Source organism: Crassostrea angulata, chromosome 4, assembly GCF_025612915.1.
Source record: "Crassostrea angulata isolate pt1a10 chromosome 4, ASM2561291v2, whole genome shotgun sequence".
NCBI lineage: Eukaryota > Metazoa > Mollusca > Bivalvia > Ostreida > Ostreidae > Magallana > Magallana angulata.
Genome location: NC_069114.1, coordinates 21,077,645 through 21,198,991, shown reverse-complemented (window position 1 = coordinate 21,198,991; position 121,347 = coordinate 21,077,645). Strand labels below are relative to the sequence as shown.

Sequence of the window (121,347 nt, the reverse complement as noted above, 5' to 3'; positions counted from 1 at the left end):
CGGTATATAATAACTCTAATAAGACAAAAAATATGTAATACATCTATCTATAAATGATAGAGTTCTGTAACAAATCTTTCAATAAATAATCTTAACCATAAGGTCAAAGGACAGTGTGACAAGGTGAAAAAGTCACCATACAACCCAATATGTAATGAGAAGAAAAATTTTTATTGAGCCTTCTCTCACATGAGCCAGTGATAAATGAATAAAATAATGACCCACCAAAATGTGATACACATAATATGAAAATGAAAACTTTTCTACTATTGACAAGCAAACTGGCAAAAAAATCCCATTATGTTCTTAAAATATTAGAAAATGCAAAATGATATTGAGTAGTTGATATCATAACCCTGACCTAACATACACCAAATCACATGTGTAACACATTTCTCACAAATTACATGCATAAAGTTAAGTTTCAAATTCAGATGGCATTAATTGTTTTGAGATCACAAATTAAACATTAAAAACCAATTGCTGCTTGTTTGTGTTTCAAGTACAAACATATTAAATAAGTGCAATTGTGTAGCTAAAATTCTGGATGGAAGAGGAAATTAAAATTGCGGCAGATATTAGTAACTTTCATAGCGATCCATTAAATCCTTATTGACTAGTCAATTATACCGTAAATTTCATTTTACATCTGCATGTTTTTGTTCGTTCTTTTCTAAACAACCTAGTATAATTGAAAGATTTTCAACTCATTATACCCATTTCAATATTTTTTGCATATTTAAAAAAAAACAGGTCTTTTTTTGTTAATAAAGAACTTTTTAAGAAAGAAATTTAAGTTGCCATTTTATCTAAAGTGTATCTAAAATGCACTAATCTTTAAGTATAAAAAGCATGATATATTCTAATTACATAGTGGATATACAAAGTATCAAAAGGTACTATGGGTATACATAAAGTTTTTACTAGTTTTTGGACAATTGAAAATTCAATTTTTATAATGAAAATTTGTTTTCAGTGTATTTCTTTAGAATTAAAATATTTAATTAGAGTGGGGCTAACTTATTGCAGAAATGAAGAAATCATGCAACAATGTAGCCCCACACTAATCTTTTTTTAATCTGGCATGTTTGAGGGAAGCTGTGATTACAAACAATCTACATAGTTGTACAAAATAATTTTTTTTTTTACTTCAGGCAAGTTTTTCTGGTTTATTTTCCTCTCTATCTTAGGATTAGAATGAAATAATTCATCCATTAAAGCAATATGCATCAGACAAACTGTTTGTATTTTTTGGACTCAAATTATTAATCTATTGAAAAATGGATGAAATAAAAAAATCCAGACATAATAGAACTAGAACTCCTGTTCTGACTCCTCAGAATCCCATTCACAAGCCTCAACTTCATCAAAGTCCATTTGTACATCATATTCGAAACCCGGATCTCCCGGCTTTTTCAGATTCTTTTCAAAGGTGTCTTCCATGATTGACTTTTTTCTCCTGAGTGTTTCATCATCAAGTTTGTTAAGATCTTCCTCTGGATCGAGTTTGTCAATCTCATCATTTCTTGCTAAACTCTCTTCCAAGGACATTCCACTTAACTTATCCTTTATAATAGATACGAGTCTGTACAGTTGAAATTTTGGCATGCATTTCAAATACTTGCTGTGTCTAGGATTTGACAGTAATTCATCAACAGTTGCATCAACACTTGAGTTTTTGTTAAAATGCCGAAGAGGCATAGTTCTTCTGTGCATTTTCCCTGTATCTTTGATGAGGTAATTTAACACAAGGGCAGGGGGAGTGAACTTTACTCCACACCTCTTTACTTCTATTCCATCTCCCATTCTGTAAAACATTAAACAAGCTTTCATAACTTTATAATATTGTTACATCTACAAATATATATTTGCAATGAAAAAAGGAATCCAAGATTACTTGAAAGGAATTATTAGTTTTCTTAAGGCCTTCATTCTAAACATGTTTACATATAAAACATATTTTTCACATGCAAGACAGAAGACCAAAAGTAAGGGAAATTATATGATTGAAAGAACTGAAAAATCAAATCAATTCATACTTTGATTTTTTAACATAATTACATAATGTAGAATTTAAGCTTCTCAGCTGTTATAAAATCAATTAGAAAATATAACTCCAAGAAATTTCAGACTTCATTCATTGCCAACTTGCATCTATGTCAGAAGTAATTTTGGGCAACAGGAAATTTCAATGTGATGCATGTCATTTTGACCCATTGTTTCGACCAGCAAAATTTCAGGCTTATGTAGCTCACTGATAAACTAAAATGGAATTAATGAGTTTAAACACTATTAATACTGCCGACTTCTGCATTCTGGGGTTTATTTGAACCTTTCACAATAAACATTTACAATAAAAATACCTAAGAAATGAAATATCCTATTCCGTTTATATATATATATTTTTTGCATGCCATACAATGTCGGTCGAAACGTCTCGGGTTGAAACACCCATCGGGTCTAAAAGCCGAGGATCGAAACATCCAATTGGGGGTCTTGGGGTAAAATGCTGACGATGGACCCTCCACTTTGGAGGGTCCATAGTGGAGGGGGTGGAGCTTGGTGTGTCAGTCTTAATTCAGAGTCCGTTTGATCTGTCGTTCCAATTATGTTATCAGAAACAGAATGGGGCACATTGTTTTATTTATATGACTTAAAAACACAAGCACATAAAACTTAATTCTCTCCCCTAATTGACGATGACGAATGGTGGCACTTTCATTTAGGTGCTGGGTTTTTTAAAAGTACAAATTGTTCATTAGTTCTACATAAGATGTACATAGTAAAAATATTACAGGTGCATCATTGCTGAAATGGACAAAATTTTTAAAATTTATAACAGCTTATGAATTTTATTCTGCAAAAGTGTAAGTCTTGTAAAAATAATTAATTTATTTTATATTACATTTCCTTTATATGTCCCTATGTCCTGAAAATAATTGTACTGAAATTTCTAAATGCACTATGACATGGCGAGATCCGCATTGTTTGAGAAATAAAGTACGAGTGTTCGTGAATGTTGCAGAATAACCTCCAAGGTCGAAAAATGTTGTTTTGAAATATAAAAGCCGAGGCTTTTATATTTCAAACAACATTTTGAGACCGAGGAGGTTATCCTGCAACATTCACGATAGCAAGAACTTTATTTCTATTCTACTAACAGCCCAATATTTCTACAGATTGTTTCTCCTATAGAGAGACGATCTAGGTCATTTTGACGGCTGTTCCGTGTAATCCCAATGGTTTTAATTGTAATGTTTACATATGTATTGATCAAAGGAATCACATGCAGACGACAGAATTTTCTTTGGATTTTTAATACTCTTTACTTATTTATAAAATATCTTTGAATCATGTTCCTAATATTTTAAGGGCAATTTAATACGATTATTACTACTACACGTTATATATTTAATGTAAAAACATGCAGTGAAAATGTGCTAGGGAGGTGCTAAGAACAGCGGCATTGATCTCTTAAAAATAATCATTTGAGGCAATACACATCGTTTTGACTGGAACTAACACGTGAAATTGACATGGTTTTAAAACTTTTACGGTTTGAAGTTATACTTTCATGGTCAGTGCGAGACAAATAGGTATTTCTGATCTGATAATTTACTGATGACGTTCGTGGAATATTGGAGAATAATGTCCGCGGCATCTCCTTGATCTCGGCAATAACTCTAGTAGAATAATACATATTTTGCAACGAAGCTGACACTCTTGGTGACTTGGAATTGGGACTCAGATAATTCCGATAGACATACTGTTTGAGAACAAGATCAATGGGTGGTTTTCTAATTTTTCTGTAAATAATTGTCCACATCCATAGCATTTTTTTTTACTATTAATATATTAACATTTGTTACTCGGGGAAAAAAAGATAAATCTCTCCCAACGTTGAGGTGAGTTAACTTCCTGTTAACAGTCTCACTGGACTCAGAATAATTGTTACACAAACATAGAGTAATTCATGCATCCTGATAAAGTTCATTTGAAGTTAAATGTTAGGACCTCCCTCTCCTTTCATAATTCTAAATAAACAACCCATATGTTTTAGCTATTAGGTGCATGATGAAATTGGAATGACAGATCAAACAGACTCTGAATTAAGATTGACACACCAAGCTCCACCCCCTCCACTATGGACCCTCCAAAGTGGAGGGTCCATCGTCAGCATTTTACCCCAAGCCCCAATTGGGTCGAATAACCCGAATTCTGCTAAATGATGCCACATTCTTTTATTTTTAAACTATAATAATGTGATTAAAAATATATAATGTGTCAGTATAAAAACAATAGTTCACACTTAATCTAAAAACAAAAAAGATCGTGCTTCTAATGTTGCACATACTTGATATCACCAACCGTGCACCTGCAGGGCAACCTAGTTTGCTTCTCAGACGTCCATGTTTAAACAAATATGCAGAGCGCTTGCGCAGATGAATAGAAACAAATGTACTCGATAAACTTAGAATATTTCACCTAAAATCAAGAAAAAATGTCAGTCATGGAATTTTTAGTGGAATTGATAAAAAATAATTGTTTATTCTTGTTGTTTATACACGAGTAAAAACCATAGTTTTGGGTTCCTTACAGAATTATTAATGTATTTTATTTATCGGTTACTTTTCCTTACGCATGCGTACTAACGAACCGCCTATACAATATGGTGGACAAAAGCTCCTCGGAGAACTAGTGAGATACAATTTTATCGTACAAAGAGTTAATGGCTTGAGTTTGTGCAATTTAATGAACATATAAGCAAATTATATATTTCAAATGTTGCTTTGCAAATTATGATATATTTTTAAATACGCTTATTAGTCAAAGAATGTACTTTTTCCCCTGTTGGTCACCTATTTACTGAGTCGGTCACATTTTCCCATGTCTGTGACACTGAATAGATGTCATATCAAAACATTGAATGTAAACTAAATACTATTTTTCTTTTATGGCAATATATTTTTTTCGCATTCAATACCTTCATCGAATTTAAGTGCAAGAACCAATTTGAAGTGTCTGAATCTGAAGGATTTATTTGTTAAAAAATATATCTTATCTGTTACTGAATAGTTTACAAATAAAAGATTTAGGATGTATACCAATTCTCAAACTTCAAGACCAGACGTGATTTAATTAACTGAAAGTCTGTGATGAATATAATATCATAGCGTTGATATTTGCAAATGGGTCAAATCACTGCGAGCACAGCTATACTTATTGTGTCTTGCTGAATGTATGTTTGTTTGCTTATAGTGTGTTAGCTCATGATAATATTTGCCTTAGTTTCTATTTGCCTAGGGTCTGTTTGTCCGAAAATTAAAGATTTAACAATAGTTTTTAAATAAAATGAAAAATGTCTTTTATTGAACATAACTGTCTGATGTCATTGGCAATTACATATAAAAAACAAGATGAAACAAAAATCCAATAAAAAATTGTCAGATTTTTAAACCTTTGTTTTCCTATTTTCCAGTACCATGTGGCCTATGTTGCTGGACATAAGTAAGGAAGAATGTAAGCGTATATTGCGTAGAATGGAGCTGGAAGCCTATTGCTCCATAGTGTCAGCTTTTAGAGCCCAAGGAGATCTCACAAAGGACAAGAAAAAGATCTTGCAAGATCTACAAACTACACTGAGGTAAAATTACATCAGTAGAATATCCAAGAATCCATAATCAAATAAAACTTAGAAATGTATTACTAATAGATGATATTAACAAAGAAATAAAAAAGTTCTATAAAGATTATTCTTTCTTTGCAGTATTTCCACAGAGAGACATAGAGCAGAGGTTAGAAGAGCTGTCAATGATGAGAAACTGGCAACAATTGCTGATCAGTGAGTTAAAAACCTGAATTTTATTTCATGTCATAATGTTCTAGGTCTTGTTGAATACTTTACTTTTGAACTTAAATATTTTTTAGCATGTGTGGACCCAGTACAGATGCAGAGTGGATGATCGAGGGAAGGCGGCTTATTCCACTGATGCCACGTCTTGTTCCGCAAACAGCCTTTACTGTCACAGCCAATCAGATGGCTAATCTACAGGCGGAGAAAAACGCAGCCATGCCAAGTCCATCTAGAACAGGAAGTAAAGAGAGTAAGCTTTTAAGGCTTCCAATGATTTTGTCAACTTCTGCGGAATCATTAGATTTCGTGGTGGCTCAATTTTCGTGGAATTCGTGGGTACCTCTCATCCACGAAATAACATCCTCCACGAATTGATAAATTGGGGTAATAAAGTCATATATTCTTTTGTAGATATATAAGAATACAAGAATTTATGTCCCCACGAACCTGTAAAATTTAAGCCATCCCCGAAAATTGGCCCCCACGAAATTTAATGATTCCACAGTACCTAAACCTCAACAGTGGCTCTATTTTTAGGGCCTAACATAAATGAGGCCCTGTAAGAAGCATAAAGTTTTATCTTGATTATTATTTCAAAGCCCCTCAAGTTCTTTTCCTTGTGTTGCAGCAGGCAGTACTTCCTCCAGTCCACCCACTCCTGTAAGCGGGACTGTCACCAAAGTCACCAGACCATCCAGTCCTAACTCCAATGTGGTGGTACTACCAAGTGGAATGTCTATACACATCAAAGGTTTGCATTTTATATGTCTTATCATTTATGAAAATAATGAAATTTAAGGGTTCTCTCCCCTAATTCTACTAAAAGTTTTGATGGAAACTGAAAATTTCATTGAACACTGAGATTAGCTGATGCATCAAGAAAATTGCAAAACTTATGGTTGGTTACCCACTGATTGTCTGGTATATGCTTACTTAGTATTTTTAAAACTTGTTGAATCTTGCACTAGTAGTTATTAAACATATGGAAGACCCAACAGTGGGTTCTGAAAAACAAGTTGAACAATGACATAATATTTTTTTAGAGCATCATATTGCGCAGTACTCCAATCAGTTTCATTGAATCAGAAAATAAAAAACTGACAGATATTATGGTTTTCTCTCAAGTTACATCCCACTTTTTTTCTCTGTTTTGATAATTATGAAAATCTTTTCAGGTGGACTAAATACTGAAGATGAAGAAGAAATGCCCTCTAGAAAAAGGAGGAGGAGCCAGTCTTCTTCGTCAGACTCCATCAACATCGTGTCCCCATCAGCAGGAACCCAGACCCCCAGGGTCACCTACTCCACTGCAGCAAGCTCCTCCTCAGGAATGTCCCCTGTCAAAATCACAATCAGCAAGAGTCCCCAGACCCGGCCACAGGTCACTGCCTCCAGTCAGGCCCAAAAGGTTAGGCACAATAGATTTTGGCACTCTGTAAAGAAGAGCTTGTATAGATAGTTTACAATAGATTCAATTTCAGCCAGAGTTGTTTACTGTCGGATCCTATGTTGGAAGAAAATAAGCATAGATTCCTTTATTTATTGTTCAACCAAATTTAAGTTGTCATACTAGGCATGTTGATGTAGATGACACTTTTTTTCTGAGAAATAAACCTTTGCATACTTTAATAGGTAATTTTAACATTGCAAGTTTTGGATAGACTGCACTTTACCGGTACGGCCGCCATTTTGTAAATGGATCCGCGCGTGACCCGGAGCGGCGAAATAACTTAGCAACGTATACACAGTGATGGGCGCCGCCATTTTGCATTGCAAGCGGGGGCTTGGGGGCGGCAGCCCCCAATATATTGTAAAATATAAATAAATAAACATACCTTAGTCTTCAAATAAATCCGTGCTGGCATTCAACTGATCTACCTGGTTGTTTTGTGTCAAATTGGCTAAAGGCCGTCTTTTTTGGCACTTGTAAACGCGTTTAATGAGTTGAAGGAAAGTGAGAAATTTATCGTTGGCTTCTTTTAAATATTTTTTTCTGATGCAGTATTCGATCAAATAGCTGTCGTAGTGTTGTTTTTGAGTTCCAGTTTTGGGGAGAGATTTCTTTACTGCATTCCAAGTAGATTCAATAAGATTGGTGCAAGCTCCTGTTTCCTTGTTTTTAAATTCTATTGAATGGTTGACGGTCAAGTGTTGGTAGCCTTCGGATTTCAATGAAGAGTATGCCTTCCAACAATCTGATAAAATGATTGTCCCAGGTTCAACAAATTTTTTGATGATGGGGATTAAGGTATTAGCACTTCTGTCTTCTACAACTTCAAAAAAACACTTTTTTGATTCTCTCTCTATCCCCCCGAATACCCACACTCCGTCTCTCTTACCACGGTGGTACTTTCTTTTGCCGAATTTACTTTCGTCAATTTCGACGTGCTTTCCGGGTCCTCCGATTCTTTCACTGTCTTGTTTAAGAATGCATAGACGCACCTCCCTAGCGAAATTTTTCCAATCTACTATGGTATGATCACTACCGATCTTAAGTTCTCTGGAAATGAAATCACCTGGTAGTTCATAAACCCAATAATATGTCAGTTTTACTGCCTGTTCTAATAGCAAATGACTGCCGAAAAACCACGATCCTTCTCGGACAGAAGTTTTCTTGTTGCAAAGCCTGCTGCTGCACCGCCACACGATACTGTCCTTACTGTAAGATTTATCTTCAACAAGTTTCACTGTGCCAACGTTACAAGAGTCACATATACCACTAAAGTTCCCCAAAAGTCCTAACTCCTGAAGCCAATCAATTAAAAATCGTTTTTCTCGACAAATTTCATACAAATCATCGTAAACAAAAGGCATGATATCTCACTCAGCTGATTCAATGTTTACATTTTCAGAACTGTCAAACTTTTCTTTTTTACGTCACTTACGTCAACCAATCAATAACCTCCAATTAATCACGTGCTTAACAACGTCACGACTTTGGAATGTGAACGACAGAAACATAGCGAAGGGTTTGTTTTTAAAATGCTTTTGATTTTAATTAACGAAGTTTATTAACATAAAAAACGACGAGGAATTCAAAAAAAGGGTTATTTTTTCATTTTATTGCCGTTTTAGCGAAATCGTCACGCTAAAGCGTGACTCTATTATATAGGAAGAGCACGTGCTACTTCCATGTATTTTTTACGTACCGGTAAAGTGCATTTGTCCCCAAGTTTTTAAAAATTGTTTGATCAAAGAGGGAAAATTCACCAGTTTGATCTCCTAGATGGTGGCAAAGGGACATAAATCAGAGGGAAATGTGTTATACAAAAACTTATCTATAGCAGATTATTGCAGATGCTTATTCAATTGGTAGCCCATGATCTGTCTGACCAATTTCTTTTGATTGCTATTCATCCAACTTCATGCGCATTTGTCTACGACTCGATTTTGACCCCTATTGATTTTTAGAGCAAAGTGTCAATGTGTACTGGGTGAACAATGTGAAATGTCCAAATAATGAGCACTTTCTTTGTCATTGAAATCATGTATAAATTGGCCAATTTCCATAACCAGTGGAAGATCCAAATTATTATTTAAGGATTTGGGAGAATTCAGTGGAAAAAAAAACTTGTTGTGGATTTGTCTTAAATCTTATGATATACTGTAGCCTATCCACTTTGAGTTATACGGTTCATTTTGAACAGGTTATCCTGGTGTCCAGTTCAGGTCAAGCATCATCATCCAGCATCCTTCATCAGAAATCTATCACAGTTCCAGTGGTGAAAACAACCAGTTCATTAGGTGGGACGCACAATCAAAAATCATCCAACATCCTTCCAAACTCTGGAGGCTCATCCAATACAAACCTGGGAAACATAGTCACAATGGCCACATCCATGTCTTCCAGTGCAACAGCAAGTAGGTCCAAATTTACACACATACCATTACCTGTACACTGTGTATAGAAAATGTTTTTCAATGTTTAAGTCTGGTTTTAGAAGTGAAAGATTAAGGTACTTGCTGTCAATTTCAGATTCTTCATCCACAGCTGTCACATCATCCACTATGACCTTCTTAACACCAACGGTCAGCATCCAGAAACCTCGCCCCAAGACAGTTCCAAGACAGAGATTCCCTGTGGTAAGGTTTTGCAAATTTTTTACCATAGCTAATTTATTTCAAATTTCAGTTCAATTGGAATATTCCTATATTGTAGTTATTAGCTTTTTCAGTTTAATAGCAATATTCCTATAATGTAGTTTGTGTGAGGTTGTCAATACTTCTTTGTTAAAAAGTAACACTTCATGTAAATTTCATGTTTAATATTATGTGTAAATCTTAATATGCAGTATACATGTGTAACTGATATAGATACATGTACAGAAATGGTCGTCATGGACTTTGTTTGATTTCAGAGCCAAGGTCAGCATAAACCAGGTGTGGTCATTCCCATGGGACCACAGCCAGTGCAGCCCTCCCCTCAATCAATGCAGAACATTCAAATTAAACCTGTTGGGAAATCCCCCTCCACAATTCAGATCAGACAAGAGGGAGGTTAGTTAATAATTTATCACTCCTTATAGATCCTTTTTTCAAGTCTTGTGAAACTCAGATGCATAAACAAAACTCCATTTATTTTACAGGCATGAAGATTATCACCCAGAGTTTCCCAGGATCTAGCGGTAGTAAGATTCTGCCCAAGCCCTCGGGGTTACCGACCAGCTCTGGCACCCCAGTGGTTGTGGTCAGTCCCGGATCCTCCACAGCCTCCAATGTCACTATGATGACCAAGCCCATCACCTCTATAGGTATGAAGTCAGTCATGACAAAAAATAAAACTGACAGTTGCGTCTCGCAGAGTAATAATGAGACGTAACTCCCAGATTTTTTTGCGCTCTTAGCTTATGGAATCAGAATCGCATTGTTTACTAATGAAAGCTAAGCTTTTGACGTCATATTAATGTAAAAAAAAAAAAAAGTGGGCTGCTAGCTTTTACAAAGTGTTATAAAACTTAAATCTGCTACACTGGAAACTTTGCAGTATCATGACCGACAGATGTTTATTTGCAACAAACCTTTAAATTAATGATGCATTGTTCACAATTATTGCTATAGTGTTAAATGTCAAATATTTGTAGGTCAAGCTGGCACAAAGATTTTGAACATTACAACACAAGGTGGAAAGGTCATCTCTACTTCCAGTCGTGGTCCTAACGTTGTGACGGTGAATCCTAAAACACTGCACCTCACAGCTGTCAAATCAGGAGCAGGGGGAAGTAAGTCAGGTTATCCATCACTTTTATAGTCAACAATCTTGTAGGAGTAGTAGATGAAAAATACTTACATATTATTTTTAAAACTCATTTAACAGTGGATTGTGATATGTGTTTTAGGTGGAAAGCCAAATGTGATTGTTGTACAAAAGACTCAGCCAAGGCGACTTTCTGGAACTCCAACCTCTTCTGCAAAGGGGACCACTGTCATATCAAGTCCATTTGAAAAGGTCTGTGTATCCTGCTGTGTCTGTAAAAATATACAGGAATTGACAAATATTCAGAAAGATATGTAGTTACATTAACAGACTGAGTAAATGGTGGCGATAATATTTCACATTTCAGGAGTTGATGAGTTTCCTGCAGAAACAAGACAGTACTAAGCACATTGTGGTTACATCTGCCTCTGGTGGTCATAGACCAATAGAAAGAAAAGTCATTGTAACAACACCGGGGCAACTAGAGGCTACAAGACAGGTAGTGCATACAGAAAAAGTAGTGTTATGAACATGCTACTGGCAATCTCCAGATATTTCTTTTGCTTAAGGCCAGCATTTTTTGAAATTTCGATTTACAAACCCGCCGACCCTATTTTTTAAAATTTAAAAAAAAATAAAAGGACCTGAACTAGCTAATAATTTTATTTTTTCCTCTGACCCGAAATTTTCTTTCTGGTAAAAATAAAAATAAATGTTGATGCAATCACGTATGTGTAGTCTGAATTATTGTTGTTCATGCATTGAATAAAAAGACCAAGTTCTTTCCGATCAAGTCACAGGCACTAGAAGTCACAAAAAACCACCATAGAGCCTACTCCTGTTTGCTTTCGTCCAACCCTACAATTTACGACCCTATTAAGTTTTGTGATCGGCAACTTAGCCAGAATTTCCTCAAGAAAGAGAAGTTGAAGTCTTTTTCTATCACAATTCCGTAAATTAAAAAAAAAAAACCTCATTGGCAAGAAAATGATAAGTTACTTTTTTAAAAAACATTTTTGCAAAATAAATATTAAAACAATCATAATTTAACCGTTTGGAAATAGATCCTTTACATAACGGTTGTAAGTGGGTCATAGGGTTGGACTAATAACCCTAAACACACTGAACACAGGAGTCTTATGACTGAAGGAAAGAGAATGATTTTATTTGTCATTAAAGCTAACAAAATAACGAAACATTTCCTTTATTAAAGGTATAATTACGTAAATAAATAAAAGGACTATGTGCAGTATGGTCAAATATCTGCCCCCGATTTCAACCATTTTTTAAATAGTATCGTATAAAAATGAAATCTTCACAAATCATTGTAAAGAGGATGCCTACAACTTTAATCTTGATTTTAGTCATCATTGCTCACTCGCTATTTATCTATGACGTCACCTAAATGACCTAATTCCCGCAAATTTGCAAACAAATGAAGATATTCTCATTTTTGCTCTTTATTTTGCATTCGGAAGTATAGAGCGCAGGTCTGCTCAAGTGCAATTTTAACATATGATTTTCTTCAGATAGTTATACATATTATACTAAAAAATGGTACTTGAGCAAGCCTGCGCTCGATGTTTCCCAGTCGAAAAAACCATCGGAAAACACCCATATTTTGCTACAAAACATCAATTTATCAAAATAATGCAATATTCATGACGTCATTTCTACGTTCTGACGTCACTGTGGTGATAACCTTTTACACCTTTATTTCCAATATGATTTTAACTATCTTTCATCTTATTTTAAAGCTCTTTCTAAAACTTTGATTTTGGGGGGCAAAAATTGCATAAAACCGCACTTAGTCCTTTAAAAAGTTAGTTAGTCTTTTTTAAATAAAAAAACTTGTTTGATTTTTCACTGACATTTATGGACATGCTTCTAATCCAATTTATTTTCAGTAACAATATTTCAAATTTTGAATTTGTGAATAGCATTGTTAATTTAATCAAATAAATGATTTCTCAAACTTCTTCCTATTTTTCTGCAAGGAAGATGTGAAAACTCCCTTAATTTTTTTGGTCTTATTAAATGTATATGTACAGTATGTACTTGTATATATAAAAAAAAAAACTTTGTTTTTATACATGCATGTACAATATATCAACACAAATTTTCAGTGCCCATGGATAAAATATGTTAGGATAAGAACATCACCAACAACCAAAATTACTTATATATTTTTTTTAAAAATGGCAGCTCCTGGACACGTGTTCTTATTATGAAAATAAAAAAAATATTGTTAAAAATTGTTTTATTTTTATTTTTATTCCCTCCTCCTCACCAAATAATTTGAAAAATATTCGTAAATCTAAAAATAAAAAAATGCTGGCCTAAAAGCTTTTTGTGCATCTTCTACTTAGCCATTTATCTGGTTGTTAATTTACTGATTAATTTTGATAAAACAAAAGAGGAGGGAGAATAGTTATTAAAGAACAATATTGCTTGAGGGCTTAGAGATTTAGAGGGCTCTACTGTAGGATAACGAAAATAATTTATCTGTTGTAGAGGGTTCGCATTGAGAATGCGGAAGGGAAGTTGATCCAGGATCTGATCCAAGCGGCCAGTCAGGAGTCGGAGGGGGGAGGGGACGTCACCATTAACCTGGACGAGGCCACGCTGGCAGCCCTGACAGGAAACACTGGCAGTCAGCCTTCAGAGACTGTGACCAGCAAGGGTGGGTGTGGTTTATTGTCTCAGTCTCACAATCTTTGATGCGTAGGATTTATCATCTATAATGCAAAAGTTTCTACTATCTATCCCATGTTTTGGCTGAATTTTCACTGAATTGGCACATAGAAATAAAGTTTTGATATAATATGAATTGGGAGTTGCAATGGTTCTTGGGCAATACCAATGATAGATGTTTTGATATCTTGTGCGTATGAAAAAGACTACCAAAAATATTTGTGAGAGAAAGATAAAAATTTAATAATGCATGTTTTTGTGATTAGATATGCTTTTATTCAATTTTGTGCATTTCTAGCCCTCTTGCCAAGTTTAAATAGAAAAAAAAACTTACTTTGTATTTGTTTTGTGTAAATCATATTCTATCACAAATCACATGTAAATCTTAATACAATTATGTTGTGTCTGAACTGGATATTTTTTAAATTCTCTAGTACTATGATTTCAGGTGCTTCAAATGAAAACCTCCCAAACAATGAGTGGTTTGAGTATGATGACAATTCATCCTTCCAGTCGGGGGTTGATCAGTCTGCTGTTCAAGCCTTGATAGAACAACAAGGACCTAGCAAGCCAAAGGTCACAGTTCAAAGGTTAGCAACAAGTTATATGACTCAGGAGCCTTATGTACATGTACAATATATGAGTAAAAATAAATACAGGCTTAAATGTATATAAGAGAAAGTTAGTTTTATTATGTATTTCATAAAAAATAATGGGAAAAATGGTGATGTTTTATACCTTCTTCAAGTATTGGAAAATAAAAATGGCAATAGAAATTTCAATTAATAAAAACCTCAATCACCTGATTATTCATATGAAACAATATTTTATCAACATTGGAATCTGGAAGTTATTTTGATGTTTTGTGTTGTAGATCTTCAAGTGTCGACATAGGGCAATTGTCAGACCAACTTTCTCAACAACAGTTCTACACAATAGGTATGGCAACAAATAATTTTGTAAATTTTTCATTGTTCAAAAAGAAAATAAATTTATTATGAATGCTGTATAATGAGTTCTCCTTATTGTTGTACAGAACAAGCTATGAAGATTCTAAATAACCCGGAACAGAGTGAAGCAATGATGATGGAGGAGGTAAGATGACAGATTACTAGTATCTTTCTTGTGCATTTGCCTGTATATGTCTTTAAAGAAATTCATTTTGTAAATGAATTGTTAATTAAATCAATTTTTAGACCATCCTGAAAGAAACGCACATGTTACAGTTAGGATTTCAGTTGATTCTTTTACACAGATGTCATTTTCTATTCTTGCGACTTCATGTTGCCTAGAAATTTGTTTTTTAATATTAATTATATAAATGTTGAAAATAAGAACATTTATTCAGAATCAGGAATCATCATCAGAAGGAAATGTTGTGATTGAAACAGTGAACACATCTCAAGGTTCCGAGATCACGTCACAGAATGAATTGGAACAAATAGCCCGTAATTTGAATCTCCAGGGAGAGCTCGACCCACAGACAGGGATATTCTACACCGTGACCAATGCAGCAGGTCAAACTGAGACTCGTAGACTGAAGACCGAGCCCAAAGTAGTGACCGAGAGCAACCCTCAAGGGGAGGCAACCCCTGGCTCTAAGGCTTACGACTTGTTGAGTAGCTCGCTGGCTCAGGCTCAGATAGATCTTGATCCATATCAGTTCATCGAGGAAGATGTACATGTGTTAACGGACAAATCTCCAGCTAGCAGTCAAGCTAACAGTGGCATTGTGGGTAAGAAAAGAAAAGAAAAGAAGTCCCAATCATGATATGTGAACATTTGCTTCTCAGAGTATACATGTACTAAAATGATTATAAATTACCGTTTGGAAATGCATAAGATATCCTAATAATATGGACTTTTCATACAAGATTCAACTACTGTAGTGCATTCATTGTTGAATTGTATATAATCATTCCTTCCCTAGCAGAAACTACTGCTGCGGCAGCGTCTGACAATGTTGTAACATCGGAGAGCAGCAGGACCACCACAAGTGGTTCCAATCACACCACCACCACCATTAGAATCAAGCCAGGCAGCAGTTTTATACCTATACAGGAGATTGCCAAATCATCCACCATCAATGTCACACAAGAACAGGTACATGTGTACTAATACATAGATTTATTTTGGCAACTAAATACACACTGCAGTATGGCAGTTTATTTCCTGCATGTTCAATCTGCAGTTCATAAATAAATGACAACTATTAACAGATTAACATGCAAAAGTTCATCAAATGTGTTCATTGAAAATCTGATATTTAATTGATGGAACATTGCATAAATGTGCATGAAAGTATGCATAATTAGGCTCCTTATATTTACACATGTAAATTAATCAGACTTTGGTTGATGATGTGTCAGTTAAATGTTCAGAGTTATTGTTTCTGTCATGTTTTGATGATTTTTACTGGAAAAAAAACACACCTTTCAATTAAATACAATTGAGGTCTATGAAAGGGAAAGAATCTTGGACATCATATGATTTTACCATGAAAAACTCACAGGAATGAAAACAAATTTCTAATGGAGATTGTTTACATTTTTTCTCCATTTGAAAAGCTGTGGAACACCTCGCAAAGTTTTTTCAACATTATCATCAGGATGCTTTCATGTTGATTGCAATACAAAATCCTTTTCGACTTTTAATTTTCAGCTGTGTATTGATATCTGACAAGATAGAAAGAATATTGAAAAAAAAAATTTCTTTGATATCATTCATCATATACATGTACATGTATAAGGAAAACATTTTCTTTTCACACAGAGGAGAAAATGATTAAATCATTTAAACTGGATTAATTCTAGATATTGGAACCAAGTTATTATTTATAACAGAGTTACCTGTTTCATTCTAGCAATGTAAGCTTTATAAAACAATTTTTTTAATTAGCTTTATTTAAATTCAAGACCAAGTCCAATAAAATATTAACATACACATGTAAATGTAGAGATTTTCATTTAGGATTTTTAAAAAACACAAACTAAAGGATTTATGAATTATTTTTAAGATGTAAGATATAGATAGAGAGTATTTAATAATTTATTTTAGAATTTACAGTATTTAGTAAGTTTTGAATAAGATGTGTAAAATTATTAATAATTTCTGTGTGATTAAGTTGTCATAATCATGCAAATATAAATTTAATATCAGTAATTTACCAATCATTTTATTATCCAGTGATAATTACTGCAATGATTAAGCAATTAACCTACTGATGCACAATCAACAGTTTTAATTGCATATGATGGTGAGAAAGGTAGAGACTATGATACCTGTAATTTACACCTGGGCTGTAATAGGTGTAATTAGATGCAGCAAGTAGTAGTGTACCAATGAGTGGAGTCTGTAGTTGGGAGGGTGTCAGGAGTAGGAGGTAGGACTCAGTAATTGCTTTGTGTACTCGGGGCCAGGTATATATATAGCCATCCCTCTGGCTAAGCTCATCACAACTTCTGGCTTCTAGCATCACAGACCTTGTGGAAATATTCAGCTGAAAGCAAAGATACAAATCCAAATATTATATTTTAAAAAAAAGATATTTTCTACTTTTAGTGAAAGATCTTTTTGATATATCATTTTTTTTTCCACTCTAGGAAAAATAATATTTTTTGTGGTATTATCTGGTTAGTTTTGAAATCGGAGCAAAGATGAATGACGCACTTGTCTACGAGAGGGATTTTGCTGACCACCACAATGTTGATGGGGAGATTCACCATGGCCGGCGCTATCCCCAAGTCACAGAGTCCTCTGTCATGCCTGCCCAGGCAGAGTACCCCCCTCCCTACTTTCCCCCACCCTACTCCATGTCATCTCAGCCCCCCATGGACTACCACTACAACAACTCCTACGCCCCAATGTCTGACTACCAGCAGCAGGAACAGCCTTCTCAGCAGGAATACCAGGCCATGCACAACATTGACAGAATCCATGAGTACAAGATGCAGGATGGTGGATCCAATATACACAGACCAGAGCCATTGATGCCAGGAGCGGTGCCCATCAGCTACCCTGACCATGGTATGATGAGCAATGGAGCCCAGCAAGAACTGCCTTCAATGAATGGAAACTACCCACCTATGGAGAATTACATTCCAAGAGAGATGATTGGGAACTTTGATGCACAGTCCTCCAAAGGCATGATTGTCCATGAGAAGACTGGTCGTAATGATGTGGACATTTCTGCTGCTGCTGCTCCAGCCGATGTCTTCTGCATGGTGGATGGAAGACTCTCCCTCCTCAGCAGTACCACCAAGTACAAAGTCACCATTGCAGAAATACAGAGAAGATTGTCTCCCCCTGAGTGCCTGAATGCTTCACTGTTGGGAGGAGTTCTTAGAAGAGCCAAGTCCAAGAATGGAGGAAGATGTTTGAGGGAGAAGTTGGACAAGATTGGACTGAGTCTTCCTGCTGGAAGAAGGAAGGCCGCCCAGACAACTCTGATGACTTCTTTGGTGGAAGGTGAGGCTGTCCGGCTAGCAAGAGATTACGGATATCTGTGCGAGTCCGAATTCCCTGCCAGGAAGTGTGCCGAGTACAACTGCAAGAAATATCAGACCCCAGACCCCCAGGAAAGTATGGCACGCAAGAACATGGTGTTGGCTACCAAGCAAATCCTTAAAGAGTTCATGGATATTCTTAACCAAGACCGCTCTCCCATTGGAAACTCAAGACCCCAGCCAATCCTTGAGCCAGAGATTCAAGGCCACCTGACCAACTTCAGTCTGATCACCCACGGATTTGGATCCCCAGCCATTGTTGCCTCCCTTGCTGCAGTGCAGACCTACCTGACAGAAGTCTTGAAGGTCATGGACAAGTCCTTTGTCAACGATGGATCCATGCCTCCCTCCAAGAAGAGGAAGCTGTGAGAAGTTCCCTTTGCCTGTAAATAAAGTGCTCTCAGTGACTGACTAAAACTTACAAAGTACATGTACTTGACTGGATCTGTAATTCCTTACACATTGTGATGTCATATAACTTTTCCATTGTATGTGTTGAATGCCTTGAATTGTTCTATTGGTTTCATAATATGTGCTCATCCTTTTGTATGTTGTATTCATCGACTGTAGTTTTAGAACTAATAAATGCTATGAATATTTGATTCTCTTCTTTTCGTTTTTCTTTTTCTTTGAAAGGGTTTCAATAATTGCCAATGCATTATAAAAAAAAAAAGAATGCATGATAACTGTACCAACTCAATGTATTTTGAGTACAAAGGAAATATTCTGGAACTTCCTCATATTCAACTTGTTATTGTTAACTTTCATAGAACAGAAAAATATAAAGTCTCAAATATTAAAAACATTATATGATTAGCAGCCTAAATGGTGAAAAAATAAAGAGTTTTTAATTTGCTTTTTGTAGCTGGCACCCAATGATGTTGTTCAGGAAGAGTTCAGCACAGAAACGGTCGAGATGACAGGAACGACGGATTTCCTGTCCCAGCCTGCAGCGCTAACGGAAGAAGTCCAGTTAGTGATGGACTCGGTGGCGCTCGGAGACCGAACCATTCAAAGCACCGAGACTGTCACCGTGGAAACCACACAAACGGTGGACCCAGCAGAAGTCAGTCTGGACAACTTTGTTGTGATGGATAACCCTATTCCAGGTAATTACCCATATGCAATGCCAAGTTTCTTGTTTCGTATCAAGAGACATATGTAATTATAGAAACTTTTTGTAATACAGAGAAATTATTTAACATGTATGTTAAACATAAAAGTAAGAAAGAAACAAATAATTCCATAATTTTATCTTAAAGTACACCTAATTTCTCAATTTTGATGCAGAATGTATGAATTACTTGTAATTTTAATGATCTTTTCCCCCCAGGAACCAGTGTCAGTGAAGTCCACAGCATGGATCCCCTCAGCAGCTCTGATCCTACAGGCTTGGCTAAAATGGGCAAGAGGAAAAGGAAGGTTCCTGCAGCTTTAGAGGATAGCCCAACCCCCATTCCAGGGGGAGGCTGGAGTAGGGCATGCTTAGGGTATGGCTGGCCGCTTCATTGTTAATTTGGTCCTTTACCTTTTGTGTAGAAGATGCACAAACATATATCTTTGAATGTATTTATTTAGAATAAGCTAATGAGATTGATATTCTTTTTTTTTTTTTTTTTTTTTTGAATGATTACATTGTACATGTGTATGTTTTATTGCAGATTAATTCAGAAAGTGATGAAATACAGAGGTTTAAATAGACACAAAGATGATTTAAATGCCTCGACATGGTTTCTAGAACCAGGTGGGTAGTAAAGATGATATGTTTTAAAAACCAGCAGGTATTTTGTTTTTCTTACAAAGAAATCATCCACAGGGTAAATTATTGACGAACATAAATGATGCATTTTCGTTTTCCCCAATACATGTAATTGCATTTTTGTTTCAATATCCGCCCTCTTCCTCTGTAGTGGATCCAGAAGATGCGCCTGATTATTACTCCATTATCAAGAATCCCATGGACTTTGGAACCATCAAAAAGAAATTAGAGGTTAGTTGTTATGCATTGTCATAATATAAGGGCTAGATTTACACACTTGCCTTTCATAAGAAGTAACAAATTTTACATGGTATTTTTGTTGTAAGGTTGATTTATTCATGTGTCAACAATATTTTCTATGTATGTAAACAGGGTCTTAGTTACTCGGATTATGAGGATTTCCATTCTGACATGCTGCTAGTACGAGACAACTGTCGGCTCTATAACCCCCCAGGAAGTGTGGTGCGGAGAGACTGCGATGAAGTGTTTGCCTATTACATGTCAGAGTATGAGAGAATTCTGGAAAAATGGCAGAAGGTAGGCAAATAATAGGGGGGAAATAATTTCATAATATTTTATGAAATACTGTGGAATCATTTAATTTCGTGGGGGCCAATTTTCGTGGAGTGGTTGTGTTTTGCTTATTCGTGGGATTGTAATTTTGTGGATGCGTGGGTTTTCAGTTTCAGTAACGATAACAACTCTTCCTAAATTTGTGTTTGTTGAGGTTGTAAATTCGTGGGAGAGGGCTTCCCACGAATACCACGAAAATTAAGCCACCACGAATTCTAATGATTCCACAGTAAGTACTAATTGTAAATGTATTTATTGTTAATTTTCATTCATTTTATTTGTCAGGCTCACATCTCTTCACCGTCCTCCAAGAAATTGAAGTTTGAAAGCAGAAGTCCAAAGACATGAACTTGATCTTCATGTTCTCAATCCATTGTGCCAAATTTATCTCAGCGTTCTATTGATTAGCTGAGAGCATACTGTTCACTGCCAGATATTATATATTTTTACTTACATTGTATAATGATTTGTGTGCATGTATTTGTAAGAAATTCTTTAAAGATTACTAGTTACTCATTCTCCTAAAATCATGTCTTAGAAATTGCTCCAAAATTGAAATCTTCTTAATTGACAAAAGGAGCCATATGGCTCATACCCGTAGGTATTTAAATATACAGCTAAATATTAAATACAATTGAACATACTAGATACTAAGGAGATATATAGAACAATTTGATGATTTGATACATATCAAATAGACATGATCATTCTGTGAGAATTTTAGCCTTTTTAAACCATTTGTAGTGCAATATCATTTTATGTTGAAGTTGCTGACTTTGGTATTTTCCACCCATTTACTCTGAATGTCATTTAAATGACTCATTAGTTTAGATATGTGGAAATAAGGTTATTTAAAGTTAGGTCTTTGAAGAATTATCATATTTGTGTTTGTTATGTTATTGTTTACGACTTGAAGGCATTTGTATATTCTCCTGAATATCGATTTCTATTACGTTTCAAATCTAGCATATTAAATTTGTTTAACATTAAAGTGAGTTTGTTAATGTTTGATAATTCTTACATACTGTGGTTTCATCATTATTCGTTGAATACCAATTTTCGTGGATTTTCTTGTTTAGTTGATCCACGAAATTAAATGTGCAATTTCTATTAACAATTTGTATTGAGAGGGTCATTGGCCACAAATTTCGATGTATCCTCGAAACTATGATTTTCCCTATATCGACGAAAATTGATACCCTTGAATATTAATGAAACCACAGTATACATTTTTAAACAAGTTAGGTCTTGGGGGTGTTATCGAAAAGGGAAGGAATGCAACGACTTCTTTTACACATGTATGCAAACCGAACGTTGTTATTTCTAATATCATTGATATGTTGAAGTGAATTAGAAGCACCAACCTCCGATTCATCTTACACTGTTTTTTTCTATCTAGAATTTTTATCTACTTGAAGATAAGTTTGGTTACATAATTACCAGTTAACAACTTTCAATAATACAATTACATGTAACATTGGACTAAAAAAGCATGAAACAACAAACTTTTTTATTATTGTAAAATTGCCAATACATCTACTCTAAAAGTCTATGTGAAATAAAATTTCTGAAATCATTTTTTTTTTATCACAACTGCCTATACTCATCAAGACGGGGCAAAATTCTTTGTAAGTGTAAAAAAAAAAAAAACAAGCAAAAACAACAACAATGTATACCGAATTTCTCATAAATAGGTCAAAGGAATCCATTTACTGCACGTGAGGTTCCAACCCCTTGATAATGACAGATCTTTTATGCAATGGTTCAACTTACCTTCATTTCTATTTTTTTTTTTTTTTTTATAGATGCTTCACACTAAAAGATAAATTTTTTTCACATATAATTATTATTAGTCATAAAAAAGCGATTTCTATGTTACTCTGTTTACAACAAAGACTGGAGAACAATATTGTGGTTTTTAACCAGGTTTTCCAGCGGAAAAATCCGGTTATTGAAATGGTGGGTGGGTGGGCGGCTGCCAAAAGGGTACCCTCATTGTACGGATACCTCCTCCTACAGTTTTCAAGTTAGGAAGTTGTTCTTTTGCAGATCAATTGTACATATATAAGAGGTGTGCATATTGCGCTAGGATTTTGATTTCTGATAATTTATGGATAAAATACCAGCTTTTGAACTAAGTCATTTTTGGCAAAATATTGCACATAGGGTACCCTTATTGTACGGATAACTCCTCCTACAGTTTTCAAGATAGGAATTTGTTCTTTTGCAGATCAATTGTACATATATCGGGGGGAGGGGGGGGGGGGAGAGATTATTAACATTTTAAAGAAAAGGGGGGGGGTCAAACTAAATCTATACGCGATATATGTATATGATAAAAATTTATGACAATAAAAAAAATTGAATAATAGTTTCAAAATATTCATTCCTTTATCTAGTCCGATATCAACTCGTCAGATTTTTATGTAGACTTAAAATTGTCTGATAACAAATGTGAAGATCCTGTTATTAAGCAGTGTACATACAACAAAGAGAGTGACCATTTGATTCTGAATCAGAAATAACTTTGAAAAAAATTATTCTTCGTTACTTGGTCGCCGGATCCGTCTTCCGTTTTCGATTTGCGAGTTTACGTGACGTCACAATCATAGTCACATGGTATAACGTCACAATCAAAACGACGCAATCACTATCACTACAGCATACACACAGCATACACAGAGGAGTTGACAGGTAATGAAAAATCGCATGGTTGTCGGTAGTTTGGACAATTAAATATTATATGTATGCACATAAACATCATATCTCAGATGTGGTTATGGAAGACATCTCTCGTTTCAGATCACAGTAAAATGGAGTCACAGTCAGATTCTAGAAGTGGTCCAGTTTTCAATATGGTAAGTAAAATTAGTTTTGTATGCGTTATCGATAAATCATGAAGTTGCGACGGAATTTTACAATCTCTTTTGTCTTCTTTAAATATAGGAAAACGGTCCAATCACAGAAGGCCAGGAGTTTCAACGTTCAGATGACAAGAGATCAAATGGAATCGGAAATGGAGAAATGCAACGTCGAATTAAGAATATTCCTGTATTAGAGGAAAGAAGACTCCTTGCGCTAGAAAGGCACATCAAGCGTAAACGGAGGAGACGGCCGTACGTAAAAAAGATGAAGAGTTCGGAGAAGATTGAGCATCTTGACAAAACCATTGGGGCTCCAAATGGAAGAATGTCAGGCGACCCTGGGGCGTTTGATTTAAAGGACGAGGTGGTACAAGCATTAGAAGGGAACGGGAAAGAAGATTGGAGTCAGAATGAGACTGAGGGTACTGGGATGGCAGTTTCAGAGAAAGATGAGGAGAAGCCAAATGGTCAGACTGAGAATTCTGTGGTTCAATCACCAAAGATAAATGTTGAAGAAGACGAGTCACAGGGTGTACAATTTGATAAGTTGGTTGAATACTTACTTGACGAAGTAAAGTCAGAAATAATAAAGAAAGTTGAAGAAGGATTAAAGAGTCAGCGAGAAGCGAACCAGTCGATGGTTGAAGATGAACGTCATATCAAAAAGGATGAAGGGGCTGGTATGGAGGTGAAGCAAGAAAACGAAGAAAATTTCAGTCCCGTGAAAGAAGTAAATACTTCGTCGTCTAAAAATGCTAGGCACGTGGACGATGAAGGCTGGAAGAAAGAGAGAGAAAACTTTCGAGATGAAGGGCATACAGATTTGGAAAGAGCGAATAACAGTGAAAACAAAATTGTTGATCTCGGGTAAAATATCTTCCTTTCTTTTTTACTACATGCATACATTGTATATGTAATTCATTAGTAATTGTATTTCATAGTTCTATTTTCTTTTCGTACCTGACGTGAGATGTTTTAAATGTTAAGTATAAATCTTAATTAAGCAATTTAATACAAATGTATACATGTATTAAATGTACAGACAACACTTATAGCTACATGTATCATATTTAATAACTATTAAATTTCTTCACAGAGATGAAAAAGCCGAACAAAGTTTCAACATATCATGTACTGGATCAAAGGAGCCGAAACCAAAAGATCCTGAATTGGAAGCCGTAGAAACCAATCAGCTCTTAGAAGAAGAAGGAGGGATTGAAAAGACCGGTTTCAATGTAAGTAACATGGTTATTACATTTCATTATTATTTTACAACTTTAAAACCAAGAAATTAGAGATATTATAATACGGCCCTGGAGAAATGTATAAAACACCCGTAAAACTGTAACGAGCTATTTATCCAAATTTGTTTATTTTGAGAGAAGAGAAGGCGGCGATGTCAAATTTTTCTCTCTATAAATTCCTCGTTATAAATGGCATTAGTTGCCCTGAAATTAATAAAAAATTTAATGACCCCTTTCACTGAAATACAAAACTGTAACTTATTATTAAACATTGATTTTGGTAAAAAACAGTTTCTCTTTTCTATTTTTTTTAGATTGTCCTCGATGACGATGATGAAGATGATGACGATGATGGCTTCATGCCGAGAAAATTGTTTTTCTTCAGCTTTTCCGAATTCAAGGTAATTCTTTACTTCTAGATAATTTACTTGTAAAATTTATTTCACGGCAAATATACAACAAGATTTATGAATTTTGGTTGATTTTACAACACTCCTATTGTTCACACTGATGAACTGCCTTTAACAACTGTATCCCCCAGTATTTTATAAACTTCAATGTCAGCGTATATGCACGTGCCTTGAACACGCATACTAGTATATGAATACTATATAAGATATTTTTAATTTCGCTTTGTTTAGAAAGAAGAGGCCTCCGCATGATGGAAGAATACGAATTATCAGCAAAAACAACATTCTACTTTTCAGGGTTAATTTGTTAAATAATGATACGAGTTCAAGAAATAAAATATAAAATTATTCTTCGTAGATGTTGGCTATTTTTATGTGAATAAAAGCTATGAACACCTCTTTAGACTGCATTATTAAAACAATAACATGTTTTCTTTGGTGGTTTATTTAAACAATAACATGCTTTCTTTGGTGATTCATTCGGGATATGAAGGTAGCGACATTGTGGAAAAATACATAACATTTTTACATGTAAATTTTTTCTGCAATGATCGCTACCTTCATAACCCGCATGAATCATCAAAGAAAGCATTTTATTGTTTATATTATCTTCCTGTTAACTGATTAATAAATTGATTGTGAAAAGTTAATAAATTCACTAAATTACTGTTTATGTACATTAGTACGTTAGCTAAAAGAAACGGCCAAATCGCCTCCTTTGAGACTGAGTCTGAATAATCATGATTATTTTGTGCATGCAGTCCGTGATTTTTCTAAGGTCGCTGTAGGTTTCGACCAATCGATAAAGAGGGCGTGTCAATTTCAGTCCTGTCAGTTTCAGCCGCTGTAGATTTCGACTAATTGATAACGGGGCGTGTACATTTCAGTCTGGCTGCTTCTATAGAGCTGTTACGAAATTTATTTCTCACATCCCAATACACATTCCCTGTTGCAATAAAAGTCCATATACACCATATCAAGAAGTGAATTTCCGTTTAATACATCGTATGATGATCGTTCGCTGTGTACTAAGATATTTTATTATTCATGTATTCTTTGTTTACAATTACCAAGTCATTGTGGAAATTATCGGCGAGAAATTATCCCGAGTTTCCTCGACGATTCATTTGGTCTTATAAATATTTATATTTCCATGCATCATTTAAACCCTTTTCGTTTCATTAATTCCTCAATCACAACTCCCTCTATTGCCTTTCGATAATACATATCGTCAAAACGCCGTTATTCACGTGTTTCAGTTCTCCCATCTTGTTTACTGCTTTCCCCATAACGGCGGGTTTGTATAGCATGCGTTATGACGTCATAACGGCCGAGCCCGATGCCTTAAATAACGAGCTCAGCTGTTTGCACGGCAGTTGGTTTGATCTGCCACGGCAGATCAGACGGTCGAGTCCACATCTGGACAGCATCCACACACTGGAAATGACCGTGGAAATTTCCCGTTGGGTAAATGCTCGATAATTTAGCAGTGGGAGCTGATGCAATAACCTTCTTTTATTAATCAATTTATTATATTTAAGTATATAGGCTACAGGGGAAAGATTGTATAGGAACGGGACTCCCGCACGGTTAAGTGGGATATTTAGAGCTATATTAAGGGTTTTGGCTATTTGTAATATTTGTATTTTAATCCCATCAAGTTGGGAATTAATTTATGTTATATTTATACTCCCAGAGTCTTGGGACTATCCTCGTTTAATAAACTGAAATATCTATATTTTATTTGAATCCTGACTTTGAGTTTTCTTTGGTACCAATATACAGATTTGGGAGACCCACAAGTTGCGTTTCACAACATCCCGGGTTATATATAAAACCCAAGTTCATTAAAATATAATTTATAAGCGGGACAGTTTTAAAAACGCAACATTGGTGTCAGAAGTGGGATATTTTTTTTTTATTCCCAATATATCTGATTGGACAAAGAACATAAACTCAAAATAACATTTTTTTTTAGTAGTAATTTTTATATAAATTTTTGTGTAAAAATGTCCCGAGAGAATAGTCCATTGGGAGATTCCGGTGAGATAATCTTCAATCCAAGATCAGTTGGGATAAGTGAAGATGCATCTCAAGGGGGGAGTGACTTCAGAAATTCTTGTTCTCCCGATTTATCATCAGCTCCCACAGCATCTGAAAATGTAAATGAATTATTGTTAAAAGCTATTGAAACAATGAATAGGGATGTGGTTTGCATGAAACAAGATTTGGGTGAGGAATTGTCCCACATTAGGGAAACGTCCCGAGGTTTACAAGAAAGAATTGGGATGCTGGAAAACAATGTTAATGTAAATTCCCAGTCAGAGTATGGGAGACATACAGAACATGTAAATCCCAGGCATTTACCATTTGTAGGGGCAGGGGAAAGTTTCCACTGTGACAGTCACATACCCCCCATTTCAAAGGGTCAATAGAAATGAAAACAGTCGTCAAAATATGGTGTTCAATCCAAAGCCCAGAGTATCTCTAAAACCTCAAACATATGATGGGTCCGAAGATTTTGAGGAATATTTATCCCAATTCAAAATACTGGTTGATTTGCATGGGTGGGATTATTGCACCAAATCCCTTTATCTAGCCAGTAGTCTTACTGGGAATGCTAGAGCAGTATTGGGAGAGCTAAGTGAAATTCAAATAAGGGACTTTGATTCCCTAGTCAAAGTTCTCAGCATGCGCTATGGGTCAGTGGAAAGATCAGAAATGTTCAGGGCAAAACTGAAAAATAGAGTAATGGGAACCAAAGAATCTCTATCGGAACTATCCCAGTCTATTAAAAAGTTAGTCCGTCAAGCCTATCCTACAGGTGACCCAAACTTGTTAAACATTTTGGCACTCGATCATTTTATAGATGCCCTCCCAGATCCTAACATGCGGTTACGGCTCAGAGAATCCCGGGTAAGAGATATAGGGGAGGCCGAAATTATGGCCATAAGATTGGAAACGTACAAAATGGCAGATGCCCAGAGGCAAAGACCAATAAACGTTGTTTCTTCCAATGCCCCAAAGGATGAAAATAAAGAAATTATATCTCTCCTGAAAAACATTCAGGATACCCTTAGTCAAACAAACCAGAACTCCCAAAATTTTGGTAGACTTCCACAAATGCAGAGAAATCCCAGTTTCAGAAATTGTGACAATGGGAGAAGTTATCAAAATAGGTATAATGGGGGAAATAATCAGTTCAGAAACCATAATATGGGAATCCCTCAGTGGAAAAACCATAGGTTTAATGACAGCTATCACTCTCAAAATAGAGACCAGTCAAACGGTCAAACGTCGGGTTTAAGGGGCGAAAGTCGGCGTCCTATGGCAACAAGCCTCGGAAACAGTCAATAAAGAAAACTAAAGGGGAAGATCCGGTATCAAGAGATAAGAAAACAGAGTGTACAATTGAAAATGAAAGTATTGAGAAGAGTAAAAATAATCCCATCCCTACACTTCCTAAGTCAGTTCCCAAGAGCATAATAGTGGGAGATGTAAAACAAGGCAATGAAGGAATTTTTATAACAGGGAAGATTGGGAATGCTAATACAACAATTTTAGTGGATACCGGATCAAGTGTGACAATTATTAACCCCAAATTATTAAAAGAAGTAGATTTAGAAAATAGATCAGATTTAGTTATAACTGAAAGTAGCCTTAGATTGAAATCAGCTAAGGGAGATGACATCCCAGTAGTGGGAGAGTGTACACTCAGTATTTTTCTTGGAAATTTGGAATATTTCCACAATGTAGTCGTAGCAGAAATTGAAAATAGTTGTATATTAGGAGTTGACTTTATGTCAAAGTTTGCTTGTGGTATTTGCATGAAGCAGAGATTATTTAGGATACAGGGAGTAGAGATCCCTTATTTTAGTGACCAATCAGAGATTACGGAATGTAGCAGAATTGTTTTATCAGAGGATTTAGTTGTTCCTCCCAATTGCGAATTTGTAGCACCCGCTAGAGTAGAGAGCCCTAATTTTTATAGAGGGCCAGCTATTGTTGAACCAGTAGAGAAATTAATGGAAAAGAAAAATGTACTTGTGGCAAAGTCATTAGTTAAAGTGTCAGGGGAGAATATCCCATTAAGATTTTTGAATTTTAGTTGTGAGAGTTTAAAACTTTACAAAGGGAGTGTGGTAGCTACAATTGAAAGAGTTGAAGACGAAGATGTAGAAAATGCTGATACAGAAGTAGTTAGGTCAGTGTGTTACAGAGATGAGGGGGATCCCTCGGCTTTACCAGATCATTTAGAACAGATTATTGACAAGGTTCATGAGAGCATAAGTGTGGAAGAGAAGCAAAAATTAGCAAACTTTTTGAAAGAATACCAATCAAGTTTTTCATGTTCATCATCAGATATGGGAAAGACAGACTTAGTCAAACATTCCATCAATACGGGTAATGCAAGACCCATTAAACAACCCCCTAGGCGTATTCCCTTAGCCAAAATGGCCGAAGTGAGAAGGGAGATAGATGATATGTTAGAAAGGGAAGTTATTGAGACATCAGACAGTCCATGGAGTTCTCCCATAGTCCTTGTTAAGAAAAAGGACGGGACAATCCGGTTCTGTATAGACTATAGAAAAATAAATGATGTCACTGTTAAAGATAGCTATCCTATACCTAGAATTGATACTACGTTAGATGCGTTGTCTGGAGCAAAATGGTTCTCCACTATAGATTTAAAGAGTGGGTATTGGCAGGTGGAGATGAAACCTGAAGATAAGCCCAAAACTGCTTTTTCAATCCCGGGGGGTGGTGATTGGCAATTTTTGAAAATGCCATTCGGCTTGTGTAATGCCGGAGCCACTTTTGAAAGATTAATGGAGAGAGTATTGTCTAACCTCTCCTGGAAGGTCTGTTTGGTGTATTTAGATGACATTATTATATTGTCCAAAACTTTTGATGAACATTTAGAGAATCTAACACAAGTTTTTGAGAGGTTAAAGGGTGCAAATTTAAAAATGAACCCAAAGAAATGTATTCTTTTACAAAAAGAGGTATCCTGTTTAGGAGATACTGTTAGTGAGGAAGGGGTTATACATGTAGTAGCTACTGACCCTCCACAAATAGAAGAAATCAAGCACGAGCCTATTCATAGAAGTATTAATGAAGTACCCAGTCATCGAGGTCCTTGCTTGTACCATCGGAACCTTATCGATAAAGCTAGACCATTGTATAACTTGATGGAGAAAAACATAGAATTTGTGTGGAACAAAGACTGTAATAAAGCCTTCGACAAATTCAGGAGAGCCTTGATAAGTACTCCCTTCAGCATACCCCAAGGAGGAAAAATTGTCTACCCTAGAAAAATTACCAGGACTGAAGTATTCGTGAAGTATCATCAGGAAGTGTCTGTCATCACGAACAGCTGAGGATGGATCTTCAAGGAGTTGGAATATTCTGCAAAAGAAATGAAACAATGGTGATATGATATATTACATGTTTATTATTATCTGTGATACTATTTGTATATGTGTTGATATTATTGATGATTTGTTATATATGTATTGTTATGTTAAAAACAAGTATAATTACCCTTTTCTACGTTAGGTAAGAAATTCACTTGAGATCAGATGGTTGATTCCATTCGAGGACGAATGCTTTTCAAGGGAGGGAGCTGTGTTACGAAATTTATTTCTCACATCCCAATACACATTCCCTGTTGCAATAAAAGTCCATATACACCATATCAAGAAGTGAATTTCCGTTTAATACATCGTATGATGATCGTTCGCTGTGTACTAAGATATTTTATTATTCATGTATTCTTTGTTTACAATTACCAAGTCATTGTGGAAATTATCGGCGAGAAATTATCCCGAGTTTCCTCGACGATTCATTTGGTCTTATTTATATTTCCATGCATCATTTAAACCCTTTTCGTTTCATTAATTCCTCAATCACAACTCCCTCTATTGCCTTTCGATAATACATGTCGTCAAAACGCCGTTATTCACGTGTTTCAGTTCTCCCATCTTGTTTACTGCTTTCCCCATAACGGCGGGTTTGTATAGCATGCGTTATGACGTCATAACGGCCGAGCCCGATGCCTTAAATAACGAGCTCAGCTGTTTGCACGGCAGTTGGTTTGATCTGCCACGGCAGATCAGACGGTCGAGTCCACATCTGGACAGCATCCACACACTGGAAATGACCGTGGAAATTTCCCGTTGGGTAAATGCTCGATAATTTAGCAGTGGGAGCTGATGCAATAACCTTCTTTTATTAATCAATTTATTATATTTAAGTATATAGGCTACAGGGGAAAGATTGTATAGGAACGGGACTCCCGCACGGTTAAGTGGGATATTTAGAGCTATATTAAGGGTTTTGGCTATTTGTAATATTTGTATTTTAATCCCATCAAGTTGGGAATTAATTTATGTTATATTTATACTCCCAGAGTCTTGGGACTATCCTCGTTTAATAAACTGAAATATCTATATTTTATTTGAATCCTGACTTTGAGTTTTCTTTGGTACCAATATACAGATTTGGGAGACCCACAAGTTGCGTTTCACAACATCCCGGGTTATATATAAAACCCAAGTTCATTAAAATATAATTTATAAGCGGGACAGTTTTAAAAACGCAACAGAGCTATGAATTAGCTATAAGTTTCCGAAAGAAATAGAGAGAATAATACTTGGTAGATGTAAATATATGGGTATAACGACCAACGAGTATCACATATACTTAGTATATAAAAAATAAAAATAACCCGCATCAGCTACGCTCGCTATCTTTATACCCACATGAAGCACCATGAAATAATTGTTTTACTGTTCATATTTCATTTCGAACCTTTCAGTTCAGTCATTGTCTTAATAAACACTAAAAAAAATTATTCGTTCGAACGGGCAAAAACCGTAAAAACCCACCCTTGGGGGGGTCTTCTTGGTAGAAGTATAGCATTGTGATATTTTCATAATCTAGTTCATTAGGTTACTCCTTTTGTATGTCGTCATACATATTGTCGTAACATCTGAAAACAAATACTTTGCAACATCAGAGCAATACCAATGACGTCTTCCTTATTTAGACAGCAAACAAAACATAGCAACATGTTCTTGCCACTATTTCAGGTAGGACCTCCGATGAATACATTTTAATTTTAAATGCTGAAAATATATAATAAACTTTATATTCAAGTAAATCTTAATATTTTAAAATAACCTTTATCAGTATTAGTTGGGTAGTATATAGGCTACATTTTTCTTCAAAAATTGTATAGTTAGTTCAATCACAGTGTATATGAAGTCAAACAGACAAACAGAGTCTGCCAGTCCTGAAGGGCAGCAAAATCTCCATTTTGTCGCAGGGATCCGTTGTTTATGACTTGCTTCAGGATTATGAAGCAGTCTTAAGCTTAAGTCAAAATTTGTACTTACATGAAGTCTTATTGTGATTTGATATAAAATTTCGAAAAAAATAGAATGCTATTTAAAAAATATATCTCAATATTACGGTGATATTTACAAATTTTAAGCACAATTCTATGATATAATTTAATTTAATGAATTATTGATATTTTGACTTAAGTCTAAAAAGGCTTCATGATCCCGAGGCCTGCTGTCTTACAGGATTCGTCTATATCCTGCATATCATTTAGCTGCAGGTCTGTAGATCCCGGTCTGAAAAAAATCGCTGGGTCGTCCATGCGGATTTTTTTTTCGACCGGGGGCTACAGACCTGCAGCTACATATCAATAAGCTCTTTCAGCATCTCGGTATAAATGCAGCTCTCTTTCTCTGAGATTTTTACTGCTTGGAGCAAATGTTACAGTCTACTATTCAGAACGTTCCTAATCCTCATTCACTCAATGAAAATGGCAGACTGTGATTGGACAATACCTTACTATCTGGGGGCTGCCCAGCTTGAGGTGGGTAATTACAGTCAAATGAGATGGTCTCCGTAAAGAGCAATCCTTAGCGCCATGCTTTACGTTAACCGAATCGCCACTTATAAACGGTAACTTGCTCATCTTGGTGATTCCACACTAGTAGGGAGGCCGGAGTGTCCTCTCCAGGTGATCGGATACAAGCCAGGGTTAAGAATAATGGAGGACAGGGTGTTTCCCATGCAGCAGATCCAGCTCTTCACATCACTAATGGATCAAAAGATGCAGCAGGTTACTAGGTTGGCACCAGTCCCATCGCAGGAATTGCCATAGAAATGCTTCCAGCAGTGCCGAGTTGTCCTCGGGAATCCATTTCCGGATTTTTACTCAATGTTTACTCCTGAAGTTCTTTCTAAAGTTCTGCCAAGTTAAGTAGCTTAACCAAACCAGAATGCCAGAAGTCCAGGATATGCTATTATCTCCATTATTGAGAAGGTTTTAAGGTTGTCAAAGGCAGGGGCGTCTTTAAAAACCTTAAAACCTGCTCAATGTATAGAAATATTTTAAGGTGGTATTTGACACCTCGATATTGGGGATGGGGCAAGGGGCTGAGGGAGATAAAGAAAAACGTCTTGGTTATCCATCTAAACTTTTTCAGACAAGGAGCTTCAGACATTCAGCAACTGTATAATGTGACAGGAGGCTAGATTTAGGATGTTTCAGACATTTTACCACTATTGGTCACCGCAATCTGAAAAGTCGGGGGGGGGGGGGGGGGGGTATTACATAGAAATGAGCCAACTCTTGGATATAACTTGTAAATTTTATATATTTAGCAATTACTATACAAAATTTTCACTTTTAGTAACACCATATTCTAAAGGTATTAGAGATGATCAATAGTTGATGGACAGTTGTAATTGAAGAAAGTCTACAAAAAGATGAAGGCTACATTTTGTGATATATAACAACAAAGAATTTCAATTTCCAGTGTATGAATTCAGAGACTCTACCAAGTACCATTCGATTCATTACAAGATGAAAAAAAACCAAAAGGAAATCCAATCTTTTTTTTTTTAATGCATGCAAATCATTCATGCTCAAAGTAAAAAATTAAACAATGCAAGCAGCTTTAAAAACAAAATAAGCCTTTGGCCAGCCAATAGAGTAAAATTCATATGCCAATATTAAATACCAGAATTCAAAACAAAAATTCTAAGCTATATGACATTTTACATTATTCCTAACCCTCCCTTTCCTTTGATAAATGCAACCTTTAGAAAAGTATAATATTATAACAAACACATACTATTGGAAATATGATTTTCAGTATTTGATATAGAATATACTATTTCAATTAAGTATTTTATATAAAATATCAAATAATCAGTGAATTTGAAATACATAGGCCCAAAAAAAGCTCTTTAATTTCCAGTAGATGTCCCATGCATAAGCTTAAGGCAATCAAATATACACTATAGTATAACACAATATAGCATATACCTGTACAGGTACAAAACACACTACCAGATTATCAGTATAAAACTAACCCAACAGAGTCCAATCCGCCCCCCCCCCCCCTCCCACTTTAAACCCCCCACTCACCTAACCCCCCCCCCCACACACACACCTTATCTTAATCTAAAAGCTGTGAAAAGGTTTAAAAACTTTATGTTGTATAAAATGCTGTTGTACAAATTACCTGTATTAGTTATCATATCAATGTAATAGCCCTGTAAACTTCATAAAGTTAGAAGACCTAGCACGACCTACATGTAGCTACAGCTATACATGTATCTCTACAGATTTATTCATAATTTAACTCTCTGCATGTTAACTTTATATTTCTACTGAAGGCTGGCCTAGACTTTTTAACACTATGTATAATATAAACTGTCAATATGACATAAATATATCTATCTATTTACAATGTACTGTATATATAATATACATATTACAGTTGTACACAACATAGCTGTCAACATGACAGATTTAAATATATTTACATGTGTATATATACAATATACATATATAAAAATAAAATGATTCTGTGGACCAGTCTGCTTTTGTGGTGGTTAATGTGTCAATCACACTATTCAAAAAGTCACCATTATTTGTCTCATTGCAGTCAGTAATGGCACTCAGAAGTCTGTTCCACATTAAGAGAGCACTGTGAATTTTCTCACAAGACAAGTGTTTTTGACAGTCTTTTTCACTTAAGAAGAGTGGTTCACATGATCAAACCACCACTCTCCACTTGCACCAATGTCTGCATACAAGGTACAACTTCTATGCTAAAAAGAGAGCAAGATAATAACTCTTTAAAAAATTACCTTGAATAATATCAGTGCAACACATAATCAAATTCTTATTGACATTTTTAATAATTTTAATCACTTTCTGATTGACCTTTAATTTAATTGATCCAGGTTGCGGGTTGACACACAAATAGACAAGCATTAAAGCTTCGGTACGTCTGTACTTACACAAGAGTTGCTCCTTCAGTAGACAACGAAGGAGGAGTCAAGCTGCGAATGTTGCACACACCGTCTCCTAGCAACCTTGTGCTTCCTTTGTTGTGGCACAGTGTGCTTCCTTTGTTGTACATGTGGCACATTGAGACGCACAGGGCGATGTCTGAAACTAGTGCGAGCTAGCCACTCAATCTGATGAAGTATAGAGAAAAGGACCCCATTGAAACAATGAAGGAAATTGAGAAATTATCTATATATTCAGATTAGTCCCTATCTTGAAATACCAATGTTTGTTACCTGAAATTGTTATATATTCTATAGAACTATAGAATTATAAGTACATTAATTGTTATACATACCGTGTGGGTGGGTTGCGGGACTGTAGGCAACTCCCTTCTGTCTTCTGACTTGTTAATTGCACTTGTCAATTGGTGCTGTAAACCAAAACAAATGAAATGAGAATATACAGTCTTTGTTTTACGCATACATGGTCAAATATTGCATTCATTCCCAGTTTTTGTCTATTAATTCTTTTATTCCTACTCCTAGTTTTTTTGTTGAAATTATCTAATATAAACATAAATGGTTTGTTAATTTTTTTTTACTAATAAAATCAAATGTCCACCAAAAAATGCAATATAGTGATGGATTGTGAAAAGTCAGCCAGTAGGCCCAGTACATGTTACACAGTTGTAGAAGAGATCTGGAAGAACTGATCATGATTACTGATATTGAGTCTACAATCTCAGAAAATCTTACATAGTCATTCATGTGCTCTTTCCATGCATGACGGAAGGAGACAAAAGATGGCTGTTGCTGTAGGACACAAAGTGCAAAGTGAGAGAATGAAACAGTAGAGGGAGAGATCTCAGAGAATGAAACTATATCTGTTTACACAAAGGGAAAGAAACAATACACAAAATAAAAGAGAATGAAACAGTACACAGATAGAGAATAAAACAGTGCATAAAAAGAGAGAGAGAGGAGGAAGATACTTACTTCACAGGAAGAACATGGAGAGAGAGAGAGAGAGAGAGAGAGAGAGAGAGAGAGAGAGAGTGTGTGTGTTTTGGACTGGAAGAAAGAAGGAACATTTTGTGACACTGCCTCACAATGAAAACGATTTCATTTATGTCCCTAGAAAATTCCAAATTATTATAATTTTGAATCACTCATTGATCACTACTTATCCACAATTATCATATTAATGCAATCTATACACAACCATACATATTTCATTGGGTACATGTATTACATTTTGACATACAGCATGTTGTTAAAACTTGACTATCTATATTTTGTTGATTCAAACATCCACAATGATAATGTGCAAGGGGGGGGGGGGGGGGGGGGGGTTGGTGGGTGGTTGCATGTTTTCTTGAATCAGGACTACTCTAGTACTTACAATAGATTTGATGTGGAGTTCCAGCAACACATCATACCACTGTCTGTCATCGGAATGACTAGAGGAGACATCTATGCTGTGCTGAAATTTAAAAAAAAAAATTTCAATATGATTTTATAAAAAATTTTGTTGTATTAAGGTTTTTTTTATCAATCCAATCTGTAAATTTTATAAACCAGCTTTGCTTAAAATTTTGACATAAATTATAAATTCATAGAGAGTGTTTTTTAAAGATGTATTAAAAGCTGAATCATTCACTTGTCTGCAACATTGGAACCCCCCCCCCCCTCCCCCCCCCCCCCAATTATGTTGACTTTTCGATATTAGATGCACTGTTTATATATACTTTTGTTAAATTATTTTTTTATGCATATGTAGGGTAATTGCATCATTTAATATTAATTTGAAGTCACGAGAAGAGAGAAAACTGATTTAGTAAACGATATATATTGACTTCCATCATGGCGACATTTTAGCAAAATGGCATCCCGCATCGCGCAGAGAAAGAATTCACACATTATAAATGGCTAAATTCATGCTATTGTGAAAATTAAACGTTAATTCTGAGAGCCATTACCCTCTTTGACGAGCTCTTGCTCTTTCTTTCGGATGATCGCTCTCTTTTCATAGTGATTTCTTTGATTTTTGCGCTCTGTGTAAAAACACGTCTGATTGCCACCGATCAAATTCAGTAACTAACGCGGTTACCAAAACGCGACGGTATATATACCTGACGTGATGACGTTACCCCTAACGACTTCTGACGCTAGATACCGGGGATATTCATACGCTACACATTACATGTAACATACCTTGTACTTTTGAAATATCCAAACATAATCCCATTTTTCCCAGTCGTTGAACATTAATGATATGACGTCATAAATAACTTGTTGCGTTTGTTTTGGCGAACTCTGTTGCGCATGGTTCAGATGCGGATCCAAAAATTTTCAAAGGAGGGAGGGGGTGGAGGGTAAGTCCACGTAGGTTGCGAGAATTGCACATATTGGGCGTATTTTGCGACGATGGAAGTACATGTACGCTTGCAGGATTTTTTTCCGAGGGGGGGATTGGGACCGGTCGCTTAGAGACCCTTTTAAGTATGATCAGGGGTTCTAAGAGGGGACGAAGCCTTCGGAACGTTTTAATGTTTTTGAGATTTTACAGAATAAAATGAAACCGTGAAATCAATTAATGGTTATCACTATAATATATGTTTTATATATTAGCACTAGTTTGAAGAAAAAATCTAAAGAAAAATTGCCATTAATTACGGGGTTTTATCAAAAGTCTTGTTTTCTAAAAACGTTGCAGAGGTTTATACTTTCTCAACTTTATCTATTAACTATATTCTATGTAAACCAAATAGGAATTTTACAAGTATTATTTTAAAGATATTAAAGATTTAAACATGCATTGAAATGTGTTTGATACCACCTAAAGACTTCTTTGATTGGTTTTAAAATTAAAGAAAGTTAAATCCCATTTTTATGCTTTTTTAAGGTATCTCACTCCTCACGTTTTGATTTCATTGCGCAGAAATACAGAAAGATCATCATTTCATAATCACACAATATTCATAAAGAAAAACCATTTGAATTCAAGAAACAAACAAGTTTTGGGGGGAACTATTTTCACTTGCGGAAGATTTTTTTAGTAAAAATGACAGAAACAAGCATTAATGAATTTTCAATATACTTTTCTTTTCATTATACTTTATTCATAATTCACATTTTTAACATTTGATAGGCTTTTGACATGTTCTATAGGTCCTGTGTGACTTGTGCAAAACTAAATTTTGATAGAGTGATAGACGTTTAGCATAAAATCATGCAAATATATAGAAAATGTCTGAATTTTTTGAAGCCAAATTTTGCGAGAATTTTATCTTTAAAGCCATATATCTAAAATTTTACATCACTGACCCCCATGTTTTCTTATGTCAAAATGATACTGAATACATCTCTAGGCAAATTCGATTAATCTTATGAAATTCTTGACATTCAAAATGTTTTTATTTCAAATCAAACTGTAACTATTATAGAAATTGTCTATTCTAAGTGCAAAAAGTCACACAAAAATTTATGCAGCTTCATACAATTTTTTTCGTAATCCCTCTATTCAGTGTGGCCATTGAGCATAATTAAGATCAATTAAAGAGTCTGGCCAGACATAGTCACCAATTTTCCTTATAGTTCATACATGAACACACCTAGGTGAAAACGCAAAAAACAACTAAAAGTTTGTTACTAGGGGTAACCGTTGCCATAGTAATAGAGGCCAAAGATGGAAAAATAGCAAAACTTACCTACTTTGAAGCCATATTAGAAGGTTTTGTCCTCTAATGTAAACTATCAAAGACATAAAACAACCCTTGTCATATTTTCAATTATTTCATTATATCAGAAAATTGATGGAGAAACCAATTCTTTCAAAATGTTACCATGGAAACCATTACAAATTTTTGAAATCAGTTTTTTGCGGGGTTTTAATAAGCTGAACTGGGAAACTGTTAAATTTTAACATCCATATCAATGTCCTTGCTATATATATTTTATTATGAAAATTGACATCCTTTGCTATGACAACAAGGCCAAAAATAGGAAAAACTGAGAAATTGAAGATGAATTTGATATGCTTTAATACCCGATTTTAGATTTTTTTTTTGCAATTGTTTTAGTTGGAACTTGTAAAAATATATCTACATTTTCATTATATACCACAAAAAGCTTTGTTATGCAACAGAGAAGTGTTGTTGCTATGGAAAGTAAAAAAATCACACAGAAATCCTTATTTTTTGAAAAGTCCATAGCATAGGCACTTATTTTTTAGAAAATTTCAGATTTTTGTCAAGTGTCATTAAACTTAAGGACATACTTTATTTTTTCTCACCATTTGATTTTATATATTTATTCATTATAAGTGAATAATATCCATTCAAAGATGCCTAAAAATATTATAATTTTCCTTATTTTTAAGCTTGGAACCGTTGCCACAGCAACGGTTCTCCATTTTCAGATTTAAATTCTTAATTGCACAATCATAATAGTGCTTACCAAAAAATCTAAGATTTGCACCTTTTATTCAAATTATTAAAATGAAGAAAACAGATTCTAAAATTTTCTGTTTAGTAACCATTGAAACGATATAAAATTATGCCTTTCTCCATGAATTTTTTTCTTTCTTTTGAAAATGACGACTATTTCAAATAATATATTAATAAGAAAAAAGTTTGCCTAATCAAAAATACCGACAACAAATTCTAATCAGGCTGAAATCGCATTTTAAGTGCAAAAAGGACAAATTAAATTGGCCATAACTCAGAGGGATGAACACTGACCTCCCATTATCTTTTTATTTTTTAAGTGTGTTTTGTCTACATATATCATATATACTTCTCAAGAAATTCTTGATACAAGAACATTGAGGCGTTGGATACCTTAAGGAAGAGGAGTCGAAAGATTATCTTGTTATGCAGGATACTTTTAGTACTCTTTGAAAAATAGAGCTATAGTTCTTAAAAATAGAAAAATTGATTACTAATTAAAACATTGAAATCCTTTTTTTCTACCAAAAAAAATAGAGTTCTTGCAAAAAAAAAAGCCAATTTCTTGAATACAGTACTGACATCCCTCGCAATGGATGCACGGCAAACCTCTATAGTTACGTATCGTCCTGTGCTTTTAATATTCGTGGATTAATTTAAAATATAAGAGTTTCTATGCTAAGTAAATTCATGGCCAGTGATCCTATCAATACAATTGTTATTAGAAAATGCACACCAATGAACATTATATTTCGTGGATCAAATTGCATGCAACCATTCATAAAAATTTCTTAAAATTGGCATTTCAATTTTTTTTAAAATCATTAGTACATATATCGCCGAAACATTCCCCCATACTGTATCTTTTGGTCTATGTTAATTCTTCTCCCTGTCTCCCTCTTTCTTTCTCTTTGTTTTTCTTTTTTCGTTTCCTTTATTAGCATTTTCAAAGGGGGGTTGCAACTCCCGTACCCCTTTCTGGATCCACCACTGGGGTTTCCTACGATGAAAAAACATATATATAACACCATTCCCTATTATACTGTGAGGATCGAGAAATAGATATTGAGAGTGATTGGACTGCTAGAAGGGATATCATCAAGAATACACGGGATGAGGTCCTAGGGAAAAAAACAGCCAGAAGAAAGAATGGATGTCTGATATCACACGGCAGAAGGTCGAAGAAAGGCGTAAAATGAAAGAAAAAGATAACAACGCTAAAACAAAGGGCACAAAAATAAGATACACATACCAAGCACCAAAATCTAGATAAAAAAATCAAAACATTACGCATGAATGACATAAGAGAGTATGTCAACCAACTTGCAACAGAAACAGAAAGAGCTGCCTACATGGTAGATATAAAAAGTCTCTACAACATCAGCAAAACTTTAGCCAGACGTAAAACATGCAAGTCTAATCAAAGATGGTAAGGTCCTCACCAATGGAAAGGTGGAATGAACAGTGTATTGAATAGGCCAGAACCAGAGCTACCGGTAACCTTACCACTCTAAACATAACGGTTAAAGAAACATGAAATTAACAAAGCCTAAAATTATTGACGAATGGTAAAGCGGCTGGAGTTGATGGTATACCACATGAGGAGTGAAAATATGGAGGAGAAGAGATAATTGAATACTTGTATAAACTATGAAACAAGGTTAGCTTTTTAAAAAGCTTTTTAAGTCAGCCAGCTTAATTTTCATTTTAGGTCAAAATTGAATATGCAATCTAATAGAATACAAGATGTACAGTCTCTAGAATAATAATAATAATATACATTTAATTTGCACCTTTGTTTTTTAAGGCTGTAGGTAAGGAGGCAAACGTGTAGCGGTGTACATACAGTGTACTGAGTATGATTGCACACCTATTTTATTATTATATTTTAAAGTTGTACATGTAACTCTGAAAAGATTGCTCTTAGAATTTCATACGGACCCGCGCGTCGCAAACTACTGCCAATATACATGTATATATATCCTCTATAATCTTGGTAAGAAAATATGCAGATTCGGGACCATCATGGGACCATAACTTCTACGAATTTTTCCAACACAGACTCTCTAATTCCTTCCCAGAATTCCAATTTACGCAAGAGCAATTGAAGTTTCATCCCAACTTAATTAGCCGGCCCGCGAGCTGACTAATAAAATCTGGAAAGCTGAGAGAATACCAACTGAATGGAACGAAGGGCTACTTGTAAAACTGCCTAAAAAGGGAGAATTAAGCTCACCCAAGACCTACAATATGTAAGCTGCTGTAAAAATTTGAGGGCATAAACATGCTGCCAGTAGCTAGTAAGATCCTTTTTAAAGTCATATTAAACAGAATAAAAGACGCAGTAGATAAAGTTTTACGTAACGAACAGGCAGGCTTTAGATCCAACAGTAACTGTACTGTTCAAATAGCAACTCTATGAATAATTGTGATACAATTTGTCGAATGGCAATCATCACTGAAAATAAATCTTACTGATTTTGAAAAGACATTCGACAGTGCAACAAAGATGGAATGTGGCAACTATTGTGGCACTATGGAATACCATCAAAGACAGTGAATGAATGTTATCAAGACCCTATATTAAGAATTCTCAGTGCACGTGATAACTGTACCATCCCTCACTGATTCCTTTCAAGTAAATACCGGAGTAAAACAAGGCTGCTTACTCTCGCCCACCCTTTTCTTATCAGTGATAGACTGGGTTACAAAGAAAGCATTTGACAAGCCAAGGGGAATACAGTGGGATTAGAAGACCTAGACTTTGCTGACGACCTCGTCCTATTATCTCACCAGATACTGTGGTTTCATCAATATTCGTTGAATACCAATTTTCAAGGATTTCGTTTTTAAGTTGATCCACGAAATTAAATGTTCATTGAAATGCAATTTCTATTAACATTTTGTATTGATGGGGTCATTGGCCACGAATTTACAAATCCTTGAAACTATGATTTTCACTTTATCCACTAAAATTGATACCCTTGAATATTAATAAAACCACAGTAAAAGACATTAGAGAAAAGACCAACAAACTAAGTGAAATTGGAAAGAAGATATGGCTCAATATGAACAGAAAGAAGACAAATATTATGAAAGTGAAGATTATAGTCTGTCCCAGATTCTCGATTCCGGGATATTTTGACAAATATTAATAAATGTTACAGAATGTTTTAGTAAAATGAATAAATTTCGAAGCTTTCAAAAATTTCCAAACAAAATAACCGTTAACTGACTTTTTATAAACAAGACGAACCAATCACAATCGAGGGGGAATAACTGGAAGAGGTAAAGCAATTCACTTACCTAGGATACATTTTTAACAAGACAGGTGGCTCAGACGAGTATAAAAATGTCAGAATAAGCAAAGCTCAACAAACCTTCGCAAAGATTGGTATAGTTAACACCAATGTCAAATATGTGCTTTCATACGGATGTAAAACCTAGAGATTAACAACAGGACTACAACAAAATATCCAGATTTTTACCAACAAATGGCTACGACACATATGTAAAGTGACATGGCCACTAAACATATCTAACGAACAACTAATGGCATGGAGCGTACCAGCCAGAAACCAACATCTCTCAAGAAAAGAGCATGGACTGGCCACACATGGAGAAAGTCGCAAAACAGCAACCCCAGAGATGCCTTAGACTGGAACCCACATGGCCAGGGAAAACAAGGGATGTCACTGCACAGTTGGAGACGAACAAGTTTGGAAGAACTTGAAAATATTGGGAAGACCTGGAACAGTCCAAAACAGAGTGAGATGGAGGGCGACTGTTTAGTAGCCCTATGCTCCAGAAGGGCCCAAGAGAATTAAGTGAGTAATTTATAAATGCGCAAGTCTTGGAGCATTTTACCATAATCAGAACTTTTGCCAAGTAGCGGATCTTGCGTTGATGTGTGTGTGTTGTTGGGGAGGGGGGGGGTGACTATCTTTGATTGGATTTTCAGAGTTTAAAATATGGAGTAAATGAAATATAGTACGCTCTAAGTTACCACTAATACACTAATACAATTCCTTGTAAATTTTTAAGATTATGCATATACAGAAAATCGGTCGGTGCTTTAGGAATATTGAATACCTCCTACTAATATCCACGAAAGCTGCAAGGTTCGACAATTTTCTCGACAAATGTTTATAGACTAGACACCATTGATTTCCTCTTTTTTTAAAGATGTTCAAATCTTCCGTTAAAGTCTGCAGATGCGCAGTTCTATGTGATTAAAAAGAACGTGTATACTTGACTACTTGTGTGCGCAATTTTGCTCTCAAAAAAACATGCTCGTCCGTCAATTTGTTATTTTTATGTCATTGAATGCTCAAGAAATTAAGTACGAGTTTTCGTGAATGTTGCAGAATAAGCTCCTATATATGTCGAGAAATGTTGTTTTGCATTATAAAGAGTATAGGCGTTGCCTCGAGACCGATGAGGTTATTCTGCAACATTCACGATAACAAGAACTAGTATATATTAAAGCTGTAAGAATTCAAACTTAATACACTTCATCTCGTATACGCTGTGATTGAACTAACTATACAATTTTTGAAGAAAAATGTAGCCTATATACTACCTAACTAATACTGATAAAGGTTATTTTAAAATATCAAGATTTACTTGAATAAAGTTTATTATATATTTTCAGCATTTAAAACTAAAATGTATTCATCGGAGGTCCTACCTTAAATAGTGGCAAGAACATGTTGCTATTTATTGTTTGCTGTCTATATAAGGAAGCTTTAAGCATATCATAATGTGTGTTAAGTTCATTGCATAATTAGAAAACAAAACTCGCAGAGTTATTAGAAAATCATTTTAACGATAGAAAGTATATAAGGTGGCAAAGTAAAAACAGGAGTGTAATGATTTGCATTGTTCAGCGGTCGACTGAACTGTGTTGCTGCTGGTAGAAAAAAACGTCATTGGTATAGCTCTGATGTTGCAAAACACATGTATTTGTTTTCAGATGTTATGACAATATGAATGTCGACATACAAGAGAAGTAACCTAATGAACTAGATTATGAAAATATCACAATGCTAAACTTCACATCCACACAACAAGAAAACCCCCCAAGGGTGGTTTTTACGGTTTTTGTCCGTTCGAACGAATAAACTTTTTTCTTTAGTATTTATTAAGACAATGACTGAACTGAAGGGATTCGAAATGAAATATAAACAGTAAAACAATTATTTGATGGTGCTTCGTGTGGGTATGAAGATAGCGAGCGTAGCTGATGCGGGTTATTTTTATTTTTTAATTTACTAGTATATATATGTAATACTCGTTGATCGTTATAGCCACATGAACCACCAAAGAAAGCATGTTATTTTTTTTAATATTGCAGTCTATAAAAGAGGTTTTCATAGCTTTTAAATAAAAAATAGCCAACATCTACGAAGAATAATTATATATTTAATTTCTAGAACTCGTATCATTGTTTAACAAATTAACCCTGATATGTGGAATGTTGTTTTTGCTGAGAATTCGTATTCTTCCATCATGCGGAGGTCTCTTCTTTCTAAACAAAGCGAAATTAAAAATATCTGATATAGTATTCAAAAATACGTTTTCAAGGTACGTGCATGTACGCTGACATTGAAGTTTATAAAAGACTGGAAGATACAGCTGTTCAAGGCAATTTATCAGTGTGAACAATAGAAGTGTTGTAAAAACAATCCAAATTCTTAAATCTTGTAATTATATATTTGCCGTGAAATAAAATTTACAAGAACAATATCTAGAAGTAAAGAATTACCTTGAATTCGGAAAAGCTGAAGAAAAACAATTTTCTCGGCATGAAGCCATCATCGTCATCATCTTCATCATCGTCATCGAGGACAATCTAAAAACAATAGAAAAGAGAAACTTTTTTTTAACCAAAATCAATTCTATTAATAATAAGTTACAGTTTGTATTTCAGTGAAAGGGGTCATTTAAACTTTAATTAATTTCAGGGCAACTATATATAATGCCATTTATAACGAGGAATTTAGAGGGAAAAAATTGACATCGCCGCCTTCTCTTGTCTCAAAATAAACAAATTTGGATACAGTTTTATGAGTGTTTTATACATTTATCAAGGGCCGTATTATAATATCTCTAATTTCTTGGTAAGTTGTAAAATAATAAAGAAATGTAATTATCATGTTACTTACACTGAAACCGGTCTTTTCCATTCCTCTTTCTTCTTTTAACAGCTGATTGGTTTCTACGGCTTCCAATTCAGGATCTTTTGGTTTCGGCTCCTCTGATTCAGTGCATGATACGTTGAAACTTTGTTCGGCTTCTTCATCTCTGTGAAGAAATTTAATATAGTTATTAAATATGATAGCTATAAGTGTTGTCTGTACATATAATATAATATAAATTTGTATTAAATTGCTTAATTGAGATTTATACTTAACATTTAATACATCTCACGTCGAGTACGAACTATGAAATACAATTACTAATGAATTACAAAAACAATGTATGCATGTAGTAAAAAAGAAAGGAAGATATTTTACCCGAGATCAACAATTTTGTTTTCACTGTCCTTCGCTCTTTCCAAATCTGTATGCCCTTCATCTCGAAAGTTTTCTCTCTCCTTCTTCAAGCCTTCATCGTCCACGTGCCTAGCACCTTCAGACGGCGAAGTATTTACTTCTTTCAAGGGATTGAAACTTTCTTCGTTTTCTTGCTTCACCTCCATACCAGCCCCTTCATCCTTTTTGATATGACGTTCCTCTTCAACCATCGACTGGTTCACTTTTCGCTGACTCTTTATTTCTTCTTCAACTTTCTTTATTAATTCTGATTTTACTCCGTCAAGTAAGTATTCAACCAACTTATCAAATTGTACACTCTGTGGCTCGTCTTCTTCGACATTTATCTTTGGTGATTGAATCACAGAATTCTCAACCTGACCATTTGGCTTCTCCTCATCTTTCTCTGAAACTGCCATCCCAGTACCCTAGCTCAGTCTCATTCTGACTCCAATCTTCTTTCCCGTTCCCTTTTAATGCTTGTACCACCTCGTCCTTTAAATCAAACGCCCCAGGGTCGTCGGACATTTTTCCATTTGGAACCCCCATGGTTTTGTCAAGATGCTCTGTTTTCTCCGAACTCTTCATCTTTTTAACGTACGACCGTCTCCTCCGTTTACACTTGATGTGCCTTTCTAGCGCAAGGAGTCTTCTTTCCTCTAATACAGGAATATTCTTAATTCGACGTTGCATTTCTCCATTTCCGATTCCATTTGCTCTCTTGTCATCTGAACGTTGAATCTCCTGACCCTCTGTGATTGGACCGTTTTCCTATATTTAAAGAAGACAAAAGAGATTGTAAAATTCTGTGGCAACTTTACGATTTATCGATAACGCATACAAAATTAATTTTACTTACCATATTGAAAACTGGACCATTTCTAGAATCTGACTGTGACTCCATTTTACTGTGATCTGAAACGAGAGATGTCTTCCATAACCACATCTGAGATATGATGTTCATGTGTATACCATACAATATTTAATTGTCCCAACTACCGACAACCATGCGATTTTTCATTACCTGCCAACTCCTCTGTGTTTACTGTAGTGATTGTGATTGCGTCGTATTGATTGTGACGTTATACCATGTGACTATGATTGTGACGTCACGTTAACTCGTCACGTTAACTCGTCAGTTAACTCGTCACTCGTCACGTTAACTCGTCACGTTAACTCGGATCCGGCGACGATGTAACGAAGAATAATTTTTTTCAAAGTTAATTCTGATTTATAGAATCAAGTGGCCACTCTCTTTGTTATATTTACACTGTTAAATAACAGTACTGTCCTTTCCGATATATTTCATTTTATATAAATATATTTTATGAAATATACAACATGAATATTTTATTTGATAAAATTAAATATATCGGAAAGGAGTGAAAGGACACTACATAAAAATTTGACGAGTTGATATCGGACTAGATAAAGGAATGACTATTTTAAAACTATTATTCATTTTTTTATTGTCATAAATTTTTACTATATACATATATCGCGTATAGATCTAGTTTGCCCCCCCCCCTTTTTTTTTTAAATGTTGAGTGTAAAAACTCAATAATTGTGTTGTTGGCGGTCTATATTATACATTTTAGTTACATATAGCTGCAGATCTGTAGCTCTCTGGTTGAAAAAATTCGGATAGACAAACCAGAGAGCTACAGTTCCAAGCGTTGTAAAAACCTCCGATTTACGCCGCCGTTTTTGTGTCGCTCGCTTCGGGAATTATATCCGACTTTAAAAGCATTCAACCGCCTATAAAATTGGATTTATTAATTAAACATATAGTTTACCCTAACTCTGCTAACTTTGTTTTCCTTTCAATGGTTCACAACGGCCATCCTTCGCCTTGGAATGTCATCGTTTTAAAAAACTCGCCTTATGACAGCAATGTTTACCTAGTAGCGAGATCTCGGGTGCGTCGATTTACCCAAATGGACCCAAATAGACCCAAATTCAAGAGGAAAACAATTATAATAAAATCCTCATAATTTAGGGAAATTTGGAAAAATAAAAGCCGAAGGTCCATAACAATAATTAAAATTATTTTAAAAAGTTGTTTTATTATTATATAATATATATATTTATATTATTTGAATATAATTACATACATTATATACTTTAACAAATCGAGATAAAATGCTCATCTTTATTTTTCAAAAACAATTTTTAAAGATATACTGAAATAATTTTAATTATTGTTTTGGACCTTCGGCTTTTATTTTTCCAAATTTCCCTAAATTATGAGGATTTTATTACAATTGTTTTCCGCTTGAATCGCCATTTGGGTCTTTATTTTTCTTAATAACGGCTAACAACCCCATGAAATGACTAAAACAAGTGATAATATTAGTAATAAGGATTTTATTATAATTGTTTTCCACTTTAATCACCATTTGGGTCCATTTGGGTAAATCGACGCACCCGAGATCTCGCTACTAGGTAAACATTGCTGTCATAAGGCGAGTTTTTTAAAACGATGACATTCCAAGGCGAAGGATGGCCGTTGTGAACCATTGAAAGGAAAACAAAGTTAGCAGAGTTAGGGTAAACTATATGTTTAATTAATAAATCCAATTTTATAGGCGGTTGAATGCTTTTAAAGTCGGATATAATTCCCGAAGCGAGCGACACAAAATCGGCGGCGTAAATCGGAGGTTTTTACAACGCTTGGAACTGTAGCTCTCTGGTTTGTCTATCCGAATTTTTTCAACCAGAGAGCTACAGATCTGCAGCTAAGTTACATATTGAAATAGAGTAATCACCCCCCCCCCCCCCCCCCGAGTCGTATCACAGTCACCTGAATTTTTATCAATCAGCCGCTTAATAAAAATTCTACCCCTATACTATATCTTGTGTATTTACATATCTGTATATAGCAGGGGCCTAGGGGTAGAATTTCTTGATATATGACTTATTAAGCGACTGATTGATAAAAACTCAGATGCCTGTGACCACCCTTGTTAGTTTGAATGTTCCAACATTCACCTTAAGCATGTTAACACCAGAAACAAAGGGGCTATTCTATGAGGACATTTCGTTAGCCGTCAGTAGCACCCCGATTTTAGTTACGGCCATTTCACTGAAAAAGCAGAGATGCAAAGCCGAGATGCAAAGCCACAAACTCTACATTTTTAAAGTAAACGCATTAAAAATACATTGGCGAGTTTAATGCTTAAGAATACAGTTCCTTTAAACATGCCAATCTTGGCTGAGGTGATATACCGTAAGTATACTATGCTATTTATGCTTTGAAAATTCGGAATGCTCTTATTAAATCCGGGAAAAGTCTTGCGTTAGAAATCTCCTACACACTAGATCTATCAAACGTTTTAGTGCACGGAAATTAAACAGTCTACGAAAGCGCTAAATAAACATTGATTATTTTGTACACGTTAGATGTAAGAGGGAAAACAAATGTGGAACTGATGTTCTATTAAGAAGCGTCAGCTCCTAAATCTTGGAAAATGACACGAAAACATAAAAATGATCACCACCACAGTCATCGTGAAACAAAGGCAGTCCAAAGAAAGAGAAATAAATCGGAAAACGAACACGACGTCGAAGCTAAGTTAAATGGACCGGCGATCAAACCAAAACCCAGGCACAAAAAGCCACTCGACCAGTCGCAGCAGAGAAAAATGGCATGGATTATACTGTTTGTATTAGCAGTAATTTTAGGAGCAACTGTCTACATACGCTATCAAATTCATCTTCAGGAGTTGGTGATTACTCCACTTAATGTTCCTAAAATGATAGCTGAAAACGCGTCATCTGCAAAAGTGACGCCAGAAAAATTCTGGGGAACCTATCGATCAAATCTGTATTTTGGCTTGAAAACACGGTCTCCAACTTCTCCAGTAGTTGGCTTAATGTGGTTAGAACAAGCGAGAACTATGCCTCCCCCAATCCGACACTGGTGTAGTCAAGATGATAGATTACATCAATATGGTTGGCTCAAACATGATGGAGTTAACTTTGGCATCCAAGATATTGTAGAGCAAAATTTCAATATAACAACATCTTATGTAAAGAGACAAGGAGGGGAACATGGCGGTGATTGGACAGCTCGAATTACAGCTATCCCCAAAGTATGAAACATTCTGTGTAATTTGTTAGAAACAATAAATAACGCACCAGCAAAGTTCTTTAGATTCATTTTAAACATGAGTTGGATGAATATGTATGCACATAAATTGCATGCCTCACAGATTTTTAATATCTTGCAAATTTTTCTGTTGAGCACCAAATCACAAGAAAACAAAAGCATTGAACAAAGAATCATCTGAATGAGTAAAAATATTTTAGGTGTTTATTAGCCATGTGTTTATAAAGCTCTTATTTGTCTCTGGAATAAGTGTCAAAGTACAATAAGGTTTGGTTTAACATTGTTTAAATTGCTACTGGAATTGATTTGCTAAATTTTCATAATTTTTATTTTTCAGGATGTCAACAGGCCTGTTATACTGTCTCTCATGTTTTACGTGGCATTGGATGGTCAAGGCTCTTTAACACCAAACATTATGAAAAATAGAATGGACTCTATTGATGGACAATCACTAGAACTGGGCAACTTCAAGTTGTCATTTCCCAAAGCTAAGGATGGTAAAGGAACAAAATACCACCATCTAATTTCATATGCTTCTAGACTTGACAGGCTCAAAGACCTGTTACAGAATTCTCTGCAGACTGACAGCTTTAATAAAGAAAGGACAATTCCATTCTTTGCTTTAGCAGGACGTCTTGTTCCGAGAGATAGTCCAGATCCAAATTTCATGGTTCATCAAATCACAGCACAGCTACCATTAGAAATGGAAGTTGTGTTTGAATCAGGAAGCCATAGTGCTCGACATGAATCTCTCCAGGGCGATTTATACTCCCACAAACTAGCAAAATTTGCTAAAGATTTCGATAATAAATTTTCTGAAGTATTTGATATTGATAAAAAAGGTTATAATGCAGCGGAAATTGATTTTGCAAAAGCTGCCCTGAGTAACATGATTGGCAGCATAGGATATTTCTATGGCTCTTCACTTGTGAAGTCAAAGTACAACAAAGAACCAATTTATTATTGGCCTGCCCCTTTATACTCAGCAGTCCCTTCCAGATCCTTCTTTCCAAGAGGATTTCTTTGGGATGAAGGTTTTCACAATCTTCTGATCAGCCAGTGGGATCCTGAAATATCAAAGGACATTATTGCACACTGGTTAGACTTGCTCAATGCCGAGGGCTGGATCCCTCGAGAACAAATTCTGGGAGCAGAGGCCAGGGCCCGAGTTCCTGATGAATTTGTCGTACAAAGAAATGAGAATGCTAATCCCCCTACTTTGTTCTTGCCCCTTCAGCGTTTGATTAAAGACATGATAACAAGCCTTGATCCAAAAGACAAGCAGTTCTTAACGGCAGTGTTTCCAAGACTGCAGAAATGGTTCAGTTGGTTCAACACAACACAAGTGGGAAATGAGCCTCTTACCTACTACTGGAGAGGGAGGGATGAGAAAACAATTAAAGAGTTAAATCCTAAGACTCTGACTTCAGGTCTTGACGATTACCCCCGGGCTTCTCATCCAAACTCAAAAGAGAGACATCTGGATTTGAGATGTTGGATGGCGCTGGCATCAGGGATTCTAGCAGACATTGCTAAGACACTTGAACAGGATTCAAAAGAGTATGAGGCCACGCATCAAGTTCTGACAGACAATACTTTATTAGACAAGTTGCATTGGTCTCCAAAGAAGGAACGCTATTGTGATTATGGACTTCATTCTAACAGAATCATTTTAAAGAAACCCATGCCTCCCAAAAATATACAACCAGGACAACCATATGACCAAGACAAGATAAGAGATGTGAAAACAGAACCGAAGATGCAGTTTGTGGAGTCTTTTGGATATGTTTCTTTGTTTCCATTCATGCTGAAGATTGTAGAACCCAACTCTCTAAAACTGTATAAAATCTTAAATGATCTCACCAATACAGATTTACTATGGACCAACTATGGACTTCGGTCTTTGGCAAGAAATGCGCCACAGTATCAGAAACGGAACACTGAGCATGACCCTCCATACTGGAGAGGGGCCATCTGGATAAACATGAACTATCTCACCCTTGGTGCCCTACATCACTACTCCAACACAGCCGGCCCATATCAGCATCTAGCTCAGGGCATATACAAGGATTTACGTGCAAATATAGTAAATAATATAATTAAGGAATATTATAGAACAGGTTATATTTATGAACAGTACAATGATAAAACTGGTGAAGGGAAAGGCAGCCATCCCTTTACTGGGTGGTCAGCTCTGGTTGTACTCATCATGGCAGAAAAATATTAGACTAGTCCAAAGTTCAGGTTTATTGTGTTCATTCAGGTATAGATGAATGTCTGTTGATTGTGTGATGATAACTAGATGGAGTTAAACAAGTGTTCTATAATGAAATATCAGCCATCCTCATTTGATTACTGTGTTCTGTCAGGTATAGATGAATGATTAAATGTCTGTTGATTGGACAACGATAACTAGATAAAACTTTACAAGTAGGATTTTTTATAAATTTGTAAAATCAGCCAATCTCATTTGATTCATACATTTTTCATTTTATGCTGCACAATGTAAAACAGATATACCATTGATGGTCTTTTCATGTTTTGTTTTAATATTATAGATGTTATAATTGTATTCATAATATATTGTCAATGAATGGATGTTAATTGAAAATGGTTTGCATGTTTATGCATGTATAGATGTGTGACAGTCAGACGTTTTTGAATACCAGCGCCAGATAGCGCAGTTGTTAGAATACATGACTAGAGAATCAGGGAGCGAAGGTTCAAATACCAGTCTGATCCATCATTATTTCTCCCATTCTGATACAATTGGTGCCATGACCAGGATCAAATGTATCTGGATGACAGACCAAACCAGGATTCAAACCTAGGCCCCCTGAATCTCTAGTCAGGTGCTGTACCAATTGAGCTATTTGGCACTTGTTTTCGATCCTGTCTGATTGTCACAGATGTAATGAATTGCAGTGCATGAATAAAGATATTAAATCATCTGTAACATGTGTCTATTTAAAGTAAATGCAAAATGGTTTAAAGGAACATTGCTTTTTGTTAACTTGTTATCACTTGTGTAGGGGAATAAGGTATCTTTTCACATTTTCTTGTCCCCTGAGGCTGAAAAAAAATATTGCTTCACCTAAGCTAAATTAAGGTCATTTTGTCTATTATCTCAACGTCAGAAGACAAAAGCAACCCTAAGTTATTGGCTCTCAAGTTTGCTAAAAATGGATCAGGCTCTCTTCTTGGGGAAAATCCCAATACCATATAACATCCAAATATAAGCCAGGTATTTATTGAACATTTAATGCTTTTGCATCATATTGCTACACGTTATTGCTAACTCATTACGCTGAAACCAGACACTTCTATATTTGAAAAAAAAATTATTATACTAAGTATTGGCTAGTTTTTTTTTATTTTTGGAAAAAAAATGGTTAATTAATAAAAATTTCTACCTTTTTTAGAGGGAAGTATCGAAATACATTGTACTGTAAAAGTCTCCTCGATTTCACTGCTGATACGAATAATTCCATTTCGTATGTGGAATGGTCGTAATGCACATGGGAATGTCTCTTTTTACCAAAAACTGTGCATAAATGCTGCAAGACAATGGAGGTGAAACCTTTGTCAGACTATAAAAAATCATGCATCGTATCATTTAACTACAACACGCATAGCATTGTTTTTGAAGGGGGAGACCATACCTACCCTAACATCTTTGTACTTAGTATTTTTTTTTAAATTTTATGTCAGAGTTAAGAGGACCAAATTTACAGTTATTAAAAAAAAATTAAATTTCCGAAAATATATACATTAATTTTATTTAATTTGTATAAAGTCTTGAAGATGGCAAAATAATGTTCAGTCTTGATTCATATTATTAAACCCACCAACTCTCATATCTATCTTAAACCGTCAAGCTGCTAATACCTACCAATACCTTTAGAAGTGCTCTTTAAAGATAAACTGCCCAAATTTGACGAATCTGTTTATTGAAAAACAGAGCAAGGTACTGAGACCCCATCTGGGTTTTCAATGCTACAAAGTCCACACAGTGCAAAAAGCAATTTATGAGATAACCACAAAAGATAGGAAACTCTTTTGCAATTTAATACAAAGAAAATGACAGTTTACTATCCCGTCCAAGAACTTTGAAAGAATTTGTTCATTTTTTATGTACTAACGAAAGTTTGTGTATAAGGCCAGCCCTGACATGGACATATTTGGGTATATATCCCTTCAACTATTTTTAGAATCGGTAGGACAACAAAGTAGTGCCTTTAAGCAAAATTTCTTCCTTTTTGAGAGGGAAGTATCAAAATACATTGTACTGTAAAAATCTGCTCGATTTCACTGCTGATACGAATAATCCATTTCGTATGTGGAATGGTCGTAATGAACACGGTAATGTCCCTTTTTACCAAAAATTGTGCATAAATGCTGCAAGACAATAAAGGTTAAACCTATGACAGACTATTAAAAAATCCCGGAGATGAGAAAAACGAATCGGACACTTGGCTAGCGAAGATGGGGGGAGGGGGGGGGGGGAGAAAATATATATAAAGTCTTGAAGATGGCATCATAATGTTCAGTCTTGGTCCATATTATTAAACCCACCAACTCTCATATCTAATTAACCGCCAAGCTCGCTAGTACCTAGTTATGAGATAACCACAAAAGATAGGAAACTCTTTTGCAATTTAAAACAAAGAAAATGACGATTTACTACCCCGTCCAAGAACTTTGAAAGAATTGGTCCATTCTTTATGTACTAACAAAAGTTTGTGTAAGGCCAGCATTGACACAGACATATTTACTAGTTCAATTTTGGGTCGCACCCACAAAATATTGTCTTGTCCCACAAATTAAATTGCATTCATATCTTAAGGTTTGCTGAAAAACATACGTTAGGGGAACAAGTGACCTCGGCAAAAGCAACCACCGGTTCAATATGACCCCCCCCCCCCAAAAAAAAAAAAATAAATTAAAAATTAAAAAATATATTGATGTTACATTTTTAAAGATAAAACATACGGGTTAGATTGTCCATTGTGCATGTAACTTGATTTATTATTGATTACTGATAGATATTTACGATATTTTCTACCCCCCCCCCCCCCGAAAAAAAAACCACAACGAAAAACATTAATAAAAATAAAAATAAAACAATGGATCGAAAAAAATTGAAAGTTAATCAGACTCTTGAAAATTATTTCTTTTTATATCAAAACTGTAAATCAACAGGATACACACTGCAAAGTTCTAATTGAAAACGCATGACCTTGTTTTTGAAGAAGGAAAGACATCCATGGTATATATTAAAACTGCAAAGTATCCTTAGAGAATTATATGGAAATATTTAAATTTTCAACTGTCTTTGTCTGTGATAACATTACGAATCAAAATTTGAACCACAAAACCCAATATAACTTCATAAAACATGAGTGACACAAAATGGGCGTGTCTTATAGCATATCCGAAAAACGGTATTGGCTGCGCCGCGTAATAATGCATAGCATGTGCTACATAAAAAAGTTGTTTTAAATTAATGTTGTTTTAAAGTGTACAAATTGGAAATGATATAAATATAAGTAATAAGGAATCATTCTTTGAATATTATGATGTGGTAATTTCGATAGGAGCGTTGTCAACTCTATCACAAAGCGGTCTTTCGGTCTTTATTGGATTTAACCACGCCCTGACCGAAATTATCATCTCATAATGCTCAAAGAATGGTTCCGTATTCCGTAGCGCCCAAACTATGAGATGTGCCATCTAGCAGTGACCAGATCCTCGGGAAAACGGGTGTCCCCTGACGGATTCCGGTCTCAAAAGGGGCGATATAGGCACGGATAATAAATTTACAAACATGAGCGGATCTAGATGGAAATTTGGTTGGGTTGGGGGTCAGTACCCCCCCCCCCCCCCCTCCTTTGAAATTAAAACCTAGTAAAATGTACAAATAATAAAATTACTAAGATTAAGACTCGATCCCTTCCACCTGGCTGAACAAATTACAATCTACTCCAAATAAGAAATTCCATCCGCTCCCCGGTTTTCGATATGTCGCGACGTATCGTAAACAGTGGATCGGACATCCTCTCAGGATGTATAAAACGAATTAATAACTATAATTTGATCGAGAGATAAAATTTTTATAAAGTGTTAAAGTGGCACTATAATACGCTTACGTATGAGAGAAATGTACATGCATATATAAATAATAATATTATAATCATATTATAATGATATATATTACAACATATATTTACATCCTTCCGACTTACAATTAAAATGCACAATTGATTATGTTAATTTATTCAAAGGATCATCTTCGCTCGCCAAGGGTTTCTGATCAGGCGTGAAGAGTGGCAGATCAGAAACCATTGGCTAACGAAGACGTGGAAGGAGATGCTGAAGGAATTAAAACACTCGGGTGTATCACGATATATCTATTTGCTGTTTTACACAATATCTACAGGGAATTATTTGCCCTCGTTTTATTTTCGTCCATTTCGCCCTCGTTGCCAGCGGACCGACGAATTTAAGACTGATCGAAATCAAAACAATTCTTAAATAAATGCAGCTAGTTTTTAGATAAGTGTGCTTTTTCGAAAAAGTATCTATTCATTTCAATACTGTGTCTGAACGAAGTCATGACGGGATGAAACCGTTGACAAGAGTAGAAAGGCGAAAATAACACGTGGCAAAAATAGCACTGTATACATTGATTGAAATGAAAACCTTCAGATTGGTAATTGAAAAAAAAAATGACAGTTATAATAGATCTTAAGCCAGTTTCATTTCAATTCACTTCAAAACACGACTTATTGTAACACAAAATATTTTAAGCCATATTATGTAATCAATTAAGCTTTTTAATTTAGGGAGTGTCTTCTAATTCATTTCATGTTTTTTAAAGAATCATATCACATCTTATATAATTCTGCTAAAATTACTCAATATAATGAATTGTCATCTCAGAATATCAATTAATTATGAATTATTTAAGATTAAAGAATTCTTTAAGGTGGAAAGCTACACAAAAAAAAATTCATGGATCGATATTTAAAGGTATCATTTTTGAAACATGATTTCGTTGTTCAAAGAAGGATGTACTAGAATGCTCTGATTTGTTTTATACGATTTTTTTATGAGTAAGAGGAAAATCTGGTGGAAAAAAATGGATGATATTAACATTTAATAAATCATGGTTTGATTTAAGCAGGGACGTTTATACGTCCCTGATTTAGAAAATTAGCAATATTTCTAAAACTTCGCTATATTGATTCAAGTTTGGTTTATTAAAAACGATTGTCTTTGTTTGAAAATATGAAAAAAAAAATAGGTTTTTTTTAATTTCAATAATTTTTTTTATATAAAAAAAAATCTTAATGACATTACTGGATATGATTTATGAGATATTATAATTTCGGTGTATCATTCCACCTGAAACAGTGTTTTTATTTTCGTTTTGTGCAAATATTTTCGTTTTTCGAGAGTCGATCGTAAATTTAAATGACGTCATCATTACAGATGGGGAAAATCTTTGTTTTGGTTGCAGTTTAACGATGTGACAGGGAAATATATCTCCCCATAAAGTCCCAATTGGTAAATCATTTTACAATATGTGCAAATAAAACATGTGGTACCGTTTCATCAATATGACTGTAAATAATGTGTCTAGAATTTCAGTTTGTAAGCGAAGCATTGTATGAAAATCCGTTATTTATTTATTACTCTTGACAAGTTGTAGATTATTTATTGACATAGGAAAAAAACCTTTATATCATGTAAATGATAAATTGTACTCTGACTTTATATGTGACAAACAATGTATGTATAGAAAAAATGTAGTACACACATGTATTTCAACTTTGCCAATTATACGATTTACAACAAAACAGCTGATTGAGGCCATGTGGTCCCCATTATTTTGTGATTCCATTATTTAACGTTTCACTAGCCTTCATTGAGTTTTTGCATCCCACGTTTAAGAAATGGGCGATTGAAAACACTATCAACAATTTAAAAAAAACAAATTGTTCAATTCAGTTCAATTTCCATTTCAACTTCCTGCAGTCATAATCAATTTTGTGGCTTTATAATATCTCATCATCACCCATAAAGAAAGAATTTTTTCCAATCTACGGCTAGTCTCCTTACAATGTTCAAGGCAAGGTTACTATTAGATTAGGCAATCTAATTATGTCTTGTAATATGCCCTCGATCATTCCTGTTGGTCTAGCTGAGTTAAATCTTCATAGCGAGCCATTAAGGGTTTGGTGTCCATTCTTCTTTCACAAAGTAGTGAAAGTAGAATGCATGGACACAAAACCTGTGAGTGTTGGACTCAAAGATACCCTCGATTTTTGTGAAAATTAAGATGTTCAAAAGTGAATTAAAATTGAATTTAGTTTAAAAATATGCAACTTCTCTTTTCAGAGTTTTAAACACAACAGAACATACATTCATACTAAAGGGTGATGTCACTAACAGTTAAAGATATTTGCATTTCAGAGTGGGCAAAGAGTTAATTGCAACCCTGTATGTGATCGATCGACTTAAAAATGGAAAATTTTATACATTGCCCTAATTTACCATAAGATCCTATGACTTAAAATTTGTGCTGGCAAATTTTCGTAGATTGCCAAGATTTTGGGGATGTTATGTTTATTTCAATAATTATTTATTAATAGTTATGAAAGACAGTGTTTTAAATTTGATTGGGAATGTAAATTCCTTGGTAAGGGGTACCAATGAATCATAAGAAAATTGAACCACCACAATTTAAATTCTTATGATTCCATGGTAATTATTATAGAAATTCTCATTGGTCTTCTTCTGCTTTAAAAAGTTTTAAAATTACTGGTAATTAATACATGTATATATACACTTTTATTTTTTAATGCTTTTATTAATATAATCTAATATGATCTTATTTATTAACAGAATCGGGAGTGGGCGAGATCCCAGAGATTCATGATGACTGACACAGACAAGTGGGAGTGCCAGCACTGCACCTATCAGAACTACCAAGTGTCAGCGAAATGCACATTATGCAATAAACGTCGGCAGGACACCAGGATCTCAGACTTTGAAAATGAAGAGCAAGACATCTATAAGATGGCAGCATCCATGGGACATAATAAAGAAAGTAGCTTGGTCTCCCAAACCTCTTCCCAAATTTGTTCTACCAGCACCGATCCTGTGATTGGTACAAAATGGGCATGTTCAGCTTGTACATATCTTAATTGGCCAAAAGCTAGCAAATGCACTCAGTGTCATAGGGTAAGGAAAAGTGTATCGCCTGGCTGTCAGTCACCAGTAGAAAGGAGCAGGACCAGAAAGGAACCATCAGAAGCTCAATCAGGGGAGGGTTGCAGGTCTGGTGGAAGGACTACTCCAGCCCGGGAAGTAATACCTGGTTCCCCAAAGGCAGCAAAATGTACCTCCAACAATGATATTAATAAAACTCATGCAAAATATGCAAAAATTAAATGGACCTGTAAAGCGTGCACGTATGAAAACTGGCCAAAGACCCAGAAATGTGTTATGTGTGGGACAAGTAGAGGGCGTTTTTCTCCGGAGATAATTACTTCACCGCCTTCTCTATCTCCCACTGAAATCACTGCAAAACAGATGGGGTCTACCTCTCCTGTATTAGCTTGTGGAGGTGGGTCCCCTCAAAGTGACAATCAGTCTGTAGAAGTACAAGACCCATCAACCTCTGGTGCTATCACGTCCGAGGATAACAAAGCCACGGAAAAAAGACTTAAACAAATTCGTAAATGTATGAGGGAAAAGGACTGGTTGTGGCTCAATGCTTGTGTGGGTGTGGTGGTTGGAGATCTTGGTGCCATTGAGTCATTTCTCGCATCAGGTGGTGATCCTTCCCGGCAGCTAACACAGGATGAGGTTGCATTATTAAACCGACCTAGTGCTTTTGAAGTCGGGTACACGATTGTTCATCTTGCCATTAGATTCAAGAGAGATGACATGCTTGCTGTGCTCTTGACAAGTACAGAATCCAATGCCAATGGTCTTAAGCGCCTACCCTCTCATGTTTCCCCTGATGTTGCTGCAGAAATCCGCAGAGAAATTTCTTCTATTCTCAGGCAACGTAAAGGAGGAAAAGGGGAGTTTCCCTGTCAGTTCTTTTCAGATTGTGTTACCTTTGCCTTGCCCTCAGGTATCTTATTTATTATTGTTTATTCATTTGGAATTATAACAGGTCAAAAGTTGCTTTTTTTAAAGGTGATCTAACAACCAGTATACAAGTACCTGGTAATCAATACAAAGTAAACTGTTGCAGTGATATTACCCAGTGATAGATTTAATTGTTTTGATAGAATGATTGATAGCTTTGTCTTGATGTTCTCACAGGTGTAATGGATCTGCCTCAGTCCATACAGTCACAGGTGTTCAGTGAAATCCTAGATGAAGATGTACAGAAAGGTACCAGCTTGTATACACAATCTGAAATGTAGCTTTACCATTTATATGCAAGAGATCTTCATGAATAATACTAGCATACAAAGAAAATGTCTTATGTTAAATTTAGTAGATTTATGAAGCATTTTACTTGCAAGAGTTGTCCTGACATGATTCATAATTTGTGTGTTTGAACGAAATCATCTTTTAGATAAAAGGAAAGCAAATATAATTTCTAACTTTTTATGTGTGATCCTCAGAACAATTTTGTAAGAAACTTAAACTATAAATACCAGTGCTGGTAGAATGGATTATGTTTCTCATCCATACCAGTTCAACTTACTTGTACCAGTAAATTTAATTTAATTTTTTAAATAGAATAAGTTGTTTTCAGGCAATGAACTTATCAGCCTACTATAAAATAAACGGATTTTGCAGATTACAAACATTTTGATTAAAGATATAGGAAGAGAGAATGAGCCTTGAGATGCCCCCGTGTAAACTAATCTTTTGGTGTCTGTTACCTTATGATAAATTATACGTGTGATAATCAACAAGGAGAATTAATTTTGTGAAGCTTGTTTGAATTTGAACCACCCAAAGTCATTGTCTTGTTAATTTACCACCTGATTTATGTGTCGTAGAATTAGAGGAAGACTTGGTCATTAATTGGAGTCTGGAGCTGACAGTGAGACTAGGGAGTCGGCTGTATGCTCTGTGGAACAGGACAGCTGGGGACTGTCTTCTGGACTCAGTACTACAGGCAACATGGGGCGTGTTCGACTCAGACAACACACTTAGACAAGCCCTCTCTGAGAGCATTAGTGATGGTGCTATGATGTATGATTTTAATATCTATTATTTTGTGTAGCATAATATGCATTTTTATCCCTCTTTTTGAAAGAAGGGAATATACATGTTTTTCCTGTGCTGAATTCTTTTTCCTTTTCGAATAGAGGAAATTAAGCAACAAATTTTAAGGAAATTGTTACTATGTAGCATAAATAATTTTTCTATTGGAATAGGTTCTACCCAAGATGGAAGGAGTATGAATCCATGCACGCAGAAAGTTTGCAATTTTCCTTAGATGAAGCTCAGTGGCAGAATGACTGGGCCGAACTCCTTAACTTAGCAAGTCAACCTGGTAAGTGTACACAAGACTGAGTGATGTGTCTCTTTGGCATTTGAAAGTACAAATTGTTTAGTTCTGTTGCCGAATTGTTGATTTTATTCACAGGTGCTTCTTTAGAGCAGACTCACATATTTGCATTAGCTCACATTCTCCGTAGACCTATCATTGTGTATGGAGTGAAGTATGTCAAAAGTTTCCGTGGAGAATCGTTAGGATTAGCCAGATTTCAAGGTAACATAGTCAGATACACATGACTGACAACGCTAAAGTGGCTCATCAGTCTGTCTACTTGAAAAATCTTCTGATGTTTTAAAGAGCTACAACATTTTCAATTTACGATTTATAGAGGATGTGTAATTTGGAATTTTGTAATGAAATCACATTATTTTTCCAATTTATACTGTCAATTAAGAAATGCAAAATCTTGTCGGGGTAAGCTGTCAAATGGTGGTACCTGTATAAAATGCATTATACAGTATTTTTGAGATGCCAAAAACCAACTCTTATTCTTATACTCTCACATCTTATAGTAAACTTTAAGAACTTTATCGGATATAAAAGTCTTCATTTTTCATCATGCCAGCAAAGGCTGCACAAATGTTAATATTAATACCAGTACATTACATAAGGATACTTAATACGTTGAAGTGGAAAAGACTGCTTTTGCATTTTGTATTATTATTATTATGTAATACATGTACTTGACTTACTAATAATGCACTTCCCTTGGTGTTTTCCCAGAAATTGATATCCTTTTAATTTACTTCCCAGGTGTTTATTTGCCTTTACTTTGGGAGAAAGGATTTTGCTGGAAGACACCAATAGCATTAGGCTATACAAGGGGCCATTTCTCTGCCCTTGTAACCATGGAAATGGACACAGATGGCATTCTAGGGGCCGGGGCTCATATTGAACCCAATGACGATGATGAAGTAGCATACTTGCCATTAGTTGATTACGAAGGGAAACTCCTGCCAGTGCCTTTCCTAATGGGCTCAGAGGTTAAAATTCTTTTTTTAAATGCATGTACAAGAAAATGGTATAAGGGACCTCATTACAAGGAATGCTTGATTCTTTTACGTATAAAGTTGTACTTTACATATTACACAGATGATATTTAAAATTATGTTGTTTATTATCAAATATTTACATCTACCGAGTATGATTCCCTCTATTTCTTACTAAAACTTTATTAATTCATAGCTCTATAGAAACAGCTAGACTAAAATCTTCATGCTCTGTTTATTGATTGGTCGAAATCTACAGCAACCTAAGAAAAATCACATACATATTGCACGAAATAATCATGATGATGTCAGACTCAAATTCCCATAGGAGACTATATGGCTGTGTGTTTTAGCTTAGGCACTGATGTACATTAACAGTAATTTAGTTAATTTTACTTACTTTTTACAATCAAATTATTAATTTGTTAAAAGGAAGATGTAAATATAAACAATAAAATGCTTTCTTTGATGATTCATATGGGTCATGTATTTTTTCTGCAATGTCGCCACCTTCATATCCCGCATGGATAACCAAAGAAAGCGTTTTATTGTTTAAATATACATGCATTTCACAGCAAGACAAGAATTTCAATATTTGAAATCTATCAAGCTTACATCCTTCGAGTGTCCCTTGAGTGAAACCACCAAAGCCTTTGAAATGAAACCATTAAATACTTCATTTGAAACTGAGATTACCTGGTTTGACTGTGTCAGATAAGCAACATTAAGTGTATCAGTTATCTAGTGTGGGTTGATCACAAGCATGCCAGTCGAATAAAATCAATAAATATGATCAAAGAGGAATTAATATGTATTTATCAAGTTATAAATTATGAAACAACAAATAGATGTTCCAATGGTCAGTTACAGTTTGTAAAATGCTGATAAATATGCATGCTTCAAGGAACATTGATTTTTCTCTTTGATGAATCTTATCAACAACATATATTTTATAAATTTGAAGGTTGGTCGTGAAGAAAGCATTCTCCATGAATGGCTAGATTGTGTGGTTACCAAGGGAGGGTGTCTGGTGGCGCTGCAGAAAACCGGAAAGCGGCCATTAATGATCAAACAAATGGTCGATGAATGGCTGGAACATTACCGACAACTTCCGCAGGTCACCATGGCAACTAACAAACAGACAACCCTGGCAGCCCAAACATTCTCCAGTGATGGAGAGAGTGATCAGGAATGACTGTTTTAGAGTTGTAATTATGAATGTTAAATATGGAGAGTTTAATAAACTCACTCAGAGTTTTCAGGGTTTAGTCAAATAAGTTCTCTTTGCTCTGAGTCTGGTTGTGCATTTAGGGTATATTATTCAAATTTAAGTATCTACATGTATTTGCCTGCTTGAATTGCTGAATTACCTTTTTTTTAAATTCAATGCCACTTTACCAAATTCTTTTAGTTTGGTGTATTTTTTTCTTCCATTTTTTTAAACAAAATTTTAGGGATTTCTTCTTTAACAAAGTTTTTCATTATTACATTTAATTCTGTAAATGTATTATATTAAGCACATATGATGTTTGATGGATATTGATTTTCCATAATAAAAAGCTTACCCGGTAATTTGGTTTTCATATGTTTAAATTTATACATGTATATTTAATTTTAAGATGGATGCTATTAGCAATGTACTTGCAAACATAGTAGAAATTTTTGTTCCAACAAGAATGCTTAAAAGGATAAATGCCAAATGTTATATGATTACAATATGACTGTTTATTTTCTATTTCAAACTTTTTTTTTGAGTAAGCAGAGGTACTGACTTTGTATGAATTATTAATTGTTTGTATCATTGAAATTGTGTCTGCAATACTTTATTTAACGTTATGCTGAGAGGTTTTGATTCTGATTCAGTATTATGTCGAGTGTTTGAAGTAAAACAAGGAAAGTGCTCCTACATAATTTCTTTACATACCACATATTCACATACCATGTATAGGCAAAAAATGATGATAATTCTTTCATACACCAATGCATATATATCGTGAATCTTCAAACTTTGCTGTGGAAAGTTGTACAAAGCTTCTTTTAATGATATCCAAGTGTGATCCATTACTGTAAAATCACCATCACATATATACCCACAAATTTCTTAATAGGTAGTCTTGCCTTTTTGTTGGAGTCACCATCAATGGGGTATTTGCACGTGTACTCTGTATTTCTGTGACATTTATGTTCTAGAAATGTGAATAATTGATTTACTGGTATATATAAGATGTATAAGATTGTACTGTGTGTCAAATTTGTTTTGACAGTGAACAATTATTTATAGTGATTTTGTTTGTTTGGGTATTTCAAAGGTATATTCTGCAGTTAAATATGATTGTTATTACCTATAAAATGTAAATGCTTACAAGTAAACAAGCCATTCCATTTTAATATGCATGTAGTTTTGATTTGTTAAATGATTCATAATTTCTCCATTGATTTCTGCTATCTTTATAATTATTGTATGCACATACTACTGGGAACTTGATGTTTGTTCACATTAGTTTCTGTTCCACACGAGATCAAAGCTAGAGAATATACCTCCCTTATGGAAATAATTCTTCATTTTCTGCTTTTAGATAAGAATTGTCATAAAAATTAAAAATCTGATACAGGGGTATGATATTGCTGGTTACATTGAAATTTTGTACTTATATTTAATCAATTTCATAGATAAAATTTATTTTAAAAAGTTAAAATATACATATGTAATATATATGTATATTATTGTAATAATGTTTTAAGCAGTTCTTTATAGCATTCAAAGCCCCTTTTCCCATATCCCCTTTTAAATGGAAGAGTTGTATGTTTTATCATTGATTTATCTTGTCTGGGGTGATTTGAAAAATTGACATAGTAAGAAAAGGTCAAATAGATAGGAGATATTTAAATTAGTTTACAGGCACTTTTTAAAATGATTGGTGAATATGAATGTTAATAAGATAAAGATGAGAGTATGTATACAAAGCTGTTCATGCTAATTTAGAGGAAGTTTGAATGTTCAGACTTTTGCGTCTTTGGTAAACATCAATGCTTGTATAAACGATGTATTATTGTTTTGATTATACATATACTTGTACACATTTTGTACTGCTACAGTCTAGGGTTACATACAATGCAGGTTATATTTAGTTATGTTATTCATGGATATAATATACTTTGCTTTAAACTACAGTGGTTGATTCTATATTGTTTTGAACTAGCTAGTACATGTATAGGCCTATTATCAAATTTTATTATTTTGAAATCATTGGTAAATGTACTTGCTTGAGCATATTGCATAACCGGGGTACAAAATGTCAGTGATGATCTTAATTGGACAATAGTTATTGCTTTAGATGTATTGCAGAAAGTGCTTCACATTTGATTGATATATTGATTTTTCTTTAAACATTATTAGATTTGTTTGTTCACCCTTATTGTTATTGACAAGCAATTACATTGTGTGTTTACCTGAAACCACCCAATGGCATGCATTATAGTTGTTTATTTTAATTTTTTTTTGGAAAGTTTTGTGGTATATTAAAATTACTATTATGTTCAATTTATGCAATATGTTATGGCTCAAGAATGTATTTTTTCCTTAAAATTTATCTTTTAGAGTTTTTACTGTGAACAATAAAATCTAAAGTCACAAATGGTTCAAAATCAGTACATGAATGTGCAATCGAGATTGTACCTCAAACCCACAGTACCGTGCTTGTCCATGCACACTATCTTTATAGCAAAGTAGCACAAGCGTACATTTTTTTGTGCTATAAATGTCATCTTATATGATAAAATTTATATGTATAATTTTGTTCTGTAAGATGTTTCCATTAATCCAGTTTCATTGTTAATTATTATTGCCAGTCTAGTGATTTTAATTTATTCTTTGAATTAATCATTAATGTCAGAATTGATTTGCTTTTGATTGCTATAATTATTTTGTTTGAGTTTTAAAAAAATTAGTGTGCAATATGTGCAGTATGTTCTCCACATTAAATTTTTTAAAAGTTGTCGTTGTTGTTCGTTAATTACTCTTCATTATAGTTAAGAGAAAATTTGTCTGAATAATTTAAGACATTGATTTCATGTACCAAAGTTACATGTAAGAAACATAGGTACCGTCTTGTATAATGACAAAGGAACTGACCTCCCTTTAAAAAAAACAACTTATGTTTTGAAATAATTTGCTTTCAATTGAATATTTCCATTATATAAAACAGATTCCTTTTGCCTTTTCTCCTGTCATGACCGATTTTAACAAAGTGTCAATGAGAAAAATTATATCCGAATTTTATCCTCAGTCTTTTATTAAAAAACACAAGATGATTAATGCTATCAAAAATATCGATCATCAATATTGCGTTTATTTGTCCTTCCCAATGAAGATCAGGTCCAGGAATCGTTCCATTTTATATTTCCCACATTAGCCTACTCCCTGTAACTTCCGGTAGGGAATATTACTTCCGGTTAGGTGAAAGGCGAAAACAATTCACCAAGATATTTATGTCTCGTCGGTAAGTTTGTTTTTATTTGAGCGGTAGTTAATGATTAGACCTGATTAATATACAATCACATGTCTATTTTATAACCATTTTGTTGAATAAGACATCACAAAGTAGTTCATAACATTTGAAGCTGATAACGAAATTGAAAGTTCAGTGTTAACCATGTTAACATGGTCAAGTGAGCATTCATGGTATATGTACTATGGAAACACACCGTCCAACAGTCGAATATCTTTATAAGCTTTTCACTACATTTTAAGGTATCTCAAAGTATATGCTTCTGTATATATTTCTCTGCCAAAATGATTTTTTTTAATTAAAGGCTTGTTTTGTAAATTTTAATAGATATAAAAAATCTGCATGTTACACGACTCCTAAATGTTTGGGGCTCATATTTTCCAACAAATGATAAAATGCTAATTTGAGTTTTCTTCATCTTCGCTATATAGCCAAAGGTTTTCAATCTACTCGGCTACATCACCTGGAACCCTTTGTTAGCAAAGATAAGTTCAGTTATTAGGTGCCTACTTAATTATTTAAAAAATGAAGCAAGTATAACACAAGATTGAAAAAAAGCTTAAGGTAAGGATAATTAAGTATATGGCATTACAAACATTGGTACATTAATAACTTGGAAACTGTGTAATTTGTAAATAATTAAACTCTTGCTAAAATGCCATTATCACATTGTGTTATGTTTTGAATATTTGTGAAAAAATCTTTTTTGGGGGGGTATTCTATCATTAAGCAAATTTGGCATTAATTAAAAATTATGATTACAGCTGACAATTAATTTTGTTGTCATGATTTTGGGATGTATTAGATTTTTTGATTTTGATAAGTGAATTTTATTTTGGAAACATTTCTAAGAAAAAAACCCCATAACTTTGTTTGATATGCACTGAAAATCTGCTTTTAAAAAAAACCCCCAAAAACATCTATTACATATATATATATATAGCCTATACAGGATTTAAATACATTCCGTATTAGGGTAACTCTATTCTCGTTTGAGAAGTGGACAGGCATAGGCATAGCCTACATCCATGTGGATGTAGGCTGTAGGCTATGCCTGTCCACTTCTCAATAGAGAATAGGGTAACTCCAGAGCAAATTTTCAACTAGCCAGTAAATCACCACTCAGGCTGCTGAAATCTTGGCCGTTGGTCAGTAAATCTGGCATTTGTTTCCAAACTGCCTGATGTGTAATGTGTAGCAAACAAAGTCATTTTTTGACAACATGAAGTGGTTGTGCATAAATGAAATAAAACTAAAGTAAAAATACCTTTTATTACTTTTTCTGATGAATGTTTGTTTGGTACATGTAGTTTTTCATTGTAGACAAGTTATATTTCATTTTTTTGTTCATAACGATTCTGTTGTTTGCATGATTCATGAAAGAATAGCTGGTTGGGTAAACAATTTTTAGCACGAAAAAATTCAGTTGTCTTAAAAAGGTTATGGAGCATTAATACTGAGTATTTTAAGAGATAAAGCTGTCGAATTATATTAAGAAGTGTATTTAAAAACTTGAATCTGGTGGACTTATTTTGCTAACATTATTGGCTAACATTATTGATATGTTTACTGGTATTCTTACATGTAAGGTTGCTCATAGATTTATATAGTTAGATCATGTTATTATAATGTATTAATATACAGAAGCAAATTTACAAGTCTTATTTTAATAATAAGATTGACCAAACAAAAAAAACCTAAAAACAATTCATCATAAAGTGTATGTAAGAATCATATGCTACTAAAGTCATAAAAATTATTGTGTAACTGAAGGAGTAGATGGCCTCTATTGATTTTGAGGTCAAATGTCAAAATGCTCAGGAACTTTCTCAATATCTTGAGAACCCCCTATCATATATCAAGGTAAAGGGTCAAGGGTCAAGCAAGTGTGAACATATGAAAATATTTTCTACACATAAACACCTTAGAATTTCCATCAAACTTTGTACATTGCCACATTTGAAGAAGTAGAGTTTCAGGTACTTTAGATTTTTAGTTCGCAAAATCTAGGATCAAACTACCTATGACAAGAAAAATATTTTATGCAAAATATCAATGATATCTTTTGCTTTTCTGCTTAGTGCCTTGTGAAGAAGTTGACTCTTTCCAACATTGCTTCTTGGGGGAGGGTTGGGGTGTAGGGGGATATGTGTTTTTAGAATATTTCTTATTCTTCATAGTATCTCATATCATTTTTTGGTTCCAAAAATATCATTAAAGTAACAGGAAGTTCCATTTAATACTTTGTTGTAAGAAGCTTTGAAGAAAAAAAAAATCATGTTACAAATGACTTTGGTAAGATGACACTGGTTACTTCTCTCTGTGCAGTAACCAAGCTCAAATTTACAACAGGTTGACAGATGTATGTGGGCCCAGTCTATTGTTGTGTGTAATTTGATGGACAGGAATAAATTCAAAAGCTGACTTTTTACCTGATCCGCCATAGCCAGTGTGTTTAATTTGAGGATTACTCTGTCATTGTTCTCCCCAGTTTAAATAGCTTCACGTTCATTCTGACCTCTCGCTATGGTTTAAATGCCATTTACCACATATTGACTGGTAGATCTACATATGATGTACTGGTACGTATGTTAAAAAGTAAGGTAAGATATTTGTCAGGTTAAAACCAAATTTGCATAAATATCTGACCTTTGTATAGATTGACCTTGCAATGCAAATATGATTAGACAAAAGAATGCTATTAACTCAAGCTAAACCATAGACATACAGATAATGTTTGCAGAAGTACAGTTGGGGGGGGGGGGGGGCATAAACCTATAGATTATGTTAAGGCCCAGTAGTATGAATATTCTGAATCTCTTAGTTTGGTGTTTGGGTCACTGAAATTTCAGAAGTTTTTTGCAGCAGGTGATATTTATTGATTTTCTAAGCTGTTAAAGTGAACACTGACTGAGGTCAGCTAAGTTGAAGTGGCCGATTATATGTACAGGGCTCCTGTTACCTAGATAGTGGTAAAGGTATATATGCACAGATATCTATCACCTACATGTAGATATTGGGAGAGGACGTGCACAGCTTCCTTGATTGTCTTTATCAGGTATGTTCTCCACCAGTAGCTAAAAAACTGAGGAACTGTTGTTTTAACCTAGTAAGAATGGCCAGGCCCAATCTCAGCTTATTACCAGGTAGATACACACTCTTGAAATTGAGTCGCATGTTCCTATGAAAAAAAAAGAAGTATTTTAACAGTTGCATGTATGTATGTCATTTGAAACTTTGCTCTACCAACAAACTATGTTTTAATGGGAGGAGTTTTAAAGTAGTTTATGTGTGGTATTATCAGTCATCCTTTTACAAGTAGATAGTGTAGCAAGTGCTCACACATATTGTGTTATTTTAGATTGGTTTGATCCTCCTGCAGAATAGTTTAGATGTTATTTCCTTAAATTGCTGGTCCGTCTGTCATACTGTTTTTGTTCATGCCAGGTTCATTTCATGTTGAGGTACAATTAAAAAAAAAAAAATAAAACGGGGTCATGAGAAGGACTGTCAAGTTGTCAAATGAAGCAATTATTCTGATGAATGAAATTTTAAAATAGAAATGTTTATATTTATAGCTGCGTCCTAACATTTTGTCTTGAATTGCATTTAAGATAGGATAAGTAGCAATGACACACAATGGAACACAAAAAAAGAATAAGTTGTTTCCAAATGATGGTAGATGTGAGAATACCTTCAGGGTTAAGTAAATATTCTCAAGTGTTTACAAAAATAATAAGCTTGGTCAGCAGTTTTGTACATCATTTCAATTCAATTTCATTGTGTTACAGTCTATATTGTATATACAGATTTGGTTCAATGATTACATTCATAATTATCATGCTTTTTTGTCTCAAGTGTATCAGAGCTGTGGGGATAAAAGTGAATGATTTAGATATACCTGTACTTGTAAATAACACAGGTACCTGTTCTGTGACCACCGAGACATCATATCAGTGTATTGATATAACATTATAACTACTGATACTGATGTTACACCTGTACAGGTACATGTGCTTAGCAATGCAAGTAACAAATTTAAAATGAATATTTATATATACCAGAGATAAGATCATGAAAGTGAGTTCACTTTTAATGATGTGAAACTACAGGTAGATGAAGAAGTTTAATGTGGCTGTGCATGAAAAAAGCTAAACGGATAGAGAGCAAGTTTGTTTGCTCTGCCTGACTTTTAACATGGAAATGGAGAGGGGATGAACCCTTTGAATAAATAGTTGTCAGCTAATGTTGTTTGTTTCAAACTCTTGATTTTTGGGACCAGACAGAGGGGGAAAAAATGAGGGGGGAAATTGGTTATTTGCAGACAGCAGACTGATGGGTTGGCCTTGTAGCATGGATGGTGAGTCAGAGTCTCAGTAAGTCTGGGTACAGACCGTGACTCTTATCAGTGGGTGAAGCCTAGAGCCCAGCTACTGTCAAGGTATATGATAGACTCATGAATTTATGATATGTGTCTGTATGTGAAAAAAAAAATATTTTGCATAAATTTCTGTATACTTGTGTGTGGGTGTTGTGAGAAAGTGAAATAAATAGAAAGAGATGGTAAAAATGATAGGTGAAAAAGACTAAAAATGTGAGGCGATAGCACTCTTCATACTTAGTCTCTCCAGAGAGAGAGAGAGAGAGAGAGAGAGAGAGAGAGAGATGGTTAACAGAATCTCTCCATAGATTATGGAAGAGAAAAAAAGACAGCAAAAAATTCCAACTGTCAAAGATATTAACTACATGTACGTGTAATTGCTATTGGTTTTAAACCCTCAAAGGAGCAAACAATACGTTTCCGAGTTTACATCCGGCACTTTTATTGACTATTTGAATTTTTAATCATTTTTGTTTATTAATGAAGCTGCTAGTAAGCTGCAAGTATGAATAACTTTTATGTCTTCATAGCTGTAATGAATTGATAATGATGATGATTGATTTTTTTCCCCACATAAATTGCAGTAACAGTAGAGAATCTTATTAAAAGTATACACTTAAAAGGATCTCCATAGAAAGTCTAACCAGATATAGTGAAACGTTTTTATATGAAAGTAAAATCTCAATGAGAATGAGAGAGTGTCTTTGAAAGAGGAATTTATTTTGTGTTTTCAGGTGTCAAAGATGACTCCCAAATAGAGCTTCAAGTCAGCGATGGTCTTGAAGGAAAGCATCAGGGATGAGAATTAGGCTTGTATATATACAGACATATATCACTACAGGTAAAACTTGCTAATTTCATTTTAATCAATTTTTGTCGCTGGTGATTTGATTTACACATGCTTTTGATCATTGTACAATATATTGAAGTTCATTTGAAGCTTATACGTAATAAAAAAGAATAGCAATATACATGATATATGTATTAATGAATGTACGGTACTATAAACTTTTAGCTAGTCATTCAAGATAGAAACAAAGGACAGCTTGGAAACAATATAGTATGACCTTTAATTTGCCTTCAGGGAAATATCGACAAATGTCACATGAGTCATATATTAAAATAGTTGGGTTTTTTTTCTGTTTACAATAAGATGACGATAAATGTTTGGTATTCTTCAGCCATCACATGCTCTGTTTTAAGTTGTCATAAGCTATCAATGACCTCCTAATTCATTGTGTTCATGTTTATGTTGAAATACATTGTAGTTCCCAATTTTAAATCCATTAAAGTACAAATAGGCTAAGTAGTCTGGAATTCGTTACTTGTAACTTTTAAATACAATCGTTAAGTTACATGATTTGAAGTACATGTACTGGTACAAATTTTAGAAGGCCTTCGGTGACTGTCCACTTGTTGTTGTGTATATAGGGGACGTGATGTAAGAGTCTGGATTAATTACAATGCTGAAATAAGGTTTTCTAATCTAAAGCTTATCAGCGGAGATAAGACACACATCCAGGGCCCTATACACACAGAGCAGAACCTCAGATTGATTTCATCAATGTTTTAATATTATCCGTTGACAGTGACATGAGATCCGTACCAAACTTGCATATTCTGCATATCTTCAGGGAAACCCCTGAATTGCTTGAGGAATTTTTTAATGGCAGCTTGAACACAAAGAAAACTTTTCAAGTGTAGCAATATGTGAATGCTGTGAGCTGTCATTTTTAAATGTGTTGAAACAATTTGGCAAGATTTACATGTTACTTGGTACATGTATTTTGGTTTGATCTAGCAAGAGTTACGTGCTGTATGGTATGATCTATTGCATACATACTCGATCTACTATTGCGCAATCACTGAACACATGGTTGGTGTATGGTCTTGATGACTAGATTATATGGAGATAAAAAGGCAGGTAGAGAGACTGTATTTAGCATTTTATGATGTATGGCGCAGTTGCAATCAATTTGTAGTTGAATGAAAAATCTTTTTTTAAGGGAATGCAAAATGCCATGACGAGGTTATTATTACACCCTAGGTTGTTAAAAAGAAGTGATACAAACATTATGCAGTTTATACTAGGATTAACCCTTTCAATATTTACAAAAGAAGCATGTTTTCAAACAATACAGTAATTTAATCTCAAGAAACTGTCTCTTTTGATAATATTTTCCAGGAGTTTGCACTATATCTGTGAAATATCTGCTTCTTTAATATTGCCCTGTGAATAATCAGTAAATGTTGAGAGAGGCATGCACACAGAATAGAGCAGATGAGAGATGATTTGAAACATTTAGTTTGAAGTGTTAGGCCCCTGATGTTTTATTTCCAGAGGGTTTTTGGAGAAAAATTGTCATGAACAGTTACGTTTGGCCTATATAGCTGCAATTCCATGATTTAAATGACATATATTTGAAATGTATACATGTACATGTAAGAACAAATATACCTAATCTTCACATCCTGGAGTGAACAGGATATAGCAAAGGATCCATTTTGTTTGATTGCATGATCTAGTCATTGTCTGCAACAGTTAAAGTTTTCACATAGCAGGGATATGGTTGGGGAAAACTTTCTCTGTTCTTATGTAACTTTGTGTAGGAAAAACTTCACCATTAGTGCATATGTTAAATGTGTTGTTGTGGTATGTATTGGTTAACAGATTGTCACAGGTTAATATCAGCATGCAGAGTTATCTTGGGAAATATCAGTATGTATATGCAGGGTTATGCACGGAAATGAACTACAAAATCAAATTCCCATTCATGTGGTCAATGGGGTTTACTTGTGAAATGTTCTCAGGAAGATTTCAAATGTGTTTCTTTTTTTCCAGATGTGTTTGTGAACCTGAAAAAATGACTTGAGGACGTGAAAATACAAGCTCCTGGGAATATACACCCAAGACCGCCATCCATACAAACAAACAGCCAAACCTACACCGAAAAAAAACGAACCACCTTTATACTTTGCATAAATTCCAGTGTTAAATCATTTAATGAGGAATTTTTCACCAAATCAAAGCTACATGATCATTTTGTAGACTTCAATTTTTTCCAGAAAGAGGTTTTAAAACTTCAAAATCAGATTTAAAAGAAAAAAGGAATTTTAATGTAAAGTATTTAATTAATTGCATCAGGTATGGAGCAGATTTGATCAGTTTACGGACATGTTTTAGTGTGACATGCTTCAGCTGGCAATGTTCATTATTGATGGCGAGAAAGAGGTTGGGAGCTGATCAGTGATTGTGTGTTATCACCTCAGCAGTCAGAAGTACACAGTTTCTTGACATGAGAGTGAGACCGTCTCGTCTGTTACGGAGCCTCTTTCTGGTTGTGCTGATTCTCTTCGTGATGCTCAACATGCACGTGCTGTTGAATTTCAACTCTCACCATCCAGCCTCCATAGACCCCCTCCTCTACAAACTCCGAAATCCAGACATCTACATCAACCCCCACGTGCAGATGGGCCACGAGAAACTGGACTCGTTCACTCCGCAGAGTAACGAGGCCAAACTCGAAGTATTCATCCCACCGCTCATGTATAATCAGACTTTTTTTAAAGGAGACGTTCAAGAGAACAACCTAACACAAATCAAACTAGAAATAGACAGAGTCAATAGGGAACAATTCATTCATAATTTGCACAAGTTTGGACTGAAGTTAAAGACAGACAGTGTTGTGATGGTCATTCAAGTGCACGATCGGGCCCAGTACCTACAGATCCTCGTGGACTCGCTGCGTAAAGTGAAGAAAATCGAGGAGACCCTTGTGATATTTAGTCATGACGTGTACTCTGAAGCTCTGAATAAAATTGTGCAATCTATAGATTTTTGTCCGGTAAGTATTTGACCTAATTTCTTTTTTCAGATACAATGACATTGCAAATCTTTTTTCTTTTTTTAAATTTTGTGGTTAGGACAATTAGATTGTCATTAGCTTTGTGGAGTGATATAAATCGTGCAATGCACATCGATACACTGTTCAGTATATCAAAAATGAAATCAAGATTGGCATTTGTATATACTGAACAGTTTACATGTACTTAGTATCTATTCTGTTAACATGTTAAAACTATTAATTTAAGTTGGTTTTTTTTTGGGTTTTTTTAAATCTGTAAATAAAACATTACTCGATATTCATGAAAATCTGATTAAAACATTTTTCATATTTTATTAAAATAAAAATATAAAATACTAATACATGCCGGATAGATCAAAAACAGCTTCAGTGTCGGCTGAATGTTTTTATGAATTATGACCCAAAACTCATAATTCTTTTTTTACCTAGTACCACGTAGTACAGGTAGTAAATAGATTAAGTGAAATTAAACTGTAGCATACATCACTGTGCACATACATTGTAACATATGGATAATAACAATTTTTGTGAAAACATATAATTAAGCATCTAAATCCTTTAGGCAAAATTGGCAGATGATATACTGTAGCATGCTGTACCAAGTACCAAAAATTGTAAACTTGAAAGTCAGCTTATGATAAACTATAATATTTCCAGCTTAAAGTAGCTCACTACACCTTGAAATATTTTCTCAAATCAGCAGAAAATTACTTGTCTATGATATATATCATAATGGATAAGAAGTATTTTAATAAGTCAAATAGGCAAAAAAATGTGCAATTTTGGATGAAAAAGTACATTTTCGAAAATTTAACTTGGTAAACATGAACAAAAGCTCCAGGCGGATTCAAACTCATGAATTGCGGTTCAGAAGCCCAATACTTTAACCCATGAGCTACAACGATATACAACCGAATCTAACAATATAAACAATTTAACAAAACATTTAAATCGCCATCTTGTGACATAGTGTCTTAAAAAATATAAGTCTGGGTGTAGTGAGGTACTTTAAGAATCTGTATTTTTTCCCACTGCTAAATGATAAGAATCTTATAGTAATTTACCTTTTTGTTTACCCTCAGATAGATTTAAGAAAAATATTTGGAGACAAAAGTACAATGTCTCCGCCTAATGAATTAAGTGCTGTTTTTGTGAATTTATCATGTCTGACAAAATTATATATATATTGAAATGGAGCTTTTTCTTATTGCTACAGCTTTTGTTTTTAATGAGGAGTGGTAATATAACACATATATAAAGAGAATAAGAGCTAGTGGTCATTCCTTCAAGTCTTATTATTTTTTAAATTATGAATTATGGAAAAAAAAAATCTAAAAAAAGCATTTAAACTTATATTTTTGTTGTTAAGTTAGAATAGATAAAATACCGGTTGATATTAAATATGCTATACCATACATTTAAATTTTTAAAATGTACATCCAATGATTTATAAAAGTTATATTTAAGAATATCTCTGCTGAAATATAATTTGAGTCAATAAAAAGTGTCCTTATATATACATTTACTTAGTCCTTTTCTATGAAATTTGCTCCCATTAGCTGTAACTTAATCATTTTCAAAAGGGCAGCCTCCATCACTTATAACCTGTTGGAAACAGATTGCATGTAACATTTTGCATTTTGTCAAACCAAGTTCATGTAACACAATATAATACCCAATGTACAAAAGAAATATATATGTATTTTCTAGCTACTATGTGAAAATGGCTTGCATGCACAATTATCCTCCCGGTGCTGTTTTACAGGTGATGCAGATATTTATGCCTGTGACTGCTCAACTTCACCCTAAAGAGTTCCCTGGTGAACATCCCAACGATTGTCCTCGTAATATCAAAAAGGCAGAGTAAGTTTATTCCCTGGCAATCTGTATATTTACACCTCTGTGAGCTTAAAGATTTAAGGTGCAATCAGACGATACTAGTACGATTTTGTATCAGATTTTTTCATCCGATTCGCTTCGACTAAAATCGTACCATGTGACCACCTAAGTCGAAAGTCGAAAGCAAAGTCTGAAGTCAATTTAAAATCTGAAGTGCGTCCAAATTTCAATCGACTCTCTGGTGAAGTTGTGACATCACAATGACTTCAATAAAATATTGAATAAGTTTTATTAATCAGAAATCTATTGTAAAATCGTATCGTGCGACTACCTCAACAATCGACTTACCTGAGCAAGTCAATTGAAAATCTGAAAATCGCATTGTGTGACTGCACCTTTAGTTTAGTCATTGACAATCTTTTTTTACATCTCTGAAAAAAATCAAAAAGTAAGTTAATATAGTCCCTGGCAATCTTATTTAGACCTCTATAAGCTTAAGGTCCATGTTTCTCTTAAAGGCTTGTTGCTTTTATATGCAGATGATTTTATAGGTGGGGGAGGAGTCTGTTAAGTTTTAGTTTTTTATTGTAAAATATATTATCTTGTAAAAGGAACAGTTAAAAGTGTATGTTTATTTCTCTTGTTTATATACCAGTAATAATCCTATACCCCAAGTATATTCAAAATGTTTATCTGTGTTTTATTGATATATGGTTGAACACTTTTTCTCAAACTTTTTTGCTGCAATCTATTTTTTAGATTATAAAGATAAAATAAAACCTATTAGTTGAAATACAATATGCATGTATATTTAGAATTTTTTTTAACTAGAATTTTTTAGACAAGAATTAAAACCTCATCTGAACATCTAAACAAATATGAAAACTGTTTGATGCATTAGACATAGAATGAGAATGATTATGAAAACTGATAGCAAAGCATAACTGAAGTTCTTTTAATTAATGAGTTTGTTTAATGCATTTTTTGCTAATGGTTTTGAAAAATTACTTTAATTAGTAGATAGATATCATATTTTCCCTAAATCTTTGTGTATGAGTGATTTAAAGATAGAAATATCTTCAGGATTTTTTGTTTATTTTGAAATAATAGCGAGCGCAGCTCGCCGGCGCGCAGCGCCGGCTAGCGAAGCGAGCTCTAAGAACCAGTGTGCGCGGGAAAAAGAACGAGCTAAACCTACAGTTCATCAAACAAAATTTTTTGTCTACGTCCCATAATGCTCTCTAATGTTTTCACCCGTGGTGCTATGCCAAAAATGGCCGACTTTCAACTCGTAATTTACGGTGACTTAAAGTTTGAAGACACGTTTTGAGTACCGCATATGCTTTGGCGAGACTCAAAAGATTTGTTACATGCTTCCATACCTTCGTATTGAGTCGAGAAACGTAAACAAAGACGAACAAAGTCATGGATGACGTCACAGTGCACTCGCGCTATATTTCCCGCGAAAAATTTAGAGGTGGATCAAACATCTGTAATGAGTGTACTGGCTATTTCAATATAGTCTGCGATACCTGCCTCATTGACATATGATTTGTTTTTAATCTTTTTTTAATATAGAGATTTTATATATATATATAAACTAACAAGGGCCATACTTTACTGTCATGTCGATCCATTTTTAAAGTAATTGTGCATGCATGTACCGTGCAGTAGGCAGGTAAGTATATGAATAGGAAGGAAATAAACAATAGGACATTTTGAACTAAATAAAAAGGAATAAAATGAAAAAATAAACAGTTAAAAAATTATGTAGATATTGCATATAGTCAGACCATTAAATAAAAGTGGGAAATTACACACCTACAAACAGGTACCGGGCTCTCTCTCTCTCTCTCTCTCTCTCTCTCTCTCTCTCTGGGTAGGGGGTTGCGCTGTATATATCATAACCATTAAAATTAGTACATTTGGCATACTTATTGTAGAGCAATACTCTCTCAAAAATTCTTTGACGTTCGTTGATACCTAAATAAAACTATAAGTTGACAATGATGCAAGGTACAGTATGTGTAATTCTTGCTGCACTCGCCAGAACGGTAGCACCGTAAAACATATTATCTTTTTAAACTTGATTGTGAATTTGTACAGGGCAGCAACCAAAAAATGCAATAACTGGGAGCATCCCGATAAATATGGACATTACAGAGAGGCCAAATATTGCCAAACAAAGCACCACTGGCTCTGGAAGGTAAGATTGTGGTTGTTGATTTTATGCTTAAGTGTTGCCAAATGAATTTCCACTGGTAGCTCTCTGTATTTCATATGCATCCAAAGGGAGAGCCAATGAAATAACTCCTAACAGCAGAAGTGTAGAGCAGTACCTACAGTTGAAGTTAATGTAGGTAAAATGTTGCAAAATATTGAAGCAGTGCATGTACTTCATCACAAGTGATTATAGATTAAAGGTTAGAATTAATTAAAGCACAGCTGGCAGAGTTAGCTCAACGGAATGGTAAAATACTGAAAAATATAAAAAGACATTGACTGCAGTAGGCAGAAAAATACTGTCAAATGAATTACATGCAGTAAATTATGTGCTGTAGTGGTATGTAAAAAACTGTGAAATGAATTACACACAGTAGTGGTAGGCAGAAGAATACTGTCAAATAAGTTACATGCAGTAGTGGTAGGCATAAGAATACTGTCAAATAAGTTACATGCAGTAGTGGTAGGCATAAGAATACTGCCAAATAAGTTACATGCAGTAGTGGTAGGCAGAAGAATACTGTCAAATAAGTTACATGCAGTAGTGGTAGGCAGAAAAATACTGTTACATAATTTACAAGCAGTAGTGGTAGGCAGAAATATACTGTCAAACAAGTTACAAGCAATAGTAGTAGTCAGAAACATACTGTCAAATAAATTACTGTACATGCAGTAATGGTAGGCAGAAAAATACTGTCAAGTAAAGTATATGCTGTAGTGGTAGGTGAAATATTGTCAAATAAATTATATGCTGTAGTAGTAGTAGGTGAAAGTACTGTTTAAAAAGTACAAAATGGTGTAGCAAGTACCAAAGCAATGTTGTATATTCAGATGGGTATAACTCACCAATAGCCGTTCTGGGGAAAGTGCACCTTTGGGTATAGAAAATGGGCCAAATACTGTTTCGGCACCACAGTTAGTGGTATATTAGGGTTATTTATTGAACACTTCTTGTTTTAGAATAGCAAGTGAGCTACCCTTAAATTCTGGAGAATAATCAGCCCTTTTAAAGGGGAAGGAAAGTCAGAGGGGAAGGAAAGTCAAACACATATTTTATTTATATTAATTAAGTAGTTTAAATTATCACATTTAGTCATGCTGTTTGAAAATACACTGCATACTTAAGCTTTTATGCAGGTTTGAAGTTAGAGAAATTGTATTTACTGGAGGCTGACATGATGATGAACTCTTTTGTATTTAAAACCAAAAAAAATTAATTATTTTGACGTCACACCATCTATTCCGGTTTAGTTTACATAAATATACAATGTACAAATGCTCTGAATAAAATGCTAACTGGTGCCTTTCTGTTACTCAAGTAATCGACTGAAGAAAATTGATACTGTTTAGGTTCACACCTCAATCTAAAGAATAAATACATGTTAACATAAATTTATGCATTTTTATGAAAAAATGACAGCTGTTAATCTATTATTCAAAGTTGAAAATAGCATCAAGTAAATTTTTATTCCAGGTCAAGTTCTTCGCTAACAAAATAAGTATGTTATAATTGTAATCTGGATGTTTAAATGCTTTCTCTAAAGTCGGAATTACCATGTTGAAATAACAACAGCAGACATTTTCTACGATGCTTGGCATCTATGTGGAGATTCCTCCGTCTCCTACACTAATCTTTGCTTTAAGATTTCAACGAACATGCTCCGTTTGAGGTTTATTTGTAATTTAGTGGAAAGTAAAAGGACGGTCTCAAGTCGATATTGTTTCAAATTTTCCAGAACTTGTCTACGTTGTCTTTAAAGCGAATATCATGATTTGCTAATAAAATGATGCTATGTTGATAAAACAAACCGGAATAAATGGTGTGACATCATAGATTAAAGTTCAACGGCACCTCCCATAATGGCGGGAAATTTAAATTAAGCGATCTATTTTTTTTATTTATTCATTGTTCAGAGGGTTCTTAATGAAGATAAATATGATTTACAATTATAGTAGATGATAATTGATTTATTTTACAGCATATTTTTAGTTTCAAGACCCCATTTTGACTAAAATTAAGCCTATACCTGATATTTGTTGAAGCTATTAAGATAAGATGCATTTCATCTTATACATTAGACTGATATGAAAAACAGGTTGAAATCAATATAAATATATTTCATATGTTTACTCTTTTATATGTTGATGCAAATCAAAACATCCATCAGTATGTGTCGATGGTGAGATGGTGATACTAAATACATGTAGTTGTCATTGTAGCTTGTAGCATATCCCGTTCTCATACTACGCATTATTTTAATTAGATATAAGGCTTAGCATATTTTAGAAAATAAGCTGCGTTTAAAATTAAAGTCTAAATGTAAGACAATGAAAAGTAATTAGCATATACAATGTGAATATCTATTGGAACTCATGTAATGGTGCCCAGAAATATTCCTACTCAATTAGAAACAAGAAGAGGTCAATATCAGCATGCTATTTCAAGCATTAGGTTTCATTTATTCCAGCCATGAATGCAGCCTAAGGTCTTAATTAGTGTGGACTATACAATATTTAAAACTCTCAGAAAGATCATAAAGTGACAACAAAGGAGACAGAATGAATTCAATTAGTTTGGAACTCTATCATTATGATAGCCTCTTTATAACCCCTGGCTTTTTCGTCTTGTTGTTGCGTTGACAGCAGTGTTTTTCTGTTCCTATATTAATGATACACTGTATGAGAACACAGACATTCGATAGGTCAGCATTGTGAAATATATATATATTGATTGCAAAAGATAGAAATTGGTTTCGAATGACTGGCAGGGGAAGATAGCCTCATGAATATTTCATTTGTCCCGTCCTTTAATATGACAAAAAGTTGTATTACTGTGTCAACTTTTATTGAGGTTTTTTTAAAGTACTCGGATCAGCTGTATCAGATTCCTGCTCTGTAAACAATACTTTGAAAAAAAGCTAGCGAATGATCCAGACTGCTATAAGTAACTCGTCAGAATATGAGAGGCAGTAGAAGAGATGAAGTGTCACGTTTTGATGATAGTAGTAGATTTCAACCTAAAGGCTCAGTATCTGGTGACTGTTATCTGATCTATCAGGACAAATGTTCCAGACAATGTGCTGTGAAGTTTACTGGACTACAGATGAGGAGGACAGTGTATACCTAGTACTTAGTGCCATGCACTTCAGGCATATGACTTTTTCTTTAGTCTGGATGTGTATGATTCATCTATTTGAATATTTTTTTATGACAGGGAAAGGGGGGGCGGGAGAAGGGTAAAGGAGACCTCTAAATTGATATGCACATTATGTTCTGGGTATCAAAGCCACACAAGTACGGGTATATACAATGGTTTTTGCACCAATCAATTCTGTAGGAGACAGTCAAAGGGATGGTGAATACTACCCCCCAACATCCATGCACCCCCCCTCCCACCCCCACCAACTTTCCTACTCTTTTATTTAAAAAATAAAAATTAAATTTTGTCTAGTTCCCAAAAATTGATTGACAAATGCATATCTATTTAAATGGTACACTCTGAAAAATTTGATTCATCTTTTGTTAAAATTTAAAACCAATCTTCATCATAATCACTTGAACATTTCAACATTCAATATATAGAGAGTCATGCAGAGAAAGGAATCCGAAATTCACATGTATTGATTTCATTGAGATTTATTTATGGCAGGTTAGTGTGACTAAAATGAGAATAACAAGTAGTTTCCAACATCCCAAAAACATAGAGGCTTTCTGTTGGATTTGATTTTCACCTGCCTATGATAGCTGTCTATTGATCTTAAGTGAGAATCTGTATGCCAGGTACCCAGGAACATGTAGATCAATTAGAAGAGTAGGTGTCTGTTTACTTTCAGAAAACTAACTAAAGTCAATACTTATTGGATAATTCCATGTTACAAGTGAAAGAAATACATTAACATCATCTGAGAGATACTCAACCTTGGCTCAAAAAAGAGAGACATATGCATTGCTAAGTATGGTTTAATGTACCCAAGTAGGCTCATCAATCATAAAAAAGGGCATTTTCTATTTCATTATTAATAAGGTCTGGGTTTGCAGTGGAAAGAGGAATTTGTTTTTAAATATTAAATACAGGATTTATGTCAATGAAAGTACGCATTCTGTTAACTTCTAGATTGACATACATGAACATATTATAGTTTGCTTCATCTGATCAATTACTCATGGTAATATGTGAATTTTTTATACATGCATGTAGTTACAGCTGCTAGTTCCTCTCCTCCCTGTGTCAGAAAATGTCAGCAGACAGATAATGAATACCGGTAATGTTGATAATCACAAAATGTGTACAGAATTGCCAATATGTTAATTGTATCAAGGTACCGGTACCCAATGCTGCCATTATCTTGATATGTAAAGCACAGACTTCAAAAATGTTCACATTTATTGGTACAGTACCGGTACTTATAGTTTTCTGCTAGTGTTTATGTTTAAACTTAATATTCAAATTAATTAGGTAATTAGCTATTCTAAAGAAAAGACTTCAAAAAATTGCAAGAAAAAGTAAGCCTTTTTAAAAAAATTAATATGCATATTTTGTAATATAGCAAGATAAAAAAACTATTAATTTACACTCATCGACTAATTTTACCCAATATCTCATACCAAGATGATTGTACCTACATTATTCAAAATTTTGTGTCTAGTTCATATAGGATTATAGGATTTTGGATCATGTAACCAGTGAATCGGTTTAATTGCGGAGAATTGCAGGAATATGATTATGCTGAACATGTACAGACAGTCAGGATTTCAGTTCCAGTGGCGTTGACATCTGAGACATTATTGAATGTGACCATAATTGATTTTTCATGGATTTGCAATTATGCTGGTGTACAAATTTGTCATCAAGATCTATTCTCTGTCTGAAACCAAAAAAAAACCCTCATTTGCAATGATTGTTATTTGCAATTGAGCCTGCCTTTATTTGAGAAGGCAAGTCTTATGGCAAGTCTTATAGAGCAATAGCTTAATGGGTGATGATTGCATTTGTAACAACAAGATGGAAACATCATGAGAGCCAAAGCCTTTATAGAACTGCTGTTAGTTTGTTGTTGTAGGAGTATATAGAGAAAATGTGTATGTTCATCCTGTACAAAATTTGATTAAGATTTGAGATCAAGTCTGACTCAGTGTATTATGAAATTTGCACAAAAGATCTGAGTAAGATGTAAGAAATCCTCTCGAGTTTATTAGTTGGATTGCTGTAGTAATCTAGCCACTTAAATTAGAGATAGTGTCCACATATTGGGGATTTGTTTATTAGCTCAAAGCTACACCAAGACAAAATTTGTTTACAACCAGATCAAATCAATTCCAAGAGCTATTGAGAAATCTCAATAATAGCATTATTTCTCGTTTCACATGAAAACTTTTGCTCTTTATTTCAGGGTATATCCTGTAGTGGAATTATATATGACATTTAATTTTAGTTTGTGTTCTTGTGTTGGGTTTATTCTTTGTATAATGTATTGCTAACATTGGTTCATAAAGAATTCAAAACCTTGAAATTAATGAAAGCCAAGAAAACGTTTTGATACCAAATAACAAAAAAAGTGTTGTTTTGGCAATACAAAGCCATTAATTTCAAATAGAAAAAATAAAACAAGAAAAAATTTTAATGTCAATTAACCTTTCCCAAAAAGGAGTGTTGTTTTATTTTCAATATATAGTCTATAGCACTGTGCCAAACAAAATCTCGAGTTTCATTAATAAGGGAATGCCTAGCCTAGTGTGTCGTGAACTGAGCTGATGAATGTTTGATAAATCTTGCAGCTTCACCACGTGTTTGACGAGCTTGACGTGATGAAGAACTACACAGGACAGGTGCTGCTCCTGGAGGAGGACTACTACCTCGCCCCGGACATCATCACCACGCTACAAATGACACTCAACCTAAAGAAAAAGTCAGTACCCCCCCAATCAACAGGCCAGGCCTTAGTAACAATTTTATAACTGCTCTGTAGCAATTGCTGCAAGATTCCGTCTTTTTAGAAAATAGCTTTTCATTTAATCACAGCTAGTTGTTTTGAATCATAGAATTATTCTGCTGAAATGAGAGAAAAAAACCCGCAAGTACAGAGAAGATGGGATTTATAAAACGTAATGTTAAAGAAAGATTTTGTTTCGTTCTAGAGAGTGCAAGGACTGCCGTATGATAACAGCAGGAAATTACGACAAGGCTCAAATCTTTTCGTCCAATGCAGGCAAGGTAGGCTACTTTTACCTGTTGAAATAGATCCTCTACCTGACTGATATAAAAGAGACTGGTCAGTCTTATTGATTGGAAGTACATGGCTTTATGTCTGATACATGTACCATGATGGTAATTTATGGGCTGAAATTGAACCTCATTAACATATCCCTTAAAACCATAGTTTTGGAGGAGGGTGTGTTATGTCCCTTGCTCAAAGGTCATAAGGTTCAGAGACAGTAAAATATTAAATGCATTTCAAAGCTGCATGCATTAACAAAAAAAACAGAAGGTAAAGGACACAACCCCATAAAGCAATGCCTCGCTTTAACATGACCACATAGAAATAAGGTCAATGTGTGTATTCACTCTTGTAGTTTGAATAAGAGAAATTAAGAATTATATAACTGCATGATGTTAGAATTTCATTAAAATTTTGTCCCTAGAAAATGCTGTGTATAAAAGAGCAATCAAGTAAAATCTGAAATTACAAAATGGAAAACCCTTGAATTATGCTTTAAAAACAGCCATTTATTTTTCCAGGTTTTGGAGGTAACATAATATGGTTATTAGCTCGTTTTTCTTTACACACTCTTCATGTAAATTATTGTATTCTTGTTAATTTTCTTTAATGTACATGTATATACATGTAAAATGTACTATACACTTGTTTACTCTTCAATTCAAATGGTACAAATGGAGTACTGGTACAGGTACCAGTAATTATTTAAGCAATAAATGCTGTCTTTGGTGGTTCATTCAGATTAAAAGAGGTAGCAAACTTTGCATTAAAAATGAACTGTATAACATATTTGCTGCGATAAAAGCATTTATTGTTTATATTTACATCTGTCTTTTAAAGTTTTCTTACATTACTGTGGAGTTACCATTATTCGTGTTTGCACAATTTTTGTGAATTTTTTTTTGGATACCCCTCACCCAAGAATTGACATCCCCAACGAATTATGAAACACATTTAAATGTATATACCTACAAGTAAATCCCTTTAGTCACATTCCACTGAATCTCCAAAAATTTATGTACTGGTATTGACAATCTCGAAAAAACTTTCCCCCATGAATTTAAATGAATTCACAGTATTCCTGTAAAGAAATTAAAAGAACTAAGAAACAAAAAGATATCAGGAATTTAAACATTTAATTTTTGAGGTAATAGTTTCATTTTTGGTTCTATGAAATGTTAATATTAGGTCAAAGAGCTTTCTGAAAGCTCAAAGAAAAAACCCTTGCAAAAAAAACCCCACTACTATTCTTCACACATAGCATTCTTTTTCTTTTATTATATAAGGGAGGGATGTTTTAAAAATGTTACCAATATTTAATTTGTATCAGTATAGTGTACAAGAATAGTGTAATCTATAGAGAACAACTTACCCTTTACATGTACAGTAGCAGAGAAATTTACCAAAGAATTGAGAATTTTTTTTTCAGAGAATAACGAGTCATGATGATACATGGGTATACAAATAAACTGTCATTTTCGAATTGAAGCAGTTATTCCCACACAATTCACTAAATTTTAACAATATTTTAATGTCAGCATGTTTGTCAAATATGGGTTGAAAATAAAATAACCTGAAGATAAACCTTATACTTTACACATTTTAGATGGAGTTAGCATCTTGGATTTCTTCAAGACACAACATGGGGATGACATTTGCTCGAGATCTATGGAACGAAATCAAGAAGTGTGCCAAAGTATGTACAACTGTCTCAACCTTTCTGATATGACAAGTAAAAAAAAACCATGGGGGTTTTATCATTATTCTATGAGTACAATATTTATACTCCTCTCTCTGAAGGAGAGGAGGGTGTACTGTTTTACCCTTGTGTTTCTGTCTGTCCATATTAAACAATTTCTCAACAGCTATTCATCGCAGATGCTTGAAATTTCATATCACTCTCTGTTTATGTATGCCATGTGGTGGGCTTCATTTTTGGACCAATCAGACATAAATATCCTGGTAAATGACAACCTTGTTTATTTTCAGCCTAAATTTTTTAACTAATTTTTGTCACAGATTTCTCAGCAACTATTAATTGCAGATGCTTGAAATTTTAAAACAATCTTTTTTTAGGCATGCCATATGGTGGGATTTATTTTTGAACAAATGTTGTTAACTCCCTGTTAAATATTGACTTTGCTTATTTTGTATATCACATAAAAGAGGGGATATCACTAGTGAGCATTAATTGGCTCACAGATATTTTGTAACTTGTTTGTTGTTGAGTTGATTAAATTTAATGTTAATTGAAATGCAATATCTAATAACATATTGTATATATCAGATCATTAGCCACAAATTTACAAATCCTTGAAACAGTTATTTCTATAGATCCATGAAAATTTATGCCCACAAATATTAGTGAAATCTCCTACGAGAGTAAAAGCAGTACATAGAATGTGGCATTATATATTGGTGACATTTGCAGGAATTCTGTAACTTTGATGACTATAACTGGGACTGGACGTTGCAGCATCTAAGTATGAAGTGCATACCAGGCCAGATCAAGTTGCTCAAGATGAAAGCCACTCGTGTGTTCCATATGGGAGATTGGTAGGAATTTCATCATTTCTTGTCCATCTTGTCCCAGTCCATTAAAACGTGCTTATTATAATATGCCAGGACGAGCAGTCTTTATTCTACATACACTTACCCAGATCATTTTATTTGTAATGTCTCATTGAATTTATAAGTTGTTTTAAGACTATAATGTAATGAAAAGGTAGTGTCCCAGTCAGATTAAAATCAAATCTTCATTAGCTCCTTTTTATTTGATTGTTGCACGAAATAAAAATGAGCTAGTTTAAAATTCAATCAGACTAGTACTGTCTAGTAGTTTTTCTATTGCTCTCACAGCACTATAAAAAAGTGTGTCATTTACAACCTGTAAAAAAAACCCATCCAGATTGTCAACAAAAATGTTCATCATACATTATGAAGATGAGTTGTGGTTCTTACTGTCCTGCTTTCTGTTGTAGTGGAGTACACCACAAGGGAAAGAACTGCAATCCCCAGGTCAAGAAAGCCCAGGTGGAAAACCAGATCAACCAGAACCTGAAGCACCTGTTTCCCAACGTAGTCAGTGTAAACGGACAATCACGCTTCAAGTTACGGGATCCCAAACCTAACGGCGGCTGGGGAGACATCAGGGACAGGAATCTGTGTCTCAGTTTTGTGGACGGAGCTTAACTAAAAATGGAGGGAAAGCATTATGTTTTAAAATATTCAGGGAACAAATGCAAGAGCTATGAATGTGCATTTATAAAACATTACACAGAAATAGATGCATGTGCATGCAGACACAGAGAGGGTTTAGCTCTATAGCTCTATACAAATTCACTCAGTTCTTGGGGCCCTTGTTTTTATATAGTTGTTCAATGTGATTTCACCAATTTTTGACTGTGATGATGTAATAAAGGGCATAGTGTTTTGGTCATCTCATCTTTGTTGCAGTCTTGTATGGTAGGATGATGTTATAACATTAATATATGCAGGAGAAGAATGAATGATTTTGTTTGGCACAGTTTTTCTTTTTCATAGCCCGGGTGTGCCAGAGCAATTTTTATGCAATAAACGAGTGAATTTTTTTTTGTTTTAGATAAATGTGTTCTGCAGTTTGATGTACACGGTATAAATAGCATATCAATTTTGTTATATTGTATTTTTTTTTTTTTTTTTCAAATTTTTAATCTTGATTTTTCAATATCGATTGTTAAGTGGAAAAAAAAAAATGGATGGTGTTGTTTACCTGTTTAATTCAAGTCATTTCAAGGAGTTATTAAATCAGACTTATCAACAGCAGCTTAAAATTTATCAGTATATAATAGCATTTAATACATACATTCAGAACATATGAAAATTTTTTGGGGGGAGGAGTTAAAATAGAAATTTAAAAAAACAGTTGAATTCTTTTACAAAGGAGGTAATTTAATTTCTCTTTTCACATAGTTGAAAAAGCATTGCCAAAACTTCATCAGCTTAATAGCAGCATTAGGAAACTAGCCGGTAACCCACAAACACAGCAAGTTCCGTAATTATGGGCCAAACTTGTATCAATACTAGTTCAGTTCCCAATCAAACTTCAGCTATAAGATTCATGTATCTGTATTGTTTAAATACCATTCACACTTTTTTGTTCATCTCCCAATGAAACGTTTAATCCTACTCTGTGTATATTTAAGATCGCAGATATGAATTTTTTTTGTTTGCTATTGCCTATATCAACATTAATATTCTAATATTCATTATCAGACCATTAGAAATATGAAACATGCATTTCCTTGACATTTTTAATTTAAATTCATAAACAGTAATAATTTTTACAGATTGGACCAAACACAGAGAGAAAAATTTTGTTTTGTTTTGTTTTTTATAAGATCACTTTGTTTATTAAGTAGTTTGAGAGGTTTATATAATTTAAACATTGCAAATGGCTCAAGAACGTAAGTAAGGCTAAATAGCTGTGGTACTTCTTCGTAGTTTGAATGATTAACTCTTAAAAAAATATGCATTATGATCATTTGTTGCAGATTATGTTATTATTCTACAATGTTAAATGTGTATTTGCTTAATTTTCGAGATCTCTGAACATTGTGATGGTGTGCTCATGGTAACATAATTTCTTTATAACTAAAATTTAAGTTCTCTTTTTTTAACAGTTTTGGAGGGGCAGGGGTGTTATAAAATAATAAAAAAAAAACAAGTTAAATGTTTTATCTTTATAATGAGCCATCCATACTTTGTCTTACTGTGCTATTAAATGTGAAATCCTTGTTTTTTAGGTATATCTTTGTAAAATATGTATGTGCCTTTGTCATGAATAAACACACACACTCATTCATTTTTTTCTGTGATAAGCATTGCTTTCTCAATCATTCATGCAGTAAGTTTCTCATGCCAAATGTTAATTGTTGGTTCATGTTCATTTTCATATCAATTTTCTCTCTCTTAGTGAGTCTTTCAGAACTTGTGTATGTACTTTTACATGTATTAGTTAAAACTAATCGGTACATGTTTGTATTAGTTTGAATTTCTGTTGATGTAGAAAACCATGGTATGACCTTTTTTTAATCTGCCATACAGCGCATGCACACCAGCAGCATATTGTAAAGTGAAAGTGGCATTATGAAAGTTTTGAGGCCAGGAATAAGAATGTCATTTTTTTTTGAACTAATTTTTTTTGTTAATTATTACTTAACATTACTTAACCTTTCATCTAAGTAATATAGCTAAACAAAATGAGATGGAAGTCAGAATTTTCCATATTAAGTTTATTAAGGCTTTAATAACAGACAGATCTTGTAGATAAAAAAGTGAATCTTTGCGAAGATGGCAAACTTATGTACATATATGTAATACATGTTTAGAGTTATTTTTCTTCAAAGTATTCAGTTTGCTTTGTTCATAGTTTTATTTGATGTATTCATTTTTAAAACATTGCTTGCTAGTTTGTGATTATCCTAGTACTTTGTTAATATTTAGTTTTAAAATGTCATTTATTTGAGATAAGCTTTATTTGATTCTTGCTTTAAAATGTTGGATGTTATTTTTTAATGTAAGCTTCATAAAAAGGGCTTTGAATTTGCCACATTTCTAGTCACAAACATATAATATTTTCAAGATATTAAGATATTTGTCAAAAGATGGGGGGGGGGGGTGTTATTGAAATTTGACTAAATTTGATGTAGCTGTAAAATTGTCTTTAAGGAGAATGATCACCTAATGAAGGAGACAACTCTTTTTCCTATTTTTATTCTTCCTTCAGTTGTTACAGGTATTTCATGAAGCAATTTGTAACAAAAGAAACATTTTGTTATTGTAAAATTGAATTTAAAATCAAGAAACTCAAAGTCAAGATATGAATCCAGTTTGCCTTGATGTATTCAATGGGTATTACCGGCACAACTTGACATCACAAAAAATGTTACAGACATGTGCGAGACTTGTTATATATAATCCCTATACAAACATATATGTTGCAAAACAGGAAAGCTTTAAAAAACGTTTTAAAATATATTTTGATGATATATTTATGATAAAAAAATTAATCCTAATTTTTACTAATCTTTTCCATTAAAGGTATATATATATATGTTTGATATATATATCAATATGAAAACCTGTGGAAAATCTTATAAAGAAAGTGAAACAGAGGGTCATTCTCCTGTACGTAGTTCTGGTACCATTGCCTTTTATTGCCATCCTAAATCCTTTTGGAACAAATTATTATGAGCAAATTCTGTTCATTTCGTTTACAAAAAGCACACGATACTGAAGCCTTAAAGCATAAGCATTAATTGCCTTCTTTTGCGTTCCTTCAGAATTACAACCAAATACATCATAAGTTTCTGTACTTTGAGCACTTTAAATATTAGTGTACATGTTTTATCATTATGTCTGATAATTTTACTATTCAATGGATGTGTGATTTTTTTGTGAAAAAAAAAATGAATCTGGGACCAGTGTAGAAGTGTAAATGTAGTTGTTGACACACAACCAACACCCCCTCCCCCAAATGGTAACAGGTTGCACAGCTGTATGGTAGTGTGTTTTCATGCAGAGCTGATGAAATGTAAGTTGAGATGGTGACAGAAAAATTTAAATTTTTAGAGCAGTATTGATTCCCCACATCCATATGGAACTTAAGGTGCCTCACTACACCTTGAAATAGTTTCTCAAATCAGCAGAGAATTACTTGATTATGATAAAAAGCAGGATGGTTGAGAAGTATACATGTCAAATAGGCGAAAAAAGGTGCAATTTTAGATAAAAAATGATATTTTCAAAAATTTCATTCAGTAAATATGAATAAAAGCCCCAGGCGGATTCGAACTCATGATCTGCGTGTCACAAGCTTGTTACTTGAACCACTGAGCTATGATGATATACATCTGAATCGATTGATACAAACAGTTTAACAAAACATTTAAATCGCCATCTTGTGACGTAGTGTCTTAAAAAGTATAAGTCTCAGTGTAGTGAAGTACCTTAATAAGTGCTTTATTTCGTCAGTTTATGGATGGGTATTATATTACACTGATATCAGAACTTTCTACTTGCATATTCTATGTAATTTCCAGTGCATTGTACTTTATCAAGGCATACTCATTATTATTAGCAGGTTTAACAGAAGAATAATCCCTTGTAGAAAGTTTTTTTGGGGAATATTGATCTGTTAGAGTACTTTCACTGGTACCGTACTTTATATTAATAAACATTTATCAGTGGGAAATTTCTTAATCAAATCTTGTTCAACTGTACACCAAGTCTTCATCCCATCATTATATATAATTAAAACATTAATGTAATCAAGTTATATCAATCTGTACAATACAATAATTGAATTGTGATAATGATCGCATAATGATTCTGTGTTCTTGTTAATTTATTGAATAAATTTTCTTATGTATATTCAGTGAAGTTGTTGTTTTGAGCTAAACATTATTGGGAGGGTAACTATCTCCAAGCACCATGCTTAATAAAAGTCATACAGATAAAAGAATAGAAAGGTCTTTGCTTGACCTTAACCTTTGCTTGACCTTAACCTCTAAGTATTTTACACAGGTTTGCTTTGACCTTGATCCATGTAGAAACTTGATTTAAGGTCACTGTGCACCCCTTAGCTACAGGCAGTCTTATGAAAAAGTGTGCACAAGATTGGGTCAAATGGAGAGAAGTTAGTCTAGAACTGGATTTTGAAGAGATCTGGTTTGACCTTTCACCAACAAACCTGGTTCAAAGTCAAAGTAGATACTTAATCCATAAGCTTTATGTAAAATATGAGCCAAATAGGATCAATGGAAAAGAATAAATGGTCCAGACAAGGACTTTTCGAAAGTTCTAATATGACCCTGACCTAGAAAATTTGTTCAAGGTCACTGAACATCCTATATGAAAAAATTTTTTTACCAAGAAGAGAAAAAATTGTTGGTTAAGGACATACTTCTGCTGCTGTACCTTAAACTTTGACAAGAACTTAGTTCAATGCACTGCACAATTTAACCTAAAATTATTGTGGGTGAAGCATTTGCCAGGTTGGGAGAGGACACGTGCTCCAGACGGTGCTGGACAGACAAATTGATTACTATAGGGTGCCCTCAGAGTTTTGAAATACATTTTGGAAAACAAGTCAATAATTGTTATTCATAATGCTTTGATCTGGGTTTTTTTTCATATCTTGCAAATATGATATGAATGTTATCTTAAGAGCTACATGAAACAACAAACCAGAGACACATTTCTAAATATGTTTATTGACAATTTTAACAAAAAATCCATTAAATTTTACCATAACAATTCTTTTTAAAAAATCAACCTAAACATTAAGATGACGAAGTAAATGTAAATGTACATGTATTCAAATATAACAACAGTAAGAAATAAACAAGATGAAAGGGCGAGTATTATATACAAACTATACAACACTGCACATAGCTAACTAAATTTTTTTTCGATCTCAATCCCATCACAGAATCACAAATCATATTGTCGTGGAGTTTTGATTTTCCTGGTCCTAGTGGCGGAATTTGGTGGCAGCACAGGTTTGGGGGTGGGGGTGTATGAAGTGACCGAGGGGGTGGTGGACTTGGGGGAGGGGCGGGTGGATGGGGAGGTGGGGGACACAGTCACTAAGGTGGTAGAACCCTTGTGTTCACTCTCGATGGTCTTAAAGTGGTAAGCGAGCATAGACTGAGGGGAGACGGATGACACCCCCACTGTGGTGCTGGTCCTCTGTATCACAGGACTGGATTCCAACAAGGAGGACACCTTCCCAAGGGTCTCTGTAGTGGTCGGGATGATGGTGGGAGACTTGGATGTTTTGTAGATGGTCGGTGTCACCACGGTATGCTGGCCTTGTCTCTCACTGGAAATGTGGATGGTTGTACTGGAGGGAGAAGATTTCTGCAGGGAGAGTCCAGAGGCTATTTTGTTTACAGTGCTGGCACTGGTGAAAGTCTTGGGAACAGTCACTGATGTGTGGGGCAGTGAACTGCTGAGTAGCTTGGCTTGGGTTATAGTTGACACCAAACTCTGAGGAATGGACCCAGTGGTTAGAGGAAAGTCGTGGTACTGAGATTTCTGCACAGCCTGTACTGTTTCATCAGTCTCTTCCATTGACCGATCCCCAGAAGTCTGGTCCAAGTCCTCAAGGGTTGAATCCGGAGAGACAGTCTGCTGGGACTGAGTGACCATCTCCTGGGCCTTGGCTGGGCTCTCTACAAGTTTCTGTGTTTGACTGGGGAGAACGTATGTAACGTGCTGGGTGCCTGAAGTACTTGATGCTGATGAAATGTCAAAACTGATTAAAGGTGAACCGAGGGCTTGTGAAATAGGAGACTTGGAAGCAGCTGTCAGTGAAGAGGCAGATGATTGTGGGTTTACAGATGTTGAAGACAGAGATTTTATGGATGCTGTGGATGTCACTCCAGCTTTACTTATTCCAGCCAGTAACTGCTGAATTTGACTGGAGACTGGTCCAGCTGTGGTGATGTGAACAGATGGTTTAATACCACCTCTTAAAACATTGGATAAGTTTATCAGGCTCGGCAGACTGATCTGTGGTGTCGACAGAACAGGAGCACTACTTGGAGCCGACTCCCTGCTCAATACATTGGTAGGAAGGGCATAGGCATGAGTACTGGCGATACTGCTAGCAATTCTTTGTGCTGCCTCTTTCTGAGCCATCAGATTGGCCAAACTTTCCAGGGTGACCTTGGAGGCTTTGCTTGGACTCTGCTGACCAGATTCTGGATTCAAGCCACCATCGGCTTTGGGCTCCATGTCCTTCACAGTCTGTGGAACAGAACTCTGTAGGAGGCCAGAGAGTTCAGGGGCACTGTTCAGGGCCTGGAGACCGGCTATTTTACTGGCTAAAGACAGGTTTAGAGTTGGCTGACTTTTCCCAGATCCGGCTGCTGCAGCTGCTGTTTTTAGCCTCTTTTTGGCCACCGACGCTGGACTCTTTACATACTTCCTTTTCTGCCTGGGAGCTGCAAAAGACAAGAATTCATATACAACTTATTGTAATTTTACTTTTTTATGATAATTCGGTACAAAACAAACATACCAAAGTAGTCAAGCCAAAATAAATGAAACTTTGAAGGGTGGAACTATGAAGAATATACAGATTATTCATGTTTTAGCCAAAGTAAAATGAAAATGTTTTATAATAAATAGTATCTGTTAAAACTATGAATTAATAGAATTCAGACAGATAATTCAAATATATGTACAAAGTCCTACTGACACGTACGATTAGCGAGTTGATTGGGCCCTGCCAGGAGGTGACTAGCCAGCTCACTGGTCTGTTGCCCGACAGACAGCTGGTTAAATCCAGCCTCTCTCGCAGCCTTCAGAGCCTTGGCCACACTCAACTGCTTAGGTGTTGAAGGTAGGGACTTTTCCTATAAGGATGAATGTTTTGAAAATCATGGTCTTTTTTATTGTTGTTGGTATTTTGATCTTTTGTTACAACTTGTACGAACAAGACAAACAAGTACTACACATATTACATAATATAGAGATCTACAAACCTTCCTTTGTTTTTTCTTCTTAAGCTCTACTTCCTCTGAAATCTCTGCATTATCCGAGTTTAGAAGGTCCGACTGAGAAAGAACTCCTCCAAGAAAATCGGCCACATGGTCCTGTTTATATGGAGAAAAATAAATAATTTTTAAAAACAGAGCTTTTCAAGTAAATTTCATAATCAGCTAGTCTATAACAGCTCAATATATTTTAAAAATGCATAATCAACACTTTAAAAATCATGCAAGTACATGGACATGAATATATCGCAAGTCTCTCTTTTAGATTTATTAATGTAATTTGTTCACACTTGAAAATTGTTCTGATCAGTAGACTGCATAGCACACTAGCATACCAGTATTTGCTTGTCGGCCATGACTTGAGTGATGCCCTCCTGTTTTTTCTTGCCCCGACACACCCTCAGGTTACTGTCAGCGCCCCCTACCACCAATAACTCATTCTCCGCCTTCATCCTCTCCCTCAGGTCCTCCATGTTGTCAATGGTGGCCGTGTATGAGTGCTGGCCAATCACAAACATGGTCGGGGTTTTACTGTCCAAAAGGGTGTCCTCGAGGTCCTATAAATCAATAATGAGGATAGTGTTACATACAGCCATGTACCTCTATGTGCAGTTATTTGGAGTATAGTGAGAGTAACAATTTAGCATAAACCACAAATAAAATCGCAGTTATTTGGAGTACAGTGAAAGTAACAATCTAAATGTATACCACAAATAAAATCAAAATTATTTTGGGAGCAGCTCAGGGTCACATTCAATACATTGTAGATCAAAATACAAGAGTATTAGGTTCAATTATTCATGGTTTGAATTTGGTTTAAAGAATGAATTTTAAGAGGGGTAATGAGTAACTAATGACCTAGTCCATCCAATAAAATAGACTTAAATAATTATAGTTTCTTAAAATTCAACTTCTGAATAAACATGATTTAATCTTAGGTCATAATTACTCATAGACTCTACTAGGAATTAAAGAACTTGCCCTTACCCCTCGTTGTCCGTTGATGCCGGTGATTGGTAATCCCAGACACACCACTGCAGACACAGCCTCTACTAGGGACACCTACAGAACGACCAAAATCAGAATCTAGCTAAATAAAGAATTACAATGGATTGCAGGGAATCTGAATGTACTCGGATCTAACTTACATGGCAGGCCACCAGTGCACCAATGTTCCATCCAAGCAAGACAATAGGCTTGTGATGAAAATGGCCTTTCAACTAAAATTTGAAAAATTACAATAAGTCGTCTATTTGGTTTGACGTATGTCAACACAGTCAATTATTAATCATTCATGGACTGGGCATTATCATTGGTAAATATAACCTCTTTAAAAAAATCAAAATTTCAACATCAAACAATTGTAGAATTTTGCAAAATTAAAAACTAGCATATACAAATACACATATACATCTTCATCTCCAATATAACTAGTGCCTTACCTCAAGGACTTTAGTTCTGACCGCCCCTATCATGTGCTCCAGACACTGGGCTATCCCCACCCCGCTTCCCCCGTTGACTGTGTGCATGGTGACGGGGATCACCTTCCCCAGGTTGGAGAGCTGACTATTCCAAAATCGGGTGCGCTTGGAGTAACTGTGTCCTGTGTAGGTGGGACCGTTGGGTGCAATCAGAATCAGGGGGTTCCCTGGTAACTTGTTCTGCAAAATAAATATCTTAACTTAGAATAATAAATGTTGACAATCAATTACATGTAAATTTAGCAAAAATCAAAACATGGTGGTCATGTTTGGATTTTTGTGTGATATATCAAACTTTATACATTGCAATAAATAAATGCAAACTTAAAAAACAACGGATCTAATTTATTTTTGCAAATTTTACAATAAATGAAAACAAATTAGATACATGTATTGAAATACAGGTACAACTATGCCAAATATGAACTAGAAGTACTGTGAGCAAGCTCACAATTGATACCCCCAGCTAAGAAAAAAATCATAAAGCGTGTATTTTTGCTATTATAGAAAATATTGGATGAATCTATTTTACTGACCATTTTCTATAAATAACAACTGCTCTATTTTTTAAAACTGTTAATGCTAATAGGAGTAAACAAACCAATTCCTATCCTTTAATTCCATTTTATTTTAAGTTAACTGTTAATGCATGAGGACATTTGCAACCATGACTCAAATCAAACTCGAATCAAACGAATCCACATGTCAAGCAGCCATTTAATATTTAAACATTTTGAATTATTGGTATACTGAGCCCGATTTTTTCCGAAATTTTTTTTCCACACATTTTTTTTTCCAAATAAAAATTTTATCGGGGCAGGCCATTTTCAGAGAAATGGGGATGAAATCTAAAAATAATTTTATGTGGCCTGAGAAGAGCAAGCTTTGTGTCAAATTTTAGCTTCTAATATTTCCATTAATACAAGAAATGACACAGACAGAATTTAGCATTTTCGAAACAATGACCTTGAACTTCCTCAATTGACCTTGGGTAAAGGTAATGACACACCCTTACGTCATAAGCAATATTTGTGTGAAGTAAGAGCTTCCAATATATCTCCATAAGAAAGATATGGACCGGACACAAATTTTGCATTTTTTCTGCCAGTGACCTTGCCCTTGCACGAATGACCTTGGGTCAAGGTCATTACACACCCTTACGTCATAAGCAATCTTTGTGTGAAGTAAGAATCTTCAATGTTTCTCCATAAGAAAGATATGGACCGGACACAAATTTTGCTTTTTTTCTGCCAGTGACCTTGACCTTGCCCGAATGACCTTGGGTCAAGGTCATGACACACCCTTAGGTCATAAGCAATCTTTGTGTGAAGTAAGAACTTCCAATGTTTCACGGACACGATTGCACAGACAGACGGACGGACGGACAAGGTGATTCCTATATACCCCCCCCAAACTTTGTTTGCGGGGGGTATAATGAAGTAAGTGTTTAATTAGAGAGAAAACAACACATGAACTAATGTACTAGGTAATGCTTGACATACTGGTTTCTGTTGGGAGTATACACTGAGCACTGGGTCCCAGGGTCTCTTCAGCAGCAGATTGAGGGCCTCCAGAGATGCTGTGGCAGACTTCCCTCCTACGCTGGTGTTGGCGATCATTTTGTCCACCAGAGAGGGGACCTGATCAAAGACATCCACCTCATTTTAACATTCAGCGAAACTTTGTAGCACGACATTGAGTGAGTGAATGTAAAATTGAACCATTTTGTTGCCTCTTGAGGGCCCTTAATTGGTGAAATAAATAAATTGAAAATTAAATTGAATTTAAATAGTTTCCTATCAAAAAATATCAATGACCTTTGCCCTCAGGGTCTGAAGGACATCCAGGTAGGCTCCAAGGACAGGTAGACTCAGGTTGTCCACTAAGACACCGTGTACCCACTGAGTCAGTCTGGTGTCCTGTAAGTGTAAACGGACCCGATATAATAACACTGAAAAGGTCTCAATAAATCATGAAAACTTATTTCACTATGGCAATGTAAAAAAAAAGAAGTCTTTACCCAAGCCACACTAGCAAAAGCTTGCCTGACCCTGCGAGCAGTCTTGTCTATATGGATTCTTCTCATCACTGGTTCATTAGAGGTCTGAATAAGATTGAAAACAAAACCCTCAAGGATCCCTATTGCATCATAGATAAATCAACATAAAGAAACAAAATTAAGTTTTATGATAAATTCTATTCCACACATTGGAAATTAAGAAAATCTGCTTACATTGTGGTAGGTCAATCTGGCCAGTCTGTCAGTTTGCAGTGCTTTGATAATCTTGTTGAACAGCCTATTCTGCTGCAAGGTCCAACCAGTTCTACAAACATCAAGCAAAGGTACTAATAACACCATTCAAACAATTTAAGTTGACTAATTGTAAAAATATTCATAGTTATATGTAGCCTACATGAATAAATGCATAACATTTCATCAGCATAATATTTAATTATTTTTATGTTAACATTACTCAGAAGAATAAAATGTTTTGAAATTATCTTTCATTTTCAGTCAAAATGCATTGACAAAAACAAATGAAACTGAATCAACTGTTTACAATTACTATATCAATGATAAAAGTTTCACAACTATTTAGTCAGAGTCTGCAATATTTCGTTTGTTGGTTGTACGTGATAATTTTTTACACTTGATCTAGAAGAAAACGGCTGCATTTTTCAACATACGGTTCGGTAAACATCTAACAGACTCTGACTAATTGGTAAATATAAAATAAAAATCCAACAAAGCCCAGGGCAAAACAAGGGTGGTTAAATGAAAAGCATGCAAATGTAACTGAACTAAACAAAGATTTGATACCTATTAAAGTCTTTCATAAGAGAAATGCTACTGCTTCCTTTGTCAAATTGAAATCTACATTGGGATATTAATGACTTAGATAAGTCACAATTATGTCAGAGACAAGAAGTCACTCAATTTAATTTCTCTCAGTTATCTTTATATTGATGGATATCAAATCTTTTAGGGTCTCGTATGTTGTACTTTTGAACTACATTCTACGGTTGTATATAAATAAAACAGTTCACAGTCATATCATTTCGAGAAGTCGATGAACTGATTGATTTATACTGAAGACTACGGTTATCCGTCACCAGAACAATGAGATGAGAATAATGAGGGGGTGGGGACCCGCCTGTAAGATGACCGACGTTTGTTTGAACCTCGATATTTGCTCCTCCCAGTCGTCTGGACACTCCTCCATCCGAGCAAAGTTCACATGGCGATCACACTCGTGCATCAGGCTCCTTGCCTTGGCCATGTCATAAGAAGGGTGTGGCTTAGCAGGTGCATCCACTACGTCTATTATTTCATGATCGCTGGAAAATGAAAATGAACATTTATATTTACTACATAAGATTTCAAGACTTAGATTTTGCCAGTCAAATTTCTGTGAAGATTTGGGTTTGTCAAGAAAATGATACATACCTTTTAATCATATCATAATTAAGCATTCATCCTCATATTTATATTTATGTCATCACTGTTTTTTTTACAGGAGGAATATCCTGGCTTTATAAATAAAAGATTTTACAAATATTGTACTTTTACAGTTTTACATACTTTGAGTTTTCAGCTGTTTGGTTACGAGGAACTCTTTGCATGTACATGAGCTTCACTGGTCTGGCATGACTGGCATCTGGATGGGCACTCCATGGCTTCGAGTAGCCATGATCCATTCCAACAATATCCATGACAGTAACAGAATGTGGGACTAAAAATAATTTCATAAAAATTTATATAGACATCTTCATATTAAAAGACTTTCTTATTCTACAGGCCAACTGACATATTCAAATGACATAAATGACAACAGAAATCATAAAAATTGTTATCCAATTTGATCAGTATGCAACTGTACATTAATCAAAATCATCCATTTCTTGAGGTCACAATAATAGATTGCATATAGAGGTTTAGATTTCTACTACATATGTGGTTGCTCAGCCAGCAAAATTGGTTACATATAGAAATAACTGGTGGCACACTTTGATACCAATGTTTTGCCAATGGTCGATTTTTTCACCGGTATCAACCAATGGAAGAATTGTAAGTAAACCCAATATAACGTAAAACTGTTAGTAGTTTCAATTCCACCATGTTAAAATCTATGATTTCTCAAAAGGTATTTATTGTGATGGCTTTAATTTAACACTACAATTATAGTAACCTCTCTTTGTTTTTTAATATAAATATAATACGTTTTAGAAAAGTAATGATATTATTTCTGACGGGTAAATTTCACATAAAATTATAAAACACAAACATTGTGAAATCCAAACCATTGTGATTACTTGCAAATCTACAGTTTCTAACCTAAAAAGCAACCTAAGTATCTTTAATGCAATCATGTTCTTTGTTTATCCATTAAATAGAAAATCATCAAAATATGATAAAAATCAGAACCTGATGCAGAATAAACTTGCAACTTCTTATCTATTGTAAAAACTGCATAAATTACACATCTTTATAATCTATGTCGTTATAAATCAAAAGGTTGTACCTAATATGACAGAGCAGTTTGAATAGCAAGGTGAGCATTTTAATTCGTGGGGAATTATTTTACGCCATTACATGCTCGTAAAAGTCTGTTTACATGTGGCAATGACTAATTTGTATTAACATATTTTGATAAACATAGTGATTTTAATTAGGTAGAGTAACTTTTCCCTTTCTATATCCTTATCATTGTACATACAAATATTACCTGTGTCAATGAATAAATAGCAAAACTATGAAAGCATTTTCTCAAGAAAATTATTAAAAATGGCGGAAATTTACCACCATTTGATAAAATGAAAAGGGTACCGACAAATTTAACGATCCCGGAATAGTGACATTTCTCAAAGATTGTTCATGCAATATCATGCACATACAACATTAGTTTATATTACTTAAATAAAAGATAAACCTTTTTCTTTAAAGTATATTGTTTTCTTAAACATCATCTTTACTTTACATCCTAATCGAATGAACGACGAACAGGCTAACAAATCCTGACATACGTTTCCTGTTCTAAAAATAGTCAAAATGCCACCACCAGACAGGTAAAGCATATTAATGATATTTCTAGTGTTTGTTAGATTCAGCTTTTGTTTTTGTATAAAAATATAGCATTTTGAAGATGAAGATGACTTGAAAATGAAAGTATTTCATAAATGATTATGAGTTTGAGCTATTCCATCTATTATTGCTTTGCCACGTGCTGGGATGGGTAACAGGAGTAAACGTACCCTGGAGAAAACGTACCCAATCTCTAGGATACGTTTTCTCCAAGAGAAATTTGAAAATCATAATTATACTACTTAATAGTTTTTGATACTTTTAAATACTATTTTGCATAATAAATATAAAGAAATGTAAGAATTTTATAGATAACTTAATAATTTTAAAGGGGTTGGACATATTAAATAATTTTCAAATGCTACGTAAATGCATATTTCAATGCATAGAAATATATTCATTTTATGAATAATATCTTTATAATAATTGTAGCACTTTTATTCTAGTGTGGTGGTTTTTCCTTATTTTTATTTTAGAGTTATTTTCCTTTAACCCGACCTGGCGTGGTATGCGCGTGCCGGGACTGTAGAGCCCGACCGGTCGGGGTGTTTTAGTCAGTCTTTAACTTTATTATATCAGATACAGACGCACTTTTGGGGATTGGGGCTAAATTTCATATTCATCTATTAATTACTGTACTCCCTAGGATTTTTATATGATACTGTTTCATACCTGTTACGTTTATATTTGTTTATGTCTGTTATTTATTACAGAATATAATTTCTAAACACTGAATATATACTCCTTATCCTTTTGAATCCGGATCACTTACATATGTACGGGACTTAACCCCTAGACGGTCCCGTTACACTAGTATAAAATAATGACCTGTCATAAAGTGTTATCAGTCTGCTTCTTCTAGTTATCCATTTATCGGTAGCCTTACCGATTTGAGTTTCTCTATGCGAGATCCCCTGATTTAATTATAGTGATAATCAATTAAATACCTGAGCAGTTATTATCATGTAATATTATGTATTGCCTCCCCGAACAGGAGGTAGAAATATTCAATCTCCACACATTATACACGTCAGTGGCGTCGGAAGCAAATTGACTATTCAATGTTACATCTCGTAGCAGTTCCATAAATATGAATCAAACAAATATTTAAAAGACTTGGACTTGGTTTTATTAAGCAACTTTATTTTATAGATAATTTTCAAATTGTTTTTAAAAAAACGTGATATCGACTTCTTGAGATACTCATCATTCACTTCAATCTCCAATGAGATTGCAATAAAAACTAATTATTTAACGGTTTCGTGTATGGTGGATTAATTGTCGACTAATTAAACTGCTCAGGCCATGTTCATGTATGTGTATGTTACAAATTATTGTCTTTTAAAATAATTTAAGTACGTGACTATGCATTTAAAAACAACAGCAACAAATGATACAAATGTTCATTGTAACGTTATATTTTATTTCATTTAAGAATATCTATGAAAACCATTATTTATTATTTTCATAGAGTACATTTTCTCTTGGAGAAAACGTACCTGGGTACATTTTCTCCTGGAGAAAACGTACCCTAATAATTGGGTACGTTTTCTCCTGGGTACGTTTTCTCCTGGGTACGTTTTCTCCAGCATTCCTGGGATGTAGAGGGTAGCAAGTCGTTTGCCTTTTCCCACGTTCGGTACTTATAGATATTTCGGACCTTCGTCGGTTCGGCCTTAGATACCTAGTCATTTCGTTCTGATATAATAAATTAGTGTAGTTTTAATAAATGTGTTTGTAACTGTTATTTTTTATTAATGGAGTCGGCCCCCATTATCGACATCAAAGTTTCCGTCAACTAAGATTCTTTTGTTCACCAGACCTGTGTACCATGTGTATACATACTCCAGATATACACATGTCTGGGGCAGTAGCTTCGTTAGTTTACACGTTACCTGTGTTTTGGATCATTGCGTATGGAATTTTCTCCCTTTATATATATAGGGGAAACGAGTGTGAATATAAAATGCTACTGAGTCGTGATATTTCTTTTATTTTTTGACTGGAGAAATATATAAGGGGTTGTTAATGATAAATAATAAAAGAAATTAACAAAAAAAATAGAAAGGGGGGGGGGGGTTAGCCCAGTCCACAAGCACCTGTGCTTTACACCACCTTCCAAAAATTTCACAAAATTGTTCGATAATCTCACAGGACCCCAAATTGATTATAATATATAAAACATCTGAAAATAAGGTAATATCTCCAAAATAAAACATATATAAATATAATAAAACCTAGGCTGAAACGACTAAGGCTGAATCTACTAAGGGCCGTATCTACTAGGGTCCCAACATATCTAGGGCCGAACGGGGAAAAGGCCGAAACGACTAGAAATCATGTAGAGAACCTGACAGACATATCTCTCATGTAAAACGTATATAACTGTCGATCTACTTCTCTATTGAGGTATTGAGTAACGATGCTTTGCTAAGGCTACATTTATTTATAAATGTTTCTTTAACCCACCCACCCCCCCTGTTTTGACAAAAATACCTACACCAATCAATTTATTTTCAAAACAATTTGATCTTAATTCTCTTTGGAAAAAAACCAGTTGTTTATACACCTATTTTCTATCAAGGAATACTGCAAATTACACATTTAAATTGAATGGCCTTAAAAACAATTTAATATATATGTTTCCTTGTTTTTAATATAATAAACCACATTGAGTTACTGAAATTTTTATCGTGATTCTTTTATTGTGTTATCAGGATTAATCAGATAACAATGAGATAAAAAAAAACCCAGATCCTGTAATGTAAACACACATATATATAAGTAGCGTTTATCTAATCTGTGAAAGATTCATCGAGACGTCAGTGAAAATTATTCAGTTTTGAAAAGCATTTATCAGAGTTCTTCCAACTGCTTTGGGCACATTAGGCCTTCACAGATGACTTCCATTTCTGTCTGTCTGCTGACATCTGCTGCACCATGCCCATAGTTAATTAGTTTTAAGACTGGTCTTTCCTCTGTTTCTCCACTGACCTCTGCCATGTCTCGTTTGGCCACCCTGTATTTCTTTTTCGAAGCGGAGTCCATCTTAAGGTTATGCGCTTAAAAGTTCACACTAGATCAAAATGAATATTTATAATAAGTGTTCATCATATAAGTTAAACATAAAAAAGCTCAATATGGAAATCATTCTCATGATTCTAAGCAAAGTAAGCCCAGGACATTGTTGTGATGGTCGATTTTATCATCCTATCACACAGTAACTGTATGTTAAACCCTGGCCAATTTTACAGAAAATTGTTTCATGAAGATGTCCAATGACATTTCTAAATCATAGCTTGCACATTGTGGTACATTTGGGTCACATTTTTTTGCAAAGAATATGGGCAAATTCTACTTTGCATAACATAGTATCTTGGGTGCACAACTTATAATCTTGTGCACACTCTTCATTATCATCTGAGCATGACATAATTTCTTGTAATTCGCATATGATATATTTGTGTGCACAAGATAGTCTGTCGTGCACATGAGAATAAGTGTTGTTCAGACAAGATAAATTTTGACAGTATTTTTTTTAAGAAAAAAAAATTTCTGTGTCCAAGATTTACCACTGTATATGATCAACTGATAAATAATTAGCAAAATAAAAACTACTATATCTTATATAAGCTGCAGTAACTGTTGGAAAATTTTAGACACATAGATTTGAGGCAAAATGAAATGAGTATGTATGCATGGTCCCATGTCTCGATGACATACCAGTAATTGTCATCAGTTTGGAATTATGTGTTGCCATTAATTTTGATTTGTAGTACATGTTGTATGTGTCCATTTTCAGATGGGAGAAATATCAAGCTCTCGGAAAAGTGATTCCTGGGACTAGATTGATAACATTTAAAGTGCCGCTAAAAACAGTCAGTGGATTTTTATATGAAAATAATATGAATGTCAAAGAAATAAAATTACATTCTGCTTTTATTGATAATCACATTTAATTAATGATATTAAATATAAAATTTTTCAAAGGATGGAATGAAATGAACTACCAGTACTTATACTGTCGTGCGATCAGTTCTCGCCGAGTATCATTTCTCGCCAGTATATTGTGACATCATTTTTTTGTATATAATTTTATGTGTTAATAAAATGACATCACAATGCACGGGCGAGATATGGTACTTGGTGAGAACTGGTCGCACGCTAGTATATAGTCTCTGATATTTTTAATAGTTTTGATTATGTAACTTTTCATGAGATTAAATGTATAACTTCAAATTTTGTATCTATTTCATATGACTAAAATTTATGTACATGTGTATGTAGAGCAATGTTATGTTTGTTAGGATCATGATTGTTCTGTGGTCATTGGATAATGCTATCAGTATTGTTTTATTATAGATGCTGATCTATATTTTATATACTTATGCTCTATTTCAATATTTCTGTATTTTTATGCTCCCAAATCTGCATTGAACTGGTTGCCATATAATGTTTATTCAATTTGTTTAAATTTGTTTATTTAGGAATTATGCGAAAAACTTCCTGAAGATGAACAGTAAGGGAATTCAATGGAACCATTTTAATTTATTTCATGAATGGATTGTCCTTTATCTAACAAAATTAGTATATTCAAGATGGTTACTTTAATTTTTTTTAAGTTAAATTGTTCACTTTGAATCTTTGATATTTTCCAAAATTGTCTCTTAACTTGCATCTGATTATTTTGTGTTTGTTTTTTTTAGATTTACTCCCAAAAAGTTGGTTGCCATGGTGTCAGAACAAGGCCATCAGCTAGGAATGGTTGTAGACCTTACGTTTACCAAAAAATACTATGCTGCATTTGTAAGTGTATGCCATTGTACAGTATGAAATTAAACTACTGTGTAATTGTATGTTCAATGTTTCTTTGTGTAATGAAATCAATCAAGAATTAAGAAGAGATATGTCAATTTTTGTTTTAGGAATTCAGAGGTCAGGGCGTAAGACATGAGAAGATATTCACGGAGGGTCACAATGTCCCGAATGATGATGTTGTGTACAGGTAACAAGTTAGCATTCTGAAAAAAAAATTAATAAGGTCAGACGCGACCCATCTTACTTTGTTTTCTATTTTTTCTTATCTCTGCAATGTGAAAATTTCCAATATGTAATTCCAAATTATATTTTCATGTTATATTATACATTTCTTTTTGTGTATGTAGTTTTATATGAAAGCATACACTTTATAATTAAACGTTTAATTACATTTTGATTGCTATAAAAAGAAAACTTTAAAATATTATAACACCAAAAATAGCCTGATATTAATGCACTCTGAATTTTTGAACAGGTCTAAATGCAAATGCTGAAGAAATAATACCGTACATCAAGGAAAATTATATAAAACTGAGGAACGTATCATTTGTCCTTAAGGCTTCTCAGTATAATGTTAATGTATCATTTGATGTGTTTCAACCCAAATAGACTTCCTTTACATCTGTTTAAATTTGAATGACCAATATACAGTGAATGTACCAGAATTAGTTTTCTCAGTGATTAGGAACAATCAAGGATATTATTTAGTAAATTGTATTTTATATTCTTTCTTCAAAGTTGAGTTGAGTTGCAAGTAGATTCAATCTTTGTTGACATTGTCCCTTATGTTTGGATATTTTGGTGTGAATTTCAGGTTTTTTGATACTCTGGAAAGCTTCTTTAAGGAATGCCAAGATGAAAGTGAGTGTTTGTATTTGTTTCGCTAAAGAAAGCAAAAATAAATAAAGTTCTTCGGCCGTGAAATAGTGGACGATGCAGACAATCCATAAAAATCAATGTACATGCATGTAAATACATTCAGTGAAGAGCTTGAATTTTTTGTTCTGTCCCTATGCTACTGTATACTGTGGTTTCATTAATTTTCGTGGGTATAAATTTTCGTGGATTTTCTGAAAACCACAATTTCAAGGACACGTAACTTCGTGGCCAATGATCCTATCAATACAGAATGTTAGTTGAAATTGAACTTCAATGAACACTTAATTTCGTTGATCAACTTAACAACGAAATCCACGAAAGTTGGTATTCAACGAATATTGATGAAACCACAGTATATGTACCGTACCTGAATTTTTACAGACCAGGTAGCTGGGGTACACTGTACACATGGGGTCAACAGGACCGGCTACGTTGTCTGCCGATACATGATAGAGAGGCTGGGCTTTAACGCAGATAAAGCTATGGCAGGTATGTGGTCTTTGTTTTCTGTACCTCATATGTAATCTAATACGTTAAAAAAAAAATTCCAAAATGATAGATAGCTCTAACATGTATTATGTATGATATTTAATATTTATCATATATTTTTCATACATTTCTGTTATAGTTTACCATGAAGCAAGAGGCTATCCTATAGAGAGAGAAAACTATATAGAGGATTTGCGACTCAGACATTTGTAAGTAACAACATCATAATGTACCGTACGCGTGTTTGAACAATCAACAGACCTACTGTACAGTGTTGTTAATTTTAATAAAATCAACTGTTATGTTTCAGAAACCTTGACTACAAGTATGAGGGCAGAGAAAAACTTCCCATGCAGAAGCATCAACAAAACCGAAGACCATACCAAAATCGTGAGCATAGACGAGAGGGAAATGAACAGGAATTTCATCATAATCACCGACAACACGAAGAGGAGTACCGTGAGAGATCCAGGTCACATGACATAGAGCACAGAAGAGAGCATCATGGACAGGAATATCGGAACCACAGACATAACAATAGGGACAGAGACTACAGTGCAGGTTTCGATTTACACCGAGATATGCACCACCCACAATATCCCGCTAAGTCCTACAATGGGAATCAGCCCTGGTCTCAGGATCAAAGAGATTACCATCCTCCGAGAGGGAATCACCATTGGAACTCTCAGTCTGGCGATCAACAAAACAGGACGAGAAGTGCAGGAAGATTCCAGAATTTCAGTGACAGAAGGAGATTCAACAATAGAGCTGATTATGACGATGATTGGAGACAGAGTCATATTGAAATTCATGATAATAATCGTGGACATGACAGTGAGGGATGTTTTAATCCCAAAAATCAGCAGCCATGGACAAATTCTCGTACTTTCAGACAAGGTTATAGAAATGGTTACAATGATGAAAGTCGTGAATATTATGAGCGAAATGGTAGAAATCGAGGACAATACCAAGGGGATGGGTTGTATAGAAATCAAAGAAGTGGGCCGTATGGGTCAAGGAATAATAGGCCTTATCACAGACATTCAGAAAACCAGTCGCAAAGGAGAAGTAGCGGTGGGCATGATATAGGTGAAACAAATAGGAAAAATTCATAGAATTACAGAATTCTTAATCTAGGAAACAGAAAGTCTGCCGTCTTTCTTTAATATTTATAACTGCAAGGAAAAATCTTTCTGATCAGATTCCATCAAATAGAAGATGGATCAAAATCGGACCTTCACAAAACGATGGAAATTAAGCATGACCTGATCGTGTCTAGTCAGAAAAAATGATAAACACAAGTGATCAAAACACTGAAGGAAGAGAAATTTTAAATCCCGATTAATGAAATCTCGAACACAAATAGCTATGTCTTCTGAATGTAGCTGCAGGTCTGTAGTTCCCGGTCTGAAAAAAATTTGGATGGACGACCTGGGAGATACATTGAATTGGGAAAAAAATCCATTAAAAATGGTGTATTTATTACGCACAAAAACGTGCGCTAGTTTTGGACTGATTAACCTTTTACGCAAAACCTGTGAAAACAAATAGTACCAATATATTCTTTATGCAATTTACAGCTGATATCAATGGATGGCTCTGAAGCTCCCATATCATCCATTTTAATTTTTTCAGACCAGGAGCTACAGACCTGCAGTTATTCTAAATGGAACTACTAAGAGCAGCATTCATTGTTTATGTTTATGTTTTATGATATCTATTTATGTAGTTTTATTGAGCATAATGTACTTAATATTGTTTTTACCCTACAGAGGCACAAAATGTTCTCTTAAGTCCAATAAATCACATAAAAAATGCTTATAAAATAATTTCAATGCAGGTAGATTTAAAGTTGGTCATATGACATACGCATTTTTAACTGTTTTACTTTACTTGGTTCAAAGATTATGTCAAAACATGTTTATCATTTTTGTGAGAAAAGGGCATATTTTTAACAGACTTTCTTTTCCAATCCTTAGATTTTTTGGCATTTTCAGCATGTTAAAAAATTGTTAATATTAAGAAATGGAGCTTTTAATTATGATATTACTCGGTACATATGCCAGCACTGTAGGCACTGTTAGATGTTGATTCATTTTATCAGTTAATTTTAATGTTTTTCAGTATTAAACATCAACAGTGTTGTTTCAGCACTTCAATTTTATTAAATTTGTTTAAAGCAATGAAAACAAAGACTTGTTATATATTTGAGGTTTTATTTCAATACAATCAAATCAGGTGAGCAAATCAGTGTCATTAGATCAGATTCAAAATTTTTTGGGGGGAATTTCATAATATTTGTGTAGCTACAAAAATACTTGTGGTTTTAATAGAATTGATTCCAATATCGTCAAGAAAACATTCATCATTAACCAGTATGGCACAATGTTCTTCATAGGAGCGAGTCAGCGAGAACTAGTATATGCACAACCTCGCTGGGCAATTTTCAGTTCTCTAGAAGGATTTGTGGAGAAAGTGTGATCCTGATCTGTCTGCCATGCTCTACATAAAGTCATCTATAATCAAAGTACTGAGGGGAGTTGATTTTATCGATTATTATTTATAATAAAATCAACGATATGTTATTTTGCATGGCAAGTTGTTCAATATATGTATTTGAATTACGCACATTTTTTAAAATATGAATTCTCGCACAGGAATTGCGTGAAAACCCAAAATGAATCATGTTGTGTAATATTCAAAGAATTATTCCATCAAACTATACGTATCGGTAATCGAAATAGTTATGAGAAATTGTATGGACCCAAGCAAAATTGAACTCTAGTCTCGTTCAACCTGACTCTCAACTGTATCCATTAATCTCCGACAAGCAACAGAGACTCTCTGCTTGTCGGAGATTTACGGAGACAGCCGAGCGTCTGGCTGAACGAGACTATATTGAACTCTAGCGTAGGAATACATAATATGTACGCTTTGAAAAATATCTAAATTATCCGAACCATTTAAAATCTGACTTTTTACAAGGAATCTATAAATAAGTTTCCTTGAAAAACAATGCTTAATAAGTCATTACATCGAATTGATCAATTAGAACTATATGTTGTCAGCGGTGGATTGATTTGTGCTTAGGTCCAAACACTGTATCACTTTCGGTTTGTCCGAGTAACTGCATAGGAGAGTTGATTAAATCAACTCCCAAAATTGTTTAACACAATTAGCATGTCAATTTTTCCTTCAGTGTCTGTTGAAGCTAATGTCTACAGTTCCTTTCTAGGGAAACTTAATTTCATCAAACAGACGCAATTCCTTTGACAAATTCTGGACAAGTCTCTCTTTGTTATTCTTCCCCAAAAAGCAGGAACATTTTTTTCTGCTTCCCGCAGTTTTTTGGCTAGCCCTGTGTCATACACACATTTTGGGACCCACATGGTATGATCATACCCCCCCCCCCCCCCCCCCCGTCTGGACAGAGTCATCCAGGGCGCCAAAAAAAGACAGGCTTAGCAGGGGCGTAGCTTGAGATAATATTCTAGTGTGGCAAATTTATTGCGGGAGGGGGTCTGGGGGCTGCCTGAGGCCCCCCAGGTCCCCCCCCCCCCCAGGGCTCTCCTCTGGTGGGAGGTTCAGGGGGCGAAGCCCCCTATGAAAAATGAATTTAGGAGTTGTAAAATGTGAGAAAAAAACCATTGTCCGCAACGAAGTTTTGTTATTTTACATTTCAGACCAGCATCTATTCACAGTATTGTCGTATACAAACTTTTGAATTATAAGAAATTCAAAAATTGAGAATACGATTGTCGTATACTCAATTTTTTAATTCAATGTGTATACGACAGTACGTACTTAATAAAATAAAACTTCTAACATATTTTAGATAAATGAACATTTTTATAAAAACAAAAATTAATTGTTGTTTTACTTCAAAATTTTAATGGGCCGATTCAGTGTTTTTTTGGAGCTTGCAAATTTGTGAGAATATTGTCAACTGAGACCATTTGGTGCCTGTGAACAAAAAGTAAGGCAAGGCCAACCAGATGGTCCTCGGTCATTGTTGACCTTCCCCAATGTTTCAAGCGTCTCATTGCGGAGAAAGATCTCTCGCAAGGGACTGAACCAACTGGCATGGTGAGTAAAATGCGGAATATGACATGCAAATTGGGATTTGTTAAATTCTAGTGAGACAGTTGCCTCATTGCCACAATGGAAGCTACGCCCCTTCTTGGTCCCCGCTACGGGTATTTGTAAAATATGAGCATTCTTAAGTTTAAGTTTCAACCAAAGAATAACACTGCGTTTTCTTCAAGATGTAAACAGAGGCACATGGGCCATATCACTCACCCGGACAGCTGTCGGGGAAATAGTAGCCGTTTCGGGTTATTTCTTTGAAATCTTTTTTACTGGCTTTCTAATTGTCAAACCAGCGACTCTCATTCAATGTCCACGCTTTTTAATGCACTCGATGATATAGATTTTCCATTTGTACTGCACTCTTTGACAATCAATGATGGATTGTTTTTTATTTTTTTTTTATAAAATGATTAAATCAATAGCCTTTTTTCCTGCGCATGTTCACTGTTTAGTATAGTCAGTTCCCGTTTCTTATGAATATAACGAAGTACATAGAAGCGTTTAATAGGGGTTAACTCCAGAAAAGTTTCTACGTAATCTTTTGACTGACCTTTGTCCAATCAGATCGTAGCTGGGCGGAGTTAAGACATTGCCGCTCGTGACTTGAATGAGAGAGAGAGAGAGAGAGTGAATTGAGTAAATTAAAAGTGGTGCCAATGAAGAAATAATCATTAGTTATAAACTTGCAAACAAATTAATTAAGGTCTGTATATAGAAATTACATGTATATCCTATATTGGTATAACTTTAAAGCGTTTTAAAGAACGATTATGAAAATTTCTTTGGCCGCGCGCCGTCGACAACATGTACATGTATTACAAAATTTCCTAGCATGGAGTCCGAGAATACGGGCATTAAATTTATTTTGAAATGCGAACGAATGATCACTTATGAATTTAGATGTAGTGAAAAGGAAAGGCAACGCAGGTGGATGCTTAGTGGAAAAATAAAACAATGGCGGACAAATTCGTCCTAAGGTAAAGAATGTTTCACACTGAGTAACCATGAAGAAGTTTTTATACAAAGTAAATTTACAACCTATGTTTAATTCCAGGAAGATTCGGCAAGCTTTGATTAGAATACTAACGGTAACACTTGTAATAAAAACAGTTTCTTAAATATTCGTACAGTCTTCGATGTTTGAGATATAGACATCGTTGTTCCATGGTTAAAGAATTTAAAAACACTTCAAAGTTTCATAAATTTATAAGATATACTAGACCTTGATTTGTCACTTTATAACTATTGTTGATAGATAGTTCGCTCATCTGCGTCATCTATAACTTACTCCATTAACCAGTTAACTCTCTCTCTCTCTCTCTCTCTCTCTCTCTCTCTCTCTCTCTCTCTCTCTCTCTCTCTCTCTCTCTCTCTCTCTCTCTCTCTCTCTCTCTCTCTCTCTCTCAAATTAAGTGTCTCAACTCTGCCTTCTACGATCTGATTGGACAAAGGTCAGTCAAAACATTACGTAACAACTTTTCTGGAGGAAAACGCTTCTACAATGAAGCGCATTGAAGTGGTAAAAATGTTCGTTTGAATGGAATATTCTAAACTTTGAATCGAACGTCAATTGTATGTATTATCGTTTTACTAATAGCGTGCCAGTTTGCTTGTCGGGCCGTGCTAAAATCTTGTATGCCGATTATTATATTCCTCACCGATTGGTTGTTCGATTTTATTGATGTGAATGCTAATTTGCATATTAAAAACAGAACCCAGAAATGCACTGACGAATGACATTGCATGAGTTTTGGTGGTGAATATCTTTCATGCAAGAACGCTTCCGCTCCCAGTATAAATAGGTTTACTGGGGAGTATTCGATTAATGCGACGTTCATTAAACAAGTAGAAACGGTGGAGGACGTTTATTTCAGTTGAATACATTGTCCATCTTCCCCTTTCTAGCGTTTTGTTACCGATATGAAAATTGATGAAACAGTTTGTAACTGTTAGAACCACATGCAGAAAACCCCGTCAAGGAGGTCCGAGTAAAATGGTGTAGGCATACTACTATAAATCACTTATTTCTAGGCATATATATATATTTAATACAATTAACAAACAACAAGCTTTGGACTGTCCACGTGTTGATATTCACTACCCAAAAAATCATGTAATGTCATTGGTCGGTGCGTTTCTGGGTTCTGATATGCAAATTAGTATTAACTTCAACGAAATCAAACAACCAATCGATGAGTAATATGATAATCAGCGTACAAAATTTTAGCATGGCCCGACAAGCAAACTGGCACGCTGTTAGTAAAACGATAATACTTCCCTGTATCGATGAAAGGAGACCTCTTAAGGTGGGTCGCGGGTTTACCCCATAAAAAATCTCACGAGAAAACATACCCTGAAAATTTGTCAAATCGTTCTGTAGGATTTACAGTTCATTATGTAAAATATTTATCAAATGTGTGCTGTTTTTATGCAGTGCCGCCTTGAACATGGTTGTTGATGGTGCTGTTTTGACGCTTTTCTAATAAATATTCATAAGAAAATGAGCATTTTTCGAGATGGAGTTATTTTGTTGCAAGTAACTTTCAAACAGTTTAGACAAATTCATCAAGTGTTTCTGTGCGTAAAGAAAAAGTGATTTAAAATAAATAGTCTCAAATCTAGAAAACGGGTGATATATGTAAGATATGAAATTTTATTTTGGTGATCAAAATCTACACAACTACATACATGTAATTTTTCTACGCATGCTCGCCTTTTGTATCCAGCAGCTCTATAGGGCCACTGTTACACCTTTATAAGGACCCCAATACTATAAATATCGATGATAATGGTTCTCTCTGTATGAATCCCTCTCTACAAATAGCTACGTCATCATCAAGACACGGTCCTTTAATTGCCCTAAATAACTTTCTTTTTTCATTTATATCGACCACAATACCGACTCTGTTTGTTGAAATAGCGTAACTCATCCTTTAACCTCTCCTATCTTTGTATTGAACTATAATGAAGCACATTGAAGCGTCAAAAGTTTTCGCTTGAATAGAGTGTTCTAAACTTTGTATCTTCATGTTCGGAAATAGCACCTCTATCGGAAAAAATCGGGATGCAGCTTGTGTCCACGTTTTACAGGGTCGAAGGGCACATTAAGATTTTCTGGCATATAAATACAAAAATAAAATGTTGAAATACGGCACCTTTTTTCTCCGCACGCACCGTACCATTTTTAGGTCGATTTTAATACCTGAAAAATGAAGAACAACTTTCTTTTAAAAAATGGGGAGGGGGTGATAAACTTTGAGTTTTTCTGATTCTCGGTTAATTGCTTTCGCAATTAATGTAGCCTCGGTAAATGCTTTTCCTTATGGAATCCGGATAGGGCCATGTAGTTCGCTATCGCATCATCGCACCATCGCCGTTTGAGTAGATGGTGCGATAGTACGATGACGATGATGCGATAGTGCGATGACGATGATTCGATGGTGCGATAGCGCGATGACGATGATGCAATGGCACGACAATGCGATGACGATGGTGCAATGGCACGATAAAGCGATAGCGCAATGACGCGATGATACGATAGCGATAAAGCGATGGTGCGATAGCGATGACACGATGGTGCGATAGCGATGATGCGATGCTCTATCGCGATATTATTAGTTCATTATCGCGTCATCGTCATCGTATTATCGTAGCATCGCTCTATCGACTTTACAAAAAAAGGATTGCATTCCCAGCAGCCATTGCACAACATGGCGTTTGATGACGAAGAAATGCTAGAAAGTATTATCAATGGGTAGGACTTAAGATGAAATAAATTTATTACGGACGAAGTAACATGCAGATGTTTGTATTTGTTGATGTATAAATATAAATCCTGCAAATATATCATCAGAAAAATAATTATTAAGTAATTAACATGACATAATTCCCACCTAAATCTAAATAAAAGTATAATACTTTTGCAATATTATAATTCATATCATGTTCACAAGTCATTAAATATTTAAAGGGAGGTAACTCTTACAATTACAATGAATATAGAGTACGCACTTTTCCCTTGATAGTCATACCAAAAAGTACACTGGTTAAAAATATTAAAGACACACTCTTTATCAATTTATCAAATCTAACAGCTCACTAGTATACTGAAATTAAATCTTATTTCGCTCAATATATAAAGCATATGTTTTTGTTCATTAATTTGAATGAGAATTATTACCTCCCGTTTGAATCCATGCCTTGATCTTGTGGTTTTCATTAATTGCATTGTTTTCTTTGTTTATTTACCTTTGATTTAAATATTTATATCGTTAGCAAAAGGGTAAAGCTAATTTGTAATACCTAATTATTATTAGAGAGTCAAGTTTATCAACCTCTCATATAAAATCCGTTCATATATTCAGTGCCTGTCGCGTGTTCTCCCTTCAGTGGCGCATGCGCAAAAAGTCGATGGCGCGATGGTGCGATGACACGATGACGATGACGCGATAAAGAACCAACGATGCAGCATCGCTTAATCGTCATCGCACTATCTCACTATCGACTCAAACGTCGATGGTGCGATGATGCGATAGTGAACTACATGGCCCTATCCGGATTCCATATTTTCTTGTTTTCGTGTTTGTCAAGATCTCAACACATCTTTGGACCTTCACAGGGACCACAGTCCCAGTGCCGTTCCCAGCTAGTGTTGTTTTGAAGAGGAGCGGTTCCGAAGGCATTGTTACGAAAACTGTCTTGATCGTTTTAAAAGAAACGGGCGTGTCTTATGGAACAATTGACGTTCGGTACAAAGTTTAGAACATTCCATTCAGACGAACACTTTCACCACTTAAATGCACTTCATTGTAACAGCATCTGAACATTATTTGTCAAACTAGACTTTTTTCATTGATAACTTTGTTTTGCATTCATCTTGTTTCATATCAAGCGCTCCCTGGGGCATAACTCTACCTTTTGATAAAAATTCTTTAGTTCGCGAGCTGTTGGCAAAATCGTAGCCGTTAAGGGTTACTTTTACTTCTTTGAAATCTTTTTTTACAGGCTTTCTAATTGCCAGACCCCAACCAACGGCTCTCATTCAGACAATGTCCACGCTTAGATCTGTATGGAGGGTAATCATGTTAAAAAAATTCAGACATGTAAACTTGCAATGCCGAATATGCAATCCTGTTGTTGTGTGGGTCTGAGTATGAATGAGTGTAATTCTGAAGTCGGGCCTAAACAATCTAGAATTCTTCCTACATACTAGTATGCACATTTGTCAGCGCTTGTGGCATGTCTTTGCCTTATAAGGTCATGTCAAAATTCGACAAACTCGTAGACATTACATTTGACGATTTTAGCACGTTAGAGGTGCTATTTCCGAACACGGCGATACAAATGCAGAAACTACGAATTGAAAATGTGCAAAATTGAAGGTTAAAATAACTAACAAGAACAATCAAGCTACAAAGTTATGCATCATACGATGGAACCGGGTCAAATCCTAATTATACCCGACTGTAGGTTACACCATCACATTCATACTCAGCTCGCAACATCACCAACGCTGCATTCTGAGTACTCGGATTAATTAACAAGTTTACTTGTCTGGATTTTGTAACACGATCACCCTCCATACGCTTAGTGCACTCTATGCTATAATTTTCCATAAAATTATTAAATATTTAGTCTTTTTTTCCAGCGCACGCTCACTATTTTGTAATAGTCAACTTCCGTTTCTATAATTAACGATGATATGAGAACTCTTACAGATGTAACATTTTTTTGTACGCATGCTTGCTATTTACATTCAGCAACCTCTCTAGGGCCCCTGTTACACCTTTATACGGACCCCAGTGCTATAAATATCGATGATAAATGCCCTCTTTATGATTCCCTATAGTCAGCATCTCTGTAGGGCCCCTGCTGCACCTATATACGGTCCCCAGTAGCTACGTCATTACCTAGACAACTCTATAAAGATATCATGCAGCAAATATTAAAATTTAAGTTACATTTCTAAAGATACGGATTTCCCGCATGTATAAAAAGGTTGGTGGAATATTATTTTCAGAGAAGTTTTTTTTACTCAAAATCTTTAACATTCATAAATCAAACGAGCTGGTGCAGTCGTATAGAAGATCATGGTATACTTTTACAAAAAATAATATATGCAGGATGATAATTTATCAGTATTCACTTTTTGGGCATTTTTAAAGTATTTTACTTATGAAGTTAAGGAATGATATTTGCGGAACTGTCATGCTTTGATATTTGCGGAATAGTGAAAATATTTATGGAATAGCACCACATTTTTGCGGAAACTCAAACACTAAAACGTATGTATGATTTTATCCAACGACCTTAATCACATCCTCATTTCTATTTTAAAAAGGTTTAATTTTTCCAGAATTAAACACTTTTAAAAAAAAATTTAAAAAGAAAAGAAAATTGACTTTAAATTGCATTGCTTACATTTTTCAAATCAAGCTTTATTTCGACTCTAGACCAATCCGTCTTAATTAAAAACATTTGTATGTCACATGGTCTCGCAACGTTATGAAAATAAATTATTTCATCATTACAAGCAGAGTCGTCATAAAGTTATGTTGGTAGCAAAATAAAATAATGAAATAATAATACAGCTTGTATTTATTAGAATGACAGCTTCTGATTTATCAGCACTGTAAATGCACATTACATGTAATACATTATCATTTACCTGTAATTTGTATACTGCATAAGCACGCACATTCGTTGGGTTAAAACTTCATTATTTTTATACAAAAAAAAATTCGTTGGGATTTAATTTTGTCGTATCATAATCTTTATTCAATGTTGTCAAATTTATGTGTTTTAAATGAAGTTCTAAGTTTGTGTCACAAAGGTTACAAAATCTTTCAGAATGAGAAACATGTATATTGAATCATGTGCTAGGTTCTATCAGGGAGAGACAATTTTTAGCGCGCAAATAAAATTAAAAAAGAAGTGAGTATTTTAGGTAACTCGATCTTCTATATCTGTTTCCACGACAGAGTTTTTCTATAAAATTCTATGCATTGTTCATAAACGTGGTCTATTAGAATAGGTGAAGGTTTAATTTTAGGTACAGCACCGTCTAATATTTTAATTTCCAAAAGAAAATAGTTAATTAGATTAAAAAAATATTTAAATAAATAAATGCATGATAAAAAAAAAAGACGTACATGAGGACAAAAAACAAAAATCTGATGTTTCTTTGTTGAGGAATGAGTAACAATGTAATGCCGCTGACTAAAGTGTTCTGAACATGCACGATTTCTCTTTTTATGATTACATGTATTATTACCCCCCCCCCCCCCAAAAAAAAAAAACCCAACAAATTTTTTATTGAATTAATTTACGACCTAAGGTTTCTCTACCCTTGATGTTTTTATGATTTGATCCATGTACTTTTTGTTCAATTTGAAGATTAATATGTAAACATTCAAATTGAACTAATTGGTATGTTGCAAATACTTTGTTCATGCTGTAAGAGCTAACACAGGTACATTATCAGGGCAATTATAGCGACGACTGCTTTCCAATCAAACATCACATTTTTAAACCGATTTCTATATAATAAGGCCAGCATTTTTTTATTTTTAGGTTTACAAACCCGCCGCTCGGTTTTCTGAGTTTTTAGAAAAAAAATAAAATTACAAAAAAGATCTTTTTTTTCTCCCCGACAGCAATTTTTTTCTAGTAGGAAAAGTGTATCGTCATTGTAATCACAGAGGCATAAAATCTGCTCTTTTTGTGTCATGATAGCCTAAAAATTTCTTACGCATCTTTTTCTCGTGCTACATTCTTCAGAGAAGCTTCTACAAACACTCTGCTGTAAGTTTCATCCAGTGGCTAGACGAGATAGTCACACCTCACTGAACATGGCTTCGATAGTTACCTGTGCAGCTGTT

General features: G+C 34.6%; 10 protein-coding genes, 1 long non-coding RNA gene and 1 pseudogene across 18 annotated transcripts; 7 read left to right on the top strand and 5 right to left on the bottom strand.

The window, feature by feature from the left end:
* Positions 1-280: 280 nt before the first annotated feature.
* Positions 281-4,435, bottom strand: LOC128179984 (centrosomal protein of 19 kDa-like). The gene is made up of 2 exons (XM_052847717.1): positions 4,355-4,435; positions 281-1,807 (listed from the first exon to the last, which is right to left on the bottom strand). Exon 2 carries the CDS (start codon positions 1,804-1,806, stop codon positions 1,315-1,317), a length of 492 nt encoding a protein of 163 aa, XP_052703677.1. The 5' UTR covers position 1,807; positions 4,355-4,435; the 3' UTR covers positions 281-1,314.
* A 204-nt stretch (positions 4,436-4,639) lies between these two features.
* On the top strand, positions 4,640-21,570 carry LOC128179981 (BRCA2-interacting transcriptional repressor EMSY-like). 3 transcript variants are annotated; one of them, XM_052847714.1, is made up of 25 exons: positions 4,640-4,698; positions 5,480-5,644; positions 5,768-5,842; positions 5,929-6,104; positions 6,483-6,605; positions 7,030-7,262; positions 9,502-9,715; positions 9,846-9,937; positions 10,213-10,351; positions 10,441-10,605; positions 10,936-11,073; positions 11,191-11,300; positions 11,416-11,547; positions 13,563-13,731; positions 14,191-14,332; positions 14,617-14,681; positions 14,779-14,837; positions 15,091-15,478; positions 15,673-15,845; positions 19,113-19,356; positions 19,581-19,737; positions 19,909-19,991; positions 20,158-20,237; positions 20,379-20,543; positions 20,865-21,570. In XM_052847714.1, the coding sequence occupies exons 1-25, from the start codon at positions 4,670-4,672 to the stop codon at positions 20,925-20,927; spliced, it is 3,579 nt and encodes a 1,192-aa protein (XP_052703674.1). In that variant the 5' UTR covers positions 4,640-4,669; the 3' UTR covers positions 20,928-21,570. The 3 variants fall into 3 exon arrangements, with proteins under 3 accessions (XP_052703674.1, XP_052703672.1, XP_052703671.1); XM_052847712.1 differs by having other exon boundaries at positions 9,831-9,937; positions 15,676-15,845; XM_052847711.1 differs by having other exon boundaries at positions 9,831-9,937.
* LOC128179982 (transcription factor AP-2-alpha-like) lies at positions 15,852-18,849 on the top strand. Its single transcript, XM_052847715.1, has one exon. It carries the CDS (start codon positions 17,399-17,401, stop codon positions 18,614-18,616), a length of 1,218 nt encoding a protein of 405 aa, XP_052703675.1. The 5' UTR covers positions 15,852-17,398; the 3' UTR covers positions 18,617-18,849.
* Positions 21,571-23,265: 1,695 nt separating the features above from the next.
* On the top strand, positions 23,266-25,448 carry LOC128181930 (uncharacterized). Its single transcript, XM_052850513.1, has 5 exons — positions 23,266-23,437; positions 23,526-24,310; positions 24,540-24,678; positions 25,002-25,088; positions 25,329-25,448. The coding sequence occupies exons 1-5, from the start codon at positions 23,327-23,329 to the stop codon at positions 25,347-25,349; spliced, it is 1,143 nt and encodes a 380-aa protein (XP_052706473.1). The 5' UTR covers positions 23,266-23,326; the 3' UTR covers positions 25,350-25,448.
* A 9,133-nt stretch (positions 25,449-34,581) lies between these two features.
* On the bottom strand, positions 34,582-37,535 carry LOC128181827 (uncharacterized). Its single transcript, XM_052850368.1, has 5 exons — positions 37,403-37,535; positions 36,826-36,906; positions 35,780-35,854; positions 35,433-35,612; positions 34,582-35,240 (listed from the first exon to the last, which is right to left on the bottom strand). The coding sequence occupies exons 1-4, from the start codon at positions 37,451-37,453 to the stop codon at positions 35,448-35,450; spliced, it is 372 nt and encodes a 123-aa protein (XP_052706328.1). The 5' UTR covers positions 37,454-37,535; the 3' UTR covers positions 34,582-35,240; positions 35,433-35,447.
* Positions 37,536-45,380: 7,845 nt separating this feature from the next.
* On the bottom strand, positions 45,381-47,521 carry LOC128182155 (glutamic acid-rich protein-like; annotated as a pseudogene).
* Positions 47,522-49,795: 2,274 nt separating this feature from the next.
* On the top strand, positions 49,796-53,469 carry LOC128181689 (mannosyl-oligosaccharide glucosidase-like). Its single transcript, XM_052850176.1, has 2 exons — positions 49,796-50,501; positions 50,856-53,469. The coding sequence occupies exons 1-2, from the start codon at positions 49,878-49,880 to the stop codon at positions 52,743-52,745; spliced, it is 2,514 nt and encodes an 837-aa protein (XP_052706136.1). The 5' UTR covers positions 49,796-49,877; the 3' UTR covers positions 52,746-53,469.
* Positions 53,470-57,983: 4,514 nt separating this feature from the next.
* Positions 57,984-64,599, top strand: LOC128180943 (ubiquitin thioesterase zranb1-B-like). Its single transcript, XM_052849155.1, has 8 exons — positions 57,984-58,087; positions 59,429-60,668; positions 60,863-60,934; positions 61,555-61,750; positions 61,936-62,054; positions 62,148-62,273; positions 62,814-63,043; positions 64,014-64,599. The coding sequence occupies exons 2-8, from the start codon at positions 59,459-59,461 to the stop codon at positions 64,242-64,244; spliced, it is 2,184 nt and encodes a 727-aa protein (XP_052705115.1). The 5' UTR covers positions 57,984-58,087; positions 59,429-59,458; the 3' UTR covers positions 64,245-64,599.
* A 2,886-nt stretch (positions 64,600-67,485) lies between these two features.
* LOC128179964 (alpha-1,6-mannosyl-glycoprotein 2-beta-N-acetylglucosaminyltransferase-like) lies at positions 67,486-91,218 on the top strand. Of its 5 annotated transcripts, none has more exons than XM_052847679.1 (10): positions 67,486-67,548; positions 72,673-72,779; positions 74,781-75,783; positions 77,570-77,667; positions 79,750-79,849; positions 85,642-85,772; positions 86,002-86,077; positions 87,688-87,777; positions 88,513-88,637; positions 89,063-91,218. In XM_052847679.1, exons 3-10 carry the CDS (start codon positions 75,235-75,237, stop codon positions 89,271-89,273), a joined length of 1,380 nt encoding a protein of 459 aa, XP_052703639.1. In that variant the 5' UTR covers positions 67,486-67,548; positions 72,673-72,779; positions 74,781-75,234; the 3' UTR covers positions 89,274-91,218. The 5 variants fall into 5 exon arrangements, with proteins under 5 accessions (XP_052703639.1, XP_052703643.1, XP_052703641.1 ...); XM_052847683.1 differs by lacking the exon at positions 67,486-67,548 and adding an exon at positions 69,767-70,139; XM_052847681.1 differs by lacking the exon at positions 67,486-67,548 and adding an exon at positions 70,326-70,615.
* Positions 89,746-93,561, bottom strand: LOC128179965 (uncharacterized). The gene is made up of 2 exons (XR_008243170.1): positions 93,071-93,561; positions 89,746-92,724 (listed from the first exon to the last, which is right to left on the bottom strand). It is a non-coding gene; the product is annotated as an uncharacterized LOC128179965 (long non-coding RNA).
* A 755-nt stretch (positions 93,562-94,316) lies between these two features.
* On the bottom strand, positions 94,317-102,924 carry LOC128181550 (KAT8 regulatory NSL complex subunit 3-like). 2 transcript variants are annotated; one of them, XM_052849991.1, is made up of 14 exons: positions 102,837-102,924; positions 101,693-101,843; positions 101,281-101,448; positions 100,343-100,433; positions 100,130-100,213; positions 99,927-100,028; positions 99,612-99,749; positions 98,071-98,289; positions 97,777-97,848; positions 97,616-97,690; positions 96,964-97,185; positions 96,617-96,727; positions 96,337-96,487; positions 94,317-96,073 (listed from the first exon to the last, which is right to left on the bottom strand). In XM_052849991.1, the coding sequence occupies exons 2-14, from the start codon at positions 101,821-101,823 to the stop codon at positions 94,557-94,559; spliced, it is 3,081 nt and encodes a 1,026-aa protein (XP_052705951.1). In that variant the 5' UTR covers positions 101,824-101,843; positions 102,837-102,924; the 3' UTR covers positions 94,317-94,556. The 2 variants fall into 2 exon arrangements, with proteins under 2 accessions (XP_052705951.1, XP_052705952.1); XM_052849992.1 differs by having other exon boundaries at positions 101,293-101,448.
* Positions 102,925-103,111: 187 nt separating this feature from the next.
* LOC128181908 (RNA/RNP complex-1-interacting phosphatase-like) lies at positions 103,112-111,587 on the top strand. The gene is made up of 9 exons (XM_052850476.1): positions 103,112-103,176; positions 106,995-107,070; positions 107,680-107,711; positions 107,899-107,998; positions 108,118-108,197; positions 108,825-108,871; positions 109,271-109,378; positions 109,518-109,587; positions 109,689-111,587. Exons 1-9 carry the CDS (start codon positions 103,160-103,162, stop codon positions 110,491-110,493), a joined length of 1,335 nt encoding a protein of 444 aa, XP_052706436.1. The 5' UTR covers positions 103,112-103,159; the 3' UTR covers positions 110,494-111,587.
* The last annotated feature ends 9,760 nt before the right edge of the window (positions 111,588-121,347 follow it).

Coding starts and splice junctions, on each gene's coding strand:
- LOC128179984 (XM_052847717.1), bottom strand. CDS start 1,806: ATGGGAGATGGAATAGAAGTAAAGAGGTGTGGAGTAAAGTTCACTCCC.
- LOC128179981 (XM_052847711.1), top strand. CDS start 4,670: ATGGTGGACAAAAGCTCCTCGGAGAACTA. Junction 4,699..5,479: donor AAAAGCTCCTCGGAGAACTA/GTGAGATACAAT, acceptor CCTATTTTCCAG/TACCATGTGGCCTATGTTGC. Junction 11,074..11,190: donor CAAATCAGGAGCAGGGGGAA/GTAAGTCAGGTT, acceptor TATGTGTTTTAG/GTGGAAAGCCAAATGTGATT.
- LOC128179982 (XM_052847715.1), top strand. CDS start 17,399: ATGAATGACGCACTTGTCTACGAGAGGGATTTTGCTGACCACCACAAT.
- LOC128181930 (XM_052850513.1), top strand. CDS start 23,327: ATGCACATAAACATCATATCTCAGATGTGGTTATGGAAGACATCTCTC. Junction 23,438..23,525: donor GTGGTCCAGTTTTCAATATG/GTAAGTAAAATT, acceptor CTTTAAATATAG/GAAAACGGTCCAATCACAGA. Junction 24,679..25,001: donor TTGAAAAGACCGGTTTCAAT/GTAAGTAACATG, acceptor TATTTTTTTTAG/ATTGTCCTCGATGACGATGA.
- LOC128181827 (XM_052850368.1), bottom strand. CDS start 37,453: ATGAAAAGAGAGCGATCATCCGAAAGAAAGAGCAAGAGCTCGTCAAAG. Junction 36,907..37,402: donor GCAAGAGCTCGTCAAAGAGG/GTAATGGCTCTC, acceptor TTTAAATTTCAG/CACAGCATAGATGTCTCCTC. Junction 35,613..35,779: donor TCCCGCAACCCACCCACACG/GTATGTATAACA, acceptor ATACTTCATCAG/ATTGAGTGGCTAGCTCGCAC.
- LOC128181689 (XM_052850176.1), top strand. CDS start 49,878: ATGACACGAAAACATAAAAATGATCACCACCACAGTCATCGTGAAACA. Junction 50,502..50,855: donor GAATTACAGCTATCCCCAAA/GTATGAAACATT, acceptor TTTATTTTTCAG/GATGTCAACAGGCCTGTTAT.
- LOC128180943 (XM_052849155.1), top strand. CDS start 59,459: ATGATGACTGACACAGACAAGTGGGAGTGCCAGCACTGCACCTATCAG. Junction 62,055..62,147: donor TAACTTAGCAAGTCAACCTG/GTAAGTGTACAC, acceptor TTTTATTCACAG/GTGCTTCTTTAGAGCAGACT. Junction 63,044..64,013: donor CTTTCCTAATGGGCTCAGAG/GTTAAAATTCTT, acceptor ATAAATTTGAAG/GTTGGTCGTGAAGAAAGCAT.
- LOC128179964 (XM_052847679.1), top strand. CDS start 75,235: ATGAGAGTGAGACCGTCTCGTCTGTTACGGAGCCTCTTTCTGGTTGTG. Junction 79,850..85,641: donor AGCACCACTGGCTCTGGAAG/GTAAGATTGTGG, acceptor TAAATCTTGCAG/CTTCACCACGTGTTTGACGA. Junction 87,778..88,512: donor AAATCAAGAAGTGTGCCAAA/GTATGTACAACT, acceptor TGACATTTGCAG/GAATTCTGTAACTTTGATGA.
- LOC128181550 (XM_052849991.1), bottom strand. CDS start 101,823: ATGGATATTGTTGGAATGGATCATGGCTACTCGAAGCCATGGAGTGCC. Junction 100,434..101,280: donor ATATCGAGGTTCAAACAAAC/GTCGGTCATCTT, acceptor TGATGTTTGTAG/AACTGGTTGGACCTTGCAGC. Junction 100,214..100,342: donor CCAGATTGACCTACCACAAT/GTAAGCAGATTT, acceptor AATCTTATTCAG/ACCTCTAATGAACCAGTGAT.
- LOC128181908 (XM_052850476.1), top strand. Junction 107,999..108,117: donor AAAAATACTATGCTGCATTT/GTAAGTGTATGC, acceptor TTTTTGTTTTAG/GAATTCAGAGGTCAGGGCGT. Junction 108,872..109,270: donor TAAGGAATGCCAAGATGAAA/GTGAGTGTTTGT, acceptor GAATTTTTACAG/ACCAGGTAGCTGGGGTACAC.